Raw genomic sequence first — 144,179 nt, forward strand, 5'->3', positions numbered from 1 at the left:
ACAATAAACAAATATGTAAGTAAAATATATAGTGTGTGTGGGGGGGAGGGGCTGAATGTTAAACGATAAGGGCTAATAGACAATGTAAGGGTTAAACAGAAACCTGCTGGTGGGGAAGGTTGGAGTCAAAGGGTTACCAAAAAGCAGAGCATTCCAGATGAGGGATCAGCAAGTGCAAAGATGGAAGTGTTCCTAGTGTAGGTTCTTGTAGGGTTTTTCTGTTTGTCTGGTTTTCGTTTTTTGCTTGTTTTTAATCTGATTGAGATTGGGAGCCATTGGCGGTTTTGAGCAGAGTGGCTCGTGTTTTGAAAGGCTGCCCTTTGTGGAAAATATGTTGTGAGGTATATAGAGTGTAAGAAACGGGCAGAGTCAGGGAGACCTTACATGGAGCAGGTATCCAGTTGAGATATCATGGCTTGAAAACAAGGTAACAATAGAAGTGAGGAAGCGAATCCAAAGGCCTTACAATAGGGGACCCGCCTCCTGATGGGACCATCCTTTCCCTCCAACTCCCCCTTGTTTCCTCCTGGATCTCCAACCCCACAGTAGGGACCGAATCAATTGTTGAATCAATGAAGAAATTAATAATTGATCCATCCCTAGATCCTCAGCCACCTACGCTGGAGATAAAATATTAATTGAGCAATTCTGCAAAGTCCACGTTATTTACAGCTGACGATATTTGAGGCTCCGCCTGGAAACGCCTTTTCTGGAAACGCTTTTTCTTTGGGGTTACAGCCTAGGCTGGAAGCTAAGTTCTTTCGCAACTCTCCGCAGAGTAAAAGTTCAGAGCTCAGGGAGAACGATGCGTGCCCTCAGCGTGAGTCAACAGTGACCTCACCGGACTTTCCCCCAAACAGTCCCCACCCAGTGGTAGGGAAACGCCATTATCTCTGAACGCACATAGTCATATGGCTCTAGCGGGACGCGCAACTCGGAAGCCCGCGGAGGATCCTCCCACGCACCTCCGCCCACCCTCGGGCCACCGAGATGAAGGGACAGAGGGGCCGCCCTTTTTCACCCGATATCCCGCCCCCGCTCGCCCGACCGCCCGCGCCTCCAGCGGAAGCCGGAAGCAAAGGCGGATCCTGCTAGCCCCGGGGCTTCAGACTCTGTGGTCCGGGAGGTTCCGCAGGATGGGGGAGAAGATGGCGGAAGAGGAGTGAGTGGGCTTTTCCGGGGCGGCGGAGGCGGCAGGGCTGGGCCCCAGCGGGTGACTGCAGGCGCCTCAGGCCGCCCTCCGGCTCCGGAAGGCGGAGCTCTTTGTGTCCGTTGGCCAGATCTGACCCTACCGGCGCCTGCGAGGAGGGTGGGAGGGGCGGGCCTGGCTTCGAGTCCGGGGCCCCTGCGGCGTACTTGGGCGGGGGAGCGGCTACCCAGCGCAGGCTTCGAGAGCCGTTTTGAAGAAACAGCCTGAATTTCACTTGCCCAGATTTCGGTCATCTGACTTCTACTGACTCCAACATTCCTCCGGGAAGTCTTCCCCCCTTCCCTCCAGTCAATATGTCTCCACTGAGTTTCATTCATTCGTTCATTTCGTAACGCTTGGGCGCTTGGCACACAGCAGTTAAGGAGGCAGTCCAGGAGCCGCCCTCAGGGAACTTACATTTTAATGGGGAAAAAAGACCATAAATAAATCAACAAACAGGATAATTTCAGATCATAAGAAGTGCTCTGAAGGAAATCGACCAATTTTAGGGTGGGGGAGTGGCGGAGGGCCTGAGACATTAGTGATCATTAGAAGAGATGGGCAAGGGGACAGCAAGTGCAAAAGGCCTGAAGCAGGAAAGGGCTTAGTGCTTTTGAGGGACAGAAAGAAAGGCAGGGTGGCTGGAGTGTAGAAAGCCGGGGGACAACCTGTAGGAGATGAAATAGGGAAGGGTCTGTGTCCTCCACTACTTGGCAGGGACCGCTGTTAGTCCATCTCCCTCCAAACCTGTGGGGGCACAATCTGTTGCATGTTATAGAGGTCCTATCTGTGTTTGTACAATGAGTATATAAAAATTAATAAGGGACCCCTTGATTGATTTTTCGATTTTCTGACCCGGCAGCTTTTCAGATATATCTCTTGGCCAGGTGTGAATGGTCATTTCATTTAGTCAACTTACTTATTGAGCATTTGCACCCTAAACTGAGCCTCAGAGGCAGCACAAAGCAAAAGCAGTGGTATAGCCCAGTGAACTCAGAATTTAATATGAAGTTTGGCTCTGTGCCACCAACTTAGTTATGTGACATTGGCCAAGTTACATAACTACTCTAAACCTCAAATACCTGTAAGTAAAAGGGAAAGTAATCGTACCCACCTCAGGAACGTTGTGACTATTAAATGAGAAGTGGTGTGTTAGCTAGTACCTGAATGAAGCAAGTGCTCAATAAATGTTAGTTGTTATAATACAGTTAAAATTTTATGTCAGTATTTTAGTTCACGATCCCAAGACAACTTGAGGAGAGAGCTGTGGAAACATAAATGGTAGAGAGGGTTGAATTGGGGCTGAGTGGAGTATTACAGAGATGATACTTGAACCTCTTGAAAGCTGAGACAGATTTAGTAAGGTTAGGGAGGGCATTCCAACCAGATCAATAGCTGAGCAAATTTAGGTGGCTTCTGCAACCTTGAGCATGAACTAGAGAAATCAAGGTGCTCACAATGTACTTGGCGCTTGCAACATGGTGACGTTTTCCAGTGTGCTTCCCTTTAAAGCCCCTAGTAAGTGCCAAAGAGCAGGCAATTTTGTTTCTGTGTGGGCCCTGATTCTCCCTCTTGCCTGTCATCTGCAGTGGCTATGTCAAAAAGCACCTGAGGCCACTGCCATACTCTTGCTGCAGCAGAGAGGAATTTTCTTAATCAGTTTCTCTTCAAGGCCTTCCTGTTGGTTGTGAGACTTGTGCGTCACATACAGCCCTTTGCCAGGTTCTTTTTTAAGGAGTGTGGATTGAAACTTTGGGGCCCTTTTACTTTTATCTGATTCTGCTGCTTTTTATATCCTCCGACAGGTTCCCCAACACAACTCATGAGGGTCTCAATGTCACTCTCCACACCACTCTGGTTGTCACGACGAAACTGGTGCTCCCGACCCCTGCCAAGCCCATCCTCCCGGTGCAAACAGGGGAGCAGGCTCAGCAGGAGGAGCAGTCGAGCGGCATGACCATTTTCTTCAGCCTCCTTGTCTTAGGTGAATACAGAGACGCCATCGTCTGCCAGCTTGAGTGTCTGTTTGTATGGTTAACATTGTCACCACTGTTTGTTATGTTGACTTTTCCTCCGGTTTTGTTTTCCACTTCAAGCACTAAGGGAAAATGACCAATTCTTAGCAGAGCACTCCTTTTCCTTTATAAAATCACAGGGCTTAAGAGTTCTGAAGTGTCTTTTACATAATACCTTAGGCGTCCTTTGGAAGAAAGAATTAAAGAATTTTTGACCTGGAAAGAACTTTGGACATCTAGTTTAGGGAATTTCATGCTGTGCTTCTAGGAGTCAGTGTGTGTATGTGTATGTTATGTGTAGGTGGTAGTGGTGGTGGAGGAAGGGGGAGTCAAATGGGAGGCCATCCAACCTTCTGACCTTAGTTTCAACCGGAGCAGCATTTGTGTCTGTTATATCTATTGGACTTCCCTGTGAAATTTTATCTAGATAAAGGTTTTACTAATGAGGTGAAAAATTAGAAACCTTTGCCCCAGCACACTGTTTTCCTCAACCTCTGTCATACCCATTAACCATTATCACAACTTTGGCCATATCTGTATGCCACTTGTACTGTTACTGATTTATGTAATGTTTTCCTGTGAACAGGTTCACTCTTGCAAACTTAAAATCTCATCTTGTCCACCTCCTCCTTTAATGGGTGAGGAAACTTAGGCGGGGAGAGTTAAGTGACTAACACACCTTTGGTGACAGATGAGCCTGGAATCAAGATCTCTAGACCCCGTTTGAGAAGTTTAGATAAAAGACAATAATTTAAATGCTTCTTGGAGGTGGTAGACAGTAGGCAAGGTTTTAGATAAAAAAAATTCAGTTGAAACTGTATAGCCGCTTTGGATTAGCTAACTAAGGAAGAAATAGCTTAGAGTTTGACCAAGTCCAAACACTCATTGAAGAAATGAAGTAGGCACTTTTACATTTTCTGAGTTTCTTTAATCATACTGAAGTCATATGTCTAATTAGATTAGATCTTTTTAGAAAAGTGAAAGCTGGGACTGGACTTGGATTCCTCTGATGTCTACAAGGACTGTTTTTTTAAATCCTACAACTCATCCTTGTCACATAGATTTTTAAAAACTTTTTAACATTTTCATAAAAAGTACACAAATCAAAAGCGTATCATATCCCATGTAGATGAATATGCCCTGGTAATATTTTACCCTCTCAATGTAGCTGAATCATGTTCCTAGGCATTTATTATAATAATTCCACAATCAAGGACTCTGTTTCGTTTTGTGTTCCTTTTGTTGAAAAAAACTGTAGTTGAATACAAAGAAGAAAAGCAATTCTTAAGCAATCTTTCTTCAGGATTAAGGAGCATTATTCATGTACTTTTCTTGTTTGCTTGATATGTGAGAGAATATAAGAGGCACACATGGAAAAAATTGTTTTATAATCACTTCTTTTGAAGGGAGAATGAAAGGTATAGGACTTTAAAAGTAACCTTCAGGGTGTGGAACATTTAAGATTAACTTGTTCCAGAGACCATAAAAGAGGTATTTATAATGTGTTTTTCAATCCGGGCAAAATACTGCCTGTGTTAATACATCTTTGGAGCCCAAAAGCGCTGAGCTGTATTTAATAGGGCAGCATATTTCTCTTGGATTGTCTTCTCTTCAAATAGATCGTAAACCTAGATTCTAGAGCAGGGATTCTTAACCTTTTTTGTCCCATGGACCCCTTACTAAGTTCACAGTATACTGTGTATTTAATAAATATATCTGCACCAACATATCCCACAAGAAAAATGTTTTTTTAAAAATTTCAAATCAAGCTCATGGACTTATTGTTTAAAAACCCTGTTTTAGAGACACACTAATGTCAGGTAGATACTGTTTTACCTAATCAGATTCTTGGCAGTTTATTAATTGGCATCCCCATGTTTTATGTGTAGTTCAGCATGTGGCAGCAGAATGGAATGATGCTTTCTTTTTAAGTAAAATTGAAGGCATTTTTTTCTCTGTTCTGTTAATTATTTCTGATTAAATGTTCAAACAATGCAAATCTGATAAAGAAAAAGAGACTATTCTTAATCTATAAACTGCTAACGCACTAAATACACTAGCTATAATGAATAAAAGGAAATTAATTCATAGTTTAGTCTAGATCCCAGGAACTCCTGACATGGCACCTACTTGCTACCTTTGTTTCCTGTTTTAGTTGAATCAAATGAAATTGTAACTTCTTTGTCTTATTAGCATGATACAAGATTATAGTATTTTCCCAGGTGTTGAGAAGGGATGCCAAAACTTCAGTTATTTTGACTCTTTAGAAGCTTGAAATGCGTCTACTTACATTTAACCCTTGCTGGTTTTTGACTCCACAAGAACAGCAGTGAGTTACTGTTATTGCTTACAGTAGAGTTAATAGGATCGTTTGATACATACATTTTATGGGCCATTAAACTTAATGGACTCACTAAAAATGATGTGTATGATTTAATATTGTTCCTATAGTTTCTGCTTCAAGCATGTGAAATTGGAAGCATATTAACTTAGGGTATACATACCCTACCTACCACACAGAACTTTCTGTTCTTTCTTGCTGTTTATTTTCTAAGTATACTTGAAAACATGTGCTTCTATGTGTATTCATGGGTATACATTCATATGCACATAAACATGTACTAGTAAAAATAATTTGGAGTTTGTTTTAACATAGACAGGGTCCTATGACTTGCTTTTTCACCTCAAAGAATGTCTTGAGAATTCTTTACATGTCAGTGTTTTATTTGTTTGTTTTTTTTGTTTTTTTTGTCTCTACCTCATTCTTTTTAATGTCTGAAGACCATTGCTTAACATTGATAAATCTTATATTTAGCTTTCCCTATTGAGAGACAGTTTTCCCTTTTGCTCTGAAAGCTGCAAATAAATATGCAAGATAAACTTCATTCATTCAATTTGGTGCAAAGGAAGAGCAGAAACTGATTGATTTATTTATTTTCGAAGATTTATTTTATTTATCACAATACCCCCACCCCCGTTGTCTGCTGTTTTGTATCCATTAGCTGTGTGTGCTTCTGTGTCCGCTTGCATTCTCGGTGGCACCAGGAATCTGTGTCTCTTTTTGTTGCATTATGTTGCTGTGTCAGCTCTCCATGTATGTGGCACCACTCCTGGGCAGGCTGTGCTTTTCTTGCGTGGGGTGCTCTTCTTGCACGTGGGGCTCCCCTGTGTGGCATGGCACTCCTTACATGTGGGCCAGCTCACCACATAGGCCAGGAGACTCTGGGTTCGAACTCTGGACCTTCTGTATGGTAGGTGGGCACTCTTATCAGTTCAGCCACATCTGCTTCCCAGAAACTGATATAATTATCTAGATCTATTTTCTTTCTACTTTTGTTCTTATCACCCTCTACCCCCCCCCCCCCCCATAGGCTACAGGTTGTGCTTATCCACTGGAACTATTTTCTTGCACTTATTATTTAATGTAGGATTTTTCTAACTGGGTTAAATATATATATTAAAGTAACATCACAGATTGATAGCTTAAAGCACAGTATGAAAGGAGGACAAAATGTCTATATTTATAACTGTTCTTCCTTTGGCCAACTGGTGCTTTTTGGTAGGAATGAAGAAATCTAATTTGTCAAGTCAGGCTCTGAAAGCAGGTTCATAGCCATGCAGATTGTTTAAACATTCCATATGTGTATATATACTACTTATATTAATATTATAATCCATTAGATAGTATGTCATCTAGATAGCTAATAAAAGAAACATTTTGAGGGAAATGGATGTGGCTAAACCAATTGGGCTCCTGTCTATCATATAGGAGGTCCGGGGTTTGATGCCCAGGGCCTCCTGGTGAGGGTAAGCTGGCCCATGCAGCGAGCTGGCCCACATGGAGTGCCGGCCCACGCAGGAGTGCCGGTCCATGCAGGAATGTCGCTGCATGGGAATGCTGCCCAGTGCAGGAAAGCTGCCCCATGCAGGAGTGCCAGCTGGCATGGAGAGCTGGCGTAGCAAGATGGTGCAACGAGAGACACAGGAGAGAAAAATAAGAAGACGTAGCAGAACAGAGTTGAGGTTGCACAAGAGAGTAATTGCCTCTCTCCCACTCCAGTAGGTTCCAGTTATCAGTTCCCGGAGCCACCTAATGAGAACACAAGCAGACACAGAAGAACACATAACAAATGGACACAGAGAGCAGACAACAGGGGGAATGGGGAGGGGAGGGGGAGAAATAAATAAAATAAATCTTAAAAAAAAAAAAAGGAAAAAGAAACATTTGGACCATGAAATTACATGTAGGAGTTTTAGACATGACAACTAGCGCTTGGCTTGTGCAGAGGTCTCAACCAGTGGGAGCCTCAGGACACGGTAGTCAGAGATCCTAAGAGCTCTAATGTTCTTGTCACCAAATCAAAGTATGTACTTGATCCTGTTTGTAAAGTACCCTTGCTTCCTTTATTTTTTTTGTTTTAAGGAGGTACCAGGGATTGTATATGGGAGGCAGGCATTCAACCCCTGAGCTACATCCACTCCCTTAACTTCCTTTATGATAAAAGAGAATCAATCACATGGCATATTCTATCATGGTTACATTTATGCAAAAGGAATCAATTTCCTCATTTTCCTCCTTACTAGTGAGATGTTTCCAGCTGATGATTACATCAGAGAAGTTGAGGACCATTTCTCAAATCAAGAAAGTTTGAGCAATTTTTAAATGGTTCTATAAAGTTTTAACAGTTTACTAAAAAGTTAGATTTCTTTTTTTTTTTTTTCAGCACTGGCAAATGAACTAATTCAGCCATCAAAAACTATAGAGAAATATATAATGAGCACATGTGAGTCTCCAGGTTAAGAAATCAGACTCTGAAAAAATATATTTGAGCCTCATTCTCTCCTTGTCTAGTTCCATTTCCCTCCTCTTAGCCCCCCAGAAGTAACCACACCCTTGAACTTGGTGTTTATCATTCAAAATTGTTAAAATGTCTTATTTTTTCCCACAGCTATCTGCATCATATTGGTGCATTTACTGATCCGTTACAGATTGCATTTTTTGCCTGAGAGTGTTGCTGTGGTTTCTTTAGGTAAGTGCTTATTGGTGAGCCTATGATAAAAGCAGTAACAAAAACTACCATTTTCTAAGTGCCTCCTGAGTTCTAGGAACTAAAAGGTACAGTATATACCTGGTCTCATTTAATCCTCATTACACCCTGCCAGAAGGTGACAATCCCGTTTTACAGGTAAGAATACTGGAGCTCAGAGAGGGTGGTGACCTCCTAATGGTCATATAGAGGCCTATCCATATAGCTCTGAGGCTCTCCCTACATCTCATACAGCTGTCTTAGGGGTGCATTGACCTCTGCTACTAGGCTAACCTGACATCCAACTCAACTAAGACAAGTAATTGGCAGTTAATTCATAAAAACACTAAATTTTACCACTACTAAATTTGCCTGACTTTACGGTTTAGGAAGGAGAAATGGTTCACTTACTGGCAGAGGCAAATCTAACGTCTTCAAAGATCATTCCATTCTACCCCACTTACTGTTGTCCCCCCTGCCCCCCAATCTAATTTCCTGTGGCAGTTAACTGTTAAGATAGTTTGCCTCGGAGTGGATGTGGCTCAAGCCATTGAGCTCCGGCTGCCCACATGGGAGGACCTGGGTTCGGTTTCCGGTGCTTCCTAAAAACAAAAATAATAAACAAACACGAAAAAACCAACTCAGGGGAGCTGATATGGCTCAGTAGTTTTGTGCCAGCTTCCTACCTGTGAGGTTCCTGGGTTCATTCTCCAGCCCCCATATCTCAAGGAAGGAAGGAAGGGAGGGAGGGAAGGAAGGAAGGTAATTAGCCTCTGTTTGGAGTGAATGAATCAGTGTCATAACAGGTGTGAACTCACATGCACGTTCATTGAAGTAGTTAGTGAAAGAAGCAGCAGGACCTTGTCAGTAAATATCAAATTCAGGGCTAACCTGTAGGTGGTGATGCTTAAGGTCCAGTAAATAAGATTTTACTAAGGTCAGCTAAAGCTTTTATTAGCTATTATATTGTAGTTACTTATAACGAGTTTCCGCTTGCCTATTGATGGCATTTACTTTTTCTTTATCATCACTGATGCTTTAGAAGTTAATTTTCTTGGTCTTTGTATTATTCAAGATTCTCTAGGGAAACAGTACTGACAGGAGATACCTATAAATATTACGAGCTTTTATAAAATTATCTCACACAACTGTGGGGATGCACAAGTTCAAATTCTATGGTGGGCCACAAACTTGGAACTGTAATGAAGTTTTTCAGTGAATTCCCCATGAGAAGCTGGCTGACTGAAGTAGAAATGGCAATTCTCCTCTCTGACTGCTAAAATTATCACTTATGCTTTTAAAGCCTTCAACTGATTGGATGAGACATCCCTCATTGTTGAAAGCTATCTCCTCAGTTGATTGCAGATGTGATCAGCCATAGATGCAATCAGCTTACTGATGATTTAAGCCTATGAAATGTCCTCACAGTGCAAATCAGGCCAGTTCTTGCTTGACCAAACAACTGGGCACCATCACCTGGCTAAGCTGACACATGATCCTAACCATCAGTGTTCCAAATCTTGTATACAGAATAGTAATTCTTCCACATTATAGCAATGGTTTAGGTTAGCTTTGGAAATAAACATCTGTTCCCTAACTCTCCAAGCTCCCCAGTCACACTTCCATTCCTACAACGCTGGTTCAGCCTTTCCTATATTTTGCCTGGACTTCACATGTATTGGCCTTTTGCCTTTGTATTACACTTTACATCATCATCATCATCATCATCATCATCATCATCATCATCATCATCATCATCAAAAATGTCATTTGTTGAATGCTTGCTTTGAGTCAGTTATGGTGCTAGATGCAGAATAACTCAGGTACTGCTCCTAACCACACTTTGTATTTGAGGAAACCAGCTCAGAGAGGAAAATACATGCAGATCGCAGAGCCAGGGTGTGGCCAAGCTGTGACTTGAATTGGGTCTCCCTGATCCACTATGCCATGTTGCCTCTGTGTAATGTTTCTTCTGAGTCTCTCACTTTCCCTGCATACTGGTACCATGCTTTCTCATTCTCTACAATCAGATACTAAGACTGATTGGTCTCTTTTAGGAATCCATACAGTTTAGTGCAGGTTCACTTCATCCAGATGTACTTAGTTCCTATGGCAAGCAACAACTAGAGCATCCTCTCTAGACTCTAAGCTCCATGAGGGCAGGGATTTCAGTCAGATTTGTTCCCCACTGCATGCCCAGGGCCTAGGGCAGGGCCTGGCACATACTAAGTGCTCATTACCTATTTGTTGAGTAAATTAAGCTACTAAATGCCAGGTTCTGGCCTATGAGCTTTTACATTCCCATCTCATTTAAGCCTCATTCCCTCCAGGTGATGCCATATTTTAAGGAAGAGGAGCCAATGGCGATTTCCTCAGTAAAGAGGTAGAAACCAGTTTTACTGTAAGAGTTTCTGTCTCTATTTAGCAGACTCCTCAACGCACATCCTTACTTGTCAGGATAGCCTGAGAGCTCTGAGGATGGGAAGATCATTCATGAACATTCCTTTTCTGCTTTTAGGCACATCGAAAATAACCCATATGGCCAAGACTCCATTATTCTGGAGCATTCAGTAAAGGCTTAAAAAGCCACTCCAAGGTATTTACATTTTTGTGGTCAGTTTCACAGTTTCTTAAGAATAAGAATTATAGGAGGTTTGTATTTAGGTATTGAGCACATTAAAATTTTGGTTCTTTTTTTTTTTAATGTGTATTTTTTTTAAGATACTTAGATTGCATAAATGATACATAAAAAATATAGGGGATTCCTGTATGCCCCACTCCCCACACCACCCACATTTACCCACAATAACAACATTCTTCAGTAGTGTGGTACATTCATTGCAGTTGATGAACATATTTTGGAGCATTGCCACTAAGCATGGATTATAGTTTACATTGTAATTTATACTCTCTCCCACACAATTCTGTAGGTTATGGCAAGTTAGATAATGTATCTGTCATTGCAGTGTCATTCAGGACAATTCCCAAGTCCCAAAAATGCCCCCATATTATATCTGTTTTCCCTCTCCCTGACCTCAGAACCTCCAGTGGCCACTGCCTCCACATCAGTGATATAATTTCTTCCATTGCTAGAATCACAATAAGTCTATAGTATTAATAGAATACCAGTAAGGCCACTCTAGTCCATAGTTCATTCCCCAATTTGAGGATTCTGGGATGGTGATGCCCACTCCACCTCCAATTTTTGAGAGGGGACTTTAGTCCCATATGGCTAATGGATGGGACTCCCCTGCTTGCAGTTGTAGACTCTCAGTTCCTTGGTATGGTGGTTGTCCATAATTGCCTCCTTGTTAGGTGTCCTGGGTGAGTCCAGTGAACTGGAGAGTATATGTTGCAATTCCACTGAGGCTCAGGGCCCAGCTGGCACATGACAGCACAAAGATTCAAGTCTCTTGGACCTACCAACTCCAGCACCAAATAAGCTGATGCCATCTTGTTGGAACCTCCGAAAATTTTTGTTCTTATAATTTGCTTTGGAATGCCAACTTCTTCACTGTTCTCTTCATTGTTTGAGTAACTGCAGGTCCCTGAACACTAGTGCTTGTAATAGGACTGGCAGCTGACATTGTTGGTTGCCTACCCAAGAGCCATTTACCCCTTCTTCCTTGAAAATAGAATGCTAATTTTGAACTAGTGTCTTGCTCAGGGAAGGTTGTCCCCTGTAAGTCAAGATTGGTCTCCATCATCATCGTAATTCCACTCTCCTTTGTCACTGATCAATTGAGAGGGTGGGGGCATCAGTGGAATATGAGACCCACTTCTGGCTGGTGAGACCAGGGAGGGGAATCCTGGAAATTTTTTTCCTCTCAGATAAAAATAGAGGAGAAATTCTCCCTTCCTTCCTTTGATGTTGTATGAGGAGGTAGTGCCTGGCACATTAAGTAGTCATCTTGCAAACTTTTTGGCACAAAGACAAAAGCCAGAATGCTAAGGATTGCCAAGGGGAAAGATGGGAAGGCATCTTGATTGCATTGCTGTTTTGTTCAATTAATAGTCCTGGAGTTTTTTTTTATGAGATAATATACATCTCTTGTTTAAGCCACTGTTAGGTATTCTTTTACTTGCAGCCAAAAGCATCTTAACTGATGTAGTATGCTTTTCATTCATGGGTCAAAATCAAAATCAAATGGATTTACAGGAAAGGAATTGGAGGATGGTGACACCTATTGGCTTATATAAATGCAAGCTTCACTTTCCGGCTGTTCCCTCCATATGATAAGCCCCTACAATTTTAGGATTATTATCCTGACAGTAGCAATTACAGTGGGGTAAGTGACCTCCTCTCTGGTTCCACCGGAAGTCATAGGATAGACTCTAATTATGACGCCACTCCAGAATTGGGGATGAGTGGAATGATTCTGGGGTCAGTCAAAGCTCTCCATCCTCAAAGTTTATTTCTTCACTGATGCTGCAGAAATAATGGTGGCCTATATAGTTCTAAACACTTACTTGCTAACACAGATGATTGGAAAGTTAAGAGAACTTCCAGGAAAAGAATGCTGTTGTCCAGAAAAGTATCTTTTTTATTATGCTAGAAAACATTTGGTTAGAATTTAGAAATGCTGACAAAGCTATTAAAATAGTTCTGTATTTCATAAAGCTGTAAATTGAGGGAAAACTTTTTCCTTCTATTGGAAGGAAAGTGTAACAAAATATTGAGATATCCACCATTTCAAGTACTTCCAACTTTTGTGGCAAAGAGAATCCAGATGAAGCTGCCAGAGAAAGTTGGATTTTCGTTTTTCAGGGATAATTTTTCCTAGCCCACCACTTTCAGCCAGAAGTACTTTTTAGTGTGCTATCATTTAGAGAGATTATTGGCCTTTGTTAGTGTTATGGTTAAGTGTTCAGTGTTGCTAAGAAGTTGTTCTTATGGAAAAGGACCATCTGTACTCTAAGAGAATATTTTCCCCTTTCTACTTTATTCTATTTTCAAATGAATGTATAGACATTTTCATTTTCTATAAAACCCCAGTAGCACCATGAAATTCTAAAAATATTTCCTTGGCCCTTGTTCAAAGCTCTCAGGATACTTTTTACACTTTATGGAATTTGGTAATTTTGGCCTATTTTCTTTGGAAATAATTTTTTTGCAACAATTATGCAGAAAAAAGAAAAAATCCTGTTAGTTGAAAATGCCAACTATTTTTATCATACTTCGTAGCTTCCAAACCATGCATAGACATATCCATATGTATTAGATGATTTTACTTGGTTTAATTTGTATATATATCATTTTTTTGTGTTCTTCCCTTTCTGCCCTTCTTTCTATGTATTATATTAATTGAGTTCATATATTTATTTTCGTTGGCCATATAGGGTTAATTCATTGTTCATATATTTTGGGCAGAAATTTTTAAGGAATGAAAAGTGTACTGCTCAATATCCTCTATTGTATATAGCCGAAATGAGTAGATTTTTTTTTTCTTTCACAATCATGCATGCCTTATTTGAAAGCAAAGAAAGGCCAGAAGGAGTGAAATAAAGGGCTGAAAATTTGACTAAACATATGTCAAGAATTAGCCTGAATACTGCTGTTAGGAAAACCATGTGTTAATTTGTAAACTAGATTTTTTTTTTAAAAGATTTGTTTTTATTTTATTTCTCTCCCTCTCCCCGCCCCCCTTGTATGCTGTCTGTGTCCAATCACTGTGTGTTTTTCTGTGTCCGCTTGCATTCTTGTCAGGCAGCACTGAGAAGCTGTGTCTCTTTTTATTGTGTCATCTTGCTGCATCAGCAATCCATGTGGGACACCCCTAAGTGGGGGACACCCCTGTATGGCATGGCACTCCTTTGCACAGCAGTACTGTGCTTGGGCCAGCTCACCACACAGGCCAGGAGACCCTGGATACCTAACCCTGGACCTCTGGATACCTAACCCTGGACCTCCTATATGGTAGGCAGATGCTTTATCAGTTGAGCTACATCCATTTCCCTGTAAACTAGATTTGATTAACTACTGCATAAGCAGGATATACAAAAGTGCCAACTTTGTGCTTTTAGTTATATGAATTCCTTCTTGTTTTTTATTAAAGATTTATTTAGTTATTTAAGAATAACATTCTTTTTGTCCATTTTTTGGGTGGAAGATGATGAAAAATAACTTAGTTCCTGAGTTACTGACTGAAGGTAAATTATGTTAATATACTTGTACTTAAGTTGTTAAAAGAATTCTTTTAAAGAAAACTTATCAAAAAAGAATCCTAGGGAAGTGGATGTGGCTCAACTGATAGAGCTTCCGCCTACCGTATGGGAGGACCTGGGTTTGATCCCTGGGGACTCCTGGTGAAAAAGAAGAGAAAGCCTGTTCACACGGCAAGCCAGTGCCCATGTGGCAAGCCAGTGCCCATGTGAGTGCCTTTGTGGTAAGCCAGTGCCCGCATGGTGAGCCAATGCCCCGTGCAAGTAAGTCACGCAGCAAGATGATGACTCATCAAAAGAGAGACAAGGGGAGAGTCAAGGTGAAGCACCGCAGAAACCAGAAACTGTGGTGGCACAGCTGACAGGGAACCTCTCTCCCCATCAGAGGTCTCCAGAATCAAATCCCAGTGAATCCTAGAGAAGAGAAAATGAGAAGAAAAAACAACACAGACAGCAAAAACAGCAGGATGGGAAGAGGGGATTGGGGGGGGGGGGGATAAATAAATAAATAAGTCTTAAAAAAAAAAGAATCCTAAATATAACTGTAACAGCTTTCATTATTTTTTTTAGTCTATCACAGTCTAATGCTGAATATAGTAATAATAACTTAACATATTCCATGAGTAACTCTGCCTGAATCTTGAGTGTCTTGATTTTTATTAGAGTATCTGTCTTAGAGGAAGAGGCCAATATTGAATGTCAAATCAACCAGATGCTCACATCAGACTCTAAGGATTTTCTAGTCTGCTGCATTCCAGAGAGGAGTGCTCACAGTCTTTTAGCCTCAGTGTTCTGAAAACATGGATCAGATGTGCCATAATTTATTGTAATATCTTGTTGCTATTTTGCTGCCATTAGCTAATTGTTCAGCTCTGTGTGTAATTTCATGCTTTTGCCTGAAGTATTGCTTCGACTTTCCTAGTTTTATGCTCATATTCTCTTAGCTCAGCATATTTTCATCTTTAAGTTGTATTTTTAAAAATTTATTGAAGTATATCATTTATACATAAACATACATGAACAATAAGTATAGTAATAGTTGTGAACTTACAAAATAAACATATATAACATCATACAGGGCTGTCATACTTTACCCTTCCCCCAATATCTTGCTTTGTTGGTAAACATTTTAAACTAGTAATTAAAGAGCATCCTCACAACATTACTACTAACCAAAATATTTTTCCCCCAACCCACCCTTTTATTATTTTTTATATAATTTATACATGAAAATACATAAACAATGTAATCCATGCTTAGTGGCAGTGCTCCAAAATGTGTCCATCAACTGCAGTGAATGTACCACTAATGAAGGATGTTGTTAATGTGGGTAAATGTGGGTAAATGTGGGTAGTATGGGGAGTGGGACATACAGGAATCCCCTATATTTTTTATGTATCATTTATGCAATCTAAGTATCTTAAAAAAAAATACACATTAAAAAAAAAAAAGAACCAAAATTTTAATGTGCTCAATACCTAAATACAAACCTCCTATAATTCTTATTCTTAAGAAACTGTGAAACTGACCACAAAAATGTAAATACCTTGGAGTGGCTTTTTAAGCCTTTACTGAATGCTCCAGAATAATGGAGTCTTGGCCATATGGGTTATTTTCGATGTGCCTAAAAGCAGAAAAGGAATGTTCATGAATGATCTTCCCATCCTCAGAGCTCTCAGGCTATCCTGACAAGTAAGGATGTGCGTTGAGGAGTCTGCTAAATAGAGACAGAAACTCTTACAGTAAAACTGGTTTCTACCTCTTTACTGAGGAAATCGCCATTGGCTCCTCTTCCTTAAAATATGGCATCACCTGGAGGGAATGAGGCTTAAATGAGATGGGAATGTAAAAGCTCATAGGCCAGAACCTGGCATTTAGTAGCTTAATTTACTCAACAAATAGGTAATGAGCACTTAGTATGTGCCAGGCCCTGCCCTAGGCCCTGGGCATGCAGTGGGGAACAAATCTGACTGAAATAAATGATAATAGCTAAGACTAACAGTTATTGATTACTTAGCAACTAGGCATTATACTAAATGATTTTCATAAACAAGTGTATAGTAAAAGTTATGAACTTATTATGTTTTTTTATTATTATTATTGTTTATTGTCTTAAAGGGTAGTTGTGAGGATGAGCTAAAATATTGTATGTTTTTAAGCTTTTGCACTGACTGCTAAAACAAATACTGTACAATGAGTTGTCTTAAACAATGGAGACTTACTGGCGTATGGTTTTGAGGCTAGGGGAAATCCAAAATCAAGGCATCAGCACAACAATACCTTCCCCCCAAAGATTAGCATTCTGAGGCTGGCTGCTGGTGATCCTTGGGGATCTTGGGCTTTTCCATCACATGGCGAGTCCTCTTTTGTATCTTCTGGGTTTCTTGACTTTCAACTTCTTGCTTCTTTTATTTTATTTTTTTTATCATTGGAAAATTGGTTTTTATTGAGATCCCACCAGTTGCACAATTTATTCCTGGCATCAAGCCCCTTCTTCCTTTGCAGTTCCTTGTGTGGCTTTCTCCCTTTGACCTTCTCTCTAAGGCCTCTAGTAATAGGATTAAGACCATCCTGATTCAGTTGGCCGCACCTTAACTAAAAATAACATCTTCAAAAGATTGTATTTACAGTTCGTTCATACCCATAGGAATGGCTTAAGATTAAGAACGTGATTTGCTGGGCTCTGTAATTCAGCCTAGCACAAGCCAGGTGCTTGGTACACTGTGGAGTTACGTATGTGCATATGTGTGTTTAAAATAGTGCAAATGCAGGTGTGTGTGTATTTTAATGAAACTTGGAACATGTTCTGCATACTGTTTTGTAACAAGCTTTTTAAAATTTAATATATTAAAGCATTTTTCCTGTAACCATAATTATAGGACCATTCTTATAGTACACTGATAGTGATAGACCAGCAGCACTCTGTGAAAATGATGAGCATTAGAAGAAAACATGAGCTTTAAAAATGAAATCTGAAATCAGGAAGAGTTTCAACTTCCCTAAAAACCAGGAAAATGCCAAGTGAAACCTTAAAGTACAATTTCTCACCTATAATATTGGTGAGGATGTGGGGATGTTCTCATTCAGTGGTATAAATTAGTACAGCCACTCTTCAGAAATAAGAGAACTCATACCTTATAATCCAGCAATTCATCTTGTCTGCATCTGCTTTAGGGAAACTTACTCAAAGAGGCGTGCACAAAAATGTTTATTGCAGCACCACTTTTAACAGCAAAGATTGGTAGCTTAGGGTATGATGAACAGGGACTTTTGTCGTATTTGTAACATTCTACAAAGTATGGTAACCATTTTGTTTTGTTTTGTATTGTAACTATTTGATTAATGAAATTTTGTTTAAAAGATCCTCAAACTTGGGAAACGGACTTTGGCCCAGTGGTTAGGGCGTCCGTCTACCACATGGGAGGTCCATGGTTCAAACCCCGGGCCTCCTTGACCCGTGTGGAGCTGGCCATGCGCAGTGCTGATGCACGCAAGGAGTGCCGTGCCACGCAAGGGTGTCCCCGCGTGGGGGAGCCCCACGCGCAAGGAGTGCGCCCGTGAGGAAAGCCGCCCAGCGTGAAAAGAAAGAGCAGCCTGCCCAGGAATGGCGCCGTCCACACTTCCCGTGCCGCTGACGACAACAGAAGTGGACAAAGAAACAAGACGCAGCAAATAGACACCAAGAACAGACAACCAGGGGAGGGGGGGAAATTAAATAAATAAATAAATCTTTAAAAAAAAAAAAAAAAAAGATCCTCAAACCATAATATAGTACACCAATAGGTGGTTAAAGCACTATTGGAACATCGAGGTACCTGATTCCAAGTTACACCCAGCACACAGTGGGATAAAGATATTAGCCAGGGAAGTGGACGTGGCTCAACTGATAGAGCGTCCGCCTACCATATGGGAGGTCCAGGGTTCTATACCCAGGGCTTCCTGACCCTTTGGTGAGCTGGCCCACGCGCAAACCTGCTGCACTCAAGGAATACTGTGCCACACAGGGGTGCCCCCACATGGGGGTGCCCCATGCACAAGGAGTGCGCCCCGCGTGAAAAAAGCGCAGCCTGCCCAGGAGTGGTGCCACACACACGGAGAGCTGATGCAGCAAGATGATGCAACAAAAAAGAGACGCAGTTTCCCAGTGCCACTGAGAGTGCAAGTGGACACAGAAGAACACACAGCGAGTGGACACAGAGCAGACAATGAGGTGGGGGGGAGGGAAGGGGAGAGAAATAAAGAAGTTAGCCATGTAAAAACAAAACAAAACATTAAATATAGAATTTGAAAAGCTAAGAAAAAGGGAGTTATTGGGAATGCTATCTGGTGAGGGGTTAGAAGGGGAATGCATTAACTACAGGTAATATTCTGAAAATACGTTCGTTGACTCTCTTTATACTAAGATATCTTGGTCCCTGCTCTCTTTTTCAAAATAATTTTATTGTTATATCATTAATGTATAACAAACAGTGAAGAGGTATATAAAGTGAAAATTATTTATCTCCTTTCTTTACCCCAAGCACTCCCCTAACTACCACACACATGGCACTTACTGTTAATAATTTGGTCTATATATTTTCATGTTCTCTTACAAACACTTGCTTTCTCTCACACTTGTGCATTCACACTCAGTGTATGTGTCTAAGGTTTATTTTACATAGAAAAATGTCATTATAATCATGTGGTTATGCATAAATCATTGTGCACATCTCTTTTTTTAGAATAAATTCTTAGATTTACCTCCAGCAATTTCAATTTATTGGAAATCTCTTCTTTCCAAAACAGTCTCTGATTTTATAATGGAATCCAATGTGTTATTAGTGTTTGGTTTATAGACATTTACTTTAAAACCAGCATTTTGGACCAGTGTCTGTTGCATGGAGTGAGGGCTGCTTGTACTTTAGTGGGTATTATCCCCAAAATCCTCTTCCTCTTTGTCAACAGGCTTTTTTTCCTTAAGGAAGGTACCAGAGATTGAACCCAGGACCTCATACATAGGAAGCAGGCACTCAGCCCCTGAACTATATCTGCTCCCCAGTGAGAACTGGTTTTTCCATTTGTTTGTTTTGTTTTGTTTAGGAGGTACCAGGGATCGAACCCGGGACCTCGCACATGGGAAGCAGGCACTCAACCACTTGATCTACAATCACTCCTCAACAGTCTCTTCATTTCAGTTTCTGGCTTTATTATAGTTGAGGTGCAGTATAGGTCCTTTTCCCAGTAAGCTTCTACGTTCTAGTATATATCTCCCTGCCCAGTAAGATATATTTCTTTGTCATTAGGTTGTTGATGGATAGGGGAAAGGTAAGTCTTCATCTTGAAGTATCTATGGCAGTGGTCTTCAGGCTTACTTCATACCACCTCCTGCCATAGGTTGTAATTTAGCAGGTCTGGAGTTCTACTCAGATGGCTTTATTTTATAAAAAGCTCCCATGGTGATTCTAATGAGCCAAAAAGCTTAAGAATAATTTATCTAGTGAGTAACAGAGCGATCATAAATTGTACCCATGATGCTTCTTTGAGAAGTATTTTTGGTAGGTACTATATGAGAGAGCAATGAGCCTGTCAGCTTTATGGAAACATGCCTGAGCTTAGATGGTCGGTTTTGTTCCAGGAATTTCACGAAGTTTTCACTTTAGGTTATTTTCAGCATTTTGTTTGTGTCTCTAACTAAATATTCTACATAGAGCTGCCATCTGAGTCTGAGAAAGTGCTTCTTGGATTCTTTTTTGAAAATCATAGGTATAAGCAGTACAAGGCAAACGTAGCTTTTAAGTTTTCTGCCATTCCATATTGAAAATGAGTGAATGTAGCAAAAATGACAGGTATTAAGTCTTTCATGCCAGCCAGACTGTCCTCGAGTCTTACTTTGTAAAGCTTTTTCTTCCTCCACGTTTTTGTAGAATTCATTAGAATATAATTACCTGGGATGCAAGTGAGATGCGCATGTGACTCATAAAACTTCATACTAATTTCCATTCTTGTTTTTAGACATAAAAATTGCAGAACTCCATAAAAGCCATTTTAAGGCATAATGAATCATACTCAGTTTCTCTAGAATAATAAACTTCGGTAATCATTCTCATATTTTAAATCTATGTTAAACTTCACATTTTCTCTTCTAGGTATTCTTATGGGAGCAGTTATAAAAATCATAGAGTTTAAAAAACTGGCAAATTGGAAGGTAGGTTTGCCCATTTCTTTTTTAATGTAATTACAGTTTTTATTGGTTGCTCTTATTATTTATTTTTTGAGGATTGGGGGCAGGGATTGAACCCAAGACCTTGTACTTGGGAAGCCAGAACTCAACCACTGAGCCACAACAACTTCCCTGAGTTGGTTTTTTAATTTGTTTTGCTTGTTGTTGTTTTTTTCCAGGAGGCACTGGAACTGATCCCAGGATCTCCCGTGTGGGAGGCAGGAGCTCAATCACTTGAGCCATATCCGCTCCTGGTTGCTCTTAATTTTAATAATACTAATGGTTATGTTGGCTTTTTTTTGTCTTTACCTAACCATCAACAGAATTATTTCTATTGTCTCATTAATTATTTAACATTTTATTATATTTAGGTTGATATCTTTATATCTGAGCTTCTTGAAAAAGCATAAATCTCACAGTTTCACGTGAACATGGACACATTGAATGTTGTGTTTTGTTGTCATTTATTTGCATTTTATCATCCTAGACTAATCCACTTTATGATGGGAGGGGGTAGAGAATTTAATCAGCATTAAACATTAATATTTATTGCTCCCAATTCCATTCTGACAGCTGAGGATAATAAAGCATATTCATCCACTAGTATAGAGCTTACGGAATACTTTATATGCTTTAGCTCATGTTGTCCTCATGACAAGCACGTGATGTAGATTGATCAGGTATTATCATTATCTGTTTTTTTTTAAAGTTTTAGATTTACAGAAAAATTGTGCAGAAGGTACACGTGCCACCCTTCTCTGCATACAGTTTCCCGTATTATTAACACTTTGCATTACTGTGGTTCCTTTATTAAAAATGATAAACCAGTATTGATTATTAGTAACCCTAATAGTTTATATTAGGGTTCACTCTTTGTGTTGTGTAATTCTGTGGGTTTTGACAAATGCACAATGTCATGTATCTACCATTACAACATCATACAGAATTTACTGCCCTAAAATGCCCTGTGCTTCATCTTGTCATCCCTCTTCCTTCCCTCTAATCCCTGGCAATCATTGCTTTTTACTTTCTCTATAGTTTTGCCTTTTCAGAATGTCATAGAGTTGGCTTGTTGTTTGTTTTTTTTTTTGAGAGGTACCAGGGATTGAACTGAGGACCTCATACGTAGGAAGCAGGTGCTAAACCACTGAGCTACATCTGCTCCCTAATAAGAATTGGGTTTTTTTGTTTGTTGTTTGTTTTATTTTTTTAGGAGATACCAAGGATTGAACCTTGTACATGGGAAGCAGGTGTTTAATCACTTGAGCTACATTCGCTCCCCAAAATGTCATAAAGTTGAAATCATACAGCATGTAGCCTTTTTAGAATGATTTCTTTCATATCACAATATGCCTTTAAGATTCCTCCATGTGTTTTCATGGCTAGATAGCTCTTTTCTTTCTTGCCTGCAATTTTTAAAAATACTTCCTTATTAAGGTATAATATGATGATATACATACATCTTATACTGTGCTGAATCCAGATCAAGCTATGAAACATTTCCAGCATCCTAGAAGGTTACCTCACACTTAACCACTATTCTGAGATCTGTCAACCATCAATTAGTATTACCTGTTCTTGAACTTCATATAAATACAGGGTATACTCTTTTGCACATGGGATAGCTAATTTCGTTTTATTGTTGGATAATATTCCATTGTATGGATGTACCATGTTGTTTATCCATTCACCTGAACAGGTGAAGAAACTGACCTCAGAGAGGATGGATGTGTCCAAAGTCACAGAACCAGAGAGTCGTTGAGTTGGGTCTTGTATTCACACCCTCTGGTCCTGTATATTCAATATTTTCTCCACCAGACCATACTGTCCTCCATTTGTTTTTGTTTTTAAAGATTTTATTTATTTATTTTCCCCCATTTCCTCGTTGTTTGCTCTTGCTCCATCTGTTCATCTTCCTTGTTTCTTTAGGAGGCACGGGAAGCCAGACCCAGCACCTCTAATATGGAAAGGAGGCACCTAATAGCCTCAGTCACCTCCTTTCCCAGCTTTGTTGTCTCTCTCATTGTGTTTTTCTTTTTGTGTCTCTTGTTGTGTCATCTTGTTGCATCATCTTGCTGCCCCTGCCTTTCACGTCAGCTTGCTGTCTTGCTTCTCTTCTTTAGGAGGCACTGGGAACCTCCACTCCCTGCTCTTTTGTGTCTCTCATTCTGTTTTTCCTCTTGTGTCTCTTGTTGCATCAACTTGCCATGCCAGCCTGCCACGCCAAATCGCTGTCTTCTTTAGGAGGCACTGGGAACTGAACCCAGGACCTCCCATCTGGTAGGCAGAAGCTCAATTACCTGAGCCACATCCGCTTCCCTCTATTTGTGTGTTTTTGTGTTTTTTTAAGATTTATTTTATTTATTTCTCTCCCCTTCCCCCTTGTTGTCTACTCTCTGTGTCCATTTGCTGTGTGCGTCCGCTTGCATTATCCGGTGGCACTGGGAAGCCGCATCTCTTTTTTGTTGTGTCATCTTGCTACGTCAGCTCTCCATGTATGAAGCACCACTCCTGGGCAGGCTGCACTTTTTTCACGCGGGGCGGCTCTCCTTGTGGGGCGCACTCCTTGTGCATGGGGCACCCCTACACATGGGCGCCCCTGTGTGGCACAGCACTCCTTGTGTGCGGCAGGACTGTGCATAGGCCAACTTACCACACAGGTCAGGAGGCCCTGGAGATCGAACCCTGGATCCTCCATATGGTAGATGGATGCTCTGTCAGCTGAGCCACATCTGCTTCACCTTCTATTTGTTGATGTACGTATCTTAGTGTTTATACAGTGGTTATTAGAGTGTATCATCTTGTGGAGGACTAATTGACACTCAAATTTGAGCATCCATATTGAGTAGGGAGAGGTCCAAAAATTGCTTTTGTGGATGGGAAAAAGTAGAAGTCATTTTTGTTTTGTTTTTTTTTAAGATTTATTTTTATTTATTTCTCCCCCCTTTCCCATCCCTGTCCCCCACCCCCTGTTGTCTGCTCTCTGTGTCCTTTCACTGTGTGTTCTTCTTTGCTTGCATTGTCATTAGGTGGCTCTGGGAACTGATCCTGGGACCTTCCAGAGTGGGAGAGAAGCGATCACTTTCTTACGCCATCTTAGCTCCTCTGTTCTGCTGTGTTTCCTTTATTTTCTCTCCTTTGTGTCTCTTGTTGCGTCATCTTGCTGCGCCATCTCTCTGCGTTGGCCAGCACTAGTGCGTGGGGCATCTTTTCCCACGCGAGGCAGCATTCCCATGCAGGGCAACTCTCCTGCACAGGGCTGCATTCCTGCATGGGCCAGCACTCCGTGTGGGCCAGCTCGCCCTCACCAGGAGACTCTGGGCTTAGAACCTTGGACCGCCTGTATGGTAGATGGAAGCTCAATTGACTGAGCCATATCTATTTCCCACAGAACTTGTTTTTAAGGCCCTTTTCAGAAAAAATTATAGAATTGCAGTTAAAATTTATCACATTTGATCCCCTCCTACTTTTGTTCAGCTCCCAGGTACTACTTGAAACTGAGAATGTAAAATTTGCAAAACAAGCCTCATAGTTCTACGTAAAACACAATTTGAACCTGTTGTAAATAATATTAAGGAAGTATTCTATGCATTAAATGAATTCTCAGAGTGTGTATTGAGCTCCTCATATTTATAGGGGTCCTCTCATCTGGGGGGGTATGGGTGAAGGACTGGGCAGGACCCACTGAAGCACAATATGTTAGAAAGAAAGCTGCACCTATAAGAGAAAAAAAGTTCACCCAATATTGTGGAGGAGAAAATAATTTTATTAATGATCTTTCAAGAATAGACCCACGGCCCGGATAAAATGGCCGGTGCTCCAAACAGGAAGAAACAATGATATTTATACCCTAAACCTCACACGTAGGTCCCTCCCCTGTTCCCCATTCATTGGGTACTTCAGGGGTTACAGCCTCTCTGAGAGGTCTAAGTTACCCTGCTCCTGCTCTGATCCGCCGCTCCTGTGTTCCCTACATTCTGGCGGGCTGGGCAGCCTTGGCACCGCTTCACTCCTGGTGCCGCTTTTCAAATTCAGCGCCACTTTTGCTGTTGGCCCCACCCTCACTCACCATTGGTTGCCCTCGCTCTGGCCCGCCCCTGCTTTTCACCATTGGCTGCCCTTGCTTTGGCCCTGCCCTCACCTTGGTGCCACTTTTCAAATTCTTGGCATGGAAGCCACTAGAACCCCTTTCCTTCCCTCCTCCTACTGCAGAGCTAGCTCTGGCTTCCCCTTTATGTAAGAATTAAACTTAACCCTTTCCTTACAAATGTGTGAAGTATCTCTGCTTTCCTGTAATTTGGTTACACTTAACCTCAGAGTGGCTCATTCTAGGGCATGGGTTGCAGACCAGAAACTCTCTATCCCCTAGTCTAGACAGAGCATGATGGGTAGATACTTCCTGCTAACCTGTTTTGTTTGCTCTGTAGTGTTTACAATGAAAAAATAATCCATGTAAAATGCTGGCAATTTCACATAAAAATCTGAAATTCTAGCTTCTCTTGAAAAAGCAGTTCTGTTAACAGTAGACTCACCTGACTAGCAGCCATCAGCAAGCTCTAGGTTGTGGTTGCTCTTCTGGTAATTCTGTGTGGGAGTAGGAGGATGGGAGGTTGTCTTTCACTTTTAGTTTTATATGTTTCAGTGTCATTGAATTTAGTTTTCAATGGATATTACTTTTTAAAAAAATTTGTTGTGGTATCATCCCATTTTAAGCACTTCCAAGTATACAATTGAGTGGTATAAATTATATTCACAATTTTGTGCTGTCATCACCACTATGCATTAACAAAACTTTTAATGGATGTTACTTTTTTTTTTAAAGATTTATTTTTTATTTATTTCTCTCCCCTTCCCCTCCCCCCAATTGTCTGCTCTCTGTGTCCATTCGCTGTGTGTGTGTTCTTCTGTGTCCACTTGGATTCTTGTCAGTGGTACCAGGAATCTATGTCTTTTTTTTGTTGCGTCATTTTGCTGCATCAGCTGTCCGTGTGTGCGGCACCACTCCTGGACAGGCTGCGCTTTTTTCACCCGGGGCAGCTCTCCTTATGGGGCGCACTCCTTGCACGTGGGGCTCCCCTATGTGGGGGACACCCCTGTGTGGCACGGCTCTCCTTGCGCACATCAGCACTGCATGTGGGCCAGTTCACCACACAGGTCAAGGAGGCCCTGGGTTTGAGCCTTGGACCTCCCATGTGGTAGACAGGCGCTCTATCAGTTGAGCCAAATCCACTTCCCAGATGTTACTTTTTTAATTAAAATGAGAGTAATATATTCAAAAGGACAGACAATTGAAACCAGGTTGGGTGAGGGATGTGATTAAGATCCAAAAGAACCATCCAGGCAACGATATTTTTCTTTAACTTTATTTTTAAAGAGGTTTCAGATTACAGAAAAGTTACATGGAAACTATGGGGCATTCTCATATACCCCACCCCCTCCACCTCTCACATTTTCCCCTATTAATAACACCTTAAATTAGTGTGATATATTTGTTACAATTGATCAACACGTATTGAAGCAATGCTACTAACCATGGTTGGTAGTTTACACAATGGTTTATACTTTGCACCTATATTTTTATAGGTTTTGACAAAATGTATCCATCATTGAAATATCATGAAAAAAAAGAACTATCATGCAGAACAGTTCCAACACCCTACATTCTACCTATTCCTCCCTTCCCCTCCCCTCAGAACCTCTGGTAACCATTATCTTTATATCAATGTTACAAGTTCTTCCATTACTTCAACAATAATGTCTACACTATTGGCTGCATTCCCCCCTTAATGTTTGTTCATTCCTCAACCTGGAGGACTTTGGGATGGTGATGCCTGCTCTGCTTCAAATTGAGAGAGTGCTTAGATCTTATGGGGCAGTTGGAAGAAACTGTTTTGCTTGCAGTTGTAGATATTCTTTGCCATTAAAAAATATATATTTATTTATACCCCCCCCCTTGTTGTTTTGCACTCACTGTATGCTCTCTGTGTCCATTCACTGTGTGCTGTCTGTGTCTGCTCGTCTTCTCTTTAGGAGGCACCGAGAACCAAACCTGGGACCTCCCATATGGGAGAGAAGTGCTCAATCACTTGAGCCACCTCCGCTCCCTGCTTTGTTGTGTCTCTCATTGTCTTTCCTCTTTGTGTCTCCTTGTTGCATCATCTTGTTGCATCAGCTCACTGTATCTGCCTGTCATGCCAGCTTGCTGTCTTGCTCATCTTTTCCGGGAGGCACCGGGAACCAAACCTGGAATCTCCCATGTGGTAGGAGGGAGCTCACTTGCTTGAACCACATCCACTTCCCAAACTCTTTGCTTTTTTGGATGGGGTTTGTCCATCATCATTTTTGTTAGTTGTCCTGGGCGAGTACAATGAACTGGAGAGTAGGTGTTGGCTGCAACTCTGCTGAGATTCAGGGCTCAACCAGCATATGAACAGAATGAAGATTTAGGTCTCTGGACATATATTTAATGGGTATAATGCTAATTATAGGTTCAAATAAAAGGAGTAGAAGAATCATGTGTAGGGAAATTATAAATGAGTCTAACTCTGTTACATTGGGGAAATAGGTTATCATATATTCCAAGGTAAAGCCTACCAAGAATGTTGATTTGCTTTTTTTTTTTTTTAATATTTATTTATTATTATTATTTTTTAATTACATTAAAAAAAATATATGAGGTCCCATTCAACCCCACCGCCCCCGCCCCCCACTCCCCCCACAGCAACACTCTCTCCCATCATCGTGATACATCCATTGCACCTGGTAAGTTCATCTCTGAGCATCACTGCACCCCATAGTCAATGGTCCACATCATAGCCCAGACTCTCTCACGTTCCATCCAGTGGGCCCTGGGGGGATCTACAGTGTCCCGTAATTGTCCGTGAAGCACTATCCAGGACAACTCCACGTCCCGAAAACGCCTCCACATCTCATCTCTTCCTCCTGTTCCCCACACCCAGCAGCCCCCATGGCTACCGTTCCCACACCCATTTCACATTTCCTCTGTGGACACTGGATTGGTTGTGTCCATTGCACACCTATGTCAAGTGAGGGCTTAGAATTCACATGGGTACTGGATGCTTGATTTGCTTTTTGGATACCTCTAGAGCCCTCAGGAGCACCCCTGCTTGAGGCTTTGGTCACTGTGACAGTTAGTGAGATCTGCCTGACACGTGCATATACATAACCTCTGGAATGACCTCCCAACTCACTTTAAAAATTCTTACCTGTAAAAACTCTTTTTTGTTTAATGTTTCCCCTTTTGGTCAAGGTCTTTCTTCCAAATGCATCTCTGGTTGGCAGTTGTTATTAATCTCTCAGTGCCAGGGAGGCTCATTCCCAGGGGTCATGTCCCACGGAGGGTAGGGGGAGGTAGTGAGTTTAAAGAGAGCGAGAGAGGCCACACTTGAGTAACAAGGAGGTTTTCAGGAGGTAACTCTTTTTTTTTTTTTTTTGGAGGTACCGGGGATTGAACCCAGAACCTCGTACATGGGAAGCAGGTACTCAACCACTAAGCTATATCCATTCCCTAGTCACTTGACCACTTGAGCTACATATCCCCAGGAAGTAACTCTTAGGCAATAGATGTTATTAGGCTAAGTTTAAATTTTACAAGAATAGGATTCGTAAGTACAAACAGTAATATTGAGGGCTTGGTGTATTGGTTTGTTTTCTTTTGTTAGGCACTGCCTATGTACTCTAGAGATTTTTGCCACTCTATTTGACTCCCTAGTAGGATTCCCTAGGATTGGAATTTTTTTTTAAAGGTTTGCTGCATTCTTTTTTTTTTAATGTTTATTTTATTTATTTCTCCCCACCTCCTTGTTGTTTGCATGCCTTGCTTCTAGGAGGCACTGGGAACAAACCCAGTGCCTCCTAGAAGCAAACAAATGAAAAAAACAACTCAAGAGAGCTTATGTGGTAGGTGGGAGCTCAATTGCTTGAGCCACATCTGCTTCCCTAGGATGGGAATTTAATATTTTATTGGTTATCGTTTGGGTCTCCACCCAATGAGATAACACCCTATGACCACATGAACGCATTCATATTCCACAGAGGCATGTCCCAGCTTCAACTTACCCTGCCCGTCCCCCTCACCGACTCCCTGCTCCATTGACCCTCTCCTGCCCTAGTTGCCAGAAGAATGCTCCCACAGTTGTATTCTCAACCACAGTCCTCAACCTCCCCAGAGTTTACCTGTTCCTGCCTCCATCCCTCCCCCCAACTCTGTATAGCCCAGCCTATCCCCCCACCCCCACTCAGACTCACACTCCAGCACTGGCAACCCCACTCCTTTCACTATACCACTATTACCCCCATCCACTGCCAAACCACCCCCATCCCCCTTATCATAGATTCTGCCCAGATTGTGCATTGGCTCAACATTCTGTACTTCCTTTCTATCTCCTAGTAACCTATCTTCCAGACCTTTGTGAGTCTGCTCAATATGCTTCGTTCATACCAGTGAGATCATGCCATATTTGTCCTTTAGTGACTGATTTAGTTTCACTCAACGTAAGGTCTTCAAGATTCATCTGTGTTTTCACGTGTCAATACTTCATTCCTTCTTACAGCTGAGTAATAATGCATTGTATGTATACACCACGTTTTGTTTATCCATTCATCTCCGATCAGTATTTTGACCTCAGAAAAAGGCAAGATTATGAGGCTGGAATAGTCTGGATAGGCTTCTTAGAGGAGGAGGTGGGACCTGGGTGCTGGGGAACAATGGGAGATAAAAACAATGCAGGAGCTTGGTCTTATTTTCTTTCCGAGAAGTTCTGTTTCCAAACAGTCCTTATGGTCCTTTCATATGCGTAATCAACTTGCTTTTTGATTTATATACAATTTATTTTCTATGTTCTTTTTGGTTTTGTCTGTTTTTTTTCTTTTTCATGTTTTTTTTTAACACTCCATTTCTATGTCCATTTATTTAAAAGGGAACATTACAATTCTATTTTAAGTCAGAAATCAATATTGCTTAAATAAATATGATAAAAACAAGTAGTCTAGATGCCCGTTGAAGCCTCTGAGCCCAAGCCTGCTTTCTGTCAAAAAAGGGAGATCAGCACATTGGAGAGCACATTAGACATGCTAGCACCCACCAGCTGAGCTGTCTTTGAATTACTTGGGATTGAAAAATAATTCAAAGGGACTAACTTTCTCAATATGTGTGGCCAGTGGTATTTAACACATATTGTTCAAGTACCATCCGAAATCACCTCTGATCATTTTGGGGGAAACATCCTTGAAAGAACCTGAGACCTTTCCATAATACTACTCTCTGTAAGGTGGGTTCTCCATTTTCCCTGGGGAGGTTTAGCTTTTGAAACTCCAGAAAGATCTGTCCAGGGCCCCACATTCCAGATCCTGAGAAAAGGTTGTCCCACAGAACAGAGATCAGCCCATTCCTTTCCTTATGTTCCCAGTCTGAGTCATGTGCTGGTTGTGCATGCAGTTATTTTAAGAAACCATTTGCTTCTATTTTAAGACTTTTTTTGAATTTTATTTTAGACTTTATGGTAACAGCTGTATGTTTGTGAGAATACATTTAGTTATTCTTTTGAATAGGGAATTTTGACAAGAAATCAGACTGTCAAGATTGTGGCATAGAAATTTTCATATGAAAAAGGACCTGATTTTGCACTATTAAATAGCCTGTGTATTACATACAGTCATTTGGGGGGTTTGAGGACCAATATGTATTTTCCTCAAATCCCACTAACAATTAAAGAGCTACATTAATATAGAAAATGAAGTGATCATTGTTTCATTTCCCAAAGATGGCTGTATTTTAGGAACACCTTTCGTAACGTCACTAATGTTTGAATCCAAAAGCACAGATTCAGGGGCTCACTTTGTAGCCACGTCGCAAGTGGCTAGGGCATCAGGTGGGGAATATTTCATCACAGTCAGATTTAGGAAAATTACAGAATTGTCTTTGACAGGCAGAGGGAAGATAGGGGCTATTTTTGTTTTGTTTTTCACACACTAAATATTTATTGAGCACCTATGGTTTGCACTGATTATACAGTAGTGAACACAACAGGCAAAAATCTCTGCCCTGTTGGAGCTCAGTTTCATGTGGGGGCTAAGAGCTATTTTGAAAATGTGTAGTTTACTCTTCCTCTAAGTATATGATTTTAGAGCTTACCATTACCTTTTACCTGGAGGATTCCAATCTGTGCACTTTTTTTTGAAAGTATTCTATCTGAATTGAAATATTTTCTCTTATCAAAATTGATTTTCTTTCTTACTAGAGCACTAAAAGCATACAACTGTGTTTGGAAGCAGTTCATTCTGCTTTTTTTTTACCATTCACCTTTTTTTTTTAAAGATTTATTTATTTAATATCCCCCCCACCCCCCGGTTGTCTTGTTCTCTGTGTTTATTTGCTGCGATTTGTTTCTTTGTCCGCTTCTGTTGTCGTCAGCGGCATGGGAAGTGTGGGCGGCGCCATTCCTGGGCAGGCTGCACTTTCTTTTGCGCTGGGCGGCTCTCCTTATGGGCGCACTCCTTGCACGTGGGGCTCCCCTATGCGGGGGACACCCCTGCGTGGCAGGGCACTCCTTGCGCGCATCAGCGCTGCGCATGGGCCAGCTCCACACGGGTCAAGGAGGCCTGGGGTTTGAACCGCGGACCTCCCCTATGGTAGACGGACGCCCTAACCACTGGGCCAAGTCCGTTTCCCCCATTCACCTTTTAAAATAGCTTGTTTATGTTTTAAAATTTATTTGTCTCACCTTCTGCCTACTGCGTGTTTTTTGTTTGTTTGTTTGTTTTGTTTTGTTTTGTTTTAGGTTCTGGGACTGAGGATTGAACCTGTGACCTTGTATGTTGGAGGCTGGTGCACAACTACTGAGCCACAGGGCCACATCAGCTCTCTTGAGTTGTTTTTTTCATTTGTTTGTTGTTGTTTTGTTTTTGTTTTTTATTATCCTCCCCCTACCCCAACTGCTCTGTGTCCATTCTCTGTGTGTTCTTCTGTGTCTGCTTGCATTCTTGTCAGCGGCACTGGGAATCTGTGTCTCTTTTCATTGCGTCATCTTGCTGCAACAGCTCTCCGTGTGTGTGGTGCCACTCCTGGGCAGGTTGCACTTTTTTTTGCGTGGGGCGGCTCTCCTTACAGGGTGTACTCTTTGAGCATGGGCCTCCCCTATGGCAGGGGACACTCCTACGTTGCAGGGCATGCCTTGCACACATCAGTACTGCGCATGGGCCAGCTCACCACATGGGTCAGGAGGCCCTGGATTTGAACCCTGGACCTCCCATGTGTTAGGCAGACGCTCTATCAGTTGAGCCAAATCCACTTCCCTGTTTTTGTTTCTCTTTAGGAGGCATCGGGAAACAAACCCAAGACCTCCCATGTGGGAGCAGGCACTCAACTGCTTCAGTCACATCCTCTCCCTTTTTGGTTTTATTATCATGAAGGCATTTAAACACTGTACATTTTCACTGGGCCAGGCCCTGAAAGAAGAATGACTTTGGCTCGTCATTGATAAATTCATTTCTTAATTACATAAATTCTGTACCTTTGAAAATACCCATTTTATATTACAGGAAGAAGAAATGTTTCGCCCAAATATGTTTTTCCTCCTCTTGCTTCCACCTATTATATTTGAGTCAGGATATTCATTACACAAGGTAAGACTCAGGCACACTTTAGTGCTTTTGGTCTGGATGGTTTCTTGAGCTTGTAAGGCATGAAAACTCGGAAAGCTTGGGTTCTAAATCAGCAGCTGTGGCTCTGTGTGAGCTCCATTGTTCTTCCCTGCAGAATGCACGATGGAAGCTGGACGTAGGGCCTGATTTTGGGAGAGGCGTAAACATGATTCATCAGCTGATCTCACAGTTTCAGGCAGTGTGGTTTATTCGTCCAGTGTTTTCCATAGAGGGAAGCTTTGCCCACAAAGATGAGCAGAGATGATGCATGGAGGATACGTTGACTCCTCTTGTAAGACACAGACTGGCACGTGTTTTTTGTTTTTTTTTTTAAAGATTTATTTATTTAATTTCCCCCCCTCCCCTGGTTGTCTGTTCTTGGTGTCTATTTGCTGCGTCTTGTTTCTTTGTCCGCTTCTGTTGTCGTCAGCGGTACCGGAAGTGTGGGCGGCGCCATTCCTGGGCAGGCTGCACTTTTTTTTTTTCACGCTGGGTGGCTTTCCTCACGGGCGCACTCCTTGCGCGTGGGGCTCCCCCACGCGGGGGACACCCTTGCGTGGCAGGGCACTCCTTGCGCGCATCAGCACTGCGCATGGCCAGCTCCACACGGGTCAAGGAGGCCCGGGGTTTGAACCGCGGACCTCCCATATGGTACACGGACGCCCTAACCACTGGGCCAAAGTCTGTTTCCCGCAGACTGGCACATGTTAAGAGGACACAGTGTTCTGGGTCTACAGGGATGTGAGGCCCAGGCCTGTTGCTTCTCTCAACTCACCCTGGGGAGCCTTTTTCTCCTTAGGCCCATTCGTTCTTCAGTGTCTCTTCTCACAGTGCCTGGCCCTGGGCCTTAACCCCCAGCTGACATCCGACTTAGCTGCCAGAGCCCTCAGCCTATCTCTTCCCACCTTTCTCCCTGGTCCATCTTCTCACCAGGCTGGAGCCCCATCCTTCCCTCAAGTCTTCTAGCACTTCCCGGTCCACCTACCCTCATATAGTCCCATGGTTATTCTGCCCACTCTTGGCTCCCCAGCCCTGGACAGCAGTATCTCCAGTTCCTGTTCTGCATTTCAGGTCTTTGCCCTCCAGCTCCCAGGTTACAGCATTTATGCCTGTTTGTGTGTATGCATGTTTTTTTTCCCTTGTATTTAAAATGTTTTCTTTAAATATAAGTGTATTTAGTTTTTAAAGTTAAAAGGTGTTATAACTTAAATTCACATATTATTACTATGACAGTTATTTTGTGGATTAGACAAAAAATTGTGGTAGGAAAGACTAAGGGTTTGGCCAACCCTTAGAGAGAAGAATGAACCTTTACTCTGGAGCCAAAGACCTACGTCTAATCATGCTCTGCCCCCTACAGGTTCCTTTTAGGCAGAGTAGAAATTTTTAAAATATGGCAACAAACGAAACACACATACACATACACAAACCCTGCCGCCCAGGTTGCTTTGAGATTTACCCCAGGTAAAAGAAGGTGTGCAAAGTACCACCCACCACACTGAATAAATGGTGCTATTGCTTGTTGTTGTTGCTGATGATAATAGTATTAATACTAGAGATAATTACTGAACTTGAGAGTTAACTTTTTAGTTGCGCAGTTGGATACTAAATTAACACTATTTCTGTTTAGTCCAGGTTCTTTTTTAAACTTTTAATTTTATTGTTCATCTTTCAAAAGAAAAAGTGAAAAAGAAAGTATAATGTGAAAAAAAAATTGCCAGGTCTTACAGGGACTGAGATCATTGTGAAAAAGGAAACAAACAAAAAAGAATTGAAAGTGAATATCTCTTTTACTCTTTGTGAACAAATCTTAAAATAACTATAAGCAAATGATTATGAAAATATTTTCCAAAAAATGCTGAGAAAATGGATTTGATTTTGACTTGTAATTTTGAATAATATGTTAAGAGGATGTAGTTTTATTTTCTATTCATTTTTGGATGGAAGGGAGATCTTTTTTTTTTCAAAATTTGAGGAAAATAAGTTCCTTTTTTTTTTTTTTTTTATAAAGGTTATTTATTTGGGGTAGGAACTTACAGATACCAGGCCATAAAGCATAAGTTACTTCCCTCACCAAAGTCTATTTCCACTTGTTGGAGCAGGATGGCTTCCAGTGTCTTTGAGGGTTCAGGCTTCCTGGTTTCTTCTCTTCCTAGGGCTCTAGCTTAAGGCTTTAGCATCAGAGTCCACCATCAAAACTCCAACATCAAAAACCAATAGTTGCTTTTTTTTTTTTTTTTTTAAAGATTTATTTATTTATTTAATTCCTTCCCCCCCCCCCCCCCCCCCGTTTGTCTGTTCTTGGTGTCTGTTTGCTGCGTCTTGTTTCTTTGTCCGCTTCTGTTGTCGTCAGCGGCACGAGAAGTGTGGGCGGCGCCATTCCTGGGCAGGCTGCCCTTTCTTTTCGCGCTGGGCGGCTCTCCTCACGGGCGCACTCCTTGCGCGTGGGGCTCCCCCACGCGGGGGACACCCTTGCGTGGCACGGCACTCCTTGCGCGCATCAGCACTGCGCATGGCCAGCTCCACACGGGTCAAGGAGGCCGGGGTTTGAACCGCGGACCTCCCATATGGTAGACGGACGCCCTAACCACTGGGCCAAAGTCCGTTTCCCAATAGTTGCTTTTTGAAGATGACTTTCCAGCAGAAAATGTGGCCATCTATGTGAAAGGGCTAATGTGAGTGGGAAATGCCATTTCAAAGACTTTTGTCCACTTCCTTTCTTCTCCCAAAGAAGATAGGAAGTTGATTTGAATATTTTAATATTGCTTTATTTGCTAATAAAATAATATCGCTAATAATGTAAATTTTAATTTGGAATACAAATTTCAGTAAGATTGTCATCAGTTGATATGCAGTAAATAGGCAGCTACTGATTCTTTATGACTTTATAAAGAATAAGATATTAATTATGTCAGAGAGAAGCAGATAAATTTGCTTTGTGTAGCAGAGAACAGTTCTTGTAGTGCTGTAACTTAAATTTGGGTAAGTTTTCAGTATCCAGATTAATGTTAACCAGATTCATTAATTATATCAGAATGAAAACCATTGTAAACAGACCAAAACTGATTAAAGAAAAATAGCTAAAGAACAGGCAGAAACAGCTTGGGGAAAAAAATGTTCTAGGGTTTAGGACAACAGGGGAAAGCTGGACACCACCCAGAATAAGAGGGGCAGAGGAAAAGAATCTTGACAGCAAAACTGTGAATTAAAGCTGTAGATGCAGTTGCCAGGCCCTCCCCCCGCTATAGACAGTTTTGAATTCTTGAGGCGGCTACAGACAAAAGGATCCTCAGGGACCAACCCACCTCCCCAGGAGAGAGGAGAGAGGGATGCAGCCTAAGGCTGACTCAGCTTTTGACCCTCAGATTTTGACTACTGTGTCCTGTGAGCCCTTCTAGGCTGCGGGTGCTGCACCATTGTTTGCTTGGGAACCTGCAGCTGGACTAAGGAGATCCCACCTTCTCAATCACCCTCTCTACTGACCAGGACTGGTTGTTGAGGACGCAGAGGGAAGTGGAATTATTTCCTACTCGGGGAAAGAGAGGGTGCTACCAGCAAAGGTTGGAGAACTGCCTCTGAAAAAGTTTGAATTATGAGGCTCTTAGCCTTCAGGCAGGATCCTCTATCACATTAATTGTCATGTTGCAGATCACACACTCCAACAAGGCTTTGAACTGGTGTGGCTGAAGACCGCCATCTGCTGGCCGACCAAGGAAGTGCATGTGAGGAAACTAAAAGTAAATAAGGAAGAGAGGCATTTTCCAGCCTCTACAGCCTCACTCTCCAAGGCCCTTGGAAGCAGTTCTGCAACCCATTACTGGGGTTTGAGCAACCAACAGGGACAATCCTAAAGACCCAGAGCAGGTTGAACCAAGAATCAAAGAACAGCAGTAACATACAGCCTCCCACCACTAAATTGAGCATCTGAATAAACTCACCATCCTCATCAGATGCCTAGACATCAGCAAAAAATTACAGTCCATACTAAGAAAATGGAAGATATGGCCCAAGCAAAGGAATATATCAAAGCACCAGATGAGACACAAGATTTGAGACAAGTAATGAACAAGATTCACTCAAATTTCTAAAATCAAATTAATGAATTGAAAGACAATATGACTAAAGAGAAAAAGGATATCAGGAAGACACTAAGCAAGCACAAAGAAGAACATGGGCATGAATGACATGATAGATGAGATTTTTTAAAAAATTAGAGCATACAGCAGCAGACTTGAAATGATAGAAGAAAGAATAAATGATACAGAAGACAAAAGAGCTATTGTTGAAGAGAGAGAAGAACAGAGAGAGAAAAGAATGGAAAAAGTTGAGCAGGGGCTCAGGTTGTTGAATGATAACACTAAACATAACAGCATGCATGTCATGGGAGTCCCAGAAGGAGAAGAGAAGGGAAAAGGGGCAGGAAGAATATTTTAAGAAATAATGACTGAAAATTTCCCAATTCTCATGAAAGAAATGAACTTAAATGTCCAAGAAGCACAGTATATCTCAATCGGAATAAATGTAAACAGAACTACTCAAACACACACTACTCAGAATGTCAGATGTCAAAGATAAAGAGAAAATTCTGAGAGCAGTAAGGGAGAAGCAAACCATTGCATACAGGGGATGCCCAGTGAGACTTAGTATGGATCTCTCATCAGAAACTGTAGAGGCGAGAAGACAGTGGTATATAATACAGTTAGGATACTGCAAGAAAAAAATTGGCAGCCAAGAATTCTTTATCCGGCACAATTTGTACTTCATATATGAAGGTGAGTTTAAAATATTCACAAACAAACAGGAACCAAATAAATAAATACACGAATAAGTAAAATCAGACATGAAAGGGGTGAAGTTACAACTGACCCCACAGAAATATAAAGGATCATGAGAGGAAAGCGGATGTGGCTCAAGTGATAAAGCCTCCACCTACCATATGGGAGGACCCAGGTTTGATGCCTGGGGCCTCCTGGTACAAAAGAAGAGAAAGCATGCCTGCATGGTGAGCCAGTGCCCGTGTAAAGAGCTGAGTACATTTGTGGTGAGCCAAGTGCCCAGGGGGTGAGCCGAGTGCCCGTGCGACAAGCCGAGTACCCATGTGGGTGCCTGTATGGCGAGCCAAGTGCCTACATGGTGAGCCAGTGCCGATGCAAGTGAGTCATGCAGCAAGATGATGCAACAAAAGAGAGACAAAGGGGAGAGTCAAGGTGAAGCACAGCAGAGACCAGGAACCAAGGTGGTGCAGGTAGCAGGGAACCTTTCTCCACATTGGAGGTCCCCAGGATCGAATCTCAGTGAATTCTAGAGGAGAAAGATGAGAAGAGAAGACAGAAAGAGAAATAGATATAGATCACACAGCAAATGGACATAGACAGTGAAAACAGAGGGTGGGAGAGGAGGGAGGAGAAGGGGGATAAAATAAATAAATAAATGAGTGAATGAATCTTAAAAAATAAATCTCTGTGCCTTTTATTTATTTGTTTTTAGATTTATTTATTTATTTCCCTCCCCTCCCCTCCTCCAGTTGTCTGCTCTCTGTGTCCATTCTCTGTGTGTTCTTCTGTGTCCACTTGTATTCTTGTCAGCTGCACTGGGAATCTGTCTCTTTTTGTTGCATCATCTTGCTGCGTCAGCTCTCCATGTGTGTGGCACCACTCCTGGGCAGGCTGCACTTTTTTCATGCAGAGCAGCTTTCCTTATAGGGCACACTGTGTGTGTGTGGGGCTCCCCTACGCAGGGGACACCCCTGCGTGGCATGGTACTCCTTGAGCACATCAGTACTGCATGTGGGCCAGCTCACCACATGAATCAGGAGGCCCTGGTTTGAACCCTCCTCCCATGTGGTAGGCAGATGCTCTATCCATTGAGCCAAATTCACTTTCCCTCTGTACCTTTTAAACCTTAACTACCTATTCCTTTTCTCCACCCCAGCCCCTGGTAACCTGTGTTCTAGTTTCTGACTCTGAGTTTTCTTATTCTAATTATTTCATATCAGCAAGATCATACAATATTTGTCCTTTTGTATCTGGCTTATTTTACCCAACACGATGTCTTCAAGGTTTATCCATGTTGCCGCATATTTCCGAACTTTTTCCCTCTTTATGGTTGAATAATATTCCACTGAGTATATATACCACATTTTGAATTGGTTTATGCAACTGTGGGGATGGGCAAGTCCAGATTCTGTAGGGCAGGCTGCAAACTGGGGACTCCAATGAAGGTTTTCAGTAAATTCCCCAGGAGAAGCTGACTGACTGAGTAGCGATTAAAATTCTCCCTTCTGACTGCTGAAATCATCACTTTTCCTTTTAAGGCCTTCAAACTGATTGGATGAGGCTTCTCTCATTGTTGAAGGCAGTCTTCTCAGTTGACTGTAGATGTAATCAGCCATAGATGCAAACATGTATGAAATCATGGATTTCATGATTTTAAAACTATAAAATATCATCACAGTAATAAATAGACCAGGGCTTGCTTGACCAAACAACTGGACACCATAATAATCTGGTCAGCTTGACACAAGAATTTAACCATCACACCAGGTCATATGGTAATTCTATTCTTAACTTTCTAAGGAACTGCTCAGTTATTTTCCACAACAGCTACACCATTTTATATTCCCTACCAGTAATGAGTGAGTGTTTCTATTGCTCTATATCCTCTCCAGCACTTGTAATTAAAAAAAAATAATAATTACCATTCCAGTGGGTATGAAATGGTATTTCATTGAATTTTGATTTGCATTTCCCTATTGACTAATAATGCTGAGCATCTTTTCATGTGCTTTTTGGCTATTTGTGTACTACCTTTTTTGGAGAAATACCTATTCAAGTCTTTCGGCTTTTTTTTTTTTTTTTTTTTTTTCCAGGTACCTGGGGCTGGTGATTGAACCCAGGACCTCATGTGTGGGTAGCCAGCACTGAACCACTGAGCCACGTCAGCTTCCCTGAGTTGTTATTTTTATCATTTGTTTTGCTTGTTTTTTGTTTTTTTCCAGGAGGCACCGGGAACTGAACCCGGGACCTCACACGTGGTAGGTGGGTACTCAACTGCTTGAGCCACATCTGCTCTGTTGCCCATTTTTTAATTGGGTTGTTGAGTTGAAAGATTTCTATATATATTTTGGATATTCAACTCTTAATGGATATGTCATTTCAAAATTTTTTCTCATTGTACAGGTTGTTGTTTTACTTTCATGATAAAGTCCTTTGAGACACAAAAAGTTTTAATTTTGATGAGGTCCCATTAAAACCATTGCTTAACACAAAGTCCTGAAAATGCTTCCCTATGTTTTCTTCTAGAACTTTTATAGCTCTGGCTCTTATATTTAGGTCATTGATCCCTTTGAGGTGAATTTTGTATATGGTATAAATTAGGGAGCATCCACCCTGATTCTTTTGCAAATGGAAATCTAGTTTTGCCAGCACCATTTGTTGAAGATAATATTCTTTCCCAATTAAGTGGTCTTTGCTCCCATGTCAAAAGTCAGTTGACCATAAATGTGACCTCTCAGTTAGTTTCTATTGGTCTGTTTGTCCTTATGCCAGTACCATGCTGTGGTTCTGTTTTTTTGTGTGTGCTTGTTTTTGTTTTCAGTTTCAATCAGAAAAGGTTTTATTTTAAGAAACAGTGGCAGGGAATGGATGTAGCTCAAGTGGTTTAGTGCCTGCTTCCTTTGTACAAGGTCCTGGGTTTGATCACTGGTACTTCCTAAAAAAAACAAACAAACAAATGAAAAACTAGCTCTCATTGGGGAGTGGATGTAGCTCAGTGGTTGAGTGCCTGCTTCCCTGTATGAGGTTCTGAGTTCAATCATCCCTGGTACCTACTAAAAAAAAAAAAAGAGGGAAGCGGATGTGACTCAACTGATAGAGCGTCTGCCATCATATGGAGGGTCCAAGGGTTTAATACCCAGGGTCTCCTGACCTGTGTGGTGAGCTGGCCCATGCACAGTGCTGCCACGCACAAGGAGTGCCATGCCACACAGGGGCATCCCCGCATAGGGGTGCCCCTCGCGCAAGGAGTACGCCCTGCAAGGAGAGCCGTCCCACGTGAAAAAAGTGCAGCCCACCTAGGAGTGGTGCTGCACACACGGAGAGCTGACACAGCAAGATGACACAACAAAAAAGATGCAATTTCCCAACACCGTCTGACAATGCAAGCGGACACAAAGGAACACACAGCAAATGGACACAGAGAGCAGACAGTAAGGGATAGGGGAAAGAAATAAATAAAATAAAACAAAGAAACAATGGCATTGGGTAAAAATGCAAAACATTGTGCAATTAAGGCAAAATGTCTACAACTTCCTCCCATAGAACTACAGTACTTACTACATACCTGAGCACTGAACATTGAATGCCGTTTTATTTTTTTATTTTATTTTTCAAAGATTTATTTTTAATTTATTTCTCCCCCCCCACCCCCAGTTGTCTACTCTCTGTCTATTCGCTGTGTGTTCTTCTGTGTCCGCCTGTATTCTTGTCAGCGGAACCGAGAATCTGTGTCTCTTTTTGTTGTGTCAGCTCTCGGTGTGTATGGCGCATACTCCTTGCATGTGGGGCTCCCCTAAGCAGGGGACACCCCTGCATGGCACGGCACTCCTTGTGCGCATCAGCACTGTGCGTGGGCCAGCTCACCACATGGGCCAGGAGGCCTTGGGTTTGAACCCTGGACCTCCCATGTGGTAGGCAGACGCTTTGTTGAGCCAAATCCACTTCCCTGAATGCCATTTTAAATTACTTTGCATAGAGAATCCGATTCCTTGCAGATCGCATCCACTTTATCTCTTGCACCAGTGAAATCAGCTTGATGCTTAATCATCAGCCTTGTAGGATAACAGACAATAGAGGTGGGAAATAAAAAAATACAATTTCTTCTTTCCTGTAACAGTTATACCAAGTCCAGTTTTCAATGGTAAGAAAATATATAGGAAAGTGCTATATACATTCTTCAAATGTAAAAACAAAATTAGTGAGCTGGCATTGGTTAGAACTCAAGTTTTTTTTTTAGGGTCTGGGGACTAGGGATCGAGCCTGGGACTTTATAGGTGGGGAGTCGATACTCAACCACTGAGCCACATCAGCTCCCCTGAGTTGGTTTTATCATTTGTTTCGCTTGCTGTTTGTTTTTCTCTTTTCAGGAGGCACTAGGAACCAAATCCGGGACCTCCCATATGGGAAGCAGGCACACAACTGCTGAGCCACATCCACTCCCAGAACTCTATTTTAAATCTACAGTAACCATTGTGTCTTTTAGTGTTCTCATTATACTATGCAAATATACCTTAACTATCTAAACATAAACACATCACTAATCTTATTTTCTAGGACCTCTTCTGAAATAATTTTAAAAGTGGCAAAATGTCCCAGCTAAATAATTTACAAATAGTTCATACAAAATTCAGTATATATTCTATTTCCATAGCAAATCCTAAGCTTTGACTTTGATACACTATACTTAGATCATACCCTCAACGTAAATTGTTTCAACAAAAGGATCAACTGTTGTGCAGATTGACAGAATAAATCTACTATAGAATTAACCGCAGTATATTGTATTCCTGTATATCATACAGCATATACATATAGTTAACCCAATGTTCTATGTCATGTTTTCAAGTAGTTCATTTTTCTAAATAAATATTGATTGTCAAAAAGTGGCAGGAAATCTTAGATAGGTAATGAAGATTTCAAAAATAAATGATAAGAATACCTCTTGTAAAAGTTAGCTATTTTTTTTCCTTCTTCTCAGCACTACAATACTGTAAAGAAAACATCACAACGCTCACAGAAACAGCCCCCAAACAGCATGAAAATAAAACAATAGAAGATAGGGAAAAACTGGGGAGGAAAATAAAGCTTATTGGTTGACTAAGTTTGTAAAGAGATTATAGACACACTGTCAAGGCCAATTTAAAAAAACCATATATCTAGCTTTCTAAGACTAGATCTAAAAATGTTAATTCTATTAATACTATCCACTTTAAATTATGCTTCAGAAAACTTTCCCTACTTGTAGAGGTCTATGACGGGCAGTTTGGAAAGTTTCTGACAAACACGGTATGTTATGCAAAGAGGCAATGTTTTAAATTTGTTTCACAGTATAGGATTACAATTTGTACAAGATTTTAAAATACAGACTATACCAGTTTGCTTTCTTTAAGAGAATAAAAGTGTTCTGGTTAAGGACAAACTGGGCTATACTTAAATCTTTTATCAATTAATCTAAAGCATAGGAAAAAAATAGGCTACTGATCCAAATATCTGCCTTACAGATTAAAAATGAGTTGGTTTGTCCCTCATGTTAATGTTTCTAGTTGATTGTTAGAAATTCATCTGTTAAATATGAAAAATGATTGGGTACCTATAATGCTATGGTTCTATTCACTTACTCTTTTCCTTTTCAATCACCTTCAGCTAAGTAATTATCCTAGAACGAAGTTTCAATGGGAAAACAATATTCATTACTATTAAATGCAAAAATTTTTTTTAAATGAGGTTTTATTTGTTATATGTAACTTAAAAGTCATTAAATTAAATTACTGCAGGAATTTTAAGTTTTGGAAAACTAAATTTGAAAAATAGGGTTAAAACTTCACATCATACTCTGTGCAGAAGAGAAATAAATGACCTTTCATTGTACCTATGAATGGATAGGTAGAGGATGGAAAAGGAGATCAGACAAAAAAATGGTTAGTTAGGCAAACTGAGTGATATTTTCTAATTTTTCTAAGACTGAGTCCAGTTAGACCAATAACTGGCCATATCTTGCTGTAAGTAGAAAGTCTTGTGAGGTCATAAAAGTTCAACAGGTAAGGTTCTATGGCCATGAAACTAACTCTACCACTTGAAAGATAAGCATAGGCTCTGACAACTTAAGTTAATCTAGCTACACACATGAGTAAACTTATACTAGCACCAACTACTGGTGAACTGGATTCCTTTTCGGGATTTAAAGAAATGAGACAGTGTTAGCACCTAAGGAAGTTATTGATAGAAAGCTCCTACTTCACAACCTTAGCTTAACTGAAAGTTACGTAGGAAACATGAAACGACCAGACTAAAATTCATTCTAAGTCTGATTTGTTTTTCCTTCAGTCTACTTTAACGGAACACATTTAATTCTCAGTACATTTGAAGACAGTACTTAAATAAATATATGTGTATATATGTATATATACACCCACATATATAAATATTAAGAATGAGGATCTAAGTTAGTATTCTTCTTTGTTGAGAGGTCACAGTTAAAGTACTAACAATATTGTCTCAGATTATTACCCATATTTAAAATAGTCACGTCAAACCAATTTGGATGTCTGAACCCAGTAATACCCTATCTGCTTTTATAGGTGTGCGTAGTTGTCTTGGTGCATCTGGTATCTTAGTGACTATCACAAAATTCTAGAATGCTATGGTTACTGTTATACCAGGAAAAAAATGCAGATAATTGCACTTTGTTTCCTTGTCCTTATTGAAATGAAAGCATCATCAGATGAAAACAAATCCCTCCCTGTGCTATAATCTTTAAGAGCACCCATTCCCGTGTAGAAAACTCTCTCAGCTTTCTTAAATACTGACAGCACTTCTTTGTAGCATAAGACATGTTTCCTCAAATATGAGATGCTAGTGAACCTGCTAAGGCCTGCTACTTATTAAAGAACTTTCTGAAGACACTGAGGATACAGTTTAGCAAAAGCACATTCAAAATGCCGGCCAAGGTCCCAGAGCTGATCTGGGGTCTCCTACACTTTCATCCACCGGTCAGCAGTGTCAACCTATTGGTAAAGAGAATTTTTTTCTACTGGTTCTGAAGACATGTTCTTCCAGTGGCCACTTGGGTAGCTCAAACAAATGGAGTTTATTCTGGAAAAGGACCAGTTTAAGTGAGCACATGGAAAGTCCTTCTTGTGAGTTCATTTATTTAGTTTGGTATCATAACCTCTGCAGTAAACGTACATGGGTGATTTCCCAGATTCCAGCTATGTAGTAGAGTCCTTGTAAACAGCTGCTAAGCCCTGGATTATAGGTACAGTCATGGGAGTTAAAAAAAAACAAAAAACCCAAGTAGCCTTTTTGAGGCTCATAAACCAGGAAAAATTCTCCCTGTAAAACATAGATCTTCTCTTTTTACTCCACAGCATTATGAAACGCCACTACAGGCATTGCATAAACAGTTGTCCAACAATCTTCTCTACCGTTATAGCACTCTACAGATTTTAGTGAGTTTCTCCATCACTTTTGTAAACACAACCTCCAGTTGCGTACATTTTTACAACAATGATAGGCCAATTTGCAGCCTATTCTAGTTTGAAGCAAGATGGAATGGTCGTACATCCAGAAATCATTTTCTGCCTTATGGATAAATGTCATTATATGGTGATATAAGCATCCCAGCTTTTCTCAGGGCATTTGGTGGTTTGCATAGTTTAAACACACTTCCTGTGATTATATCTAGACAAGGCACTGTTTGCTTCTTTCCTGTTTGTGGGCAGCATCAAAACATATGATCATTTAAGAATCAGTCATTCCTAACTTCTGTGTACAGCAATTAGTATTGAATGTTCCCTTTTTTTTTTAAGATTTTTTATTTCTCTCCCCTTCCCGCCCGCACCCCCCATTGTCTGCTCTCTGTGTCCATTTGCTGTGTGTGTTCTTTTGTGTCCACTTAGATTCTTGTTAGTGGCAACGGGAATCTGTGTCTTTTTTTGTTGCGCCATCTTGCTGCGTCAGCTCTCTGTGTGTGCGGCGCCACTCTGGACAGGCTACGTTTTTTTCGCCCGGGGCGGCTCTCCTTACAGGGTGCACTCCTTGCACGTGGTACTCCCCTACGCAAGGGACACCCCTGCGTGGCACCGCACTCCTTGCTCCCATCAGCACTGTGCATGGGCTAGCTCATCACATGGGTCATGAGGCCCTTGTTTGAACTTTGGACCTCCCATGTGGTAGGTGGGCGTTCTATCAGTTGAGCCAAATCTTCTTCCCTTGAGTGGTCCCATTCTACCCAGCTTTTGGCTATAACCTGTGCAAACTAAGGTGGAGTTTTTTTCTATAAAAGTGTCTTCCATCTGAGGAAAATGTGTGCATTTGGCAAAAATTTCTGGAGGTGCACTTTCATTCTGTTTATGTTCAGACCACCTTATAATGCTTTCATAAATATGCTCTTCTTGGTCTACATTTAAATCGTCACTGTCTAGTGTACTTACAGGTTGGTCTTTTGTCAACCAGAGAAACTCTTGTTCTTTGGTGACACACAGAAACTTTCTACGAATGTCTTCTTTTGATTGATGTCCAAGTTCCTGATCACCATAATGATCAGCAAAGATGAAAACCTCTATAGAATTTTGTGGGTCCAAATGACTGATCATATACTTAGCACATTGGTCTTGAATGGAAGGAATCTGGAAGATGCTACCTGCAGTGAACAAAGCCTGAACATTGGCTTCTGTTAGAATATCTTTGGAGGTATAAGCATAGTTCATCATTAAATCCATTGACTCCTCTTAAGTGCTGACTGTTTGAATTTCTTTCTGAGTACTTTCTGTAAGGCCGCTAGCGAACATGGGTCAGAAGTAGGAGCTAATTGCAGCAAGAATGTTTCTGTGTCATGAAAATGTTTTCCCATGATTCACTTCTGCTAGAGTGTCTTTATCATGGGTTGTTTTCATTTGCTTAAGAATACTGCGAGCATGGAAGGGATCCATGGCTTCGTTGGCTATATCTGAAGATGGAATTCCATTCGGTGTTGGGAAAGACTTAAATCTGACGACACAGCCATTTCTCAATGGCGCTCGGGATCCAGCTTTATAAAGAGGAAATGTCGTTTTGCCCATGCTGGGTTTTTTTTTTTTTTTTAATGGTCAAAAAACTTGCATATTTAGAATTAGCCAGCTGGACTCAGTTTAGATGGTCTGTTTTGTTGGCATCATCCAAAGCATCATAGTCATGAGCCAGTCGAACATATTTGCCTTCTCTCCATCAGGCCTGACCAGGGTGTTGACCTTGGCCACATCAATGTCATAGAGCTTCGCAGCTTGCTTGATCTGGTGCTTGTTGGCCTTGGCATCCACATTGAACACAAGTGTGTTGTTCTTTTCAATCTTCTTCATGGCTGACTCAGTGGTCAGGGGGAACTTGATGATGGCAGAGTGGTCAAGCTTGTTTCTCATGGGCTGTTTTTCTGAGGATATTTGGGCTGTCTCCAGAGACGCAGTGTCTTAGGCCAACGGAAGGTGGGTGACATGCAGGTCTTCTTTTTTTTCTGGCTATGGATGCCTTTTAGTACTGCCTTCTTGGCTTTCAAAGCTTTTGCTTTGGCTTTGGTTTGGGAGGGACAGGCACTTCTTCACTTTCAGCGCCATCTTTGTGAAAAGGCTGGGGTGGTTTTTTTTTTTAGGTTTTTTTTTTTAAGGACCTGGGGGCCAGGGATTGGGCCTGGGACCTTTTATGTAGGAAGCCAGCACTCAACCACTGAGCCCCATTGGCTTCCCAGAGTTGGTTTTTTCATTTGTTTTGCTTGTTGTTTCCCTTGTTTTTTTCAGGAGCCAAACCTGGGACCTCCCGTGTGAAAAGCAGGTGCTCAATGGTTTGAACCACATCTACTCCCCACCCATGCTGTATTTTTTCGTTTGTTTTAAGATTTATTATTATTATTTATTCCCCTCCCCCCAGTTGTCTGTTCTCTCTGTCCATTTGCTATGTGTTCTTCTGTGTCCACTTGCATTCTTGTCAGCAGCACTGGGAATCTGTGTCTCTTTTTACTGTATCATCTTGCTGCGTCAGCTCTCCGTATGTGTGGCGCCACTCCTAGGCAGGCTGCGCTTTTTTTCACGCTGGGCAGCTCTCCTTACGGGGTGTACTCCTTGCACGTGGGGCTCCCCTACGTGGGGGACACCCCTGTGTAGCACAGCACTCCTTGTGCATATCAGCACTGCTCATGGGCCAGCTCATCACATGGGCCAGAAGGCCCTGGGTTTGAACCTTGAACCTCCCATGTGGTAGGCGGACGCTCTATCCATTGAGCCAAATCTACTTCCTGATACATGCTGTTTTGATTACTGTGGCTTTTTAATAAGTTTTAAGATTGCGAAGTGAGACCTCCAACTTCATACTTCTTTTGCAATATTACTTTGACCTTTCCATATAAATTAGATGATTGGCTTTTCTAGTTTTGAAGTTAGGTCTCTGATTTGAAATCTTCCTTCTTTTTTAAAGTCAGATTTAAGAGCTGTAAATTTCCTTCTCAGCATTGTCTTTGCTCCATACCATAAGATTTTTTGTTTTTTTTTTTAAAGATTTATTTTATTTATTTTTCTCCCTTCCCCTCCCACTCCCCTCACCCCACCCTGCTGTTTTTACTGTCTGTGTGCATTCGCTGTGTGATCTTCTGTGTCTATTTCTCTTTTTTGTCTTCTCATTTTTTCTCCTCTAAGATTCACTGGGATTCAACCTGGGGATCTCTGATGTGGAGAGAGTTTCTCTGTCAGCTGCACCACCTCAGTTCCTGGTTTCTGCTGTGCTTTACCTTGATTCTCCCTTTGTTTCTCTCTTGTTGCATCATCATCTTGCTATGTGACTCACTTGTATGGGCACTGGCTCACCATGTGGGCACTTGGCTCGCTACATGGGCATTGGCTCACATGGGCACTGGCTCACCGTGTGGACACTTGGCTCACCACGTGGGCATTGGCTCACATGGGCACTGGCTCACCACGCGGGCACTCAGCTCACCACACAGGCATAGGCTTGCTGTGCAGGCATGCTTTTTCTTCTTTTTCACCAGGAGGCCCCAGGGATTGAACCCAGGTCCTCCCATATGGTAAGCGGAAGCCCTATCACTTGAGCCACATCTGCTTCCCATCCCATAACTTTTAGTATGTTATGTTTTCATTTGCCTCAAGATATTTCCTAATTTCCCTTGTGATTTCCTCTTTAACCCATTGTTTGTTTGAGGTTACAATGATTAATTTCCATGTATCTGTGCATTTTTCATTTTTCCCTCTGTTATTGATTGCCAGCTTCATTCCATTGAGGTTGGAGGAGATTCGTTGTATAATTTCAATATTTTTGAATTGGAGGCTTGTTTTGTGACCAAAGATATGGTCTGTTCTGGAAAATGATCCATGTGCACTTGAGAAGAATGTGTTTTCTGTTTTGTAGTTTTTGGGTGATGTGGTCTGTATATATGTGTTAGGTTTAGTTGGTTTAATGTACATTCAAGTCTTATATTTCCATATTGATCTTCTGTCTAGATGATCTATCCATTATTGAAAGTGCTGTATTAAAATCTTCTACTATTGATAGAACCATCAGTTTCTCCCTTCAAATCCTTCAGTACAGTAGGACCTGGTTTTATGTGAACTCAACACATGAGAATTCAGATATACATAATTGGCAATTGAAAAATATAAAGGCAGAGAGAGAGAGAATTGAAATTTTAAAAAATTATTTCTATGATTAATTTTTTTAATTTTTATTATAGCGCTTATTTACCTTATTTATTTTAAAATGTATAATAGGTATGTTTTCATATAAGAAATACTTATTAATGGGGTTCACTATTATGCATGATTTTCAACTTATGCAAAGGGACTTGGAATGTATTGGTCTTGGAACATATTGGTCCTAAAGTATTTGCTTCATATATTTTAGTGATCTTCTGGTAGGTGCATATGTATTTATAATTGTTATGTCTTCTTTTGAATTGACCCCTTTATCAGTATATAGCGACCATCTTTGTTTCTCGTAACTTTTTTACTTAAAGTCTGTTTTATCTGACATTAGTATTACAGTTATTTCAGCTCTCTTGGGTTACTACTTGCATGGTATATTTTTTTCATCCTTTCACTTTCAACCTACTTATGTCTTTGAATTTGAAGTCAGTCTCTTGTGGACAGCATATGGTTGGATCATGCTTTTTTTTATCCTTTCTGCCAATCTCTGCCTTTTGACTGGAACGTTTGATCCATTTACATTTATTTATTTAGAGGTACAAGAGCCTGGGATTGAACCCAGGACCTTGTAGATAGGAAGCTGGTGCTCAACCACTGAGCTACATGCGCTCCCCTGAGTTGTTTTTTGTTTGTTTGTTTGTTGCTTGTTTTTTTTGTTTTTCAAAGGCACTGGGGGGCAGAACCCAGGACCTGCCATGTGGGAAGCAGGCATTCAACCACTGGGCCACATCCGCTCCCCCGTTTATGTCCTCCTCCCCGAGACGGCTCCCTCATCTGTCTGCTCATTGTGTCTGCTCATTGTCTCTGTTCATTGTGTCTTCTTATCTTTGTTAGGAGGCACCAGGAACAAAACCTGCAACCTCCCATGTAGGAGTCAGGTGCCCAACCGCTTGAACCACATCTGCTCCCTGCTCGTTGTGTCTGCTCGATCATCAACTCATTGCATCAGCTCATCTTCTTTAAGAGGTTCTAGGAACCGAAACTGGGACCTCCCAATTGGGAGATAGGCATCTAACTGCTGGGGCACATCCACTCCCCCATTTGCTTTTTTTTTTTTAGGTACCTTGGGCAGGGGATTGAACCTGGGGCCTTGTATGTGGGAAGCCAGCACTCAACCAGTGAGCCACATTAGCTTCCTTGAGTTAGTTTTTCTTTTGTTTTGCTTGTTGTTGTTTTTTTTTTTCAGGAGGCACCAGAAACCAAACCCAGGACTGTCCATGTGGGAAGCAGTCACTCAACTGCTTGAGCCACATCCACTCTCTCCCCCATTTACATTTAAAGTCACTACTGATAATGCAAGGCATTCTTCTGCCATTTTGCTATTTAGTCTTTGTAAGTTTTAGATCTTTTTTGTCCCTCGATTCTTCCATTAAGACCTACTTTCATAATTATTATTATTTTTTGTATTGTACCATGTTGAATCCCTTCTCATTTCTATCTGTATGTATTTTTTATGTATTTTCCTGTGGTTACCAGGGAGTTAAAATTTAACATCCTAAATATATAACAAGCATATTTATGCATTTGTGCATTAGCACTTACAGGAATAAGAAGTGATGTTACAAACCAAAAAATGCAATACAATAGTATTGGCATTTATAATTACCCAAATGATTACCTTTACTGGAGGTCTTTATTTCTTTATGCTGCTTCGAACCACTGTCTGGGGCCCTTTCCTTTCAGTCTGAAGAACTCCCTTTAGCTTTGCCTTTAGGACAAGTCTAGTGGTGATGAACTCCCTCAGCTTTTGTTTATCTGGGAATGTCTGAATCTCTGCCTCATGTTTGAAAGAAAGTCTTGCAGGAGAGAAAATCCTTGGTTGGCAGTAGTTTTACTTTAGCACTTTAAGTATTACAACCCATTGGCCCTTAATTTAACTGGGACTCACTTGTACAATAACATGTTGCTTTTCTTTCTTTTTTTTTTTTCCAAAGATTTATTTTTATTTATTTCTCTCCCTTTTCCCCCCATTGTCAGCTCTCTATGTCCATTCGCTGTGTGTTCTTCTGTGTCTGCTTGCATTCTTGTCTGTGGCACTGGAAAACTGTGTTGTGTCATCTTATTGTGTCATCTTGCTGACTCAGTTCTCCATGTGTGCGGCACCACTCCTGAGTGGGCTGGGCTTTTTTCTCATGGGGCAGTGCTCCTTGAGGGGTGCACTCCTTGCACGTGGGGCACCCCTACGCAGGGGGACACCCGTACGAGACACGGCACTCCTTGCTCATGGCAGCACTGTGCGTGGGCCAGCTCACCAAATGGGTCAGGAGGCCCTGGGTTTGAACCCTGGACCTCCTATATGGTAGGCAGATGCTCTATCATTTGAGCCACAACTGCTTCCCAACATGTTGCTTTTCTCTTGCAGCTTTCAAAACTCTTTGTCCTTTGCATTCAACAGTTTGATCAGTATGTGACAAGGCATATTTTTCTTCAAGTTTATCCTGTTTAGTGTTCTCTGGGCTTCTTGATATGTATATTCACATCTTTTGCTAAGATTGAGATGTTTTCTGACATTTCTTTGAATATTCTTTCTGTACCTTTCTTCTCCTTCTTGCACTCCCATAATACATATATTGGTATGCTTGGTGTGTCCCAGAGGTCTCTTAGGCTCTTTTCATATTTTATAATTCTTTTTTCTTTCTGCTTTTCAGCCTGACTCATTTCAATTGTCTTATCTTCAAGCTTGCTGCTTCTTTCTTTTGCCTACTCCAATCTGCTGTTGAAATCCTTCTGGAAAATTTTCATTTCAGTTATTGTAGTCTTCAACTCCAGCAGTTCTGTTTGCTTCCTTTTTAAATTTTCTGTTTATTAAGATTCTTATATTGTCAGTTGATTGCTTTCCCAATATGCTTAGTTCTTTTCCTGTATTTTCCTTCATCTTCTTAAGCATATTGAAGATCATTTTTTAAGTCTTTTTCTGGTTTGTACATGGTCTGGTCTTCTTCATTGATATTTTCTGGATTTTTGTCCTCTTCCTTTTGAAAGGCTATCATTTCCTATTTCTTTGTTTTGTAATCTTTTTGTTGCACACTATACATTTTAATATTTTAAAATATTTACTTTGGGATTTATTCCCTGAGATGTCTATTTTTTTAGTTAATAACCAGCTCATGACATGACAGATTTTCATCAATGTGCTCCTATCAGAAAGGTCCACCCAAGGTGAATGGAAAGTTCTGGGTTTTCCCTTATATTTTCTGGGCCTGTGTCTTGTCCTGGGCTTGGCTTTAGGTGTTCCCTGTTTACAGGAGTTTGAATGCCCCCACTTCCTGGGAGATGGACCTTCTCCCTCTCCTGGGTGTTCTACCTCCAGGCCTAAAGCAGTAAGCATTTGTCTCAATTGTTTCTTACCCTTCTTTCATTGTCTCAAGTTGCAAATTGTAGGGGGCTGGAGGGAGCTAACGTGGAGAGGAGTTTCCCCAGCTGGAAAAAAACCAGGGACCCATAAAGGGAGCTGCTAGCTCCAAACTGTCCTGGAGAGGGACTGGAGGAGGCCAGGAAGGGCTTCTATGGCTCCCCAAAGCTGCACTCTTCTGACCTGCCCAGCAAATGCAGCTCTTCACCTGTCCTCCGCAGCTCTGGGAAAGTGCACAGTCTTTAAGTCTCTTCTGCCACCTTTGTCCAGGGTGTGTTGGAACAATGGGCACCCTCAGAGCTGAGCCTCCAGTGATCCAAAGTAGCTAATGAAAAACCAGGATCAAAGATCAGCCCATGCCCAGCCTGGATCTTGGGGAAGTGGATTTTTATGACCCTCTCAGACACCAGCATGCTATGGCAGGTACTGGACCCCACTGCTGCCTGCCACAAGAGTGGGGGATGGCCTCCAGGAACTACTGTGCCTAGAGAGCAATTTACTGGTTTTACCAGCCCCTTCCTCCCATTCTTTGCCGGATGCTGTACAGCATTCTCCTGGACTCTGGAGTTTCAAAATAGTTGAATCATATTGTTCCTGCCTGCTTTAATAGTTGTTGATTCCTGGAACTTCCTACTCCATCTTCCCACAGTCATCCCTGACAATACTCTTTTGAAATGAGCTTTAAAATATCACTTCTGGTATCTATGCCTTGATGATTTCTGGGCAAAGGAAGTGATTCCTTGCCCACATCTATAATCATGGAGCCTCAAGGCTTCTTGATGGTTGTTCCTAAGCAGAATCCACAGAATTCCAATAAACAGCTTAATTTCCTCAATTTCATTGGAATTTGAAAGATGATGCCATGCTACTTGAACTTAATATTTTCTCTTAAATGCCATGAAGTATAGGTGGAAATGTATTTTTGTCTGTCGTGTATTTAATAAGGATACTAATGGAGTGAAATAAAATTGTTTAAAAGACCTCAAGAGCAAAAAAGGAGTTTCTGATAGTATAACCTATTCATCTTGACAGTCTTTGTCATCCTGCATCTTTTTCTTAATTAAGTTAAAAATTATAATTGTGTGGACTTCAGGCTTCAATCAGACATGAAACCTAGTTAATTCCTTTAGTACATATTTATTGGGAACCTTCCATCAGCCAGGCAGTCTGTCAGTGACTGTCTGAGCAAAAGGAGAAATGGTCATTGCCTTTATCTGGTGGGAAGGATAGCTGTCCGTCAGATAACCCCATAACTAAATGTAAAACTGCATCCCTGCTAAGTGCTACCAGGAGAGGTTTATTGTACATTGAGAACATAGACTATTATCTGACTGGGTCTGAGAGATGAGGGTAAGTTTCCTTAAGGAAGAGTCAAAATGGGCTGAGAGCATAGCACTGACAATCACTAAGCAAAGAGGAAAGAAAAGGGAAGTCGAGGAAACAATGTGTATAAGACTCAATATCTGGAAGAAGCACAACCCCCCACCCCCCAAAGAACAAAAAGCCACCAGTGTGACCAGAATCCAGAGAGTTAGAGGTGTTCCTAGGGGTATAGCTATCCAGGTTTCGGTTCAGTTTTCGCCTTAGAGCAGTTCAAGGATTTGCCTTTTGCAAAGATCAATCTGGAAGCACTTGGAGAGTGGAGAGAAAGGGGCCAGGAATGGTTGTGAGGAGTTGTAAGGAGCTACCGCAATGGTGCAGTTAAGAGGCAGGTGGTGGCGCCCGGGGCTAGGGCAATGGAGAGAAGCAAGGAGTTGTGAGCGAGGCACGGAGGCAGCAGCGACCGGCCTTGGCTCTGCATTAATGTGGGGGTGAGGGAGAAACCCAGGTTTCCAGCTGGCCAGGCAGGGTGGGAGATGGTGCCCTTCACAGAGAAGGAAGCCTGTGAGGAGGGTCAGGCTGGGGGAGCCCATACCTTCGCTGGCTGTACCGGCTTTTCTACTCATTTCTCTAATTTCTTCTCTTCCAAACAGGGTAACTTCTTTCAAAACATTGGTTCCATCACCCTGTTTGCTGTTTTTGGTACGGCAATTTCTGCTTTTGTAGTAGGTGGAGGAATTTATTTTCTTGGTCAGGTAAGAAAAACATCTTTGAAAAACTTGGAAAATTTCTATTCCTGGGGCTAGTGCAGGGAGGGCAGTGTAGCGGACACCTTATGGGGCCTACGTTTCACTTCCAGGGTAAAATGCCTTCCTGGAAGGAGATCCAGACTCCTGGGAGGAATGTGTTAATATTGTTTCTTAGTGTCCTTGAAGAATCCAGTGAATCTTTCCCAAAATCCAGAAGTATTTGACCTTAATTGCAAACCATTACTGTACTAAGCATTGAAATATCTGAAAATAAAGCAGTATACCATCTTGCTCTTCAGATTATAACAATATCAGTTGTGTAGTCAGGGAATTGGAATCAGGGTTGAACATTATTGTTGTGTTTTTGTTTTTGTTTTTTAGGAGGTACCAGGAATCAAACCCAGGACCTCATACTTGGGAAGCAGATGGTGCTCAAACACTTGAGCTACATCTGCCTCCCTGTTGCTCTTGTTGTCTAAATAAAACTTTACATTAAAAAAAATCAAACATGATTCAGAATTTCTTCACTCAATTTTAGGCTGCCCAACTAAAAATTATGTACTTTGGATTTCCTGCCATTGCTAAGCCACTTCCCAGTGCCAGTATTCTGTGCTTTATACGTGTCAGATCTGTTTTCTTCTCTTGCTAGCATTAGGCTAAAGCCCATCTGATTTTCACCTTTATTGCTGCCTCGTGGGCACCAAAATAAATCTGTTTTGCAACCTTGTTTTCAGCTCCTAGTGGTATCAAATAGGAATAAACTATAGAGAAGAAAATCTACAGTTAAATGGGCTTAAAAAATATAACATTGTTTCCATACTTTTTTGGTAGGTGATTGAATGCATGCTTAAACTAAAGCTTAGAAGTTGTATTTATTTTTCAAATGGTTTGGGACTGAAGATTAATGTCCTTATTTGTGTGTAATAAATCACTAATGGACATTTTAATCTTCTTGGCTGTTCTCCAGGGGGTTTTTTTTTGTTTGTTTGTGTATGTCTTTGTGTGTTTATTTTATAGGCTGATGTAATCTCTAAACTCAACATGACAGACAGGTAAGTACTTCATACTGAAATGCCCATGTGACTGCTTTTCAGACTGAGGAAGTTTGCTCTACTCTGCTTCCTGAGTGTAGTAGTTCTGTTCTCTTCTCCTCCTCCTCCTCCTTCTTTTGCTGTAGAATCTGTTTTGCATTAATTGTGATTATAATAATTTGTGTCTCTGAAATGTGTCACATTATATTGAGCAATATCGAAGATTCCCAGTCAGAGCGTTTTTGATTGAAAAGATTAATTTAGTTTAAGCTTTGGAGGGAATAACTGTTTAGTCAACTGCTCCCCTACCCATCCACCCCTATACACATGGAATACATTTCACTGTTGTTCTTTTATTGTTAGGAATCCTCTTCAACTGATTTCTAAGTCTTTTTAATAGTCATAATGAAAAGCTGTCCTCTTGACAGATGGGGAATAGTAGAAAAGGGGAGTGAGGAGGGAATCTTTACTTTGGGGTTCCCACCAAGTAGAGGGTGGAGGGGAGCAGCAGGGCCAAGGGATCTATTGTGCACTTAGCCCCAGTCTGCAGCTACTCTAGTGAGGAGTCAGAGTTGCTATCTAGGAGCCCAGTCCAGGACTGATTTCCGTAATCGGCTTAGCAAGAAGCAACCTAGGCAGTACTCTCTCTGAAGGTAGCAGATCTAGTTCTGGAACATGTATGAGCAGAGTGCTTTCCCCTTTCTGAGAAGTCCAGCAAGATACAGCCTTGCTCGTGTTTCCAGGCCTGCCATCAGATGGCTGGGGATCTAGGTGTGGGCCAAGAGCTCAGCCCCAGGCTCTTCCCACCAAGCATGCCAGAGTTTTCAATCTCTTGCAGCAACTTGGAGACTAAAATCTTGGAGCCCTTTTTATGGGAAACGTGCCTCTGAGTACATCAAGTTCCAATCCCATTTTTGTCTCCCAGGAACGTAAATTTTGGAGCTTTTGTTCTAAGACCATTTTTGATATGTAAACAAGTAGGAAACATCACATTCCTATTCCATAGGAGCTGGAAATAAAACAGAACTGATGCCCTGCATTTATTTAACAAGTCAAAAGAAATGCCCTAAACACTGTGATGTAAAGAAAGGTGTCACAGCATTCAAGCCTTTAACTTGTGGGGGGCACAACTGGTTGGTGACACGGAAAATGCATGGTAAATTTTTTGTGGAATTCGATTAAATTGAGGATTGGGTTCTTGGGGAGAGGCGTAAAACAGTTGTCCCTTAGACCAGCAGAGGCTTAGACCTGCCTCTCTAGTGGAGGCTTTTCCTTCCCTGTCAGAAAGTGACCATTCCACAGATGGGGACCACCCTGAGGAAGATTAACCGGGGGGCGCAAACCCGCAGTGCGGCGATAGAGCACCTAGCAAAGGGAAGCTGTGATTTTGGGGTGACAGTGACAGCTGAGAGAGCACTTGCTGTCTGAAGGGGATAGCACTTCGCAGCTCCAGATAATAATTACCATGTAAGAATGTGGGCCCAAAATACTAGATATTTAAAATATTTTTTTCAAGAGAAGCCAGATTTCTAGATTTTTTTTTTAAAAAGAGAATTTTCCAGTTTTAAAATATTGACAGAATTACTCAGTTTTTCAAACATACTGTAGCAGTTTGATATAGTTTGAGTTCCAAAAATAGATATTGGATTATGTTTGTAATCTGGTCTATTACTGGGCATGATTGAGTTATGATGAGGGCTTTGAGTCCCCTTGGTGGATGGGGACTCACAGGTAAAAGGCATGGCAAAGGACAGAGTTGGAGCTTTTAATGTGAGGGTTTTTGATGTTGGAGTTGAATGCTGAAGCCTTAAGCTGGAGCCCTGGAAAGTAAGCTCACAGAGGAAACAAACACAAGCCCCAGGAAAAGAGGAACCCTGAGCCCAGGAGGAAGCAAGCCCTGGGAAGAGAGAAACCCTGAACCCAGAGAGAAGCAGACAGTGGAAAAGAGGAACCCAGGAAGCCTGAACCCTGGCAGACGTCGGCAGCCATCTGGCTCCAACACATGAAAATAGACTGTGGTGAGGGAAGTAACTTATGCTTATGGCCTGGTATCTGTAAGCTCCTACCTCAAATAAATACCCATTATAAAAACCAACCAATTTCTGGTATTTTGCATCAGCACCCCTTTGACTAACTAATACACATACCATGCAGGCCAAACTTGGAACCTACAGACTCTGCACTACAGAAGACATAAAAATAACTTTGTCGCCCAGATTTCGTTTTAGGGATGTTTCTGCTGGAGAGATGCTTCACTCTTAGTGCTAGTTACCCCCAATCTATCTCCTTTCCATTTTGTTTCCCTTGCCATCTTTTGAGATGATGGAATGAAGAAAACACATATTTAAATTGAACTTCTGGCTTCTAGCCCTTTGAAAGACTGGGCCATGGAGGTATGAAATGGAACTACTGATGGCAAGTTCAAATGATACCTTAGATTCAGGTCTCTTGATTCCATTCATATTTCAAACTTTTTTGGGTTCACTTTCAGAAATACTCTGCCAATTTAGGTTCCCAACCAGGGCTAAATGTGTCATATGATTCATGCAAAGCATATTCCACAACTTTTTATTATGAAAATCATCCAACATATAGAAAATGTGGGAGACTGTACAGTAGATCCCTGGATATTTGCTTTTATCCATATTTCCAGGGTGTTCATCTCTATCTATTCATTGAGCCATCTCTTATTTCCAGTTCTCAATGCCACAGGGACAGTGACAAAGTATATCATCTTTTTCAGTGCAACTGAAACCCAACACAAACTAAAGCAAAACAACAACAACAACAAAACCAAAAAACTCATTCATTGGCTTGTAGAACTGCAGTGTCCCCAGGGTGATGGTTTCCAACAGACTGCCTCCAGGGGCCCTCAGTGTCAGCAATCTCAGCTCAGCTTCTCTGATTGGCCCACCCTCAAGCATGCTCATCCCACATCATGACACACATGACACTGACAGCTCCAGGCTCACATCACCCTCACCTCTCCCATCCCTGCTAAAAAGGCGAGCCTGTTTACTGATGATGCAGTAAAGTGCCAGATAATGGTCATGTTGGCCAAGCTTGGGTCCCATGCCCAAGCTTAGAGCCCCCACACAACTGCATGGATGGAGAGTGGGAGAGGTGTGGCTCCCCAGAGGGAAATTGGAGGTGCTGTTAACAGAACCAGGAAAGTGGTGGAGAACATGCTGAGCATGGAAGACGGTGGGTGTCTGCCCAACTATGCCCTTCTTGGGAATGGCAGAGAGAGGCCGGCTGAGCCGCATACAGTCAACACAACACACAACCCATCATCTCCCTCCTCCCTCCTTCTCCTCTAGGATCCAGTTTTTAGATACCCTTTCCTTTGGGTCCCCTTATAATATTGCTACAGATGATAAGGATGGGAATAAAAGGAGAGACAAGAAACTCTTTGTCTGGGTTGCAGTGTAAGGGCCTCGAAGCTAGCTGCCAAAAAAGCAGGGCCTCCCGGGTTGGCAGTTCTATGGAGTTACCTTTTTTTCCCTCCTTCACCTCCACCCTTCTCTGCCTCCCTCCTCCACTGCCTCCCTTTCTTCCTTCTGCAAGTATCTCTGGACCATGCCCAGCGCAGACACTGGGATACTCCAAAAGCTAAAATATAGTGGAGTAGCTTGGTGCTCACAGTGAGGGCCAGGGCAGGAAAAACCGCAGCCTGTGGGTAGTGAGTGATACCTCTGGAGGACAGGGAGTGTCTGGGAAGCGAGGTCTGAGCTCACTTTTGGGGTGTGATCCTCAGTTTGAGATCCAGAGGTGCTCTTGAGGTAATCAGGCTCTCCTGGATGAGTTCACATTCGTCAAACTCAAAGCGAGCTGCCACGGAAACCAGAACGCCAAAGTACTGATTTATGAAAATAATCGCAACTAGTAAGGAGCCGAGCAGTTCTGCCCACCAGCTCGCCTCTGCCTGATCCGGGAGTCAGATTATCCTGGAAGCTGCTTGGTGGTGGTGGAGCCAGACGGAGCACGGCCTCTTTCCGGGAAGAGTATCTCCCTCTTACCTCCCAGACCAGGAGCTTGGTGACTGTGGGAAGTGGACTATGGATGGTCTCCGGCTCACGGTGCTGCCACAGGGCTGTCCCCTTGGAGCTCCATGTTTTCTATTATATTGGTGGACAGGGCAGACCTGGACAGAAAGCAGTGCCAGGCACATTAAGGCAATGAGACTTGCAAGAACCAGACTCTTCCTGCGGCCCACAAGGCCCCACACTGTGAGCTGAGCACTGCCTGCCTCCCCACCCACCCTCACCCTCACCACCCCACTACCACACTGGTTTTTTTTCCCCGTCTGGTTGCAACATCATCTTTTAGGTACGTCATTTGCCGGCACAGCAGCCTGCTCCTCTCCACGCCACGCAAGTCTGGGATGCCTTTTTTTTTTTTTTTACCAAGAGGTCCCAGGGATCAAACCCAAGACCTCCATATGGTAAACAGGAGCTGAGTTGCTTGAGCCGCAGCCACTTCCCTGGCCTTCTTTTTGATTCTCAGGTAACCACACTTGCTGCCACTTCAGAACTAACTTGCCAATACCTCTGCCCCCAGATCTTGCTCTGGTCATGAAGGTGCTTGCTTAAATAAGTGTCATTTCTACAGGGAGATCTTCCCTGTGCACCCAATCTAAGTGGCTCCCTCCTCCTCCTTCCCCCACCGGGTCACTCTCAAGTCACCCTGTTTTATTACCTCTGTAACACTTGCCATTTTCTAAAGTTGCCTTTTGAGTTTCCTAACTTTCTTACTGTCCCTGGATCTTGCTGTATCCAGTGTTGTGGTTAGGAGCACTGCCTCTGAGCCACATAGCCTGTACTCGAATTCTGGCTCTGCCACTTATTAGCTCTGTGACCTGGGGTGTGTCACTTAAGTTCTTAGTCCCTCAGCCCCTCAGTTTCCTCATATGTAATGGAGATAGGACTATCTCATATGACTACTGTGGGGATTATTGAGTTATTCTAGGTAGAGTGCTCAGAACAGTGTCTGGCAAGGTAAGTGCCATATAAATGTTTGCCATTTTTATTAACCTCAGTGCCTGAAGCATATTAGAAAGTTACTAAATATTTGTTGGAGGTAATTAGGTCTTCATGGGTACTGTCAGTGAGATCTGCTGGCCTGTTGGGGACGTGAATCAGATTTGGTGTCTGCCACCCTCCCCTGAAGCATGCTGGAGCTGCTCTTGTCTTTGGATACTTCCTTAGAAGTTACAAAACTGAGTGCAGGCTGGGGTTGGTCACAGATGGACACTCTTGATGGGCTGGCAGCAAGGGACAAGCAAAAGTCAGAGCCAAGGGCTCATGGGCCATTTAGGGAGGGACCCCCAAGGAGGCCCTCAAGCCTTCATGGTTCTAGCTGTCTTGGCTAAAGCCTGCTGCCCACCATTGGTCAAAATAAAGGCTTGCTATTTACCATGGAAAGCTAGGCCATTCCAAACAGTTCCTTTTTGAGTGGGCCTTTCTTTGCTCCCCCCATGTCAATGATTATATTGATATTATAAATGGAAAAAAGATTCCGTCTTCTGTTGACACTTCAGCCACAAAGTGTATTAGTAGGTTATAGCAAATGCAGTCTTTGTCTTTGTTTTAATATGTGAACCAAGGGATCAGCATTGCAGAATATCCCATTCCTTTTCTTTCTTTACAGTTTTGCGTTCGGCTCCTTAATATCGGCCGTTGATCCAGTGGCTACTATTGCTATTTTCAATGCACTGCATGTAGACCCAGTACTCAACATGCTGGTTTTTGGAGAAAGTATCCTCAATGACGCCGTCTCCATTGTCCTGACCAAGTAAGAGTGCGGGTCTGAGAAAAGAAAATTGCCGTCTTCAAGTGCCACAACTACAGGTCCACATAACAAAGGGACTGGTGTATCTGTGCAGCTGCGGATACGGTTGCTTGGGTTGTGGGTGATTGGTTCTCCCAGTATCTCTCTCTGTCTTTTAGTCCTGACAAGCCTTGATGTTGCCCAGGAATGCTGTCAGGGTTCAGAGGTGATAAGGAGAGGACAGTCTACCTTTTAGCAGTGGTTTCTAATCACCATCACTCGGGGGTGCTTACTAAATGGTAGCATTCCCACACTTCACCCTCAGAGCTTCTGATTCAGTTGGTTCTAGGTTGAGACCCAAATACTTACATTTTTAATAAGTTCCGCAGATGATGATGAAGCAGCCAGTTCAGGGATGGGTGTTTGGTCAGGACTGTTGTGGACAAAAGCAATAGAAGCCCTACTCCCACTTACTAGCTGTCACGCTTTGCCTTTGTTTTCCCAGCTGTGAAATAAGAATAGTAATATTGATAAGTCCTGCCTTAAGATGCCATTATGTGAAAGCTACTTTGGAAACTGTGTATCTTTTTCAAATGTTCGCTAGTATTCTGCCCTAGTTCATGGAAGCTAAGAAATTAAAGATGAATCATAAAATGTCATGAAATAATTAGGAAAAGAAAATGAACTTAAGATATTCTCAGGTGCATTTTTCTGATAGAGGGTTGTTCCTTGAACGCTGTGTTGTGTGATGCTTGTTAACATGTGTGGACAGGCAACCCAAACAGTTTTGCCAGAAGATAAGGCAGAGACAGTCAAAGCAGTTGGGGAAAAGAGCCCTGGACAGTGTATCAGAGATGAGTTAAGAGAATTTCAGGGGTTAATCTGTGTTCTGTTAGAGAAGAGAATTTCCATTTATCTAAGTACTGACGTCTTTCCTTTGTCCTGGGCCTCATGGCTAAGCATAACCACTCTGTGGTCATTAGCATTTTCATAAAGTCTTGACTATGGACTACATTCAGAATTCTTATATCAGAGACTGTTTTCTAGTAGAAAGAGCTCAGGTTTTAGAGTCAGACAGACCTGGGTTTGAGTCCCAGTACTGTCACAAACAGCTGTGTGTCCCTGGACCAGCTTGCTCACCCTTCCAAGCTACTGGTTCCTCAGTCATAAAGTCAAAGTGGTGATGCCTCAGCCTACAACTGGATTTGAAGATTAGATAGTTAAATATGATACTATGTGAAAAAATATCCAACATCAGTTAATGTGGGTGCTTTTCTTGTCTACTTCCCCTGCCCCCACCCTCTTATTGTTCCACTATGTTTGCCCTATCTTCACAGGAAGAGCTGACTAAATGTTGCTTAATTTTAAGTGGTGCTCAACAAACCTGAAAACAAAACAAGCTTTAAAACATTGTTATCCTAAAAGTAATAAGCAAGCAACAAAGAAGAAAATAAAGATTATACATCATATTACTACCCCGAGATAATGTCGGTTAACGATTTGATATATGTATGCATGTTTTATTTAAACGCATTTATTTTATTTAAATCGGCTTATACTTCATATGCTTTATTGTAGCTTTTCCATTGAACAGGGTTGGTAAAGTAGTCATTTGCAGTACCATTTTTCTGGTTACAGAAAACTCCTGTCTATGGATTTACTATGATTTATTTAACTAGTTCCCTATTATTGGCTTTTTTGTCTGTTGGCAGAAATTTCTGTAGCTTCATTAGGAAATTATACATCATGCTGCAAGACCTTTCAAAATCTGATGACAATTTTTTTTTTCTTATTTAAGATCTACTCTGAAAGCTGCTTAGCTTTTTGCTTTTTACTCTTGTCTTGTATCCTGGCTACACATATTGAACATTTGTGATAAAGAATTTTTGCCCTACTTGGAAATAACATCATGAGTTATTTTTATACATTACCAGCTTTGCCTTTGAATTATTTAAAGAAAAAAATCTGTCAGAGGTAGGACTGTTTCTGAGCTTTACCAGGTCCCCGTACCACAAAAAAAAATCTTTTTTTTTTTTAATAAGCTTTTTTTATTTTTAAATACTTTCAACTTATAGGACAGTTTAAAAAACATCACAAACTCCATACAGAGAACTCTAACATACCCTTTCCCCCCAGATACACAGATCACCATTTAAAAATTTTGCCAGACTTGTCAAATCATTCTGTCTCCCTGTTTGTCTATTTCTCATCAGAAATCATTTTCTGAACACTTGAGTGTAGATTGTATACATCATGCTCCTTGAATATTTATTACTGTCGTATACATTTTCTAAGAACAGAGATTCACGTCTGTAACCACCTTAAATGCCCTTATTAAATTTAAGAAATTTAACATTGATATAAACTCTATATTCCATTATTTTTGTATGTCCAAATAATGCCCCTTTGATCCTTTTCTCCTCCTTTGTTAGATCCCACCCAGGATCATACATTTAATTATCATTGTCTCTTCAGTTGCTCTTTTTTTTTCTTTCTAATTGTGGGAGCATATATACAACATAAATTATCTCATCTTAACCACTCCCACATGTACTATTCAATGGGATTAATCACATTCACAATATTGCTGTACCTTTACCAACTTCCATCACTAAAACATTTCCATCTCCCCAAACAGAAACCCTACACCTATTATCATTAACTCCCTATTCCCCTTGCCCCCGCCCTCCAACAACCTATACTCTAATGTCCGTTTGTCTGAACTTTCATATTCTCTGATATTTTTCTTTGTAGTTACCATGGGGCTTAAATTTTAACATCCTAAATATAGAGTAATCTCATTTACTTTGGTACCAACTTAACTACAATAGCATACACAAACTATGTTCTTATACCCCTCTGTTCCCCACCTTCATGTGATTCTTGTCACAAATTACATGTTTATATATTAAGAGTCCAAAACTATTGATTTCTCATATTTTATGCATATTCAAGATCCTGTAAGAAGTAAAAAGGAATACAATAGTACTGACATTTATATTGACCCATGCCATTATCCTCATTGGAGATCTTTATTTCTTCATGTGACTTCGCTCTCTTGTGTATTGTCCTTTCCTTTCAACCAGCAGAACTGGTTAGTAGTGATGAACTCCCTTAGCTTTTGTTTATTTGGGAATGACTTAACCTCTTCCTCATTTTTAAAAGATAGCTTTGCCGAATATAGGATTCTTGGTTGACATTTTTTGCTTTTAGCACTTCAAATATATTACCCCACTGTTTTCTTGTCCATGGTTTCTGATGAGAACTCGGCACTTACTCTTATTGAAGCTCCCTCATGCATGCCATGTTGCTTCTCTCTTGTGGCTTTCAGAATTCGTTCTATCCTTGGCATTCTACAATTTAATTATATGCCAGTACATGGGTTTATTTGGGTGTATCCTGTTGGAGTTCATTGAGCATCTTGGATGTATATATTCATGTCCTTCATTAAATTCAGAAGGTTTCCAGCCATTGTTTCTTTGAGTATTTTCTCTTTTCTTGTCTTTCTGGGACTCCCACAATGCATATTATTGGTACATTTGTTGGTGTCCCACAGGTTCCTCACGCTCTGTTCACGTTTCTTCATTCTTCTTTCTGCTCCTCAGACTGAATGATTTCAATTGTTTCATCTCCAAGTTCACTGATTCTTTCTTCTGCCCACTCCAATTTACTGTTGATACCCTTTAGGAGATTTAAAATGTCTGTTACTGTTGTCTTTAGCTCTGCTTGGTTACTTTTCATAATTTTCATCTTTCTGTTGATATCCTCTTTGTATTCATTTATCATTTTCCTGATTTAGGACCATTTTTTTTTTTTTTTTTTTTTAATTTTTTTTTTTTATTGACTTTGTAATAATATTACATTAAAAATATATATGTGAGGTCCCATTCAACCCCACCCCCCCACCCCCCCTCTCCCCCCCCCCAACAACACTCGTTCCCATCATCATGACACATCCATTGGATTTGGTAAGTACATCTTTGGGCACCTCTGCACCTCATATACATTGGTTCACATCATGGCCCATACTCTCCTCTATTCCATCATGTAGGCCCTGTGAGGATTTACAATGTCCGGTGATTACCTCTGAAGCACCATCCAGGGCAGCTCCATGTCCCGAAGACGCCTCCACCTCTCATCTCTTCCTGCCTTTCCCCATACCCTTTGTCCATTATGTCCACTTTTCCCAATCCAATGCCACCTCTTCTATGTGGACACTGGATTGGTTGTATGGACCATTTTTTAAAGGTCTTTGACTGGTAGGTCCCAGGTCTGGTCCTCCTCATTGATGGTTTCCAATGTGTTCTCCTTTGTCTGGACCATTGCTTCCTGTTTCTTTGTATGGTTTGTAATATTTTGTTGAAACTTGGATCATTTTGATATTTTAATTTGTTATCACTGGAATTTAGGCTCTGAGGTGTCTGTTTCTTAAGTCTGTATTCGGCTAGCATTATGATAGAGCTTTCCTTGAGTGCCAGGAGCTAACCAAAAAAAGAGGAAAAAAAACACTTTTCCTAGTCTTTGCAGATTGACCTCTACAAGTACTGTCCTTCAGAGCTTAGCCATACAATGAGTTTAGAGTAGGGGCCTCCCTGACCCTTTCTACACATGCATCTTGTCTTGGGGATGTGCGTGGCTGTAGGAATTCTCGTGTTCACATGGATACGAATGTCCCTTCTTCCCTAGGAGACAGTTTCCTCATGGTCCCAAGCACTTCACTGTATGTCCTGTAGCTCACAATTGCTTGTCTCAGGCAGCGCGACCTGACTGCTCCCCTGCAGTGTTCTGTAGGAGACCTCTTGAGCTGCCTTGTACCTGCAGGGCAAGTTCTGGGACAGCAAGTCCCTCAGACCACTACCAGACAGATTGGGCCAGACATCCACACTCCCAGGACGTGCATGAGGGTTACTGTGCTCCTTCCAGTGCCAGGATTAGAGCTCTGCATTGAGCCAGTGAGGGATGGGGGCAGCACCAGCCAGGGGGCCATGAGATCCTACCACTCCTTTCTTGATTTGGCACTTGCCCTGTTACTATAGTCCTTTAACTATTTTCTGGGGCTTTGAGAAAGATGTTTCTGCTAGTTCTTGCTGGCTGTTCAAAGTTTCTGTGGGGGAACAGATCCCTGAAGTATCTCACTCCCCCATCTTGAGCAGGGCAGGACCTGGAGATCTTTTCTTTTTAAAATGAAAATTGATGGGGTGATTGCAAGTAGCCAAGAGTGCTTTTTGGAAAAGTGCCTTTAAAGGCCAAGATCACCTACAATGAAAATTTCCAAAAATGGATCTGTGGACCTCATATTATTGTTTACAATGCCCCCTTCCTGCCACTCCCTGTTCCCCCTGCAACACACACACACACGATCACTATCACTACTGATGTACAGGTTCCTTTAGGAATCACTAACCTAAGATGCATCCCAGCCTCAGTGACTATTCCAAGCATGCTTTCTGCCATCAAAATTTGTTAAGGACCCTCTACATGCTAGAAATTACTCTGGGGATTGGTAACTCAAACCAGTTGGACTGGACAAACTTGGTCCAAGGTGGAGAAGAATGCTACTGGAGAAGGGAACACTGTGCCTAAGATGTAAGGGGGACAACCACTGGGAAAGAGCTAAGGAAGGCTCCTTAGATACTGTCTTGTGAGCCAGACCATGAGGGGCCACAGGCATTTTCCAGATAGAAGAGGAAGAGAGGAGGCATGGTAGGCCTGCTGCCCACCATACCCCCTTTTTTTGGCAGTACTAGAAGGAGGGAGCTGCTGTCTCATGATTATAAGGTAGAACCACATCTTGTGTTTAAGGGGTATACTGCATAAAGGATCATTTTCAAAGTGATCTGATACTTTCTTCTTTCAAACTTAGTATGTGAATGAATTACTTCCTTTTTAATGTTGACACTTTCATAAGTGCCAGAAAGCTAAGTATCTTCTGTTTGTTCATTAACTTTTTTTTAAAGATTTATATTTTATTTCTCTCCCCTTCTACTCCCTCCCGCTCCCCCAGTGGTCTGCTCTCTGTGACCATTCACTGTGTGTTCTTTGGTGTCCGCTTGGATTCTTGTCAGCGGCATCAGGAATCTGTGTATCTTTTTGTTGCGTCATCTTGTTGCGTCATCTTGCTGCATCAGCTCTCCATGTGTGCAGTGCCACTCCTAGGCAGGCTGCAGTTTTTTTGTGTGTGTGCTGGGTGGCTCTCCTTACAGGGCACACTCCTTGCACGTGGGGCTCCCCTACACGGGGGACACCCCTGTGTGGCAGGGCACTCCTTGCGCTCATCAGCACTGCACGTGGGCCATCTCACCACATGGGTCAGGAGGCCCCGGGTTTGAACCCTGTTACCTCCCATGTAGTAAGTGTACGCTCTATCAATTGAGCCAAATCCACTTCCCTCTTCATTAACTTTAAGTTACTTAAAGCTTTAAAGCTTTGGTTTGTTCCTATGGCAGCTTATTCTTATAGTAATCGCTGAAGAGGATGCCTTTTTCTCTTCAGCTCCAGCTTAAGCTCACCAAGTGAGTCTTGAAGCAGCATTGTCTTTTATTCTTTATAGTGTGAGAAACATGACCTTAAGAAAAAAATTTTCAGACCAGAAAGAGTCAATATTCTATATTTTACTTTTACTTATCTTGAGTTCAGAAACCAGTGGCTCCAGCCCTGGATCTGCTGCCAACCCTTTGTATGAGCTTACCCAGTTTCTCACTCTCTCTGCGCCTTGGCCTACTCCTGACACAAGGAAAGCATCAAAACCAGGCCTTGTACCAGTAGTGATAGTGATGGTGGTAGTAGTAGTTGTGGGGGTGGGGGGAGCTAGAAACCATATGTGTGTGTGGTCACAGATCCCTTTATGGGAACTGTCATTCTAGATGATGTTGGCCTTCAAAGGCACTCTTCCATTAAGAACCCTTGGCTATTTGCAATGACTCCATAGTTTTTATGGAGATGGAATATTAACTTGTGATCTGCTGGGAGAGAAATGGGATAGGAGAGATTCTGCAGTCAGGTGAGTTTGAAAAAGTTTTGTTAAAAGAAAGTTAGATTTCTTTTTTGCAGGACTTCACAGAACCTCTACTACGTTATTTTGAGCTGTGATTCTCCACAAAGGAATGTAGTATGTAGAGCTTCCTGAGGTTATTAGACTAAGCTACCCTTTTGTCAGAGATAATCTTGCTTTAAAATTATACCATTATAATGGTATCATTCATGAAACTGAGTATTACAATTGGCCACTCTTTCTGTTTCTTTTACTGATTCAGCAAAAATTTATTTTTGGAGCGTTTCTTATGTATTCGGCACTGCATCAAACCCTGGATATGTTGTAGTGAACAATATGGACACAGACTTGTTCCTCATGGAATGGTTCATTACAGTTTTTACATGCTATGAAGGGGAAGTCAAGTACCACGTATGCCTATAAAGGGAGCTGGCCTGTGTGAGGGGTTGGGACAGGTGTCCCTGAGGAAGTGACATTGACCTGGCCTTTGAGGAATGGATGGAAGAATTAGCTGGAGCCAAGGAAGGGTGATAGGTGAACTACAGGGTGCTAATGCCAGGGTAGCTGCACCCCAAATGTGGAGGAGTTGGGAGGTGATGAGGAAGGAGAGGTATGGCAGGGAGAGGGGCAGGTCATGCCTGGAAGACTGGGCTTCCTCCTAAAAGCCTAAGGAAGCTGTGGATGGATGTTGATCCAGCCTGTGGCCTGGTCAGATTTGCATTTTAAAAGGATCACTCAGCTACTAATTGGAGAAAGAGATAGTCTTCAGCAAGACCAGAATGTGTGTTTGGGGCGGGGGAGGGAGAGAGGAAGAGAGCTGGAGAGAGGTAAGTGAGGCCTTGGTCCTGGACCAGAGTGTAGTAGCTGAGGGAAAGAGTGCATGGAATGGAGAGAAAGAGGAGGTAGAATCAACAGGAGGAGGATATTTAATAAGAATGACCCCATTTTAATGGTATAAGTGTTTTTCTCTTTGGGGATAAAATCAACAATTGAATTTAATGGCTTCTGACATTTTACTTTGTTCTGTTACAGTGAAAGGAAACTCCTTTCAATTATTTTTAATACCTTCCAAATCCACCCTCACAACCCTGTACCCAATGACATGTCCTCTTTAGGCAGCCCTATTCTAATCTAACTTCATGCTGTAGCCTCAATTTCAGGATTTATCACAGGATTCCTGTACTGAAAACACTTCCTATTGACTCCCCAGGGCCTTCAGGATGAACTGCCAACTCCATGGCTTGCCTCATCAAAACCCTTTCACAGTCCTGCCTGTTTCTCTTGCCTTGTCTCTTGCCACTGTCCTTCTTCTCACTTGCCCGCCACCCCCATCTCCTGTTCCTTCTGTATTGTCCTTACGAGTCTGTGTCCTTGAATGTTCCCAGAATGTGTTGTGGCACATACATTCATGGGCTCCCTCCCTTCCTTCACTCACAAAGCCTGGAGTGCTTTCCCTCATTTCCTCCCCTGGCTAACTTCTTTATCCTAAATCCAAACCCAGCCCACGTCATCAAAAAGCTACCTTGATCCCCAGCAGTCTGAGTTAGATGCCCATCCTTTGTTTCTACAGCCCTCAGCCCTTGCCTCATATTGTGGATTCCAGAACTGTCATTAGTTCTTGTCTTGTTTTTCTTCCTCATTAGACTGGGAAGAGCTCCTTGAGGGTAGGGACTTTGCTGTCATCTCTGAACCCCCAGAAACTAACACAGTGAAACTAACAGGTGAAAAAAAGAACTGTTTGATTGATGGATGGAATGGAGGCATGAATGAATGAAGGCATGCATGAGCAAATGAGAGAATAAGCAAGAAAATAAGTTTTGAGTTCTAAGTTCATTTCTAATAACTTTTCATTATAACTCCTCTTTCTTTTTCTTTTAATTCCTAGCACAGCTGAAGGTTTAACAAGAAAAAATATATCAGATGTCAGTGGGTGGCAAACGTTTTTACAAGCCCTTGGCTACTTCCTCAAAATGTTCTTTGGCTCAGCAGCACTTGGCACTCTCACTGGCTTAATTTCTGCATTAATATCCTTTTAATGTGGTGCGCATGCATGGCTGAGTAGATTATTTTTGAATCTATCCATCTCTAGCCATTTTCTCCTGTTCCTTAAGGGGGTCCATTTTAGTCTGCTTTGTTTCAAAGAGGAGTTTTATGCTGAGTTTTAGTTTGGGGAACATTTTCATTTAAACTCAGATTTTTAAAATTTAATGTGAAATTTAGAATGTATTTTTCAAGGCTTAAAACACATGTACGTTGTTGGGTATCAGATATGGTTTTGGTGGCCTCTTCAGTCCCCAGCACATGATGACTGCATTCAGATGATTTTCATTTTCCGTTATCTCACTATTCACCTTCAGTAAATTGAAAGGTAATTTTCTTTGAAAATGTCAAATTGAGAAAATTTTTACCCTAACTGAAAGTTTATCTAGAAAGATTGAAAAAGGGACTTTGAGAGTGGGTTCCATCTAAATTATTTGTACTGATTTTGTTGCTTAACAACCCATAAGCTTTTCCAGCCAGAGAAGGAAGAGGCTTGTTATGGCCAACGTTTTTATTGCTGTAGAAAATTTGTCATGTTTAAAATAGAAACAAGCACCAGACCATTTCTATATGAGCCTAAGCCTGCATCTCAGGGAGATGGCCACCTGGGCCTCTCCCACAAGCAGTTTGTTTTACAGATGGCCGGAAGGGACTCCTTACTTTATTACAGGCATGTTTTTCTGCCATCCTGCTGAATTTTCTCATCACCTCCTTTGTCCAGAAGTCAAAAGGCTCTCTTAAATTGGCTGCCAGCTTCTCATGGTATACCAATAAACAGAAGGGAAAAGAAGAGAAAACTTTTTCCAGTTCAGTGTTTTTCTTCTTATTTACCTTTGTCTTAAAAAAAAAAGCTTCTGCTGTAATGAATATAAATGGTAATGTGTGCCATGAGCTGCAGTGGGTGCATCTGAACAGTATTTGAATATATTGAAGACTCTAGAAGACTCTCCCCTTTCACAGGGGCATGGAGTTTAGGGATCTCCAGGAATAGGAAAGAAGATCATTTTATGGGGCATGGAATCCCAGAGTTCTGGAAAGCAAGCAGGGTACCCATTAGTGATCTCGTTCTGATGTTGTCAGAATTGGGGAGAGAGTGACACCATCCCGGTTGGGACCAGCAGCGTAGCAGTCCTCTGAAGCCCTAGCTTTGCCCCCTGGTTTCTGGCACCCCCCAGCCCTCCAAGTCAGCATGTTCAAATGAGTTGACTTAAGGTTTATTTTAATTTCTCCAACCATTGCTTCCTCTCAGAAATTTGCATTTCTTGATATTTGACAAATTCCCTTTCTTTTTTGAGGTACCAAGCTAGGGATTGAACTGGGTACCTCATATGTGGGAAGCCGGTGCTCAACCACTGAATCACATCCACTCCCTTGAGTTGGTTTTTTCATTTGTTTGCTTGTTGTTTGTTTGTAGAGGCACCAGGCACCAAACCCAGGACCTCCCATGTGGGAAGCAGGCACTCAACCGCTTGAGCCCTATCCGCTCCCCAGATTCCCTTTCTTATAACATCAGTCTCCCTACAAGGAAAAATCTGTGATGACAAATTTTCATTAGTAACCTTGGGATGTTCCAAAACCTTTTGTATCCATTGTTTACTTCATAGACTTGAAAAGCAACAAATTTGTGACTTCTCTTTATCTCTCATCAGCTGTCTCTGGTTTCTTTTTCCTTGACAACTGTCGTTTATGTGTTAAAGCATATTGACTTGAGGAAAACGCCTTCCTTGGAGTTTGGCATGATGATCATTTTTGCTTATCTTCCTTATGGGCTCGCAGAAGGAATCTCACTCTCGGGTAAGTGGCAGAGATCACAGAAATGCCGTGGTGATGGTATGTTGTCCCATCTGGTAAAAGAGGTTGTATTAGTTGGGCACTTCCAATTGCAAGAGACAGAGGCATAACTTGGAAGTGTTTATGCCATAAAGGGAATTTACAGGTTCTCTAGAAATACATGTGGAATTAGGCCTGGCTGGTCACATGAGCTTGAACAGTGTTGTCAGCTCATGTTTGCTCTTTACCTACATTCTCTCATTTATCCTCCTTCAGTCTTATGAGGGGGTATTGTGAAGATCCCTGTTTCACTGATGAGGAAAATGAGGTTGAGAGAAATTAAATAAATTGCTTGAAGTCACAGCTGGAAGTGATGGAGCAGGTATTCAACTAGTGCTCTCTAACTTCAGACCTGATGCTTATAAACCACCTCTTCTAGTACTGCCTCCCTCTGTAACAGGTCATCATAAAACCATGTACTAAATGCTGTATAGATGGGCAAACTAAACAAGGCTGTGCATAATGATAGTATAGTAACTCAGTTTGTTGGACATACCTTACTTGTTTTAAATTTTTCAGTGCTCAGCCACTTCTAGAGGTAGGTACAAAGAGGTTAAGTCATTAGCCCAAGGTTGCACAGGTGATTAGTGGTGGACTAATTCAAGCACAGACAGAATCATCCTGGGACCCTTTCCCTGCACCCCTGCACCCCTGTACCCCAGCACCCCTGCACCCCTGCACCCCTGTGGGAGGAGGGCCTCACTGGGCACTGGGAGGAGGGCATGCAGCTCCCAGCAGCAGCAATGGCTACTGGCTGTGGTCCTGGAAGATCATGAGAAGCACACGAGCTGAAGGTCTGGGTTTCGGGGAGGTGTGGCCACGCGCAGGAGAGAAATGGTTTTCAGTCCCCTCCCACTGCAATCCATCAACAGCCCCTGTTTGCGAGGCTTGGCTTCCTGCCCACAAGTGACAGTCCAGCCTGTCTCAGGATTTGTGAAATGGTAAGGACATTGAACTGAAAATAGAGGATGTGTACCCTGTCTGAAGCCTGTTTTTCCTTATCCGTGGGAGGGAGGGGCTGCAGCTGCAGGGGGCGGGCTGAGCCCTCACACAGTTTGACCCCATCCTTTGAGTAGAGGCCCTTCCGAGGCCTGCTGTGAGCAAGAGGCAACTTTAGAAATGATGTTTTGATCTCTGCTACAGGGTGATTCTTTTTTATCATCTTCGTGGAGGTATAATTAACATACAGTGAACATGCCATTCTGAGTAAACAGTTCCATGAGTTGTTTTTTTTCCAAAGATTACTTTTTTACTTATTTCTCTCCCCTTCCCCACCATTGTCTGTCTCTGTGTCCATTCACTGTGTTCTTCTGCGTCCGCTTGCATTATCAGGCAGCACTGGGAAATTGTGTCTCTTTCTTGTTACTTCATCTTACTGTGTCAGCTCTCTGTGTGTGCATCGCCACTCCTGGGCGGGCTGCACTTTTTTCATGCAGGGCGGCTCTCCTTGCAGGGCACACACCTTGTGTGTGGGGCACCCCTCCACGGGGGTGCCCCTGCATGGCATGGCACTCCTTGTGTGCGGCAGCACTGCGTGTGGGCCAGCTTACCACACAGGTCAGGAGGCCCTGGGGATCAAACCCTGGACCCTCCATGTAGTAGACAGACACTCTATCAGTTGAGCCACATCCGCTTCCCAGTTCCATGAGTTTTGACAAATGTATATAGTCATGTAATCACCACCACACTCAAGATAAAGAATGTTTCCAGCTCCCAAATAGTTTCCTGTGCCTTTCTGCAGTCCTTACCCTCTGCTTGCCACAGGGTCCTGGTACCCACTGATCTGTGTTCTTTCACTGTAGTTTTGTCTTTTCTAGAATGTCATATAAATAAAACCATGTCATATGTAGATTTGTGTGTCTCATTTCTTGTTGCAATGCTTTTTAGATATATCTATGTTGTTGTGTGTGTTCCTAGTTTATACCTTCTTATTTCACCACAACTTGTTTATTCATTCACCATTTGAAGGACAGTTAGGTTACTTCCAGATTTTAGCTGTGAACATTTGTGCATATGTTTTCATTTATCTTGGGTAAATACCTAGAATGAGGTTGCTGGTCATATTTTAAGTGTAAGTGTACATTTTACTTTGTAAGAAACTGTCAAACTCTTTCCTGAAGTGACTCTACCATTTTCCTTTCCCACCAGAATTTTTTAGAAAGTTCTAGTTCCTTTATATCCTTACAAGTACTTATTTTAATTTTTAAAAAGTTTAGTCATTCTGGTGGGTGTGTATCAATTTGATTTTGATGTGCCCTGGGTATGGTGCTTTTTAGATTCTGCTTAAGGTTCATTAAGCTTCTTGGGTTCATAGTTTATGTGAATTTATAGTTTAAAGTTGTCATCAAACTTGGTAAATTTTTACCCATTTCTTTTTTTTTTTTTAAGATTTATCCGTTTATCCCCCCACCTCACCCCCCATTGTTTGCATTCCCTGTGTTTGTTCCTTGTGTGCGCATCTTTTTAGGACGCCTGGAACCAAACCAGGGACCTCCCATGTGGGAGGGAGGTACCTAAAAGCTTGAGCCATCTCCACTCCCTGCTTTGTTTGGGTCTCTGCTTTGTTTGTTTGTTTGGGTCTCTCATTATGTTTTCCTCCTTGTGTCTCGTCGTTGCATCATCTTGTATCAGCTCACCATGCTAGCTCATCACATCAGCTCACTGTCTTGCTCGTCTTCTTTAGGTGGTACCGGGAACTAGACCTGGGACCTCCCATATGATCGGTGGGAGCTCAATCACTTGAGCCACATACACTTCCCTTACCTATTTCTTTTTTTTTTTTAAGATTTATTTATTTATTTATTTCTCTCCCCTTCCCCCCCCACCCCAGTTGTCTGTTCTTTGTGTCTATGTTCTGCATCAACTTCTTTGTCCGCTTTTGTTGTCAGCAGCACGGGAATCTGTTTCTTTTTAAGTTGCATCATCTTGTGTCAGCTCTCCATGTGGGCAGCACCATTCTTAGGCAGGCTGCACTTTCTTTCGCGCTGGGCGGCTCTCCTTATGGGGCGCACTCCTTGCACGTGGGGCTCCCCTATGCAGGGGACACCCCTGCGTGACACGGCACTCCTTGCATGCATCAGCACTGCGCATGGGCCAGCTCCACACGGGTCATGGAGGCCTGGGGTTTGAACCACAGACCTCCTATGTGATAGACAGACGCCCTAACCACTGGGCCAAGTCTGCTTCCCTCTTACCTATTTCTTTAACATTTTTTTCTGTTCCTCCTCTCCTCTTCTAATGGGATCCCAATGATGCCAATTATGATAGACACCTTATTGTGTTTCCACAGTATGCTTTTGTTGCTTTTATTTCAGTCTTTTTTTCTCTCTATGCTTTATTTTGGTTCATTTCTATTGCTATGTCTTCAAGTTCACTGATCTTTTCTTCTGCTGTGCTGACTTCCTGTTTACTCCCACCCAGTATATTTTTCATTTCAGATAGTTGCTCAACTGCAGAAGTTCCCTTTGACTCATTTCTGTATCTTCCATTTCTTTCCTCATCATGTCTGTGTTTTTCTCTACCATCTTGGGCTTTTTTTTTTTTTTTTTAGTTTACATTAGTTTATTGTTATAATATCTCATTTTGGAGCATATTTGTTTTAATGTCTAATTCCACCATCTCTGTCAGTTTTAGGTCTGTTTCCATTGGTTGTTTTTTCTTCTATTTATAGGTCATATTTTCCTGTTTCTTTGTTTGCCTGTTAATTCTTTATTGGATGCCAGTCATTGTGAATTTTATGGGGTTGTGTACTAGGTTTTTTTAATTCCTTTAAAAGAGTTCTGGGTTTTGTGTTGGCATGTCTCTCCGTTTTTTGAAATCAAGGTTTCCTCTGAAGTTTTGTTATCTCAGAGCAACACTACCAAGGCATTGCCCTTTTGAGGACTCCACCCCAACCTCCTGGATTATGGGGCCACCCCACTCTGGCTGGTGAGAATGGGAACTACTCCCAGCTCTGTGTGAGCTTCAGGAATTATTCAGCCTGTTTCTTTTTAGTGGTTCCTTCCCCAGCCTCTTGGCATTTCATCCCATACATGTGCAGATCAGCAGTCAGCCAAAGGTCCCGGGGGACTCTGTTGTCACCTCTAAAGCCCGCTCTCTGTGCAGCTCTTCCTCTCTGGTATTCTAGCTGCCTCTGTCTTCCCAACTCGAATCCCTGTCTCCTCTTCTCCGCAAGCCTGAGACTGTGGGCTCTGTTTGGGTTTTCCTTTCCTGGGGCCTCAGCCTGGAAACTGCTTCCAGGAAGTAAGCTGGGGCCATGAAGGGCTTACCTCGTTTCCCTTCTGTCAGGAGTTGCAGTCCTACCCTGCCTAGTGTCCCATGTCAGAAAGCAGTTTTGTTCCATATCTTCTATCTAGGTTGCTAGTTGTTTATCACAGGACAATTCCTGTAGCAATTATTTCTTCAAGGGTAAAGTGGAAGTCCCTGGTGTTTTTTAATAGACTCAGTTGAATGGAATTCTCCTTCCCACAGCTCACTCTCTGGAGTCACACGTAGGTGCTTTGTGAGCAGATCTTGCCAAGGAGGAAGCAGAGAGGACTCTGGCCATTTTCACTGGGAAACTCTTTATAAGCCTTAGAATTTTGTTTAAGTCCCACACTAGGTCTCTTAGATAATTTCATGCCAGTGTCTGCCATCAAGTTCCTTCTGTTATGTTTACTGAAGTTGGGTATTTACATAAACATTACCTGTGAGTCATTCGGCTCTAGTCTAGCTAATTTTACCTCTGTTTTTCTAAATTGTTCCCCAGCCTCTTGAGATGAATATCTTATCAAGTACCTGGTAACAAAGATCTATTTCATGCATCAGTTCGAAAGTTGTGATTAAAACAAGGGAGTGTTTGTCTTGTCTTTTTCCGGCATGGCAGTGTTTTCTGTTGACAGGGACTTCATTTCCTTAGGGACCTCTTGCACACACTATGGGGCCAAAGAAAGTAAGACACACACTTACTCTACGCTGAGTTATGGAACCATCAGCCCACACCTTCTCTTCAGGGATATTTGTCAGCAACACCAAGATGACCAAGGGCACACAGTTTTTAGAGAAGGGTAGGACAGCCCTCATGCGTTGTGTGGACCCTCCAAATCCCCTGCAGGAGTGTCAAAGGGAAAAGGTGGTCTTTTTGCTCTTTTCCTTCCCTTTTGTGTTCCCTTTTCCTGACTAACACAGCAGACTGAGAGTGATTTCCATGATCCCTGAGCAGGACATTCTCTCCCTGTGAATCATTCATTTGAATCAACGTGGTTAGAACACAGCACTTAAGAACTGGGGCTGTGTAACTGAACAGACCTGGGTTTGAATTCTAGCTTCACTTCTCATTAGCTGTGTGACCTCAGACAACAGGCTTAACTACCCTGAGCCTCTACTCATCATAAACTAGAAGTAATAAAAGTGCCAACCTAAAGATTGTGGTGACAATTAAAGGGAATTGCTGCAAGTATGACTTGTGACAAGGGCATCAATGCTTATAATTGCTAGTGTGACTGTAGTCCTGGTTTGCCCTGTGACATCTTCTTGGTTTTCCTCTTTTGTCCCAAAATGCTGAATAACGCCTTCTTTCATGTCCTGGAAAGTTAAATAGTCTCCCTAATTATTACTCAATAAGTGTTAGTCTCAAAATCATTCCTCTGATTGTATCAATGTTAACTGTTTCATTGTTCATGCAAGCCAGTTTGGAGGGTTACTTTGCTGACTGGCTCTAAAGATTCAAAGATGGGTAGATGGCTAGACTCCACCCTTTCCCCGAGGCAGACCCCGTTTAGCAAACACTGCTTGGGGGGCTAGGGCAGAGGGACACTATTAAGGTCAGTTGCAGAGGATGGAATTTTTGAGGTTGACAGATGAGTTTGCAAGATTGAAGAGGACATAACATTTGTGTAAAATGTTGGGATGATGTTGACCAAAGATGGAATGTTCCTTACAACACTCACTCACAGACCAAGGAGTTCCATTGCAGAACTGTTTGTGAGGGAGAAAAATGTTCATCAGTAATGGGAGATAATAAGTTCAGGCCCATTCTCACTATACTCTATAGCCACTTACGAATCTGGAACAAAACAAAACTGAATTTGCCCTACTTGTACTGCCATGGAAAGAACTCTAAGACATATTGTTAAATTTTAAGAAAACAAGTTTAAAAACCATTTATTCATCCAGTGCAGAGAACTATCTTTTGTATGGGGCTACAGCAATAGACAAGATCAGGTTTCTGCCTGCAGAGGAAAGATGTGAGTAAGGAAGCAAATACATGGGGCAATTGCAGGTAGTAAGAAACTGTATGGGGAAGTGGATTTGGCTCAACGGATAGAGTGTCTGCCTACCACATGGGAGGTCCGGGGTTCAAACCCAGGGCCTCCTGACCCGTGTGGTGAGCTGGCCCATGTGCAGCGCTGATGCGTGGAAGGAGTGCCCTGCCACATAGGGGTGTCCCCCGCATAGAGGAGCCCCATGCACAAGGAGCGCGCCCCGTAAGGAGAGCCGTCAGCGCAAAAAAAGCACAGCCTGCCCAAGAGTGGCACCGCACACACGGAGAGCTGACACAGCAAGATGATGCAACAAAAGAGATACAGATTCCTGGTGCCACTGACAAGAATACAAGTGGACATAGAAGAACACACAGTGAATGGACACAGCAGACAGCTGGGGAGGGGGGAAGACAAGAGAAATAAATAAAAAATAAATCTTAAAAAAAAAAATAAAAAGAAACTATATGAAGACAAGAAATCAGAGAAATATGATAGAGAATGGCATGGGGTTGGATATGTCATCATCAGGGTGGTCGGGAAAGGTGTCCTGAGGCAGTGACAGTGCTAGGAGCTGTATGGTGAGAGGGATCCAGCCCCGGGAAGATCTGGGGAGAGGGTCAGACAGAGCAGTAGGTGCTAAGGCTCCCAGAAGGGAGGGAAGGAGTTTGGCATGCTCCAGGAAGAGAGAGGCCAGTGTGGCCTGGGAGACACATGTGGGGGTGAGGAAGGAGTTGGAATTCTGGTGTACATGCAAAGGCAAGCGTTAGAGGCTTTTAAAAAATACTCTGCTGGTATGTGTACTATGCCATATATATGTAATATGATCCTTTAAATTTAATATTTTAAGGATTAATGAGCATGTATAGGTAATTGCATAATAAAAGGACTGGCAAGCTACCTGCCAAACTGTTAATAGTAGTTACCTCTGGGCAGGAGGTATAAAAAGGAATTCTCTTGTTTTACTCTATACTCAGCCTGAATGTTTTATAGCAAAATACATTTATGTATTGGGTAATTAAGAATTGGGAAGGAAAACTGAGTATGATTTACCTCAGAAAGATGTCATATTCTACCCACAACGAGATGAGTATACAGTGGAAATAGGACCATGGTAAGCTTTTCGCCTTGAGTCTCTGTACTACATGCCTTTATTACATCTAAAACAATGGACTTAACCATGACTAGAAGCGGGATTTCCACTGTGCTTCCTTACTTCTTTCTGCTACCTTCCTTCCAAGGGGCTGGATGTTTTTGCTGTATTGTTACCTTGCTACCTTAATGATTTTTCCTTCTTAAAAAACTGAATGTATCAGAAATTCTTCCTTACAGGGTGTTGTGGTTCTTTTTTTAGATAGCCATGTCTTTTCCTCTGAAAGCGAGCCTTACTTGCACCGGTCACCCCTTTCCTGCGTTTTTACAGCCTGTGCTGATGGCAGCTACTGTGGAGGGGAGGTTCGGGTGGCGGCGAAGTCATCTCTGCTGAGGGAGGACAGGTAGGGCAGACACTTGAGCTGTCCCTTGGGCTTCTGCAGCCACTGCAACCCTGATCTTTCCTTTAGTCCCCAGAACTCAAGAGGTGCCCCCAACCCCAGACCAACCCAAGGAAAGGTTCACTCTTGGATTAGCCAGACAGCCAAGTGCACAGTCAAGTGCACAGGCGGCAGCTATGGTCCACACTCAGCCCCCAGAGGAGGTTTGTTTATCTATACAGAAAATATTTAAAATTTTGAAATAGCTGCTGTCATTAAAAGCTGGGAGATTTCCCGTAAGAAACAGATTTCTGGAATCTCTTTTTTTTTCCCTCTCTTTATTTTTTTTTTTTAATGTTACATTCAAAAAATAAGAGGTTCCCATACACCCCCCAGCCCCCTCCCCCCACTCCTCCCACATCAACAACCTCTTTCATCATCGTGGCACATTCATTGCATTTGGTGAATACATTTTGGAGCACTGCTGTACCACATGGATAGTGGTTTACATTGTAGTTTACACTCTCCCCCAGTCCACCCAGTGGGCCGTGGCAGGACATACAATGTCCAGCATCTGTCCCTGCATTACCACCCAGGACAACTCCAAGTCCTGAAAATGTCCCCACATCACATCTCTACTTCCCTCTCCCTACCCTCAGCAGCTACTGTGGCCACTTTCTCCACATCAATGCTACAATTTCTTCCATTACTAGTCACAATAGTTCCAATGTAGAATATCAGTAAGTCCACTCTACTCCATACTCTATTCCTCCATCCTATGGACCCTGGATGTGACAGCCAGGCCCTGAGTCTGAGCAGACTTGCAGCTCCTACCCTCTGGTTTATTGGACTTACTCTGGCCAGCTAACAGGGAGGTGAAGAAGGTCAGCCACCACACCAGGGAGCCAAGAGTGCCTACAACTGCAAGCAGGAGAATTGCCTCCATCATGCATGTGGAATCGAAGCCCCCTCTTGCTATAAAGGGGGAGTGGAATATCTTTTTTGAAATAACAGAAGGAAAACGGAAAACCGGTCAGCACTAGGGCCCCAGTCCCACGAGGCTGCTGTAGTCCTTTATAGGAACATGCCTTGTCCCACATGCTGGTCACCCACTGACTTATTTTTTAACTTGTCTGGCTCCTGAGAAGCTTGACTTTTCAACCCTGATCTGTTTCATCGGACTAAACGGGCCAGCCAACCCTCTCTCTGCTGTGCCTGTCTCCTGTTTGAGGAGTGCTGAGGGTAGGTGGTCGGTGGGTGGGGGCAGGGTGGGGTGGGGGCGGGCAGGAAATGAGCTGGGCGCCCTGGCAGTGGGCCTTCCTAAGCGTTCCCATCGATCTTACTTTCTGGAGCCTTCCCTTTCTGGAGTAGTTACTTAATGCTGGGACTCTGCAGGCTGTTAGGGACCTCCCTGGGGGGGGGTGTCACTGCATAAATGTGGCTCAAGCGCCCCTGGGGGTGATTTGTACTTCAAGGTAAGACCTGCTGAGGCTTAGCTTGCTAGGGAATTGGTAGTCCCTGTGAATGCATGCTGGTGAAACAAAGCCCCTTGAAAGCCCAGAAGCCAGTTTTAGAATTGGAATTATAGTAAGGCCATCAGATCAGAGTCCATATTATTCAGTGGTAAAGAGGAATGAAGTTCTGATACATGTGACAACACAGATGAACCTTGAAAACATCATGTTGAGTGAAATAAGCCAGACACAAAAGGACAGGTATTGTATGATCTCACTAATAGGAAATAATTAGAACAAGCAAACTCAGAGTCAGACGCTAGAATGCAGGTTACCAGGGCTGAGGCAAGGACAGGGAACGAGGAGTTCATGCTGAGATTGGACAGAGTTTCTATCTGGGGTGATAGAAAAGTTCTGGTAATGGATACTGGGGATGGTAGCACAACCGTGTGAACGTAATTAGCACTGAATTATATATTTGTGGTTAAAAGGGGACATTTTAGGTCTTATATATGTCACTAGAATAAAAATTTTTTTAAAAAATACACCATAGGACTATAACACAAACAGCGAACCCTAATGTAAACCATGGACTATAATTAATAATACAATCATAAAAATATGTTATCAATTATAACGTGTATCACCCTAATGCTAGGTGTTATCAATAGAGCGGTTGTATGGGAATTCTGTATTTTCTTTTTTTTTTTAACATGTATTTTCTGTAAATCTCTACTCCCCCCCAGCCTCCTATGTTAACTATATATGGGCTCTAAACTGATTTCAATTTTTAAAAATGCTACAGGTGGTACATGTAAATTTCTGTATTCCTCTTCAGAATAGTTATGTGGAATCGTTACATTCCTAATCTAAAGATGCTGTCATTACTAAACATCTTTGTGCTTGACGGTGAGACCCAGACCCAGGTTTTGGTCTCTGCCCTTCCGTTACGTGTTGCCTCCTTTCCCACCCCCGTCCCTTTCCTCCTTCCACCCTGCTGTTTTTGCTGTCTGTATTGTCTTCTCATTTTCTCTCCTCTAGGATTCACTGGGATTCGATCCTGGAGACCTCTGATGGGGAGAGAGTTTCCCTGTCAGCTGCGCCGCCGCAGTTTCCGGTTTCTGCGGCACTTCACCTTGACTGTCCCCTTGTCTCTCTTGTGAGGCGTCACCATCTTGCTGCGTGACTCACTTGGGCAGGGCACTGGCTCAACACGCAGGCACTGGCTTGCCATGTGGGCACGCTTTTCTTTTTTCTTTTTCACCAGAAGGCCCCAGGGATCAAACCCAGGTCCTCCCATGTGGTTGGCGGAAGCTCTATCAGTTAAGCCACATCCGCTTCCACATGTTGCCTTTTGATGCATCAGAGCCCTGCCTTTTGCTGCAGGATCAGGCAACGTTAGCTCTGGTAGTTACCTGTAGAAAACTGAGGAAGCAAAAGTATGTAGAGGGGGAAACTGGAGGTTTTTTGTTCTAGTAGAGAAGTGATTCAGAACGTCTCTTGAGCTCCAAAGAATCTTCTCAGTTCTCCAAAGTAGGAAGTTAAAGAAGTCTCATTTCCCCTCTCCGTTCTCATAGAGAGCATTGCTGGGATTTCCCTGACTCACTTCCTTTGCAAGCGGGAAAGTGAAAGAGTAAAGGAATTTGCTGTTTCCTAAGAGCTGAATTCTTCAGCTACTGCTGTCACTCAGGGCAGCAAATACCTATCAGGCGATACACAGAGTAGGGGTTTTCCTGTATTTTGTAGAGTATTGTTTATATACAGTAATCTTAGCAGTTGAAATGTCTCAGATACAATTCTGTGATTTTCACCATTTTATAAATGGAAAGTTAGCCACTAATTCCTGTTTTTTCAAAGTGGCACAAGAGAGTGGAAATTTTGCTTATAAAGTTTGACTTGCAATTCATATTTTTTGGCAGCCTATTTGATAGAAATCTCAGCTTCCTTATGGGAAAAAAAATTTTTTTTAAGTCTCCCTTCTCTGCTGCCTATAGGAATATAAAACCTGTTTAAAGAACAGATGTGGTTCAAGCAGTTGAGCACCTGCTTCCCACATGGGAAGTCCTGGGTTCGGGTTCCAGGTACCTTCTAAAAACAAAAAAGCAACAAGCAAAACAAATGAAGAAACCAACTCAGGAGAGCCAATGTAGCTCAGGGTTGAGTACCAGCTTTCCACATAGAGGTCTGGGGTTCAATCCCCAGCCCCAGTACCTCAAAAACGAAAACAAGAACAAAATCCTGTTTGAAGTGTTTTTGGAGGGATTTATGGCAGTGGACAAATGTTGAGACTCAAATTCTGAGTAAGCCAGGAAGGTTGTGAAGAAAAGATACATTGTCTTTTTTAAGAACACATCCCTATCTTTGTATCATAGAAGCAGTACATGGTGATTATGGGAAAACTCAAAGTTAAGGAAAAGTCTGAAGTGAATCAGTCACTCACTCCACACCCAGATCTGACATTCCCTTTCTGCCCCAAAGGTTGCTTGCCTGCCTCACTCCTGTCCAAGGGTGACGGTAACAGCACATGCCTGTCCCGCCCTTACACAGTGATGGGCTCTTGCACGGCTCATCTTCACTGCCCTGCTGGTGGTTCTCTGAGTGGGCACTGTAGCCCCACTGTGCGGCCGGGAAAACAGGCTTGGGGGAAAGAAGTAATCTGGGCCAAGGTCAGAAGCTGCCAGAGGGTAGGGGCTCTTGGCATTTCTTTAAAGTCTCCAGGAAGCCTCAGTTATCATGTTCTTCTACTTTTTCTTTCCTCTTTTGTAAAACACTTAATGCTGTAGGCCCCCGGGACCTGTGAGAAGTGTGAGATATTTGTGTGTTACGTTCTGCTTGTCTGAGTGCTCTGCCCTGTGTCCCCCTGTAGGCATCATGGCCATCCTGTTCTCAGGCATCGTGATGTCCCACTACACGCACCATAACCTCTCCCCGGTCACCCAGATCCTCATGCAGCAGACGCTCCGGACCGTGGCCTTCCTGTGTGGTGAGTTCCGCTGAGTGGCCTCGCGTGGCCTGTCCAGGGCAAGTCATTCTTCCTAATCCTTTTTAGGAGCCAGTTACGATTTTCCCTAGCAGAGCAAGCAACAGAATCCCTCAGAGCCAGGCACACACTGCCCTTATCTTTTGTTTGTTGCTCTGGCTTTCAAATTCCATAAAATAAACCTAACATCTAATAATTGGAACATTTGATGCCTACAATTTAGTAAGAACTTCTTGAACATTTGAGACTCATGCATTTAATAAAGTGACATTCCCAAAAACTTATTCTTTGGAACTGATGTTGATGAGGGGTAGGTGTTAAATAGGCTCTGTAAAGGAAAACAAAAAAAAAAGTGTAGGAAATCCTGAGTTAAAGAAATCTTAAGTTTAGGACTTTTCAGTACCAAAATGCTAGTGCACATTATGAATTCCTGAGAGGGGGACATAGTTACAGCAGTTCCCAAACTTGACCTCTGAGCCTTTTGCTCACAAGAACATCTTGAGGAAACGGACTTTGGCCCAGTGGTTAGGGCGTCCGTCTACCATATGGGAGGTCCGTGGTTCAAACCCCGGGCCTCCTTGACCCTTGTGGAGCTGGCCATGCGCAGTGCTGATGTGTGCAAGGAGTGCCGTGCCACGCAAGGGTGTCCCCCGCGTGGGGGAGCCCCACGTGCAAGGAGTGCGCCCGTGAGGAAAGCCGCCCAGCGTGAAAAGAAAGAGCAGCCTGCCCAGGAATGGCGCCGCCCACACTTCCCATGCCGCTGACGACAACAGAAGCAGACAAAGAAACAAGACGCAGCAAATAGACACCAAGAACAGACAACCAGGGGAGGGGGGGGAATTAAATAAATAAATAAATCTTTAAAAAAAAAAAAAAAAAAAAGAACATCTTGAAAGACCGAACTTAGGGAGGCACCGCATTAGAGGTTGTCATTTGTTGGAGTCAAATGTACCGGGATGACTTTGTTTTAAGCAGTTTCCATTGGAGCTCTTGCTCAGCCACTCCCCCGCCCCCGCCCTCACACATTTTCCTCCCCAGTTTACTTCCATCTCTAAGCTGGTCCCCCCAGTGGCCAAGCCCTAGAGGTCATCATCAGTGTCACCCTTGGCATTTCCGTGCAGCTTGTCTAATTTCTAAGCAAGAGTTCCTCACAGTAGTGTCCTGGGAAGTGGAACATAGATTTCCCTCCCCCCCCATTTTGCAGACAAGGCAGACCAAGAGGTAACATTACTTGCCCAGCCTCCTGGCTAAGAAGCGAGTCTGGAAGCCAGGGCTCTGTTCCTGGTCTGGTGGGTGTTTTTCCCACAGCACCCCTCTGGAAAAGTCATGGCCAAAGATTCTGACGCTGGTCTCGCAATTGAAGAAGTTGGAAAGAAAAACATTCATCAAACTGTATTTTTCACCCCTCCAACTGGCAAATTTTAAGTTTGAAAATATCCACTTCTGACATGGGTGTGTGGAAAACAGGCCCTGTTAATGGGGCTGTACTTTGGTGCCATCTTTTTGGAAAGGCATTTGGCAGTGGTGCCTAAATTGAAAAGGCACATGCTCTTTGACCCATCCATCAGGAATTAACCCTGTGGGCAGGGATGTTTGCTCCAGAACTGGAAACTGACCAAAGGCCCATCCGCAGAGGACTAGTTCCATTAATCACACCCTATCCGTAACGGCTGCAAGAGAATTGATGCTGCCAAGGAAAAGGATAACGTAGAGCTGAATGTGTTCTGAATGTGCTGATTTGGAAAGATCACAAAAATATTTATTAGATAAGAAAAAAGTTCAAGGAGAGAGGGTGAGTACACTATCCAGAACTTGTTTTAAAAAGAAACATATGAAGAAAAAGCATCACTAAATGTTTTCAACAGCCTTGCTGTTTTATGATGTTCAACTATTTAAAAAATAGTCTTTGTCTCCCTAGTTAGGTTTAGTTATTCTGGTGTGTGTCACAGTTTAAGGAGGGAGCATAGTGTTAAAAATTTTAAAGGTTCTTTTTCTTAAAATAAGCAAGTGACTGCTTGTGCAATGATAGGAAATGGCTGGCTCTTTTTGGCTTGTAGAGTGGAGCCAAGAGTGGGAAATGTATTAATAACTCTTCCTGCAAATCCTGCTGGGTTTAAGCCCTGTTCTAAACCTTGCACAGAGTTAAATATGTTAAGTCAGTCATTTGGCTTTTGTCCTGTTCTGGCAAGGAAGTTAACAAAAGGCCCATTCACACTTGTCATGTGGCATCTGCAGTCGTTGCTTTGAATTTTTGTCACTTTGCCTCAGTCGGGATCCTCACTAATCACAGTGTTCAGCAAATGGACAGATTCATATATTTACCATCTTCCTTGGTTGGGATGGTGTTTGTTTGCATAAGTATTTGACAGCTGACTCATTAAATTAGGGGATTCTAAATAGCAGGGAAGTGTTGCTTGTACAATGGAAGAGAATGAGAGACTCGAAGCACGTTTGTCCAAGGCATTGTTGCAGAATATAAGCAAAGGGTTGGCTTGGATTCCGACTTACTTCTGAATGTTTGCTTGCTTAATGAATTGGTACCATGTTGGAAAAAGAAAAATAATTGGGGCTAACTAATCCATTCTTTGATTTGTTTCAGAAACATGTGTGTTTGCATTTCTTGGCCTGTCCATTTTTAGTTTCCCTCACAAGTTTGAAATTTCCTTTGTCATCTGGTGCATAGTAAGTATTTCCCTTATTGTTGTTTTAATTTAATTACTTATTTGTAGATTATTTACCACATGTTCTGGTTTCACTTACGTAACTGTCAACAGCTACATAGACACTCTTCTGTTTAAAGTTCCTTTTGTTAAAAACTCACTAACATAAAATAAGGGAAAAAAGAATGGAATTGAGTGAACGAAATCACTGGAAAAGGATTTTTTGCTCATTTTAAAATTTTCAATGGCCTTGTATTTTATAATCTTTAAAAAGTACAAGTTTGTGTTTTTATGTTAGATGGAAAAAGCAGATTTCAAAATTAAATATGTAGTTGATGATAACTGTGTAAAAACTTCATGCATAGAAAAAAGAAAATGTATAAAGAAAATATAGCCAAATGTTTCCAGTGATTGTAGTGCTGGAAAGGATTTCTCTTTTTAACTACTTTTCTGGGTTATTTATAATGAACTTGCTTACTTTTTAAAGGAGTTTTCCTCCAGCTTGTCAGTTTTTAAGCATGGCTTCGGACACTTGCTAAAGTAAAGGTAACCAGACCCTCACCTGTCTGGAAAGTCTTCAGAGGACTCAGCCCAAGTGGTTCTTGTGCTACAGAAGGTTTGGGAAACTGTATAACTGCACTGGGAGGCGGGAGGGTGGGGGCCGGGTAGGAGACAAAATATATCTTTAAGAAAAGGAAAATAGAAGTTTAATCATTTGCAGTAGAATGGAAACCTTTTGGGGATTGGAGTGGGGGGGGGGGTGGTGGTAATAAATGTTTAGCTTTTAAAAGAAAGGTCCTGCTCCTCAGGCATCTGATTGCACTGTAACTTCTAGGGCTTCCAGCACTTGGGCATTTAGCCTCTTATTTCCAGGCCCCTTGTCTGTGCTCCTCGTGTCTCTTTGCCTTCAGTGTGAGCTCATCTCCTGTGGACTCTGATGCTAGTTCATGCCTGCACAGATGCTAATCCCTAACTTGCCCTCTTGGTTATCTTTACTTTAAGGTACTCACACACACCTTATAATTGTTGCATTATCATAATTCATCTTTGGTTAACTTCTATCACCAACTCCACTTAACACTTCTTTTTAAACACCATCACCTACCACCTGCAAACTGTGCAAACCGAGGAGCATACCTGTTTGCATATGGGAAAACTGAGTCACAAGAGAAGATAAAGAACCTTACCAAAATCGATATATCTCCTTGCAGCTGGGTACTTTCTCCCTCCCAGTCAGCAAGAGCTCATTGTTGTTTGTCACCATCATCTGTCCTCCATACTCAGGTTTCAGGACAAGAGGACAACAGCAAACATCTTCTGCAGAAAGTGTGGTTGCTGGGTAAAAGGGGCCACAGTTTGTCAAACCTGAAACACAAGTGCAGGAATGGAAGATTGGATTTCAGTGGGTGAAACAGGGGGAGTGACCGTCTCAGCCAGAGTTGGTAGGAAAAAGAAATGAGAGCGTGTCAGGGTGGTTAGATTCCCTTGAGCACAAAGTCAAGGTGGCCCGGGGGCTCCGCGGAGGCTGGCCCTGCTAGTAGATAGGATGCAGTACCTGGCTCTTAGAGCTGGCTCTGTGGTTAAGCGTGGGCTGTGAGAGTCTTCACTCCACCACTCCCTGCCTGGGGCAACTTGAACAGTCATTTAACCTCATTGACATCTCTATAATGAGACAGTAATATCTACTTTATAAGATTGCCACCAGGATTTAAATTTCACCTAGATAATGTATGCAAAAGGCTTGTCTGGCATGTAAATGATTGATGATTGGTAACAGTTATTATTAACTTGACCTTCCAAGGTGCACCGTAGGTGTTCAATTCGTGCTTGCCAGAAGAATGAACTTAGAGCCCCTGGAATGTACCTGTGCATATCAGTTTTCTAGTTATTGGCAGAACCGAGATGGAGAAAATAAAAGTAAACCAATAAATAGTTCTAAGAATCCACCTGAATAAGATGTAAGCTTGACATGAAGCTCTTTGTGGTGAAGACCATTGTGCCTTTGGCGATGGTCAGGAACCAAAAGCAGGCGAGGCACTGGCCAGGCAGGGTGTGTGTGGCCTCCTTTCAGAGCCCCGATGAGAGCACACATTTCTTCTGCCTGGAGAGCAGGGTGTCCGGGCGTAGGTCAGCCCGTTGCAGCCTTCCATCCTTTCCCCAGGACTGGGGCCCCGGGGAGGGGCAGAAACCCTGGTCTGTGCCTCCGGAGCTGGCCTGGTTAGGGTGCTTCAGAGGAGCCAGGCGGGCCCTTAAATTAATCTCTGGGCACTCCTGTGTGTCCTCCCGGCTTCTAGTCGTTACTAAAGTAGTCGCCGATACCTTGCTAGTCCTCTTTTTTCCAACTCCTGGAACTTACCATACAAGGCTTTACCCTTTCCCAGACACAGAAACTAGCATCGATGGCAACACACCCATGCCACGTCACTCATTATGTTATGCACATCTTTCATGACGGAGGGAATTGCTGCGTTTACAATGTGTGTGTTACAAGGGCCACAGTTTCAACAAACTTCAACTTGAAAACCAGAGGTTCCCATCTAAGACTTAATTTGTTGCTTTTTAACAGGTGCTTGTATTGTTTGGCAGAGCAGTGAACATTTTTCCTCTTTCCTACCTCCTGAATTTCTTCCGTGATCATAAAATCACACCAAAGATGATGTTCATCATGTGGTTTAGTGGTAAGTCAAATCTTGAATAAGCAGGTAGAAGGAAAATATGTTATAAGCCTATGTGCCACACAGAGAGTCTAGGCTCTGCTAGAGCTCTTTGAAAACAAATATGCCCCATAAACCAAAAATAAGGAAAGCTCTTGTTACCCACTCTGAGCCAGGCCCTGGGTAGGCCCTTAGCAGACAGTACCCCCTGATGGCGCCATGAAGTGGGCGGCGCTGCCTGTTCCACGGTGGGGAAGTTCCGGCCCCGAGAGGGAGAGGATGCTTGGGGTCACGTGATAGCGGGAGGCAGAACCAGAACTGGCTTTTCTTGTCCGCTCTCTTTCCTTGACCTGACACATCATATTCCTCTACTTTTCAAAGGATGGAAATTATTTCATAAACCTTTGGCACCAAAAGAACTGGATTCTTGAACAAATCGTTGATTTATTTTTAAGCAATGCATATAGTTCTTTATGCTTTCTTGTTTAAATATTATAATTAACATTTCCATCTGGATTGGGTGTAGCACATGCTTCATAAAGCTGTTCTCTATCCAACAGCGTATCTATCAACTTGTCTCATACTTCTCTTTCAGAAGGCCCTGTTGAAACGTGTGTGTGCTTATATATAAAGTAAGAGAAACTTTTTGTTTCTCTGTCTTTTTGGCAATGAGGAAAAAACCTTTTTTTAAAAGACCAATTCCTAATCTGGTTTTTACCGTAAAGCAGTTGACCCAAGTCCCCGAAAATCTCAAAGCTGAAGAAAATCTTTAAAAAATGTATCTGATATTTTATAAAGTAATGTGAACTCTTTGGGATAGAGCAGTCCTGGTAAGAGATCTCTGTGCGGGATGTGGAGGGGGCTGTTTTCCAGTAGCAAGGGCTGCTGGCCCAGGGAGTCTCTGAATGTCCCAGCTGGCCAGGGCCTCCCCGAGTGCCCCCCTCCCTTCGCCGGATCCCAGGCTCTGTCTGCAGGTTCTTCCATCAGTAGAAGCAACTTCAGCCCAAATGCCTGGAAGCATTTGGTGCTTCCCAGCACCTCCCCTTCCCGCCAGACCTCCTGTCAGGAGGGCTGTCCTCACTCGTCTCCCTCCACTCCTGGGCTGGAATGGCCTTGCCCAGGTCGCCCGCAGCCTGCTGCTGCCACTCCTGGTGGGTGCTGGCCAGCCCTTGTCCTGACCTACCCCTCCTTCCTCTGACTGAGGAGACTCTTCTCTTGGCCTCAGGGCCGTGCTCCTGGTTTCCTCTTTGCCTCTGGGGCCTCCTCAGGCTCCCCTCCAGCTTCTGCTCCTCCTTGTCCAGCCCCTCAAATACTGGCTTCCCCAAGATTCGGTCCCAGCCCCACTTCTGTTCTTGTAACCTGCACTTTGCTGAGCCAGCTCAGCCATCCTGTGGCCTCGACTTCCATCTAGTTCCCACACTCAGCTGCTGCTGCTGACCCAGACCTTTCACTCCTGTCTCTAGCTGACGCCTTGATGTCATCGAGACATTGAGACCTCGTGGTCTAAGACTGAACTGGCCTTCCTGCCCCCCGACCTGCCTCTTTGCCAGGATTGCCCTTCCAAAGAGCATAATAGCCTGGCTTGTACTATAGGTTGTAGCTAACTTCTATTCAGGGTTTGCTGGGTGCACACACTCTTCAAGCCTATTACAGGTGTCAAGTCAGATGCCACCAGGCAGGTCCTGGACAGGTTTGGAGAGCTGAGTCACCATCAGGGTCTCAAGCGGGGGCCAGTCTCCAGACCACTGCACAGCCCAGCCTCCAGGGACACCCACCCACCCGAAGACCTGGCATCTTCCTTTTCCTTACTGCTCCTCCTCCCACTCCCAGCTGTGCCCTGCTACTTCCACCACCCTCCCCGCCTTGTCTTTCTTTTTTTTCTTTTTTAAAGATTTATTTTTTATTTATTTCTCTCTCCTTCCTCGCCCCAGTTGTCTGCTGTCTGTGTCCATTTGCTGTTGCTGTGTGTTATGTGTCCGCTTGTATTCTTGTCAGTGGCACGGGAATCTGTGTCTTTTTTTGTTGCATCATCTTGTTGTGTCAGCTCTCCATGTGTGCAGCGCCACTCCTGGGCAGGCTGCACGTTTTTCACACTGGGCAGCTCTCCTTATGGGGTGCACTCCTTGCACAAGGGGCTCCCCTACACAGGGGGACACCCCTGTGTAATACAGCACTCCTTGTGCGCATCAGCACTGCACATGGGCCAGCTCATCACATGGGTCAGGAGGCCCTGGGTTTGAACCCTGGACCTCCCATGTGGTAGGCAGACACCCTATCCATTGAGCCAAATCCGCTTCCCCCATGTGTTTCTTAATTCCATCCCTTCCCTCCTTCCCCAACACTTCCTGTCTTGTTCTGGAATGCTGCAGCAGCCCCTGACCTAGCAGGCCCTCCTACGGCCACTCTCCCCTGCCCAGCCTCCTCTCCCCACCAGGGCATGTCTGTCATGTCACTCCCTGCTTCCCAGGGCCCTCAGGATCAAGGCCAAAATCCCTTCAGAGTCACCAGGCCCTGCCTCATCATACTTGCAACAGCCCCATCTCACACCTGCCCCCACCCTGCCCACTTAGGCTTCAGTCTTGCTGGTGAGCGTTCTGGGCTCCAGGCTGCTTCTCCCCTGCCTGCTCCCCTTCCCGCCCTGTCGTGGCCTGGGTGTCAGCTGAGACATCTGGCTCCTGTCCTCACACTGTATGCTCTTCCCTGCCTTTCCAGACCCTCACCATCTGTCCAGGGCTGTGGAGCTCTGTGCGGGCAGGGCCCCGTGCCTCTCCACACGGCACCAAGTAAGCCAGGAAGCTTCTTACAGAGGAAAGTGCTGTTCCCCAGCCATAGTCCGTCCCTCTAAGTCCAGCCAGCAGCCCCACAGGGACACCAAATAGGGAACTAAGCCAGAGGTGACAACACAGCTCCCAGCAGCCCCTTGCCACCACAGAGCAGCCCAGGCACTGTCCATGCTAGCAGGTTTAGCAGCAGCAGCATTTTCAGACCCGAGGGCCAACGGTCTCGCTCAGTGCTGTGTGGCCCTGCGCAGGGTCTTTGCTCCTTACCTGTTACAGGAAGGAGTCATCGTCCCTGGGAGGCCCAAGTGAGGTTGTGCACACAAAGCATCTAGCATGGGGCCTGGCACACAGTGACACGCCAGCGCTCATGGTATTTTCCAAACGTGACTGTCGGGCTTGATCAGTCTGCCCTGTGTACACACACTCATTTGATCTGCTCCATGGCCCTGCGAAGGGGAAACAGAGGTGAGGTTTTACCCAGTCCCCACTTCGCTGCAGCCTGCTTTTCTCACACCCCAGAGCCTCGTAGAAGGAGTTGGGGCTCTCCAGTGGGGCACACGGAATGGTCTGTAGACATTCTCAGGCAGGAGCGTGCCCAGATTCCCGAGAACCAGCCAGTGATGCCGCCTTCCTGCTCCCCTCTCACGCCCTTGCTGCCCCCAGGCCTGCGGGGGGCCATCCCCTACGCCCTGAGCCTGCACCTGGACCTGGAGCCCATGGAGAAGCGGCAGCTCATCGGCACCACGACCATCATCATCGTGCTCTTCACCATCCTGCTGCTGGGCGGCAGCACCATGCCCCTCATCCGCCTGATGGACATCGAGGACGCCAAGGCGCGCCGCAGGAACAAGAAGGACGTGAACCTCAGCAAGACAGAGAAGATGGTTTGTGCTGGGTGGGCCGGGGGTGGGGGGTACAGAGGACTGGTCTGGCTGCAGGTGTGGCTGGGTCCCTGCCGACAGCCAGGAAGTGGGGAAGTGAGAGATGTTTCAGGGTGCCCAGCACGCCCGCTCCCCTGCCACGTACCAGTTACCCATTCTCGGAAGGTTATGGACCTTGACCTCTGATGCTTGGCTCTTTGGGGTGGGGGTCTGCCAGCCTTATGGTCTGCTGAAGCCACGGAGACCATGGACTGGCACTTGCCACTGCCACTGCCATCTGCACAGGCACCAAGGCAGGGTACACTTGTGTGAGATTTGCCCAGCAGCATGTCCTCCCACACCACCTACGGAGCCCCAGGACTGGGAGTGTTCCGAATTAGGTCATTCCCCTGCATTTCCCAAAAACCTCCTGTCAGGGCCTGCTGAGGACAGGTGAGGCCCTGACTGGGTATGGGACGTGCTCAGGGCTGAGCACAGTGCCCGCAGCCCTGTCGCCTCTGTGTCCTCCAAGCCACCCCGCTGCCTTGGTAGTCACCCCTGCCACAGGCCAGTCAGCTGAGGCTGTGCCTTCTTTGCCTCTCATCCCACCCTCCTGTACCACCCTCGCCCCCACACTGTGCATTTCTGGAAATGCATCCTTTCCTAGTTCCCTTAATTGAGACAGTCAGTAGCGCTTTTTTTTTTTAAGATTTCTTTTATTTATCCCCACCAATGCTTGTTCTTGCTGTCTGCTCTCTTGTTCATTTGTTGTGTGTTCATCTTTTTAGGAGGCATACCTCCACTCCTTGCTTGTTGTCTCTCTCTCATTTCCTCATTGTATCTCTTCGTTGTGTCATCTTGTTGCATCAGATCGCCACACCAACCAGTTCGCTGTCTTGCTTGTCTTCTTTAGGAGGCAGCGGGGATCGAACCTGGGACCTCCCATGTGGTGGGCAGGCACCCAACTGCTTGAGCCACACCCACTTCCCAATAGTAGTTTTGTTTTTGTTTTTTTAAGATTTATTTTTTTATTTATTGCTCTCCCCTACCCCCCAGTTGTCTGCTCTCTGTGTCCATTTGCTGTGTGTTCTTCTGTGTCTGCTCGTATTCTTGTCAGTGGCACTGGGAAACTGCATCTCTTTTTTGTTGCACCATCTTGCTGTGTCAGCTCTCTGTGTGTGCAGTGCCACTCCCAGGTGGGCTGCACTTTTTTTGCGCAGGGTGGCTCTCCATACAGGACGCACTCCTTGCACCTGGGGCTCCCCTATACAGGCGTGGCAGGGCACTCCTTGCGCGCATCACCACTGTGCATGGCCCAGCTCACCACATGGGTCAGGAGGCCCTGGATTTGAACCCTGGACATGTGATAGGTGAATGTTCTATCTGTTGAGCCAAATCCGCTTCCCTCCCAACAGTAGTTTTGTTGTTGTTGTTTTCTTTTGTTTTAAAGATTTATTTATTTATTTCTATCCCCTTCACCTGTTGTCTGCTCTCTGTGTCCATTTGCTGTGTGTTCTTCTGCATCCGCTTGCATTATCTGGTGGCACTGGGAAACTGTGTCTCTTTTTTGTTGCATCTTTTTTAAGATTTATTTTTTATTTATTTCTCTCCCTTCCCCCCCAGTTGTCTGCTTTCTGTCCATTTGCTGTGTGTTCTTCTATGACCGCTTCTATCCTTATCAGCGGCACTGGGAATCTGTGTTACTTTTTGTTGCATCATCTTGCTGTGTCAGCTCTCCATGTGTGTGGCGCCATTCCTGGGCAGGCTGCACTTTCTTTCATGCTGGACGGCTCTGCTTACAGGCACACTCCTTGCACGTGGGGCTCCCCTATGCGGGGGACACCCCTGCATGGCAGGGCACTCCTTGCGCACATCAGCACTGCACGTGGGCCAGCTCCACACGGGTCGAGGAGGCCTGGGGTTTGAACCGCGGACCTCCCATGTGGTAGACGGACGCCCCAAGCACTGGGCCAAGTCCACTTCCCTGCTGCATCATCTTGCTGTGTCAGCTCTCCAGGCACCACTCCTGGGTGGGCTGCACTTTTTTCATGCAGAGTGGCTCTCCTACATGGGGGCCCTGAAAGCTGAACACCCTGGCAGCCAGGGGCGGGGGCCGCCCGGTGGGCCTCTGTGATGCCGGGGCTTCCAGGAAGGTGCCATCCTGCCAGCGCCCACGGCCGCCTTCTCTCCTCACCCAGGGCAACACCATCGAGTCGGAGCACTTGTCGGAGCTCACCGAGGAGGAGTACGAAGCCCACTATATCAGGCGGCAGGACCTCAAAGGCTTCATGTGGCTGGATGCCAAGTACCTGAACCCCTTCTTCACGCGGAGGCTGACCCAGGAAGTAGGTCCCATGGGACAGGGCCACCACCCGCGCCAGGCCCCCCTGCCTTCCTTCCTCAGGCCCTGCAGTGGCCGAGGCGTGGGCAGGTGGAGGGAGGTGTGGATATGGGGGGGAGGCGGGTGGTGAATGGTGTTGGGTGGGCCGGCTGGGACCCGGGTCACAGGAGCAGCCGCCTCCCAGGTCACTCGCGCCCCTTCCCAGGTGTGCCTGTGGCACTCGGCATCTGCCTCTTTGCCTTTTCTGGCATATTTAGTGCTGGTTTAATAATAAACTTGTTAACACACCTGGGGTTTCCTGGACGCTAGAGTCCTCGACATGGATCAGCCACTGGATCTGAGCTGAGGAGTAAGAGTGGGAGCTTCAGATTTGCCAGGGCGCTAGGCAGGGGCTGGAGCGCAGGGCTCTTGCTCCAGCTCCCCTGCTGGCCTCCTGGCAACAAGGATGTCCTGGGACCAGCTTGGGCCTGCTTTGCCGAAACCTTCATCCTGCCCCATGGAAGTGCAGGGAGGATAACTCGGCTTTGGGGTGGGGCAGGGACTTTTCAACTGCTGCTCCCCACTTTCCTTCTTTTGTCAGTATGCGTGCCCTGCTGTGAGCCAGGCTCTGTTCAGAGCCTCTTAGGTGAAAGCATCACGTCATCCCCCAGCAGCCTGTGCAGGAGATGCAGCTGTTATCGCACTTGACAGCTGGTGGGATAAGGCCGAGTGGGGAAATCAGCGCCCAGGGTCACGCAGCTACTGAGTGGCAGAGCTGGGACCAGAGGCCGGGTTTTGTGTTTTACCTGCACATCTGCCTCTGAGTGCTGTGTCCTGTTGCCTCCACCCCACAACACAAGGGGACGTCCCGCTCGGGTTGGTTCACTAACGCTTGGAAATGGCTGGAGGCCGGTCACCACCCGCCTCCCACACCCCCCCACGCGCACCCCCAGACTCCGGGGACGGGACGGGGTGCTCCGCCCGCCCTTCCTGGGCCCCGGCGGCTGACTGCCTGTGTCTGCCCCAGGACCTCCACCACGGGCGCATCCAGATGAAGTCCCTCACCAACAAGTGGTACGAGGAGGTGCGCCAGGGCCCCTCAGGGTCGGAGAACGACGAGCAGGAGCTGCTGTGACGGCTGGGCCGAGGCCTCGGGCAGGCAGAGCCGCCAGCGCCTCCCTCCAGCTCCAGGGCAGGTACTGGCTGCCCACAGACACCCACAGGGGCCACCCGGAAGCGCGCGCTTGGCGGTGACTTCAGGACGCAAGAAAGCAGGGTGACGTGAGGGCCGAGGAGCTGCTCTAACCGGAAACTCCCCCAGCCTGCGAGCCAGCTGGCCTCTTCTGAAACGCCTCAGCCCCGTTCCTCCGTGGGCCAACCTCTGCTCTCCATGCTGCTTGGATTGGAGTGACCACCTGTCCCAGGTGAAATGTGCACTCTGCTTCTGCAGCCAAGCCCGACAGGTGCCTGCGGGAGGCAGCCGTGCGTGGAGCCTGCCTGGAGCACCGCGGCCTGTGTGATGGGGTGTGCTGGGCTCACTTGCTTTCAGACCGTTCCTGTCGTTCCCAAGCCTCTGCCTTCAGCACAAGCTGGCGTGACCCAGGAGCAGGCCGGCCACGATGGGGTCTGCTGGCAGGCAGTGAGCCAGGGGACAGGGTGCCTGCGGGCCTCCTCAGCAGCAGCCCTGACCTGGAGGTGGCGCCCAGACATCTGGCAAACCTCCCCCTCCCCGCTGTGTTTCCTGCCTGCCCCGCTGGCCTCCGGGCCATCTCCCTGAGGGGCGGCAGCCCCCAGGCCTCCCTGGGAAAGTTGTGAATGTTTACACTGCCGCCGATCACGAGGGCACGGGCTTCTCTAGCAGCCCATTGGAAGCTGTGTCTCTAGGTTTGGGGGGCACTAGCCTTACTGCAGGGACTGAGTGCCCTCTAGAGGGAAAAGCTAGAGGTACAGGGCTTGTGCGGGCCAGCAGCTGCGGCCTTTTCACTCGGTTTAAATTCGTGCAGGGTTACAAAGTAGTGAGAGCCTAGTAGTGGCTGCCGCCACCCGAGCCCCTCCCTCGCCATGATCTTCCCCTGCTCGGTGGTCCTTGTCCCTGTGGCTTCTGCCCCACCATTTACTGGTTGCCACCTTCACTGCTAATCAGAGGTTTCTTCCACTTTCCCCTCTCCTGTGTCCCTGTCTTGGGTCCCATTCGTCTCCCACGCTCACCAAGCATGAGGGCAGTGCCTGGAGCTCCCCTTCGGCCCCTCCCTTCCCCCCCCCTCCAGTGACCTGGAGTCGGAGGCATTCACAGCCTGCCCTGTGCCCCCGGAGCAGCCACTGCTGCCCCAGGACTCAGCGTGCCTGCACAGGCCCCACACACACACGGCACAGTCTCTTGGTCCCTGCCTCTTGGGCCATTTTGTGACGTAGAGGTGTCAGTCACATGAGCACGAGGTGGAGTTAACTGAATTTCGCATCCTCTCCTCGCCTGCCCTTTAACAAGCCGCTGAACTGCTCGCCTTTGCCATCTACAGACCCTTGGCCTCCCATGTGTGGGTCACAGCTGAGGCCTTGGGCCCAGGTCAGCCCTCTCGTGTGGCTTAACTCACGTGCACGTCCTTGGCTCTCTGAGGGGCCAGCCTGGCCCCTGACTCCCTGGGCTGGGAGTCTGGGCTCGCGTGTCCCCCGAGGCTGTGCCGGGCACACAGGGCCGCTCCAAGCTGTAGATGTTAGTAAGGCCCGACAGGCCGGAAGCACGTGGTTTCCTTTCTATGCATGAACCTAAGTCTACACTTGATAGAGTTATAATATGACCAGTTATCTTTTTGTAATCCCCACCTCAACCCCATAATTTGAGCCAAAACAGGATCATTATACTCCACCTAATATCCCCACAGAAGGAGCAATGCCTTGTGTGATTCTGGCCCCATCATTTCCTTAGCGTGGAAAAGTGAAGAGAGAGGTAATAGCAATGGGGGACGATGGCCCACAGCTCTGGGAGCCAGGTTGGCTTCTGGGGGCTCTGAGGCCAGGACACCGGTCTTCACAGATGGTTCTCTCATTTAGGGTCTGATCTCAGAGGTAAACTGCTTTGCAAACTTAGCTTGCCAGGCTGTGTTTTGGCTGAGTTCACAGAAGCAACGAGGAGACTGGGACTTGCCGGTTCAGACTGCTCCTCGTCCCCGAGCCCCAGCCCTGTGTCGCCTGGTCTTCCACTTTCAGTTGAGACCTGAAAAAGACACTGTACCCAGCAGCGGAGGAGCTGGGGCCTGGGTGGGCAGGCTCGAGGCTCTGCTGCCGGAAGCTGCCAGAGCCAGCCCGGCTCTCCCGCGAGCCTCTTGTGCCCCCTGCTGGCTGACGGGGCGTTCGGCAGCTGGCGCACTCAGGTGAGGGGAAGCACTTCCCCCTGCGCAGTCGTCTGCGCCGGCAAAGGGTTTTCTTAAAACATGGCAGGAAGAAAAGGCCAGGGAGATATTTTTTTCTGGTAGATTTTTTCAGATGTCTATCCATTTTAACCATAATTTCCTGCATCTATATTTTCTTTGAGGTCTAAGCCATGGGATAGGAGAGTTATGGCCTGTAGAGGAGGGAATAATGCCTCAGTGAGAGCGGAAGGGTGGGTAGTGCGTCAGTGGCCTTTGCTCCGGAAGCCCTGCCGCGGGCCCCAGGACCCCAGCCGCCCCTGCACAGCGAGCCCTGTGGTTTGAACCACTTCTTGGGATAAACGCCTGGTGTGGAGCCCCTCAGAACAGCCACGCCCTGCGGCTTGGGGTGTGAGGCCTCACAGAGCAAGAAGCTGACTTTGCCCAGCTCTGCAGTTTCCTGTCTGGTGCTCAGCCCCTCAGCCCAGAGTTAGAACCAAAGCCCCATGCCAGAAGCCAGCTGCCTCTTCACAGGGGGCTGCTCGGCGGGCCCTGCTGGCAAGAGGCTGCAGGCAGGGCCTGGCCCAGAACGCCATCAGCTCCTGAGCGCACGAGTCAGCCCAGAGAGGCCCTGACGCAGCCGTTCAGGCCTATCGCGATGCTGCAGGATGGGTGAACGGGGATCCTTCTCTCTCCACGGCAAGGTGCTGTCAGCAGGACTCAGCCTCACGACGGCCCAGGTCCATGTACCTGCAGGGGCGCATGCACCCGGCGGAGCTCTCAGCAAGGTGGGCAGCCAGGACCCCACTCCGCTTTGGAAGTGGGAAAGGTGGGGGCCAGGGCAGGGGCTGGCCTCTCCACAGCCGAGGCCGAGGCCCGTAGTCAAGGTGCAGCTGACGTGCTGTGGCCCTGGTCTTAGAACTGGGCCCTGAAGCAAGTGCCGGGAGGGGTGTCTCAGCAGCAGTGAGCGGCCTCTGACTGGGACTTCAGATGCAAAAAAGGTGGTCTGCATCCCCGCCCCCCCCCCCCAGCTGGGCTGCTCTCGCTGGTTGTGGGAAGGACACCACAGCTGAAGCGTGTCTCACGCGGCGGCCAGACCCATTGAGAAGTTGTTCTGCCAGGATCACAGTATCCCAAACTCCCGGCGGTAGGTTATATTTATGTATTTATTTTAAAGGACCTCGTACATGGGATGCAGGCACTGAAACCACTGAGCTACACCTGCTCCCCTTGGCTGTAAGTTTTAAATGAAAACGCCACAGTCAGAAGTAAAGGTTGAGCGAGACCAAGTAGCCACACTCCTCTCCTTTTCGGCCTCTACCGTTCCTCAAACACAGGACGTTAGATATTCAGGGACGTCCCTTGTCATTGGTACCATGTGACGAAGGGAGGCTTTCTAATTTTCCCTACCCCACCTACCCTACTTTTTCACCATGTTTTTACCCATTCCATCACCCTAGCCAACCCAGCCCCAGAGGAAAAGAAAGAAGCACATTGGCCTTTCTTCCCGGAGTTAGTCTGCTCCCGGCCCCTCTGGTGTGAGCTTGGCTGACCTGCGTGTTGCCTGTAGCGATTCTGGGGCGGGGCGGGACAGGGACTGCTGCTTATCCGCCTAAAGGAAGCCACCAGCCTCCGCCCTGCTCTGAGGAGCCGGGGCTGGCCGCCAGGACGGCAGGGCCCACCCAAAGGATTGAACATTTTCTCCAAATACAGCTCCCGCAGAGCTTGATTTGTTCTCAAGGTCAATCTGAAGCTTGTATTCTTTCTGGTAATTTTCTTGTAAAAATGAACTTCTTCAGGTGCTGTTTCTGTTTTGTTTTAAGGACCTGTGGGAAGGCCAGGCTTATTCTCTTGTCCTATCTGAAGTGAGCTGTGGTGGGCATTTGTTAGGTAGCTGGTTTCTGAGGAATGGTTTGCGGCTCTTCTGGATATGGGCTTTGGACTGGGGAGGGGCGGCCGGCGGGCCCTGGGGCCTCTCACTGCGGTGCTGGGGCCTCCTGTTGATCGCTCAGGACTCCCTAAGGAATTCTAGAAGGAACACAAGAACGGAGCTGGGGAGTGATTGATTGATTTAGAAATAAAAACAAATGCTGCTAATCAGAGCCCGTCTCCATGTTTACCTTCCGCGGGTCACATGGCCGGGACATGTGCGGCTCTGGGCCCACGCCCAGGCTGTGCCAGCTCCACGTATTGCTTTGGCTCAGGCAGGTTGGGGGCTGCTGGCCACATCTGCAGTGTGGCGCGGGACAAGTGAGGCGACAGGCCTCGGGGAAGCCCCCAGCCCCACCCCCTGCCCTTTCCTCAGGGTGCCAGGAGCCCCTCCTCCCAGCGACGCAGGAGTTCTCTTCTCCCAGGGCCAGGCTGGTCCCCTTCCACCTGGAGGCAGCTCGCCCTCGTGCGCCTTTGCCCGGTGGTGAAAGGGGGAGCGGGAGCTGGGGCTTGCCCACACTCTCCAGTAGAAGGTGGCGGCACCAGATGAGGGAAGTCTTGGGCATGACTTTCTGTACACGCCCACATGCCTCCAGAAGGCATCTGAACTGCTGGTGGCAACAGGCACCCGATTCACGTAACATAAAATGAAGCCGACAGGAGAATTGTCCTGACCCAGGCATGGGGCCTTCTGGAAGGCAGGGAAGAATTCCTCGGGTTCCTTCCAACCCTGCAACTCCTCCCCACACCCACCTTCCTACAGCCAAAGGAGGAGGGGAGGAGAATAAAGCACCCAGCACCTCCAGTGGACTAAGACTGCCAAACCGCAAGCCCAAATACCTGCAGCGACTTGGCTGGGAACTGCGAGGAGGGAGCAGGGCTGGGCAGCGCCCACTGCCCCCGTGCGTAGACGTAACTTACCACGTAAGTATGTGTGAGTGTACAGTCAGTGGTACTGGTTCCATTCACAGAGCAGGGCTACCCCCGTCCATTACCAACCCTTCTTCATCACTCCAGAAACTATACCCCGTAAGCGGTAGCTCCCACCCACCACCCCAGCCCCTGGTAACCTCTCATCTACTTTCTGACTCTCTGGGTATGACTATTCTAGATTCCTCATGTAACTGCACCCATCAGTATTTGTCCTTTTGTGGCTGTCTGATTTCACTTAGCACAAATAGATTCGTCCACATTGTAGCATCATTTTCCCACTTTTGACGGAGATTTGGAGTCAGGAAAATAATTCTCTACCATAACAAAAACTTTGCGAGTTGATGACAGTGTGATGACATGCTTGGCCTCAGTGTCGGGGAGACAGGAGAGTGATGGGGACGTGGACAAATGTCAAACAGTTTTCCCAGGCCACCCCTAACTCCAGGGGAGCATGAGAACTGGAGCTTTGCCAAGGAGTGTCACCCTGCGCCAAATGGAGTTCCGTTAGTAAAGAGGGCAGAAGGGGTCCTGGTAGGCTCTGGGCAGCAGCTGCCATAGAGGGCACTGGCTACTTTTCAGTCATTTGTGCTGCCACACTCTTCTCACAGAAAAAGCCCAGTGAGCTGTGATGGGCATTTGTTAGGTAGCTGGTTTCTGAGGAATTGGTGGGCGGGGGCAAGTAAGGGGGGAGGTGTTTTCCTTAGCGCTCAGAAAACTGGAAGTGGGATTAAAAGTGAAGGCCCCACGACCCCCACTCTGCCATGAGGAGAATTGGGGGGGGAGCTGGCTGGAGCATGGCCCCTTTGCCCTCGACCTCAGTCAAGCTGTCCCTAGCAGGGACCAGTGAACCTCCACCTTCACTTGGAGAAGAGCCATGTTCAGAATTCAGGGTGGCTGCGTGGAGCCAGCTGTGCAGTGGGTGCTGAGGGAGCCCAGGACAGGCCGAGGCCAATGGTGCCTGGGGGGCTGAGCGCCAATATTGGGGGCTTGTCTTCCTTACACTGCTTTTTTTTTTTTTTAAGATTTTTATTTCTCTCACCTTTTCCCTCCCCCCCCCCATTGTCTGCTCTGTGTCCACTTGCTGTGTATTCTTCTGTGTCCGCTTGCATTCTCGGCGACACCACAATCTGTCTCTTTTTGTTGTGTCATCTTGCTGCATCAGCTCTTGTGTGTGCGGTGCCACTCCTTGGCGGGCTGCGCTTTTTTTGCGTGGGGTGGCTCAACGCAGGGCGCACTCCTTGCGCGTGGGGCTCCCCTACGCGGGGGACACCCCTGCATGGCATGGCACTCCTTGCAGGCGCACAGGCCAGCTCACCACAGGGGCCAGGAGGCCCTGGGTTTGAACCCTGGACCTCCCATATGGTAGGCAGACGCTCTATCAGTCGAGCCATGTCCACCTCCCAAAAACTTCTTGAAAATTAATATTTGCACAGTACTCAGAGTGAAAAGTGATGCCCAACCCATCCTCTGGCTCCCAGTTTCCCTCCCCAAAAGCTATCATGCGCTCATGAATCCTTCCAGATAACTTATGTATTTACATGCAAACACATGTATACATTTTTTATATAAATGACACAACACATATGATTTTTCCTCTTTTTTCATTTAACAATGTATCTTCTAGACCATTCCATATCAAAAAAAAACCCTCTAAAGCATTCCCTCGCATGGGTGGCTGGAACGTGGACGTGTTTCCCATCGTTTGCCATCGATGCTGCCGTGAACGGCCCTGGGCCCACGTGCAGATAGTCCCCCCTGAGGAGGACTCCTGGAAGCAGAATTTGCTCTTCACAGTTTACACCTGGCCAGGCCTGACAGCAGGGCGTACTTAGGTGGGCTACTTTCAAATACTCTAGAGCTGAGCCCCAGGGGCCATTCTAGTCAAATCCCCATTTTAAAGGTGGCAAAACTGAGGCCCAGAAAGCCCAGGGTCCTAGTTTGAGTTGTCCCTGTAGAGACTCAGTTGCTCCCTAGCTTTTCTGGGCTTTCAGCGGAGGCTGCTGGGGAGAACCCCCCACCCTGCCCTTGCAGGGCTTGCCTTAAGCCCTCTTGAAAATCTGCTAACTCTGTGGTCGGCCCCAGGTCACAGTGAGGCTGCACCAGCCTTGGCACAGGACCCAGGTCCCCAAGCACCCAGTCTGGGACCAGACACAAGCACCAGAGTGCAGAGTGTGAGCTGGGGGTTCTGCTCAATGTGATGCTGAGAAGTTACGTCACTTCTGTGAGCCTTAGTTTTCTTTCTTTGAAGACATCATGGCATCATGAAAGTAGCCCACCTAAGTACGCCCTGCTGGCAGTAGGGAGCCAGAAGGCGAACACAGCTCTGGGCCGGGCAGGCAATAAATGCCCCATAAGAGGGGTCCTCCGTGGATGAGCCTGTAGGAGAGCAGGCAGGCACTGGTGTCTCCGCTGCCCAGGGAGGAAGGTGCCCAGGAGACCTGGGGGCTTTAGTGTCCGCTGAGCCAGCCTGGTCCTCAGGCCAAAGGGACCAGGAGCTGTCCCTGCACAGACAGCTAGCTGTCTGGCAATAGCCTGATGCAAACAGAAGAAGAACCGGAAAAAGGCCACAATAACACAATCAGTTTAGTCTGTGGCAAAGATGAGCTGTCCACTCACATCTGATGGGAGGGCCAGCTGGTCCAAACTTTCCAGTGGCCAACATAGTGAACATATATCAAACACCTGAATATGTCCGTTTGCTTTTTCACACACACCCCCCCCAAAAGATTTATTTTTATTTCTCTCCCCCGCCCCAGCTGTCTGCTCTCTGTGTCTCTTTTTGTTGCATCATCTTGCTGCATCAGCTCTCCATGTGTGCAGCGCCACTCCTGGGCAGGCTGCACGTTTTTCGCATGGGGCGGCTCTCCATACAGGCACACTCCTTGTGCATGGGGCTCCCCTATGCAGGGGACACCCCTACATGGCACGGCATCAGCACTACACATGGGCTGGCTCATCACATGGGCCAGGAGGTCCTGGGTTTGAACCCTGGACCTCCCATGTGGTAGGCGGACACTCTATCAGTTGAGCCAAATCCACTGCCCTGCCCATTTGCTTTGACCCAGCAATGCCACTCGGGAATTTGCCTTAAGGACATAATGAATGTGCACAGAGATTTGACCCCAAGAATGGTCATCCTGGCAATATTTGAGGAACAACTGAAAACGCTTTTGACCATCCATAGGGGATTGGTGAGATAAATAACGACAGAATATTTGTCAGGCATTCAAGATGAAAGCATGTGGAAAGATGTTCACATCTAAAATGTATTAGGGGGAAACGGACTTTGGCCCAGTGGTTAGGGCGTCCGTCTACCACATGGGAGGCCCGCGGTTCAAGCCCCAGGCCTCCTTGACCCGCGTGGAGCTGGCCCATGCGCAGTGCTGATGCGCGCAAGGAGTGCCGTGCCACACAGGGATGTCCCCCGCGTAGGGGAGCCCCACGCGCAAGGAGTGCACCCATAAGGAGAGCCGCCCAGCGCGAAGGAGGGAGCAGCCTGCGGAGGAATGGTGCCGCCCACACTTCCCGTGCCGCTGACTACAACAGAAGCGGACAAAGAAACAAGACGCAGCAAAAAGACACAGAAAACAGACAATCGGGGGAGGGGAGGGGAATTAAAATAAATAAAAAATAAATCTTTAAAAAAATAAAATAAAATAAAATAAAATGTATTAGGCCAGTATCTTGCTACCTTTAGAGGAGACATAAAATTTTCACCCTCTCTTTAAATGTTAGTGATTTCAAAATGCCGAAAACAATCAAAGGAATAGAAATTTTAGTAGATACTTTAAAAAGTATATTGGGAAATGGCTGCGGCTCAACCAATTGGGCTCCCATCTGCCATACAGGAGGTCCAAGTTTCGATGCCCAGGGCCTCCTGGTGAGGACAAGCTGGCCCACGCGGCGAGCTGGCCCACGTGGAGTGCCAGCCCACATGGGAATGTGGTCCCGCACAGGAGAGCCACCCTGTGTGGGAACGCCACCTCGTGTGGGAAAAGCCGCCCCCGGCAGGAGTGCCAGCCAACATGGAGAGCGGGTGGAGCCAGAGAATGCAAAAATAAGATGTAGCAGAACAGGGGAGCTGAGGTGGCATAAGAGAGTAATCACCTCTGTCCCACTCCAGAAGGTCCCAGGATCGGTTCCTGGAGCCACCTAATGGGAAGACAAGCAGACAGAAGAACACACAGTGAATGGACACAGAGAGCAGACAACAGGGGAAATGGGGGGTGGAGGCGGGGAGAAATAAGTAAAATAAATCTTAAAAAAAAAAAAGTATATCCATTCCTCCTCAGACACATACCTGGTAATCCCTAACGTGGCAGATCTTTGGATGCCTGCCCAAACAGCCTTTCTTCCCCGTGCCTCGTCTCCTTTGCTCAGAGACCCCAGTTTTGTTTGTGTAACAGGCGACCATATGCTTAAAGGGTAACGGGGCACATAAGCGTTGCCAGCCATCCCTGATCCTTCCACTCCCCTTGCCCAGGATTGGCTGAGGAATTCTGGCAGGAGAATGAAACAACACTGTTAGCAGTTTCCCACAGCTCTTGTAACAAATGACCACAAACTAGGCACCTAAAACAACAGAAGTGTATTCTTTCCCCGGTCAGGGAGCCAGGAGTCTGAAGTCACGGTGCTGGCAGGGCTGATTTCCTCCGGGGACTCTGAAGGAGAAGCCACTCCGTGCCTCTCTGGCTTCTGCTCGGAGCTGCCAGCGACACTTGCTGTGCCTTTGCTTGGGGCCGTGTAACTCCAATCTTTGCCTCTGTCTTCTTTTCTGTCCCTTACAAGGACACTTGTCGTTGGAGTTGGGGCCCACCCTAATCCACGACAATCCCCCATCTCAGGCTCCTTACCTTAATTATAGCTTCAAAACCCTAATTCCAAATAAGGCCACACTGTGAGGTCCCAGGTCAATGTATCCTTTGGAAGCCACATTCAACCCACTTCAAAGGTCCCTGAGAATTTCTAGAAATTCTAGAAAACTCTCAAAAAGACACTCAAGGAAGGGAAGCACCTTCTTCCTATTTTCCGGCCTTTGCCTCCCATTACATGAGGAGGTAATGCCCAGACCTGCTGCAGCCATTTTGATTCACCAACACGCTGAAGATGGAAGACAAAAACCCAGAAGGCGTGTGGGTTCATAAGGACACTGTTGGACCAGTGAATTAATTAATCCTGGAATTGCCCTCCCTCCTGATCTCATTATGTCCTTAAAGTTTATGCCACTTCTGCTTGAGTTTTATGTTATAGCAAAAAGAATCCTGATACAATTACACAAAGTGAGAAATACCAATTTCAAAGCATTATAGACATCAATAGCTTTTAAAAATTAAATTAAATGAATGGGGTGTGGGTATATATAGGAAAAACCTGGAAGGATAGATGCCAAGCTCTAACTTTGTTTGGTTCTCTCTGAATGGAAGGATTATGGATAATTTTTAAAGTCTTGCTGCTTGAATATATTTTCTATTTCTGCCAAACATTTATTAATTCAATAATAAGGAACACACAATGTTAATTCTTGCTTTTCAAAATATGATTATAAATGAAATCCAAACTATAGGATAGATGCATTCAAAGGAGCATTTGGATGCAATATATAGAGCGCTCCAGAAATGGGGGGCTATCCTTCTCCAAGGGGAGTTCAAATTGATGGAGTTAATGTAAGGAACACCAGGCAGTGCCCAGGAAAGTTAGGGACCCTCACAGCCCTTCTACCCCGCGACTGCTCTCCTAGATTTACAACTTCTAACAAGAGTTGCCAACTATTGCCCAGGAGCCAGATCCAGCCTACCTTTCATTTTTGTACTGTCCACAGGCTTTACATTTTTAAATGGTGGGGGAGAATATTTCATGATGTGAAAATTACATGAAATTCAGATACCACTGTCCATTAATAAAGTTTTGAATTTCATCAATAAAATTTTATGGATATTGGTTTTCTCTCGTTATCAAACTATCTACGGAATATCCTTGATTTTGTCTCTCAGCCTGCAAAGCCTAAACATTTGCTATCTGGCCTTTCACAGAAAAATTTTGCCCACCCCTGCCCTAAAGAAATCCTCATACACACCTGCATCACCTACAAGACATGTACAAGAATGTCTGTAACAGCAAAATGCTGGAGACAACCTACACGCTTTTCCTTAGAAGGGCTGAACTGTGGCACAGTGAAGCAGTGGATGACTCTACAGCAGGGGAAGTGCCCAGGGGGGATGAGATTAGCACGAACATATCAAGAGGGATAAATCTCAAAATGTTGAGGGGGCAAAAAGCAAGTTGCAGAGGAGACAGTATGTTAAGTGTGTCTGTATTTAATTCTGTGCAGTTTTATCATATGTGTAGACTGGTGTGACTATCACCCCAGGGAAGTTTCTTTTTATAGAAAGATTCCGGTTACCAAACAAAGAAGGAATATAGAATTGGCATATTTTAATTTTTGTAACCACCAGTGAAATAATGGATCTAAGTACTAAGCAGCATTAATAGCTGTTAATGGTCGCAAAGGGAGAGAAGTCGACGTTCCAGGCCTCTTGATGTAAGGAATAACGTCTATGAAGCATTCTTACCAAAGAAAAATCAAACTTGCATCTGAGCAAGCCTAGAGACGCAACTACCAATTTACAGATTTAATGAACAGAGAAACATGTTGAACAGCAGCAGGTGGGCTGCAATAAGCCAAATTTAAACTCTGGGGAACACAACAAACAATCCAGTCTCCTCAACAAATAAACTACAAGGCAAAAATGAGAAAAAGATGGGGACTTTATTTGACTTAAAAGATCTATTGGGGAAGCAGATGTGGCTCAAGTGATTGGACTCCATCTACCACATGTGAGGCCCCGGGCTCGAATCCTGGGGCCTCCTAGTGAAGGCAAGCTGGCCCGCGCTGCAACGGCAGACTGTGAGAACAAACAACAAGGGGAGAGATAAATATATAAAGTAAATTAATTTTAAAAAAAGAAGATTTATTGGAGCAGATGTGGCTCACGAGGTTGAGCACCTGCTTCCCACAAGAGGTCCTGGTTTCAGTTCTCTGTGCCTCCTAAAAACAAAACAAAACAGAACAAGCAAACAAACAGAAACACCAACTCAGGGGAGCCGATGTGACTCAGTGGTTGAGTGTTGGCTTCCTATATATGAGGTCCTGGGTTCAATTCCCGGCCCCAGTACCTCAGAAAAAAAGAAAAAAATATATCCATCCACCAACTGTGCTATTTCAGTCCTGATGCAAACTGTTTTTCAAAACATGAATTTATAAGACAACTTGACATTTGAACATTAACTGGGTATTCACTGATATTAAGGCATTTTAAAAATTTAGATGTGATCATGGTACTATGTTTTAAGAGCCCTTGTTTTTTAGAGGTATCTAAAATATTTATGAACAGATGATGTCTGGAATTTAAAGTAATTCAGGAGTAGAGGACATGGATGGATGGGGTAGAGAGGAAAGGAGACTGGTCACAATTTGATAACTCGTGGGAGTCAATGTACACAAGAATTCATTTTAGTACACTTACTAGTTTTGTTTTTTAAAAAAGGCTTTAAAAATAGGCATGTGGGAATATTGTGGTTTAAGCCAAGATAATAGTTTACTGTTCTAATGTAGAAACTGCAGGTAGGTGGCACAGGGAGGGGTTATGGCAGCTCCCTGAGCATCAGGATCCCCCCAGCCCCCATCCTCTTCACTTGACTTCCCCTCAGGGCCTCATATGGCTGCTCCATCTCCAGCCATCGCAGACCTTCAGCCAGGGAAGAGCAAGGTCTTTGAAGGGCATGCCTTAGAAGTCATACCAAGCACTTTTCCAGGGACCTGGTTTAGTCGCTGGGCGCACCTGGCTACAGGAGCTGCCAGGAAATGCGGTCCTTAGTCTGGACAGCCGTGTCTGACTGAAAACCAGGGCTTCTATACCAAGACAGGGCGAGAGGAGACGGGGCGGGGGGAGGGGGTGGTGACCAGCGGTGTCTGTCCCAGCTCTCATCCCTCTCTCCAACTCAGGCTTGTGGGGTGCTCAGAGCCTGGAGCAGAGCTGAAGAACCAGGTGGACCTGGGGACATTTAAACAGGTCATTTACATACACAAATTGGGCAATCTGCTCTGATGTCCCCGCTCCGCTCAGATCCACAGCCCAGCCGGTGCCCCGCCTCCTGCGGTTTCCCACGCCTGGTATTCACCTCTAGGAAGCTGCTGCTCCAGGGAAGCAGAGACCAGCAGCAAGGCTGGCAGTGCCACTTCCTCCGCTGTAGCTAAAACCAAACCCCACACCTGGGCCTTGGTCTACTCAGCCAGTGCCTTGGTAGAGACCTCGTGAAGCCAGCAGTGGTCAGCAGGTGGGCCCAGAGGCCCTGTGGTGCTTGCAGCCAGGACTGCCCAGAACTCAGCTGCCCTCACACCACCCTCAAGGTTTTTGCCATGTTTTGCTTTTAGCGCTAATTTTTAAAAAACACCTTACAATGACTTTAAAAAGAGATGTCACTAAATGAAAAGCAGTATGGCCTGTCTTAAATAGAAGGTAACTGAAAACCTAGCTAAGAGCCTGCCGAAGGCCTGAGTCTGGTGCTGCTCACTTTGCAAAAGCCAAGCTAGCATCAAACTGGGACTTCCTTCTGGAGGCATCTAAAGGGGTCAAAAAGATTAAAATGGAATTCATTTGTCCTACAACGTCATTCAGTGTCATTTATGCCTATCAGTTACCACTAATGATCATCTCTTGGGAAACCTGGCTGAACTCTGTACCTCAGCTTCCTCATCTGTAAAATGGGATCGTCAACATTTTATAGGCTGTGGTAGGATGACTAGGCTGTTATACGAGATCACACATTTACCACCTCAGCCTTTAGAGTGCCTGGTACATGGTATAAACACTCAAATGCTGGCTATTATTGTAGTTTCATGGAGGAGAAAATTTGAGTCCTATGATTAAAGAACTAAATATGGCTTGAACAACAACAACAACAAAAAACCCAAAAGGCCCAAGCAATCCAAATTTCAAAGCAGCAAGGAAAAGAACATAAAACCTCAAACACCACATTTAACAATGGAAGACAATTTATTATTTTTTTAAGTTATCTCTCAACATTTCAACGCTTGGTAGAAATCAAATGCAAAACATGTGCATTTTTAAATTAGCATATATTTAACTATCTCAATCACAGCAACCTCATACAAGATACACACCAAGAAGGAACACAGGCATTGCATTTCTTATTCCAGTCTGTGAACAGTGTGACTGTGATATGTACAGTGGATTCCTCTCAGCACAAGTCAGTCATTCCTTTTGGTTCACTGTGTCATGTGGCATCACAGTTGGTTAAGAGTTACTGCAGTGCCGTGGGAACCATCTGGAAATGGAAACTAGAAAACTAGAACTTTCAGGAGTGGGACAGGCATTGACACTTCTGAAATGTGAAAAGGAAGAACATCAAAGATGAATGCCCCGGGCTGATCTTAGTAATAGAGTTGGTAGAAATTCAGCCTTATATATACACTGTATGTCTATCTACACGGGCTCTACCAGATATCTTTAAAAAGAGTCATCTAAGATTTGGAAAACCTTTAAAATCACTCAATTGAGTGGCAAGAATATCAGCAAATCAACAGTGGCCTCAGGACTCGGCCAGATCTAAATTTGTTCAAGAGGTGAAGACCTCCTACCTGAAAGCCCCACTGCGTGGCAAGTTCCCATAGCATTCTGTACATCTCAACCACTCATGGCTAACAGTTATTAGTTCACAAGGAAAGCTGCTTTCTTTTCAAACTCTTGCCCTGCTCTTGCTCTGCACCCCCAAAAGGAAAATCCAGGGGTCAGTAATTCACATAAGGAGTGTAGGGGCCTTCAGGTTTGACGTGCTTAGGCTCAGCTGAGTTATCTGAGGTCTGTCTAATAGGTGCACGCCAATTCCTGCCCATTTTTAGTGCAAATGCTGTGGCAGAAGAGTCCAGGAAACAGGTGAGGAGAAAAGGACTAAGACGGAGGGGTGGTGGGAATCCCAAATGATTTTCCTTCTGAAACGAGACTTGAGTTTGGAGTGCAAGGTTCACGCTTGACGCGCGCCAAAGACCTGCAGATCCCAAGGGTGAGGTCCCTGAACAGACACTAGATGTCCACAGTCAGCAGGTGCACAGCCCACCCTCGGCGCCCGCGCTCGCCCGTAAGTGCACACTGGAGGTAGGTGTACAGAGATTTATTGTAGGGAAGACAGCGTGGCTCTCCACAAGGAAAAGGGGCATCGTCTCTGTTCCTCTCCTGCCCCTTCGGGCAGTGGGGAGTGGAGGATACAATAAAAAAGGACAGAAGTCCCTCCTTTGGAAGACTAAAGAGCCCAGGGCATTTTCATAAATAGCTACATAATTAACTTTTAACCACTTTGAAACACATGGCAAGTTGAATATTTATTTAAAAATAAATCTCAAAAATATCTATTTACAATATAAGAGAAGAGGCATGTGCAAACGAGAGAAAGGAAAAAAAAAAGTCAGTCCTGCTGTGGAAGATCCACACTTCAATGCTTTGGAGAAAGTTCACAAATACCGTGGGCTGAAATGAGCTGTGTTGGTGACAGGATGACATTCAGCTAATACTGGCCTCAGTTCAGCCTTTGAAACCCAAAGAGGTGCAGAAGTTGGGGAGCAGGGGAGTCCAGTGGGGACGCCTGTGTTGGGGGCAGGAGTGGAGAGGGATGAGCCACTGGGAGAGGCCCGGGTGTGGCAGGAGGGCTCATTTCACAAGCCAACAGACCTCTGGCTCGCCACTCCAGGTGGGCCTTTGAAAGTGACCTGAAGTCCAAGTTGGCTTCATGGTAGGGAGGGAGAAAAGAAGGAGTGACAAGAGTCCTAGAGATAGAAAGCCATTAAAAAAGAAAACAAACAAAAAACACTAGGGAGTGGAGAGATGAGCAAAAATTAATCTGAACGGAAGTGCTACCCTCTCCCTTGTCAAACAACAAAGCAGCCATCAGTTGAAATGTCGGAGTTAAGGATAGCCAAGGGAACTCCCACAAGGGGGGCAGCCAGCCCCACAATCCCCTGGGCACCTGAATGGTCAAGTGCAGGCCTCTGCTTCCAAGATCAATGCATTAATACTTCTTCACCATGAAACCAGAAAGGTCAGTGGTGTAGCCCTTGTAGCAGGAAGGTGCAAGATCGAGTCTATCTAGACACGAAATGGGAGAACTGGGTGGACTTGTAGTTCAGCTGGTTGTTGGGCATGAACTTGTGCAGCTCACTTTTTTTACAACAGGGGTCGTAATGGTAGGCGCTGAGACAGTTGTCGCAGGAAACTTTTGAACACTGGGTGCAGGTGTTGGTGGCACCTGGGCGGTTACAGAAGCCACAGCGGGAAGTGGCGGTGGTGGAGGGCTTGGATTTCACGTGGATATGTGGAAGCCGGTCGAGGCCCTGCGTCTGGCCCGAGTACTTCTCCCGAGGAGATGCCCCAGGGACCAGGCTATCATGAGCAGAGGCCTTGCCAGGGAAGGCGCTGGCCTTGGAGGCCGGGGAACAGGCAAGCAGGCTGTCACAGCGCTGGCAGAGGGAGGAGCTGCATGACAGCCCGCAGTTTTGGCACTTGGACAGTGCGGACTCTTTGGCGGGGGGCGAACGCTTGTGGTAGAGGGGGTAGGCATCGTTTCTGAGCAGCCACACATCCGGCCGCAGGGCGTCCTGCCTCCGGTAGGTGGCCCTGGGCTCCGAGTCAGTATACAGATCCACGTCATCCTGAGCGGAGAAGTAGGTGCTGCGCAGCAGGCCAAGGCCATTACTGGGGGAGGCGGGTGGGAGGTCATCTGGGCTGCCATGGGGGGAACTGGACATGGTCAGAAGTGAGGGGGATGGGCGGATGATCTCATCCTTGAAGTCGTCCTCTGGGGCCACCGGCTCCTTACGCAGGCTCAAGGAGGCCTTCAGGGGTGGCTTCCTGCTCTCCCAGTAGCTGTCGTAGGTGTCCACTGATCTCGAGGGCTTGGTCACACGGGGCTTGTAGTAGTCCTTAGCCGCCCGCTCACTGGCTGACTTCTGGAGCGCCACCCGGGCCATGGAGGCCGTTAGGTGCTCCCTGCCTTCGGCCCGCCGCCGCAGGGCGTCGGAGCAGCCACGTACATCCTCTGTGCTGCTCTTGCGCTCACTCACGACGTCCAGCTCCGTGTAGCCCTTGTCCTTCACTTGAGAGTGAATTTCTAGCATCTGCTCACACTCCACCTTGGCCAGAAAGAGCTCAAAGGAGACCATCTTCACCTGGACGGTCTCCACTAGCTCTTTCAGCTTGTACGCAGTCCCCAACTCGGGCACGTAGCCCATGTAATTCAGGATGGTGCGGATGTCCTCTTCCAGTAACGTTGACTTGACGTAATAAACAAAAGGGCCCGTGTAGGTCTGGAAGGAAGCAGGGAGAAAAAGAAAGCCAGGATTTCTCTCTGAGCTACACAACAGGGACTGTGGCAAAGCAAAGCACATCCAATTCTGAACTGGAGCATACGGGGAGAGGAGAGGAAAGCAAATATCTCAGTAGCTTCTCACCACAGAAGGCAGAGCTACCGCCTCCAAAGAGTTCAAGGACTGGTGTGAGGGAAACTGCACAGCAGCTCCTTTCCTAAGCATCAGGACCCAAACATGGGGCGCAAAGGCAAAGCTCTTGTGAGAAGCCAGGAACACATGATGAACAGAGGGGATAGGATGACAGAAAGAGCACCCAATGAGCCTGAATATTCCCTTCTGGCCTTTCTGTGAAAGGCTGAATAACATGTCAGACTGGCAGCCTTATTTGTGGAAGCTCTCCTGAGCTGTTACTGCCATTGGGAGATTCTGGAATTCTCTCTCTCTCAAATTCATCTGCTTTCCTCCTTAGCCACTGCACCACTCCATCCAAATCACCGTCCTCTCGTACTGCACCCAGATTCCTATGACAGCCTCCTATCCCGGCTCCCCGCTCTACTCCTGCCCCTCTACAGGCCATTTCCCCAACAACAGTCAGTCAGAAGGCTCCTTTCAAACGCAAGCCAGTTCCCCTCGCTGCCCGGCTTCCCACCCCACTGAGAGAAAGCCAAAGCCTCGCCCTGGCCGACAGGCCTAGCCCCACCCTTCCTGAAAATGTGAGCTGCTGGGGCAGAGAACCCAGTTAAGAGATGACACTGGAGACAGGCTGCGTAGGGAGCTGGCGGATAATGCTGGCTGTCATCCCCAAGGTGGCAAGGAGCTCGGAAGGGCCTGGGAGCAGAGGAGGGCAACAACAGGCACAACCCCACCCAGGGTGGACGAAGGGAGACCACCGGAGGGGCTCCTCCCTAGACCTTACCTTGATGCTCTTGAATTCCTTCTTCCACGGGTAGAGGAAGAGGTTGACGCCCACGGTCTCGAGCAGGCTGAAGGCGCAGTGCAGGGCCCGCAGGCTGCAGGCGCTCAGCGAGCGCAGCGAGCTCTCCACCACCTCGTAGAACTGAATCAGCCGGAATCGATAAAAGGGGTCGACCTTGTGCAGGCTGAGCAGGGTGGAGGCCGCCACCCGCAGGTACTCATCGCTGTCAGGCTGCTGCTTGCCGGGGGCAGGGTCCACTTTGCCCTCATGGAACTGCACGTACTTCCGAAATAAGTCATCCTTGTATTTCGTATCCATTGAACTGGGCTTCCCCATCCAATCCCGAGGGGCGGCTACCTTATCTCCTGCAAGGCTTCTGGGCGAGAGGCAGGGGCTTCGCTAAAAGCTCTGCCATGTTGCTCACTTGGACCTGCAGAGTCGCTGGAAAGGGAGCAACGAGACTCGTCATTCCTCAATGTGGCCCCCACACCAGCTTCTGCCGGCCGAGGCAAAGCGAAAAACAGAACTGGCCTTCGTCCTACGGTGCACCACCAGTCCCATTCACTCTCTCCACACATTTACTGGGTTTGTACTATGTGGAAGGACACAGTGGAAACACAGAAGATCCTTGACTTTATTGAGCTCACAAATGAAAAACGTGACTGACACTTCTGAGGTCAAGCAATATATACAAGGGGCACCCACGGAGAAAGGGGAGTTAAGCAAGGTCCCCGAGGCAGTGACCGATCTGGTTGGACCAGAAGGAATAGTTTGCCAGGCCAAGACGTGGGTGAAGGGTGTGACACGAGGGGCCGAAGCTGGGAGGAGGGTCCTGAGCTAACGCCACGAGCGCCTGCTACAGGCCAGCCACCCCTCCAAGCGTCTCACGCGTGCTAACTCATTTCATCTTCAACAAGCCTAGGAGAGGGCTGTGAGTACCGTTTTACAGATGTTAACACTGAGACACAGAGATGGTAAGAAACTTGCTCAAGGTTACAAAACTATTTAAGAGGCAGAGCTGAGCTCAGAACCCAGGCAGCCTAGCTCCAAAGTCCACGCTCTTGACCATCATACCCAGAGTTCCAGAAGCAGGAAGGAGCTTGGTGTGTCAAGAGAAAGGCCAGTGGGGCTGAAGTAGAGGTGAGCACTTGGGGCAGGGGTGGGGGGTGATAAGAGATGAATCTGCTATTTTAAGCAGGATCCCAATCCCCAAAGCTCACAGAGCACGTAAAAATTTTTATATTTTATTCCAAGAGCCACTGAAGCCTTTAAAGCAAGGGAAGGGGACGTGATCATATTTGCCTTTTTAAGAGATCACTCGAGCTGCTCTCCCCTGGAAAGTGCTTTATCTGCCTTCAATAGCCTGTGTTCCTCTTTACCTTTAGAGCATTTTCCAGGCCCTTGGCATAAGAGGGAAGATAGAACATTCTGAGCTGGAACAAACAGGATTTATACAATCTTGCATTTGCTCAGACACTTAGCAGGACACATATGGATCCAGCAATATATATTCTTGGTGCCACAACGCTGGGAGCAAATTCAGATTCATCCAGAGCCAGGGGTAGCAACACAGGCCAGGGGTTCTGAACACAGATTTGGAAGCCAGACGGCCTGAGTGTGAACCCTGGCTCTGCTTCTATGAGTTAGTTGGGCAAGTTACGTAACCTCTCTGAGTCTGTTTTCTTTTTTTTAAGATTAATTTTTTTTTTAATTTATTTCTCTCCCTTCCCCCCCTTCAGCCTCCCCCCCCCACCCCCCGTTGTCTGTTCTCTGTGTCCGTTTGCTGCGTGTTCTTCTTTGTCTGCTTCTGTTGTTGTCAGCGGCAAGGGAATCTGTGTTTCTTTTTGTTGCGTCATCTTTTTATGTCAGCTCTCCGTGTTGTACAGCGTCATTCCTGGGCAGGCTGCACTTTATTTCACGCTGGGCGGCTCTCCTTACGGGGTGCACTCCTTGCACGTGGGGCTCCCCTACATGGGGGACACCCGTGTGTGGCACGGCACTCCTTGCGCACATCAGTGCTGCGCATGGGCCAGCTCCACACAGGTCAAGGAGGCCCGGGGTTTGAACCTTGGACCTCCCATGTGGTAGACAGACGCCCTATCCACTGGGCCAAGTCCGCTTCCCCTCATCTGCTTTCTTGATGAGACCTATCATCCAGTGTTGGTGTGAGGATTATATGTGATCAATGTGGAAAGCACTTTGCCCAGTGCTGGCTCCACGTGAGCCCTTGATCTGTGCAAGCAACAGCTCCTGTTGTTTGAAGGGTGCTACCCGCCCCCCCGGATGCCAAGCATTCTCAAGAAGGGACGATCACAGCAGAGGCTAAGACCTCCAGCTGGGGGTGGACATGGCATTTGCCTTTGCTGCCCACAAGCTCCATGGGTGCAGGGATTGTGGCATCTTACTCAGCAGGGCAACCTCAGCACCAGGCTGGGGCGGAAGAGTAGGCGCTTCCTAAGTAACTGCTGTCTGAGTGAAGGAGGCTCCTGCTGATCGTGCAAGATGGCAAGGAACGACTAGAGGAGCGCAGCAGACTTGGGATGGACCTGTGGAATCCTCTCCCAAATCTCAGTTCAGCTCGGAAGGACCTGAAGGCCTACAATCCTGGCAGCTCTCATGAGGTCAAGAAATCGTCTACTGTCTCAGAGAGTCAGTCAGCTGGCCTCTCCACAATTTCTTAGATTTCTGAGGGTGAGCATGAAATAAGCTGCAGAACTAGAGACACAGAGAAGCTACCCCACCCCCACCCCAACCTACTACCCTGACAAGGGAGCCCAAAGTTTCAGGAACAAATAAACCTGAGGAGCACATGAGGCCAACACAAATCCACTTAGGATAAATTTGGACCCCTGCTCACTCCTAGAAGTCTTTCCCTTCATGCTAAGCTCCAGCCACATGGACTTTCCACCTGTTCCTCAAACATGCCCAGCTCACTTCTATCTCAGGACCTTTGCACACACAGTTCCTTCTGCCTGTTATGTTCTTCCTGAGTATCCCCGTTGCTGGTTTATTCTCAAATATCAGCTTCTGAGGCCCTCCCTGACCACCCCAGCTAAAGTAACTCCCACCTTCCCTGGCCCTCATTATCCCATTATCCTGAGATAATCACAATCTGAAATTATCAGCTTTAGCCATTCATTTACCAGTTTCCTCTCTTTGCCTCTCCCCATTATCCAGTAAGCTCCACCAAGGCAAAGCAAGTGTGTCTTGTTCACATTGCCTAACAGAGCCTGGCACAGGGAAAGAAGTAACGCAAAGAATGTGGGCATTCATGATGCCACCCCTTCGGTTTCTCACTGATAGCTCCCAAGAACCTGGGAGATCAGCAGGGGAGAGAAGAAACAAAGGCTCCAAACACTGGCACCAGATGCTCCAAGTAGCTCAGGGTTGGTAAACGCTGGACCCAAGATTCCAAGCCTGGTACTCTGACTTGAAACCCAGACTCCTCCCACCACCCATGATTCCTGTGTTCAGCAAGTATTTACCCAGCACCTACCTTTGCGACAGGTTCAGGGCTAGGTGCAGTGGGGGCACAGGGAGAAGGTAGGGGGTGGAAGGGGTGGGAGCAGAGTAGGGGGCAGCAGTTGAGAAAATATAGTCCTGCTCTTAATTTTAGTTGGATGAGCTTATCGAGTAGTATGTGTATTCTCTTAACAAAATAAAAATGTATTGCCACCCAAAAAAAGATACTCATCACTTTCTTTGCTAAATGAAGGCCCATACACATTTGCCATTTTTAAATTTTTCTAAGATCTGCTTTCATCCTGCCTCTGGCCCCAGGGGACTGTTTTTTCATTTGTTTTTGTTAGTACATCTGAGAACCATTTAAACAGAGGGCATCAATCCACCTAAACACTCCTACTAATTATTCTGCAAGGAATTTAGCCTTGAGTTCAAGAGGCTGTTTTTGGTTTATTTGGTTTTTTTCACAAATTCTGCCACCCTCAAGCTCAGGTCAGCATCTGCTGCTCTTTAATCACCCATAATCTGATCCACAACTTGTTTGTTGCTGGCAAACAATAAACAAGGAGTAGGGATCCAAACAGCCCAATTGCGGTTGAAATCCTGAAATCAAGGACGAGAGACTTACCTACTAAGAATCTTGAACCAATCTAGGCAGGTGAGGAAAAAGGTAAAAAAAAAAGTGAATGCTATAAGATAATTAAGGAAAGAGACAGAAACACAACTATCGTCGTCATACCGTGAGCCAAGCACTGAACTTTCCAACTGAAATGCAGTGTCCTGCTTAATCTTCACAACTCTATGAGAAAACCTAGGCTTAGTTGTTAAGATGACAGAGCTTGAGAGGGTTAGAGCTGGGATGGGAACACGGGCTGGCAAGCCCTGAAGCCTGGGCTTTTTCCCACATGTAGGCTGTAGGCTGGCTCACTCATTTGTTATGACATTTAGTACCAAAGACCATTATTACAGGAAGGCCCTTGGCGAACTGCTCTATGAAAACAATCTACAGGACAGCCCCAAGTCACCTGCACTAAGTCACAAGGCTAGCAAGAAGTGGAGCTGAGATCTGAACCTATGTCTGGTGCCGAAATCCTAACTCTTAAGCTCTGTGGTGCTTTAAACAAAGCTGTCCTGCTTCATCTGCTGGACAGTTTTACTTGAAAGGGTTCGGCTAAGTTAGAATTCACTTTGGCAGAGCCAGCATAGACAAGATCTAAAAATTCCTGTAGTAGCAAAATTCACATCTTCCCACACAGAATAAGGCTGAAGAGCTACAAATCTCTTCATGATGTAAGCTCAAGGGCCAAGAGGAGAGGCTGGCCAGACACTGGCTGGCGGCGAAGCGGCTGACATCATCCCTGCTGAATACATTTTCTGAACATACAGGCAGCCCCGTAGCTGGTCATAGCTGGTGTCTTTTTTGAGCAAAGAGCCAGCAATTTATGCCCAGGACTCTGCAAGAACAAAAAGCACACTCTCTGCAAAAACAACGAGGTTACAGGAGACCAAGGCAGCCCAGCAACAGAAGCTGTTAATTTCTCCAAGCAATCCAAGGCCTGGAATGCCAAAATGAGCCAGTGGGGGGGGGGGGCGGGGAGCACCATTAACATCCCTAACACAGTCAGGCAGATGCACACAGCACAGGGTCCCTAGTCAGGACTTCCTGCAACCACAACCTGGAATCCCTTTGAAAAGCAAATCAGTGAAGACACTGAGACACTGCACAGTAGGGGGGAGGGGGAGGGTTAAAATTTTGTTTTTTAACATCTCAAAGGAACGACATATCAGTTTAAGTCCCACGGAATCGAATTTGAAGTGATTCTGGTGGCAAAGCATCAGCTTGGCTTAACCTCAGTCGGCCTGTTCAAGCAAAAACATTTCCCAAGCATCTGAAGGTTCCCGGTCCCTGCACAAGCAGGGGCTACTGCGGGCTCACCTCGGTCCCCGTCCACAGGTTTACCCGTGACTGCTCTGGCCTCGGGCAGCTCAGAGCTCCCTCAGCATCCAGGCAGGAGCAGGGAGAAAACAGTTCCCCTGTCCGCCTGCCCGCCCCAAGCCTGCGCACACATCCCAAGATGAGGCTCTTGCGACTCACGCAGGGAATCTTCCACTGGCTGCAAAACACCAGGGGGTCCTCACACCCCTACGAGATTCCAGCGAAAGTGAGGTGTTGAGAGCTGGTTTCTCTGTTGGCAGATGCCTCTCAGAGACGCTCTGAAGGAAGCTGTTTCCCCTCTCTGCAGAAGACAGAAGCTGGCGGCTGCTCTTCCCAGCGTGAATAATTTCTACCGCCTCTCAGGGCCAAATCAGTTATAAAAAAACATCCCAGTCTCATACTCAGTCCCTCCCCATCGACTTGTGAATGAAATAACACCAGCTATCACTTAATGGGCGCCTGCTGTACGCCAGGGACAGTCCTTCACATGCATCATCTCATTTCACACCCACTACGGCCCTAGCAGGTACGTTCATTCCTATTTCACAATTGAGGCAACTGAGGCTCATAAGGTGAAATGACTTATCCAAGGTCACACGTGAGTACAAACCCAGTTTTGCAGATAGTGCTTGCGCTGGGGGCCACTGCGCGACAACTGCCTCAAGGTAGAATCCTCGGCTAGTCGCCGAAGTGGGGGTGCCCCTACTGAGTTGCCCTGAGCCACCGTGGGCCGGTGAGAGGCAGCCCCCGAGTAAGTGGGGCTCCTGAGAACAAGTTGGAGTTCCGGGATCGCCGAAAGGGCGAGCCCGCGGGTCGCACCTGCCGGCTTTGAAGGGACCCGGATCCCGTACCCGCTTGAGAGCGCTCCCTCCGCCCGGGAAAGCCCCAGAGGGAGTTTCCGCCCGCTGCCGCCCTACACTCACCCCTGGCACTGCCGCCGAAGCCGCCCCGGTCTGGAAGGGGCAAAAAGGAGATGCGGCCGCCGCTGGAGCCAGGCCCGGCAGGCCTCGCGCCGCTCGGGCCAGGTACTGGGGACCAAGACCAGTACCTCAGGACCAGCGGCGACCCGGAAACACTCGCCCCGGAAGTGACGTCAGAAGGGGGACGGTCCGAAGGGAGGCCGGGCCGCGGCTGCGCGCTGGGCCCGGGAAGAGGTCCGAGCCCCTTCCCGGGGGGTAACGAGTTGCAGACCGTGGAGGAAGAATAGGACCCAGAAGAGCGAGCAGAGGGACCGCAGAGCTCCGCTTTCGGGCCGAAAGGACAGTGCCGCGGCTAGGACGGGGACCCGGAAATAAACGGACCGGAAGTGACACATTCGGTTGGCCGCGGGATGGGGGCTGGCCGGGTTGTCTTGGAAACCGGCGAGGCGCCTGGCGGTGGCGGTTTGGAAGTGCGAGCGTGCAGTGGACGACCCCGGCCTCCACCTCCCCGACTGGCCCTTGCTGAGATGATCTGGGGGCTGTGCTTTCGGACTGTCTGAGCAAGAGTTACCAGAAAGACCCTTCACCCCCATTTTTCAGACGGAAACACCGAGGCTCCACGAGACCCTTTGAGAGGCCCAAAATCACGCCTGGCTACAGGTCCTCCTTGAGAGGATGTTAATCCGCTGTAGCTAAGAGCGCGCGGGTCTGGGTTCTGGTTCTGCCATTTACCGGCTGCGTGACTCTTGAGTATTCTCGCCTGTAAAATGGGTCTACAAGAGTATCTGCCTCGTGGGGTTCTTATGAGAACTAGGTGGATTGAAATATGGCAACTGCTATTCACAAATAATTAACAGATAGTAAAGATCTAAATACGTTTTTATTTTAAGATCTGGCTGAATCAAAGGAAATGATCTCTTTTGGCCTTCAGTTTCCTAAATGGAATCCAGAGGTGGGGAAGACCAAGCACTTTGAGACTTTGTGACAGGCACCTGCTTTACTCGCATTGTCTCGCTCACATCACACTTAGTGGCTTGTCGGCTGTTCATGGGTTTGTACTCCACCCACGACTTGGATCATGAGGGCCCCAAGCTCCCCACCGAATCCCTAGTGCTTGCACAGTACCTGGCACATACACAAGACTTTGTTGAATACATTTGCGATTGAACCAATTATTCTCTGCCTAACCCCAGACATCTATTGAGAGCTCACTGCCCACTTCATGCCAGGTTTTCTACTCCAAACATGCTCCCAATTCCTTGCACTCCCCAGGCTCTTTCACTCTTCTGGCCTCTGCTGCTCCCTCAGTCTGAAGTCCTTCCTTTGACCCTTTATCTTCCTTGCCTTCCTGTCTTCAAGTCTCGCTCATCCCTCACTTCCTTTCTGAAACTTTCCCTAGTGTCTCTAGGCAAGGACTCTCCTTCCTCTGGGTCCCCACAGCACTGTCTTTGATCATTTTATCTCAGCTCTTATCACAGTGGATTATATGTTTTCTTAACCTGACACCACACTGGGAGCTCCTTATTCATCCCTATTTCCCCTGAGCCCAGTACATGCCTGATTAAAGGTGCCCAATGGGTGTTCCTTGATTGCAGGGTTCATTTGCGGTGGTTCCCCCAGCAAAAAACAGTGGAGCTTGTCTGGGTAGTCAGTGGCATAGTGCATGACTAAGCATCTGAAGAGCCAGCAACCTACTCTTCGGACAGCAGCAGTTACTGTATTTGTTGCTGCCAGAGTACCACTCATGACCTTGGAGTTCTTCAGCCTTCATCAGCACATGCTTTAGTGCCTCTCTTGATCACCTGCAAGGCGATGATGTTTACAGGAATTCCGGCTGAAAACTATCCCACCCCAACCATGTCTGCCTTTGCAATAACTCAGAATTCTCCTTTGGTAACTATTACAAGATTCCACATTTTCACATAAGACTGCCAATAAAAGTCCCCACTAGTAGCTCTGTGGTTCTGTAACAGTCAAAGGGAAATGAGAGATTTTTAAGACGAGTTTTACCAGTACAAAACCGTGGTCGTTGAGACTCAGTGTCATCTCATATCGGAAAAGATCCCAAGCCTCCAAAGAGGTTACCATTCTCATCTGTTAGGCAGAGGTGAAGACCTGAGATTTCTTTGCCTGGTGACAGGAGAATCACAGAAATTGCCTTTTTCAGATTTTATTACATAATATTTAGCAGCTTATGTAATGGTCATGTGACAATGATTAAGCACCTCTACTTCCTAACAGCCAACAGCATGAACAATCTACCTACCTCTTTCTATTTTTTAGTTATTTTTTATCACAAAAGTAACACATGAATTCCAACAATACGGAGGTGTATAGAACAAAAAGTGAAAGATAAAAGCTACCCATAACCCAGCAATTTGATTTTTCAGAATCTATGCCCAGAGAAACATTCACATGTGCACCAAGAAACCTGTTGCATCATTGTATTGCCAAAAAATCAAACAAAAACCTGGAAACATTCTAAATGTCCACCAATAGGGAAATTGTGTATCCATACTAAGGAATACTATGGGTCAGTTTTAAAGGATAATGTAAACCTACATAATGCTGTAAGACATATTGTAAAATGTAGAAGTAAGCATCAACCAATACTATATATTTTCTACAGGCGTTTATATACGTATAAAGTCAATTGTGAACTGTCTTTTTCAGATATCTCACAAATATGAATTTATGTCTCCCACAGAAGTCAACAAGCTCCATGAGAACAGAACTATATCTGTTTTGCTCACAATTATATCACTACTACCTGGCATATATACTCAACCCAGCATGCAATAGGAGGTTCAGCAATACTTGTTTCTATTGTTGTTGTTGTTTTTTTAACTGGGACCGGGGATTGAACCCGAGACCTCATATATGGGGAGCCAGTGTTCAACCCAGAGCCACATAGGCTCCCCTCAATATTTGTTTCTGACTGAAATTTTCATTGAATGCCTTTAATGTTTCAGGTTTAATGTTAGATTTAGGGCCATCACTGTAAATGATACAGAGCCCCTGCCCTCAAGGAGCTTACAGTCTACTTATCAGAAAGAGAATATTAATAAAATAGAAGTAGCATGAATCAAAAACCTCTAATTCAGGATAGAAGAAAGTAAATGTTACAAAATGAGTTCAGTGCTTAAACAATGGAAAGAAGACCTCTGACAGGGCAAATTGGGGAGAGCCTCAAGGAAGAGGTGGCATTTGAGCTGGGCTTTGAGTGACTTTAACATGTGAGGATGTCCAGCCTTCCTTCCAGCTGGAAAGATGAGAGCAATCAAAAGCAAGGCCAAAGATTGAAACATCAACTGTCTACAAGCGTGTAATATGGGCATTTACTGGGGCCACATACTACAAAGTACTAGAAGTCAGCAGTACTAAAGTCTGACATATATCTGGCTCACAGTAGGCATTCAATAAATATCCCAGTCCAAAAACAAATATTGTTGAACTCCTATCATACTCCAGCTTCTTGTTGCCAAGTTCTCAGCTGACATGTCAAATCTTTGGGTTTTTGAAGAAGAGCTAGGAATCCAGATTTTTAAGTGAAATTTCCCAATTATAAACACTGTATCTAGTTCTTTCTGCTGAGAGGGCCTAGAAGAAATGACACCCCTGCAGCAACAAGTACCCAGCACCTAGATCTTGGTTTCTAATACCATTCTCCACTGAAAGGAACCTGGGCTCCTTGGAGAAACTGCTAATTTCAGGGCTGTAGTAGGGGACGTGCAAGGTGAGCCTAGAGCCTCTTCTTGTGCCATAAAGTAAGGAAGTGGCCAAAGAAAGGTGACATGTCAGACAGACACAAAAGCCAGGTCAAAGGGGTTCCTACTGGCCACCTCTGGAACAATCTAAGCATGAAAATAAATAAGAATGGTAATAGATTATGATACCTTAGTAGGGGGGAAAAAAAGCCATGAGTCTATACTAATATTAAACATAAAATAAAGTACACTACTATGTTTGCCAAAGAAATGTGTCTGGGGCTGTATTTGGCCCTGAGTGCCAGCTCTGCCCCCTACACTCAAGTAAGGATGAGGAACAAGCTGTGTGGCTAGTTAGAAATATGGGTACAGACAAGGAGCTGGGAAAGCAAGGAAACAGGAGATCAGCCCAGTCTCTAAGGACCTCGAATGTCAGGCTAAGGGTCTGGACTTAACCTTAACTTGGTAGGCAACTAGGAGCCACTGACGATTGCCCTCTGTGAGCAAGGAAAATTGCCATCACAGCTCTTGTACGCCAGTCCACGTATGTGGGGCTTGCAGGCAGCAGAGTACAGTAGATACGAAATCATCCCCTAAGGTCCCTAGAAACATAGCGCAGTGTAATAGAAAGAACCTTGCACCAAGTGAGACCTGGGTTCAAAATCCCTGCTCAGCATTTAGTAGCCCTATGACTTGGTCAAGCCACGCAATCTCTCCTCATATCCCCCTAAGAGGTAGTACAGTATGATAGAGTAGTTAAGAGCATGGGCTCTGAAGTCAGAATGCCTGGGCTTAATTCTGGTTTTGCTACTTACTATCTATGTGACCTTGAACATAATGACCTAACTGCTTTGTGCTTAACTTTCTTCATATGTGAAATAGGGAAGACACCTCAATACAGCTTAAATGAGATAGCCCCTGTGAGCACTGAGCATGGTTAAGCGTTCAGTAGTTTATTATTGTCTATCCTCTTTATAGCATCCAAAGAGTTTGGAGAGGCAGCTTTACCTGTAGCGGTTACTTAGTGAGTTTCCCTTGATTGAATGAAATGTTAGAAGATTCTCAACCACTGGCTCTTACTCCTACTTGACGATATTGATTTCTTTGAAGTCCTCACTCTGGTCTAAGAGCATTATTTTGTTTATTTATTTATTTTTAAGATTGATTGATTGATTTTATTTCTCCCCCCCCCCCTCCATTTGTCTGCTTTCTGTGTCCATTCACTGTGTATTCTTCTGTGACCGCTTCTATCCTTATCAGCGTGTTTCTTTTTGTTGCATCATCTCATTGTGTCAGCTCTCCACGTGTGCAGCGCCATTCTGGGCAGGCTGAACTTTCTTTTGCCCTGGGCGGCTCTCCTTAAGGGGCACATTCCTTGCGCATGGGTCTCCCCTACGCAGGGGACACCACTGCGTGGCACAGCACTCCTTGCACGCATCAGCACTGCGCATGGGCCAGCTCCACACAGGTCAAGGAGGCCCGGGGTTTGAACCGCGGACCTCCCATATGATAGACGGATGCCCTAACCACTGGGCCAAGTCCACTTCCCTAAGAGCATAATTTTAATGATGTTGTCGGTAAATTTATCTTCACATTTATGAGCATGGACTCTAGCCAGGCTGTGGCATTGCCTCTCTAAGCCTCTGTTTCCCCACCTGTAAAACGGGACTACTGATAGTACCTTTGTCAAAAAGTTATTTTGAGTATTATTAAATGGGATCATGTATGGAAACAGCACCCAGTGCCTGGAAGGGAGAGAGCCTGCAGCAAACATTAGCCATGATTAGGATAATTGTTGTTGAATGTGAATTTGCTGGAAACTAAGGCATCTGTCTGGTTCCCAAAGCTCAGAATTCATTCTGACCTCCCATGAGTGGAGGCCCAGCTTTTGGGGGGATATTTGTAATCGCAGAGAAGGCATATCTTAAATTGCAAGCTGAAAGCCAGTGCTGTCAGGCTTCTTGGCAATCAGTAAGAGAGGCTTTCTTCCCCCTTTTTCACTAAATATAAACCCAAGTTGCCAAGCGTTTCATTTCAGTCTTCATGTTTGCAGCAGGAGCCACCCACGAGTCCAGAGGTAACCTGGCTGGCTGAGAGCTGTTATTAGTGGGATCCGCCCCGCCCAGGCCAGCTCTGAGAAGACAGAGCCCTCAGGGTTGGATGTGGACAGCTCAGCATCACAGCTGGATGATGCTTAATTGCAACGAAAACAGTAACACAGAGGTAACTGACACGCTCTGTCCCAGTCTCATCAAGTGTTGGGTTTCGAAAGACTATTTGCTGGAACCAAACGTTTTTGTTCTTCCCACTCCCTTGAAACAGGCAAGGAAAAGTCACACCCAAGTTTTCTTTGTTACATAACAACATTATCCTGAGGCAAAAAGGAAAAGGAGACTCGAGAACCAAAATGAGTCCATATCCCAGACAAGTCACCTTCCAGGTATGTCCTTTGACAAGCTTCCCAACCTCTCTGGGCCTCAGTTTCCTCGCTGGTAAAATGGAATCAATAAGAGTAACTACTACCAAGGATAACTGAGAAATTAAAGGACGTAACACATGGTTCCAGGTAATACGTGGTTCCAGTTCTAGCTGTGATTACCCTTGACTCATTGTCACACGACTTGCCAGGCTGGGGTGCACAGTAGGCTTCAGAAGGATGGGGAGCATGCTTGGGACTTGATGTTATTCTGATAACTGCTGGGCATCTGGCATTTATGCTGCTCAAAAGAGGAGAATTTGAGTGGGATGTTTAGATTCTATTCACTTAAAGACCGAGCTTCTTGCCAAATTACCTAATTTATCATTGATTCGTTCATTCATTCATGCATTCAATAAATATTTTTTAATTGATTTTGTAAAAATATTACATTAAAATATATATATATATATATGAGGTCCCATTCAACCCCACCACCCCCACCCCACCACTCCCCGCCCAGCAACACTCACTCCCCTCATCATGACACATCCATTGCACCCGGAAAGTACATCTCTGGGCATCTCTGCACCTCATGGTCAATGGTCCACATCATGGCCCATACTCTCCCACATTCCATCCAGTGGGCCCTGGGAGGATTTACAATGTCCGGTGATTGCCCCTGAAGCACCATCCAGGGCAACTCCAAGTCCCAAAGGCGCCTCCACATCTCATCTCTTCCTGCCACTCCCCATATCCATCAGCCACCATGTCCACTTTTCCCACTCCAATGCCACCTTTTCTCTGTGGGCCTTGGATTGGTTGTGTCCGTTGCACCTCTATGTCAGGAGGAGGCTCAGATTCCACATGGATACTGGATGCAATCCTCCTGCTTTCAGTTGTAGGCACTCTAGGCTCCATGGTGTGGTGGTTGTCCTTCTTCAACTCCATCTTAGCTGAGCGAAGTGAGTCCAATAAATCAGATTGTAGGAGCTGGAGTCTGTTGACGCTCAGGGCCTGGCTATCATATTGTCGGTCCAGAGATTCAAATCCCCTAAATATATCTTAAACCCCAACACCAACTACAATTCCAGTAAAGTAGGATGAAAGTCTTATGGAAAGAGATCCCATCTGAGTCCAGTTCCATCACGCAGAAACACCAGCTCCAAAGAAGGGCCATCTGACATGGCAGTGAACCCCGTCTGCCATGACCATAGAACCCGTGGGTCTCTTTAGCCCTCAAAGGAACCAATACCTGGGGATTGTATCTACTTTATCTGTCTCTTAGACTCTGCTCAGTTGTGCATAAGGGCAATCCTTCTGACAGCCTCCAGACTTTTTTTTTAGAGACTCGTAGCCATATAAACTCATTTCTGCTTTCCATTTCCCCCTTACATTGGGTCAAACAGCATTTTAAAGTCATGTTATTATATGTAGACAGGGATATTCTGCTGATCCGCATTGAACCTTTAATTCAAGGTCATTTTTTTTTTTATTTTTGAATATTCACTGCTATACTTTATTTTATTTTTTTTTATATTTATTTATTATTATTATTTTTAATTACATTAAAAAAAATATATGAGGTCCCATTCAACCCCACCGCCCCCGCCCCCCACTCCCCCCACAGCAACACTCTCTCCCATCATCGTGATACATCCATTGCACCTGGTAAGTTCATCTCTGAGCATCACTGCACCCCATAGTCAATGGTCCACATCATAGCCCAGACTCTCTCACGTTCCATCCAGTGGGCCCTGGGGGGATCTACAGTGTCCCATAATTGTCCGTGAAGCACTATCCAGGACAATTCCACGTCCCGAAAACGCCTCCACATCTCATCTCTTCCTCCCGTTCCCCACACCCAGCAGCCCCCATGGCTACTGTTCCCACACCCATTCCACATTTTCTCTGTGGACATTGGATTGGTTGTGTCCATTGCACACCTATGTCAAGTGAGGGCTTAGATTCCACATGGGTACTGGATGCACTCTTCCCGCTTCTAGTTGTAGACACTCTAGGCTCCATGTTGTGGTGATTGACCTTCTTCAACTCCATGTTAGCTGAGTGGAGTAAGTCCAATAAGTCAAAGTGTAGGAGCTGAAGTCTGTTGAGGCTCTGGGCCTGGGTGTCATATTATCAGTCCAGAGATTCAAATCCCCTACATATATCTTAAACCCAGCACCAACTACAATTCCAATAAAGTAGCATGCAAGTCTTGTGAAAAGAGATCCCCTCTGAGTCCATTTCCATCATGCAGAAACACCAGCTCCAAAGAAGGGCCATCTGTCATAGCAGTGAACCCCTTCTGCCATGACCATAGAACCCGTGGGTCTCTTTATCCCTCAAAAGAACCAATACCTGGGGTTGTATCTACCTTATCTGTCTCTTAGACTCTGTTCAGTTGTACATAGGGGTATTCCTTCTGACAACCTCCAGACTCTTTTTTAGAGACTCACAGCCTTATAATCTCATTTCTCCTTTCCTTTTCCCCCTTACATTAGGTCAAACCGCTTCCCGAAGTCATGTTATTATATGTAGACAGGTATATTCTGCTGTTCCGCATTGAATCTTTAATTCAAGGTCATTTTCTAGTTGCTTCTTCAGCTGGTATGTGGTAGTGATCCCTCGGTGCCAGGGAGGCTCATCCCCGGGTGTCGTGTCCCACGCTGGGGGGAATGCATCACATCTACACGCTGAGTTTGGCTGTGAGAGTGGCCACATTTGAGTAACATGAAGGCTGTCAGGAGGAAACCCCCAGGCACAATGCTACTCTAGGCCTTGTTCTTATTGCAGGTGCATAGGCTCAAAAGTGTAGCCATTAGTATCAAGAGCCCACTGTTGGGCCCTCCTTCCTTCCTGGTTCTTGCCGTTGCACCTGGAGGATTGCCGCTGCTCTCCCAGGGCCCACAACAGTGACCCCCCGGCCAGGAGCCCAGTAACCTCCCAGCTGTTGTTTTTAATTGTTTCCACTATGAGTATATATAGACATTACCATATACCCTGGGCATATGCCCTGTATAACTCCCTGTCAACCATATATATCCTGTCAATAACACCCCATATCAGTATTCCTCCGCTGCCATTGTTGAACCACTCTGTGATCCAAAACTTCCCGTAAAGTGAATCCCAACATAATGCCAGCTTCAGAAGAGTCTTAGATCACCAAAATTCATATATACAATATACAGTATTTCCCCAGATCCACCATAAAACCTTTTCCCTTCCACAGCAATAATCTTTTAACTTATTCATATCATATTTCCTGAAACTGATGTACAGATTCCGAAACTATAGTTTTCAAACAAGGTAACATTTGTGCTTACTATGTGGTCCATACTTTAGGTTGTACAGTTTTCTAAATTTTTTAGTTATCCTATGTTTTGTCTTATGGTTTTCATTATTAGTCTGTCGTCCCCTATATGTTTTTGGTGTAATATTAGCTGTTTTATATTCATCCTCGTGTACTCTCACATAACTCCTCTTTTGCCCCCTTATTTACCTTTGTTCCATCCATTGCACGTCCATTTTCCCCTCCCCTTAGGGCCCACAACGCCTGCCAATCTAATGCCCTGGGAGCCGTCCTTTCTCACGAGAGATACAGTTCTCTCTATTCGACGGCATTAGTCTTCCCCAGGATATGGGTCCACCCCACCCAATGGTAGAACCCACCTTGGCAAAATGAGCCTTCAGCTATTCCCTCCGGAGTCCTCCCGCATCAGACCATACCCCCTGAGCGTCCTAACCAGGTAACCCTCCTACTTATACTTTGATACGTTTTACTCAACATTTAGTTCTCAATGAACTTCTGGCACTCTCCCATGTTTGTATGTTGCCCCTCCCTCCCACCTATTTCTTGGACCATATTACCCCTCTTCCCATCCCCAGCCCCCCTCAAACCCAGAAAACCCCACCCGAAGGTAACCCCTTGCCCCCATTTTGTCCCTTCTTTGTGCTCATACTTACCCCCAGCTCATCACAGATTCCACCCCTACAGACATTAACTCACAGCCTTCCTCCACCCCCCGATTTCCAGTAAGCCACTTTTCCAGACTCTAGCTCTCTGAGGCAGTTAACTTATTTCATATCATTGAGGTCATATAGTATTTGTCCTTCAATGCCTGGGTTGCTTCACTCAACATAAGATTCTCAAGGTTCATCCATGTTATCACGTGCGATTGTAGTGTACTGGTTCTTACAGCTGAGTAGTATTCCATTGTGTGTATATACCACATTTTATTGATCCACTCATCTGTTGATGGACTTTTGGATTGATTCCAACTTTTGGCGATGGTGAACAATGCTGCTATGAACATTGGTGTACATATATCGGTTTGTGTCCTTGTTTTCAGATCTGATGGGTATATACCCAGCAGTGGTATTGCTGGATCATATGGCAAATCTATGGATAATTTTTTGAGAAACTGCCAAACTGTCCTCCAGAATGGTTGGATCCTTCTGCATTCCCACCAGCAATGGATGAGTGTTCCCCTTTCTTCACATCCTCTCCAGCATTTGTATTCTACTGTTTTTTTCATGGCTGCCAATCTTATGGGAATAAGATGGTATCTCATTGTAGTTTTGATTTGCATTTCCCTGATAGCTAGGGATTTGGAGCATTTTTTCATGTGCTTTTTAGCCATTTGTATTTCTTCTTTGGAGAAGTGTCTGTTTAAATCTTTTTCCCATTTTTTAAATGGGTTGTTTATCTTTTTGTTTTCGAGATCTATGAGTTCTTTATATATGCAAGTTATAAGTCTCTTATCAGATATATGGTTGCCAAATATTTTCTCCCATTGTGTGGGTTCCCTTTTTACTTTCTTGACAAACTCCTTTGAGGTGCAGAAGGCTTTAATTTTGAGGTAGTCCCATTTATCTATTTGTTCTTTTGCTGCTCGTGCTTTTGGTGTGATATTCATGAAGCCATTTCCTATTACAAGGTCCTGTAGATGTTTCCCTACACTGCTTTCTAAGGTCTTTATGGTCTTGGCTCTTATATTTAGGTCTTTGATCCATCTTGAGTTGATCTTTGTATAAGGTGTGAGATGGTAATCCTCTTTCATTCTTCTACATATAGCTATCCAGTTCTCCAGGCACCATTTGTTGAATAGGCCATTCTCTCCCAGTTGAGAGGTTTTGGTGGCTTTATCGAATATTATATGGCTATATACATGAGGTTCTATATCTGAACTTTCAATTCGATTCCATTGGTCTGTGTGTCTCTCCTTATGCCAGTACCATGCTGTTTTCACTACTGTAGCTTTGTAGTATGTTTTGAAGTCAGGAAGTGTGATTCCTCCTATTTCGTTTTTCTTTTTCAATATGTCTTTGGCTATTCGGGGCCTCTTTATATTCCAAATAAATTTCATAGTTAGTTTTTCTAGTTCCTTAAAGAAGGCTGTGTTGATTTTTATTGGGATTGCATTGAATGTGTAGATCAGTTTTGGTAGGATAGACATCTTAATAATATTCAGTCTTCCTATCCATGAACAGGGAATATTCTTCCATTTATTTAGGTCTTCTTTGATTTCCTTGAACAATCTTGTATAGTTCTCGATGTATAAGTTTTTTACCTCTTTAGTTAAATTTATTCCTAAGTATTTGATTTTTTTATTTACTATTGTGAATGGTATTTGTTTCTTGATTTCCTCCTGATCTTGCTCATTATTGGTGTATAGAAATGCTACTGATTTTTGCGCATTGATCTTATAACCTGCGACTTTGCTAAACTCATTTATGAGTTCTAGGAGCTTTGTTGAAGATCTCTCAGGGTTTTCTATATATAGGATCATGTCATCTGCAAATAATGAAATTTTGACTTCTTCCTTTCCAATTTGAATGCCTTTTATATCTGGTTCTTGTCTCAGTGCTCGAGCCAGTACTTCCAAGACAATGTTAAATAGGAGCGGAGACAATGGGCATCCTTGTCTTGTTCCTGATTTTAGAGGGAAGGATTTCAGGATTTCGCCATTGTAAACAATGTTGGCTTTAGGTTTTTCATATATACTCTTTATCATGTTCAAAAAGTTTCCTTGTATTCCGATCTTTTGGAGTGTTTTTATCAGGAAGGGGTGCTGTATTTTGTCAAATGCCTTTTCTGCATCTATAGATATAATCATGTGGTTTTTTTTCTCTCAATCTGTTTATATGGTGTATTACACTGATTGATTTTCTTATGTTGAACCATCCTTGCATACCTGGAATAAATCCCACTTGGTCATGGTGTATAATTCGTTTAATGTGTTGTTGAATACGATTAGCAAGTATTTTGTTAAGTATTTTTGCGTCTAGGTTCATTACAGAAATTGGTCTGTAATTTTCCTTTCTTGTGGTGTCTTTGTTTGGCTTTGGTACTAGGGTAATGTTGGCATCATAGAAGGAATTAGGCAGTGTTCCTTCTGTTTCAATTTTTTGGAATAGTTTCAACAGGATTGGTGTTAGTTCTTTCTGGAATGTTTTGTAGAATTCACCTGTGAAGCTGTCTGGCCCTGGGCTCTTCTTAGTTGGGAGATTTTTAATGACTGATTCTATCTCTTTGCTTGTGATTGGTTTGTTAAGATCATCAATTTCTTCTTTCGTCAGTATGGACTGCTTATGTGTTTCTAGGAATTTGTCCATTTCCTCTAAATTGTCATTTTTGTTGGAATATAGTTTTTCAAAGTATCCTCTTATGATAGTCTTTATTTCTGTGGGGTCAGTGGTGATATCACCTTTCTCATTTCTTATTTTGTGTATTTGCATCTTTTCTCTTTTTTTCTTTGTTAGTCTCGCTAAAGGTTTGTCAATTTTGTTGATCTTCTCAAAAAACCAGCTCTTGGTCTTGTTTATTTTTTCAAGTGCTTTCTTATTTTCTATTTCATTTAGTTCTGCTCTTATCTTTGTTATTTCCTTCCTTCTTCTTCCTGTTGGGTTACTTTCTTGTTGTTTTTCTAATTCCTTCAAATGTGCAGTTAATTCTTCAATTTCTGCTCTTTCTTCTTTTTTGATATATGAATTTTTGATATATGAATTTCCCTCTCAGTACCGCTTTTGCTGCATCCCATAAATTTTGGTATGTTGTGTTATCATTATCATTTGTTTCAAGGTAGTCATTGATTTCTTTTGAGATTTCCTCTTTGACCCACTGTTTTTCTAAGAGTGTGCTGTTTAATTTCCAAATTGTCATGTGAAGTCTGGGTCTCTGTCCCTTGCAAATTTCCAGCTTCACTCCACTGTGATCAGAGATATTGTTTTGTATGATTTCGATCTTTCTGAATTCATTAAGCCTTTCTTTGTGGCCTAGCATATGGTCAATCTTGGAGAATGTTCCATGTGCGCTTGAGAAAAATGTATATCCTGCTGTGTTTGGGTGTAATGATCTATATATGTCTATTAGATCCAGCTCTTCTAATATACTGTTCAAATGTTTTGTTTCTTTAGTGATTCTCTTTTGAGATGTTCTGTCCAGAGTTGATAGTGGTGTATTAAAATCCCCCACTATAATTGTAGATGCATCTATTCTTTCACTTAGTTTTTCCAGCGTTTGCCTCACATATTTAGAGGCGCCCTTGTTAGGAGCATAAATATTTATGATTGTTCGATCTTCTTGACAAATTGTCCCTTTCACTAAAATATAGTATCCTTCTTTGTCTCTCACAATTGTTTCGCATTTAAAGTCTATTTTGTCTGATATTAATATAGCTACTCCTGCCTTTTTTTGGTTGTTGTTTGCTTGTATGATTGTTTTCCAGCCATTCACTTTCAACCTCCATGAGTCTCTGGGTCTAAGATGTGTCTCTTGTAGGCAGCATATAGATGGGTCGTATTTCCTTATCCAGTGTCCCAGTCTGAATCTTTTGATAGGTGAGTTTAATCCGTTGACATTCAGTGTTATTACGTTTAGAGAGTTATTTATGGTAGCCATATTTTGGTTGGATTTGTGTTTGTTATATTTTGTTTGTATTATTTTATTTTCCCCTTCTATTTTTGTCTTTCTTGTTGCTTTTACACTCTCCTCCATCTCTGACTGTCCTGTTTTTTCCTTTCTTCCTGCAGAATTCCCTTAAGAATTTCTTGAAGGGGAGGTTTCTTGTTGATATACTCTTTCAGTTTCTGTTTATCTGTGAATATTTTGAACTCTCCATCATTTTTGAATGCTAGTTTAGCTGGATAGAGTATTCTTGGTTGGAAATTTTTTTCCTTTAGTACCTTGACTATATCATACCACTGCCTTCTTGCCTCCATCGTTTCAGATGAGAAATCAGCACTTAATCTTATGGAGTTTCCCTTGTATGTGATGGTTTTCTTTTCTCTTGCTGCTTTTAGAATTTTTTCTTTGTCTTGAGCATTGGATAATTTGACAAGTATATGTCTTGGGGTGGGCCTGTTGGGGTTTATGAGCAGTGGAGTGCGCTGTGCTTCTTGGATATGTACATCTGTCTCTTTCAGTAGATTTGGGAAGTTTTCATTCATTATTTCCTGCAACACTCCTTCTGACCCCTTTCCCTTCTCTTCTCCTTCTGGAATGCCTATAATACGTATGTTTGAGCGTTTTGCGTTATCATTCAGGTCCCTAAGTCCTATCTGGATTTTTTCTACCTTTTTATTGACCACTTCTACTATCTGTTTGATTTCCAATGCACTGTCTTCCACATCACTAATTCTCTGCTCTGCCTCTTCTAGTCTGCTGATATTTGCTGCAAGTGTATTTTTGATTTCTTGAATTATGGTGTTCATTTCCATCATATCTGTTATTTTTTTGCGCATGTCTGCAATTTCCCCTCCAAGTGTTGTCTTCACGCTGTTAACCTCTTTCATTACTTCATCAAATTTGTCGGTGATAAATGTTCTGAGATCTTTCATTGCTTGTGCGAAGTCCTGCCCCCCTTCCTGATTTTCAGTTTGTTGATTGGATTCAGCCATGTTTTCCTGATTACTGGTTTGGTTTGTAGATTTTTGTTGCTGTCTTGTCAACATTTTTTCTTGACGGGTTTAATCAGTTCCTTAGCTTCTTTGTCTAGTCTTGGAGATTAATTAGCTGTTGTTTTTGCGTAAGTGTTATATCTTCTCTTTGTCATTTTGTTCTTCTTATTCCAATTTCTTATTGCTAGTTAAGCTCACTTTAAAGGAAAGTATTAGTGCTGGGGAAAGTCAATTGTATAAGGAAGGAAAAAGTGTGAAGTAGTATTGGTGATATATGTTTACAAAGCAACAATATGAGTTCTGGGAGGATGGAGGTTAGATCATGTAAATTGTGTAGAGTTATAGTAGTAGGAAAGTACCTATAATGAGGTAGACGACTGAATATGGGAGGAATGTGGTACGTACTAAGAGGCTATTGTTTTCGTGAGAGAGGGAAAGAGAAAAGAAAGGTAATAGTTTCAGGGACGAATACCAGATGGAAAACTAAACAAAGGTATTAGAAATTAAGAGTTAGACACTTTGTGGATCAAAGAAAGGGAGATGGAATATAGGAGAGATAGCAGATGGTGGAGGATATCAAGTTGTAGGGGAAAGGGGATAGTGTAGATAGGCTAAATCTATTCACAGAGAAATGAGGCAGTGGAGGGTGAGGAAACCCAGCAAATGTGAGGTATTTCCTGTAGGACCTATTGTATTGTTAAGGTAAAATAGTATAAGAAGAATATTGGGGACAAGAAAGAGAGGATTGAAAGAAAAAAAAAAAAGAGAACAACAACAACAAAAAATAAAAAAAAAATAAAAAAAAAAAACCAAAGAACAGAAACCCCGCCTCCAGGCTCGGCTGGGCTCAGCTGGGCTCCGGTCCCCCGCCCGCCGCCCGCCGCGGCTCGGCTGGGCTCGGCTGGGCTCGGCCGGGCTCGGCTTTCCCGCCCGCCGCCCGGCGGGGCGCAGCGCGGCTCGGCTCTCCCGCTCGCCGCCCGGCGCGGCGCGGCTGGGCTCGGCCGAGCTCAGCTGGGCTCCGCCCCCCCGCCCGCCGCGGCTCAGCTGGGCTCGGCCGGACTCGGCTATCCTGGCCGCCGCCCGCCGGGGCTCCGTGCGGTGCAGCTGCCTCGGCTCCGCCTACCCAAGGAGGGAATCCTCCACACGTAGCTGGGATCTCCGTGTATATTTCACAGATGGATCCTCTCTGTTACCTTCCCTCCAAATCGATGTCCAGACACCTCCGGACCAGGAAAAATCCCGAAACAGCCGGTCCCAAAGAGTCTCTGACGCCTCCCAGCCGATTCCCCCCAGGAGCTAGTAACCGGGAAGTTCACTCAGCCGCCATCTTGCCTCCCCCTCCTGAAAAGTCCCAATTTATATCTTATAGACCAGTCCTTTCCGTTACCTTCCCACCAAATCGATGTCCAGACACTTCCTGCCCTGAAAAAATCCTGAAAAAGCCTGGTCCCGGAGAACCTCCAGCGGTGCCCAGCTGCCTCTTCCCAGGAGAGACGGCAAGGCAAGCTCACTCAGCCACCATCTTGCCGGAAGTAGAATGTTTAAATGTTTTTAATATTCATTTTGATTCAAAGTTGTGGTTTTCATGTAGAATCATGTGCTAAAAACAGCTTTTTGACCTTGAATAAAGGGGGAAATGGCAAAGACAAATGAGTTTATATAGCTAAGAGTCTTCAAAAAAGAGTCAGGAGGTCATCAGAGGGGTCACGCTTATACACTCCTTAGGAAGACCCCAGAAACAGCCAAAGTGGATAGAACCCCAGGTACTCGTTCTCCTGAGGGCTACAGAGGCCCACAGGGATATGGTCAGGGCAGATGGCTCTGGAGCTCAGTATCACGTCAGTGGGCCCTACTTTGGAATTTGTGTTCCTGAGTGTGATGGAGTTGGACTCAGATGTGACCTTTCTACACATACCTCTTTGGTCATTTTATTGAATCTTTGGTTGGTGCTAGCATTGGTGTATATTCAGGAGACTTGAATCTCTGGACTGGCCATGTGCCAGGTGGACCCTGAGTCTCAGCAGAGTTGCAACCCCTTCTCTCTGGTTCGTTGGACTTACCCGGATCAGCTAACAGGGAGGTGAAGATGGTCAGCCACCACACCAGGGAACCGAGAGTGCCTACAACTGCAAGCAGGAGAATTGCATCCATCATCCATGTGGAATCTAAGCTCCCTCTCAATATTAGAGGTGGAGTGACCATCACCATCCCAGGGCCCACAGAGAAGAAATATGGATTAGAGTGGACTTACTGATATTCCACTATAAAACTTCTGTGACTACTAATAGAAGAAATTGTATCACTGATGGGGAGAAAGTGGCCACAGAAGTTGCTGAGGGCAGGGAGTAAGAAGAAGAGAGGTGATGAAGGGGCATTTTTGGGACTTTGAAGTTGTCCTAAAAGATATTGCAGGGTCAGATGCTGGACATTATATATCCTGCAATAACCCACTGAATGTACCAGGGGAGAGTGTGAACTACAGAGTAAACTATTATCCACCTGGTGCAGCAGCACTCCAAAATGTGTTCACTGAGTGTGATGAGTGTGCCACAATGATGGGGGAGGTTGTTGGTGTGGGAGGAGTGGGGTGGGGGATTGGAGGTATATGGGAACTTCTTATGTTTTTTTAATAATGTAACCATTCTTGTGATGTATGTATCTTCAAAAAATACAATTTATAAAAACGTTGAGGGTGAGGGGGTGAGGTGTGGGTTATATGGGAACCTCTCATTTTTTTTAAATGTAATGTTCTATGTGATCTATTAACTTTAATAAAAATTTAAAAAAATAAAAAAATAACAAAGTTGTGGTTTTGTTACATGTGTAATCTTTGAAACTTCAGCTAAAAATGCATGCAAATGAGAACGCTCTGAAGTTTCTCTTAATTCTGATTTGTGCTTAAGTTTTTGGCTTTAAGGAAGTTATAACAATGGTAGTTGCCTCCTTCAGTATTTATTAGATGTGTGAAGTACCAATAAATGTCACAATGATGGTTTTATTTTTTACATTATCCCTGTAGGTAGGTTAGTCCTCACCACAAATGAGTCATTTTTTTAAATGTACATTTTTTAATTAGCAGATTTTACAGATATATCATAATAAAGTACACTGCTACATTTTTTTAAAAATAGGGGATGATGTGTCAGAGGGAGAGGGTTACAAGGGAATCCCTCATAATTTCAGTGTAATTTTTCTGTAATCAAAAACTTCTTTAAAAATAAAATTTATTGTATTTTAAAAAAGACAAATGGCCCAATTAAAACATGAGCAAAAAACATGAATTGACATTTTTCTAAAAAAGAACTATAAATGGCAGAAAAATACATAAACAATGTTCAACATCACTGGCTATTAGGAAAATATAAATCAAAGCTACAGTGAGATACCATTTCACACCTCTAGTTGGCCACTGTTAACAAAACAGAAAACTCCAAGCACTGGAGAGGATGTGGAGAGATAGGAATGCTTATTCACTGCTGTGGGAATGGAGAATGGTACAGCCACTGTGGAGGACTGTTCGGCGGTTCCTAAGGAAGTTAGATATAGATCTACCATGTGACCTGGCAATACCACTGCTAGGAACATACCCAGAAGAACTGACAGCAGGGACACCAACAGACATTTGCAAAACAATGTTCATAGCAACGTTACTCACAACTGCCTAAAGATGGAAAGAATCCATGTGTGCATCAAATGATGAATAAACTGTGGTGTATATATAAAATGGAATATTATTCAATTGTAAGAAGAAATGAAGTCATGAAGCATATGACAATGTGGATGAACCTGGATGACATTATGTTGAGTAAAGCCAGCCAGGTACAAAAGGACAAATATTGTATGATTTTGCTATTATGAACTAAATGAAATGAGTAAATTCATGCAGTTAATAGCTTGAATATAAGTGACCAGAAAAAATTTGTTTAGAGACAGCAAAGCTGAGATTTCATCTATGCAGAATTGGTAAAAAGTTGTTTGGGAATGTTTGGAAATGAATAGAAATGGTGAAAACACGTCATAGAATTTGTAATTAGTAGGGCTAACATATGGGTATGATAGAGGTTTTTTTTCGTTGTTTTTCTTTCTTCCTTTCTTTCTTTTTTGGAGTAATGAAATGCTCTTATATTGATTCAAGTGATGAATGTGCAACCCGGTCATTTTACCAAATGCCATTGACTGTACACTTTAGATTAATTATATGGTTTATGGACCAAAAAAAATAGGGAGGGTTGGAGGAAAAAATACACCAAATATAAGTTATGTACTATAGCTAGTAGTAATATTTTGACTATGCTCTTTCATAATTTGTTACAAATGTTTCCAAACAATTCAAGGTATTTGTGGTACAGTGATGTATGGGAACCCTATATGATGTTATGAAAGTTTGTTTTGTAAGTTCACAACTTTTACTATACACTTATTGTTTATGTATGTTCAGGTATGAATGATAAGCTTCAATAGATCGTTTTTAAAATGAAAAAGAAAAGAATGAAGTTGGAACGCTACCACATATCACATACAAAAATTAACTTGAAATGGATCAACAGCCTGAATATAGGAGCTAAATCCATAACACTCTTAAAAGAAAACAAGGGATAAATCTTGACCTTGAATTTGGCAGTGGTTGCTCAGATATGACATAAAAGCGTGAGCAACAAGTGAAAGAAATAAATTGGACTTCATTAAAATTAAAAGGTTTTCTGTTTGAAAGGGCATTATCAAAAGAGTGAAAAGACAATCGACAGGAGAAAATAATTGCAAATCATTTTTCTGATAAGGGTTAACACCCAGAATATATGAAGAATCCCTGTAACTCAACAACAAAAACACAACCCAATTTTTTAAATTGGGCAAAGGATTTAAATAGACATTTCTCCAAAGAAGGTACACAAATAGTCAATAAGCACATGAAAAGATGCCCAACATCATTAGTCTTTATGGCCATGCAACACAAAACCATGGTGAAATACCACTTCACATCCGCTGGGATGGCTATAGTAATAATTGTTAAAAGCGTTGGTGAGGATATGGGGAAATTGGAGCCCTGATGCATTGCTGGTGGGGATGTAAAGTGGTGCAGCCCCTCTCCAGCCCTGAGCCTACTACTTTAGGGAGCAAAACATATCATGGAATACACAAAAAATAAACTTACTGAAGAACACACTGGCACCTCTGTACTGGGAAGAGAGTGCTACCAGCTGAGCAGACAATCTTTGGAGTGTGGGGAAGATTTGAGTGGCAGAGCTCTTAGTTAAAGAAAAGGCACAGAATTCAACTTGTTAAATCCTTGCATAATGAAATACTGCGTTCTGGTAGTGCTGAGGATTCATTTGCTAGCTGCTCCTTTGTGTTCCAATTCATGCTCCAGAATTATTCACTATTTAGTATAGTACTTAGAACAGTTTCAGGGGGTGGCTAAGGAATATTACACATTGTGTATGTGTAGTCTAGATGGCATTTGAATGAAGCACATTACTGATTCTTTACATTAGGCAACTGGGTGGATATCAAATACTAAAACTATGAATAGGAAGCGGACTTGGCCCAGTGGTTAGGGTCTACCACATGGGAGGTCCGCAGTTCAAACCCCGGGCCTCCTTGACCCGTGTGGAGCTGGCCCATGCGCAGTGCTGATGCACGCAAGGAGTGCCCTGCCACACAGGGGTGTCCCCAGCGTAGGGGAGCCCCACGCGCAAGGAGTGCACCCCGTAAGGAGAGCTACCCAGCGCGAAAGAAAGTGCGGCCTGCCCAGGAACAGCGCTGCACACACGGAGAGTTGACGCAGCAAGATGACGCAACAAAAAGAAACAGATTCCCCTGCCGCTGACAACAACAGAAGCGGACAAAGAACATGCAGCGAATAGACACAGAGAACAGACAACTGGAGTGGGGGTGGAGAGGGAAATAAATAAATAAATAAAATCTTAAAAAAAACAAAACTATGAATAGATTTATGTTAAAGGAATATTTTAGAAGATTTTATTGCAATTAAAATTGTTAATACAAAATTAATCTTTATATAATTTTGATTTAAAATGTGAAGTTATTAATTTTGTATCTTTTTAATTGTGATAAATTTTGAATATTTCAGATCAAAAAATTTTAAAATTTTATTGTTTTATATTTACTTTACTTTGTAACTTTTACGAAGTTATTGAAATACTGACTACTTTAAGCACAGTCATATTTTACTTGTAACCTTCAATCTGTACTATCAACATAACATAAATCATGTGGAATCTAGATTTTATAAAACTGATTTTTCTGTAATTAATACAAAAATTAATTTTAGGGGGTAAATATGTAATAATTTATACATTTATTATGTTTTCATTTTATTACTCATCCAAATGTTGCTGAGCTATAACAAAAAACTTTGTCATGTGTAACAATTTGTTTTAAATATTTTCTTGACTTTCAATTATATAAAAAGGGAAGCAGATCTGGCTCAATGGATAGAGCATCCACCTACCACTTGGGAGGTCCAGGGTTCAAACCCAGGACCTCCTGACCCATGTGATGAGCTGGCGCACGTAGTGCTGATATGCACAAGGAGTGCCGTGCCATGCAGCGCAGCCCTACGTGCAAGGAATGCACCCCATAAGGAGAGCTGCCCAGTGCGAAAAAAGTACAGCCTGCCCAAGAGTGGCGCTGCACACACAGTGAGCTGACGCAGCAAGATGACAGAACAAAAAGAGACACAGATTCCCGGTGCCACTGACAAGATTATAAGCAGACAGAGAAGAACACACATGAATGGACACAGAGAGCAGACAGCTGGGGGAGGAGGGGTAGAGAAATAAATAAAAAATAAATCTTAAAAAAAACCACAATTATATAAAAAGCATAGATGTACACAAAGTTTTCAATTTTGCTGTTCTAAAGTATATTGGCAAACATTTTTGCTAAAGGTCAGATAGTAAATATTTTAGTCTTTGGGGGCCAAACAGTTTCCGCAGAAACTACTCAACTATTAATATGTTTAGAGTGAAAGCAGCCATAGACATATGTAAATGAATGAACTTGGCTGTATTCCAATAAAACTTTGCTTACAAAGACAAGCAAACAAAAAACGGTGCAGCCCCTATAAACAGTTTGGTGGCTCTTCAAAAAGTTAAACATAGAATTACCCATATGACCTAGCAATTCCACTCCTAGGTATATACCCAAAAGAATTGAAAACAGGATCTCAGTTAGATACTTGTACTCTGTATTAGTTTCTCTAACAAGTGTAGACAATGAGAACTTACTGTTCCATGGTTTCAGAGCTAGAGAGCTTGCTCAGCTCTCCTGGTAAGTAACATTCTAGTGCTAATGTCACAATCTGTGGGCTTCCTTGGCTTTATCTCTTCTTCCTGTCACACGGGTCACCCTTTCCTTTCTCTTCTGTTTCCCACTGGCTTCTGCCTTCTGGCTCCTTCCTGTGTCTTCCTCTTTATAGGGCCTCCACTCATCTGGCTAAAGACCCATTCTACTTCAGTTGGCCACACCTGAACTACAAATAGCAGCTTCTGGGAAACAGATTTGGCCCAGTGGATAGGGCGTCTGCCTACCACATGGGAGTTCCAAGGTTCAAACCCAGGGCCTCCTGACCTGTGTGATGAGCTGGCCCACCTGCAGCGCTGATGCACGTAAGGATTACTGTGCCATGCAGGGATGTCCCTCGCATAGGAGAGCCCCACACACAAAGAGTGTGCCCCGTAAGGAGAGTGCTCTGCCCAAGAATGGTGCCGCACACACGGAAAGCTGACGTAACAAGATGACGCAACAAAAAGAGACAGATTCTGGGTGCCACTGACAAGAATACAAGCAGACATAGAAGAACACACAGTGAATGGACACAGAGAGCAGACAACTGGGGGTGGGGGGTGGGGGGGTGGGGAAGGGGAGAAAAATAAATAAAAAATAAATCTTAAAAAAAAATAGTAGTTTCTAAAGCAGAGCTGCTTAACAAGGGGTCCATGAGCTTGAATTTAAATTCAAATAAACATTATTCTTGCGGGGACTTGTTGGTGCAGGTGTGATGTGTTTATGAAATAACACACAGTATAGTGTGGACTTAGTAAGAGGTCCATGGTTTTCACCTGACTGGCAAATGGGTCTATGGAACAACAAAGGTTAAGAACCCCTGT

At 44.5% G+C, this 144,179-nt stretch overlaps 2 protein-coding genes and 2 pseudogenes across 3 annotated transcripts; 1 reads left to right on the forward strand and 3 right to left on the reverse strand.

The window, feature by feature from the left end:
• Positions 1 to 876: 876 nt before the first annotated feature.
• SLC9A8 (solute carrier family 9 member A8) lies at positions 877 to 100,653 on the forward strand. Of its 2 annotated transcripts, XM_058287219.2 has the most exons (16): positions 877 to 1,162; positions 2,995 to 3,173; positions 8,154 to 8,234; positions 20,519 to 20,577; positions 32,152 to 32,235; positions 54,032 to 54,133; positions 55,145 to 55,179; positions 60,808 to 60,951; positions 69,804 to 69,942; positions 71,647 to 71,752; positions 83,820 to 83,936; positions 86,533 to 86,615; positions 89,160 to 89,271; positions 92,691 to 92,911; positions 95,086 to 95,232; positions 96,235 to 100,653. In XM_058287219.2, exons 1-16 carry the CDS (start codon positions 912 to 914, stop codon positions 96,340 to 96,342), a joined length of 1,968 nt encoding a protein of 655 aa, XP_058143202.1. In that variant the 5' UTR covers positions 877 to 911; the 3' UTR covers positions 96,343 to 100,653. The 2 variants fall into 2 exon arrangements, with proteins under 2 accessions (XP_058143202.1, XP_058143203.1); XM_058287220.2 differs by lacking the exon at positions 32,152 to 32,235.
• On the reverse strand, positions 43,910 to 44,828 carry LOC139437504 (kelch repeat and BTB domain-containing protein 8 pseudogene; annotated as a pseudogene).
• LOC139437568 (kelch repeat and BTB domain-containing protein 8 pseudogene) lies at positions 45,050 to 46,071 on the reverse strand (annotated as a pseudogene).
• Positions 100,654 to 110,447: 9,794 nt separating the features above from the next.
• Positions 110,448 to 121,382, reverse strand: SPATA2 (spermatogenesis associated 2). Its single transcript, XM_004462202.4, has 3 exons — positions 121,027 to 121,382; positions 114,706 to 115,146; positions 110,448 to 113,786 (listed from the first exon to the last, which is right to left on the reverse strand). Exons 2-3 carry the CDS (start codon positions 115,039 to 115,041, stop codon positions 112,566 to 112,568), a joined length of 1,557 nt encoding a protein of 518 aa, XP_004462259.1. The 5' UTR covers positions 115,042 to 115,146; positions 121,027 to 121,382; the 3' UTR covers positions 110,448 to 112,565.
• Positions 121,383 to 144,179: the final 22,797 nt, after the last annotated feature.

This window comes from Dasypus novemcinctus, chromosome 24, assembly GCF_030445035.2.
Source record: "Dasypus novemcinctus isolate mDasNov1 chromosome 24, mDasNov1.1.hap2, whole genome shotgun sequence".
NCBI classification, from domain to species: Eukaryota; Metazoa; Chordata; class Mammalia; order Cingulata; family Dasypodidae; genus Dasypus; species Dasypus novemcinctus.

Excerpts from the sequence above, each read along its gene's own strand:
- SLC9A8 (XM_058287219.2), top strand. The coding sequence starts at position 912 with ATGGCTCTAGCGGGACGCGCAACTCGGAAGCCCGCGGAGGATCCTCCC. Across the intron at positions 86,616-89,159 it reads CCTTTGTCATCTGGTGCATA|GTGCTTGTATTGTTTGGCAG; the intron begins GTAAGTATTTCC and ends GCTTTTTAACAG. Across the intron at positions 89,272-92,690 it reads GTTCATCATGTGGTTTAGTG|GCCTGCGGGGGGCCATCCCC; the intron begins GTAAGTCAAATC and ends TGCTGCCCCCAG.
- SPATA2 (XM_004462202.4), bottom strand. The coding sequence starts at position 115,041 with ATGGGGAAGCCCAGTTCAATGGATACGAAATACAAGGATGACTTATTT. Across the intron at positions 113,787-114,705 it reads AGGAATTCAAGAGCATCAAG|ACCTACACGGGCCCTTTTGT; the intron begins GTAAGGTCTAGG and ends GCTTCCTTCCAG.